Raw genomic sequence first — 144,179 nt, 5'->3', positions numbered from 1 at the left:
CTGATTGAATATGATGGGCAGGAGAAGAGGGAAGAATAAAGGGTCACGATGGTTATGAGCTTTGGTAATGTGGAATGTGGTAGAACCATTAACAAAAATAAGGATGAAGAAAGAGAAACTTGGGGAAAGGGGAAGAGAATTGCATTTTTTTTTCCTTTTTATTTTTTTGAGACGGAGTCTGGCTCTGTCGCCCAGGCTGGAGTGCCGTGGCGTGATCTCCGCTCACTGCAAGCTCTGCCTCCTGGGTTCACAGCATTCTCCTGCCTCAGCTTCCCGAGTAGCCGGGACTACAGGCGCCCACCACCACGCCTGGCTAATTTTTTTGTATTTTTAGTAGAGATGGGGTTTCACCTTGTTAGCCAGGATGGTCTGGATCTCCTGACCTCATGATCCACCCGCCTCGGCCTCCCGAAGTGCTGGGATTACAGGCGTGAGCTACCGTGCCCAGCCTGCATTTTCAAATATGTCATGTGTGTAATGTCAGCTCTGCAGTATGCCCACTATTTGACTTCTTTAAAGCATCTAGAATAATTTGTCAAAATTTTAATGTGCTTACGATTGTAATGGTTTAAAGACAGATTTGATCAGATCTGAGAATGTAAGCTTATGACTTTCGGCAGTCATGTAGTAGTCACTTGTTTGGCGTGGTGTAAAAGCTTCCCTAAGCATGTTTCTTAAGATTGCATTGGTGTAACTAGCTTCAATTAGTCTGGTGAGACATTTCTTTGAAAAGCAAACCAGATTACGATTACAGTGTGTAGGGCAGACAGAACGTGGAGGCGGGTGAATGATTGGTAATTAACTAGAAGAAACTTGCTGACACAACGTCTGATTTTTAGCAGTGATATATATGCATGTTGGTGCTTATAGTACAGGAATTTTCCTTTTCTGTTACCCCACAACTACATCCTTCCGAGTGTTAGAGTTTGGGGAGAAATAGGACATAATTAAGCAATCTTACATTAGCTGATCAATCACACAAATAGTGCCCACAAGAATGTACAACACAGTCCTGGTCAGAGTCATATCTTGCAACTCATATAGATCCCTCAGGGGCATGGGTGCAATTAGTCATCCTCACTGGCTACTCACAGATAAGAGTTCTTCCATCTCTCATAGAAATAACCGTTTAAGTTTATATATTATTCTATACAGCAGAGGGGAACAAAAAAAACCTTCTCTTTGGGTTTAAGCATTTTCCATGGCTGCTAGATTATTTTAGTTTAGGCCCCACACTTTATTTGTCCCAGGCTTCCAAAGCAAGTAGTCATTTCTATCTGATTCCTCATTGGATAGGGCTGATGGAGTGGTCTCATTCCATGGATGGAGTGCCTATGAGGTGGTCAGATCTTTCACATTGCTAAGACAGACCACCTCTTAGCTTGTCTTCCATTTGATATTATTCCTAAAAACTCTCTCTTCCCTTGTTTTTCTTCTCTTACCAAATGCCCCCTCTGTTATCCTTGGGAAATATCATGTTGCAGCAACAGAGAGGGATAAAGAGAAAAAAACAAATTATCTCACTGATTCCAGTTTTCAGGAAGGGATAAAGAGTAAACAATTCACCATGATAGGAAATTCCAACTTAATTTTTTATATAGTTGGATCAACAGAGACAATTTTTTTTGATTCAAAATTTCTTTTTTTTTCAGATACATTATGGTTTATTACTATCATATAATATTTGTCAACTATCTTTTTAATTTTTTAAAATTATACTTTAAGTTCTGGGATACATGTGCAGAACGTGCAGGTTTGTTACATAGGTATTCGTGTGCCATGGTGGCTTGCTGCACCCATCAACCCGTCATCTACATTAGGTATTTCTGCTAATTCTATCCCTCCCCTAGTGCCCCACCCTCAATAGGCCCCAGTGTGTGATGTTCCCCTCCTTGTGTCCATGTGTTCTCATTGTTCAACTACCACTTATGAGTGAGAACATGTGGTGTTTGATTTTCTGTTCCTATGTTAGTTTGCTGAGAATGATGGTTTCCAGCTTCATCCATGTCCCTGCAAAGGACATGAACTCATCCTTTTTTATGGCTGCATAGTATTCCATGGTGTATATGTGCCACATTTTCTTAATCCAGTCTATCACTGATGGACATCTGGGTCGGTTCCAAGTCTTTGCTATTGTGAACAGTGCCACAATAAACATACGTGTGCATGTGTCTTTATAGCAGCATGATTTATAATCCTTTGGGTATATACCCACTAATGGGATGGCTGGGTCAAACGGTATTTCTGGTTCTAGATTCTTGAGGAATCACCACACTGTCTTCCCCAATGGTTGAACTTGTTTACACTCCCACCAATAGTGTAAAAGCATTCCTAGTTCTCCACATCCTCTCCAGCATCTGTTGCTTCCTGACTTTTTAATGATTGCCATTCTAACTGCCGTGAGATGGTATCTCATTGTGGTTTTGATTTGCTTTTCTCTAATGACCAGTGATGATGACCTTTTTTTCATAGGTATGTTGGCCGCATAAATGTCTTCTTTTGAGAAGTGTCTGTTCATATCCTTTGCCCACTTTTTGATGGGGTTGTTTTTTTTTTTTCTTGTAAATTTGTTCAAGTTCTTTGTAGATTCTGGATATTAACCCTTTGTCAGATGGATAGATGGCAAAATTTTTCTCCCATGCTGTAGATTGTCTGTTCACTCTGACGATAGTTTCTTTTGCTGTGCAGAAGCTCTTTAGTTTAATTAGATCCCATTTGTCAATTTTGGCTTTTGTTGCCATTGTTTTTGGTGTTTCAGTCATGACATCTTTTCCTATGCCTATGTCCTCAATGTTATTGCCTAGGTTTCCTTATAGAGTTTTTGTGGTTTTAGGCTTATGTTTAAGTCTTTAATCCATCTTGAGTTAATTTTTGTATAAGGTGTAAAAAGGGATCCAGTTTCTGTTTTCTGTATATGGCTAGCCTGTTTTCCCAACACCATACAGGGAATCCTTTCCCCATTGCTTGTTTTTGTCAGGTTTGTCAAAGATCAGATGGTTGTAGATGTGTGGTGTTATTTCTGAGGCCTCTCTTCTGTTCCATTGGTCTGTATATCTGTTTTGGTACCAGTACCATGGTGTTTGTTACTGTAGCCTTGTAGTAGTATAGTTTGAAGTCAGGTAGCGTGATGCCTCAAGCTTTGTTCTTTTTGCTTAGGATTGTCTTGGCTATACGGGCTCTTTTTTGGTTCCATATGAAATTTAAAGTAGTTTTTTTTCTAATTATGTGAAGAAAGTCAACGGTAGCTTGATGGGGATATCATTGAATCTATAAATTACTTTGGGCAGTATGGCCATTTTCATGACAGTGATTATTCCTATCCATGAGCATGGAATGTTTTTCCATTTGGTTGTGTCCTCTCTTATTTCCTTGAACAATTGTTTGTAGTTCTCCTTGAGGAGGTGTTGGAGGCCGCACAAGTGTTTCTTATGATTGGGCATGATTGAAGCCTGTTAGTAAAAATATGAAGCTGTGATCAATTGAGCAGCTGATCAATCATTACCTCCTCCTCCCTGCTCTTGTTATCCAATATATAAAGGGGGTAGCCTTTGCTCATTGGAAGTAGGGAGCTCTCTTCTTCCCCATGCTAGCCTTTCCTTAAAACAGTTTCTTTTTTCCTTGGTTTTCATTTCTATGTTTGTCCCTTCGATCAGATGTAGTGGTGGTCTCAAGTGGTAACAGTAGTAACTGCTGTAGTGATGGTCTCAAGTAGTAACCGTGGCAGTCAGCCACAAGTGGTGCCCCAACAGGGACTATCAGGGAAAAACGGAGACCTGAAGAGGCCTGCAGGGATAGAGATAAATAGAGAAAAGTAGAGATAAGTAAGTGGAGATAGGTAAGAAAAGACAGGGACTTGCAGGAACTAACAGGTACCATAGGGACAGACAGGGACAGATAGGGATAGATAAAGACTAGCAATATAAGGTCAGTACCCTAAAGAGGTACAAAAGTAGACACTAGCAAAGACCGGCAGAGATTTGCAAGGACCGATAGGGATAGATAGGGTCCTATAGGGACTTGAACGAGGAAGGTCTGCTGGAACAGAAAAAACTAAAGCCCAGAAGAAACTAAAACCAACCCAGATCAACGAGAAACCCTATCACAGGTCTGCCGGCAGCAACGTAAGGTCAGTGCTTTACAAAGGTACTGGTCAGTGCCCTAGAGGTACAAAGAAAGAGAAGTTTTTGAATCAGGGTAACAGGAATAATTTGGTTATTTCTTTTTTTTTTTTTTGTTTGGAGTTTGGTATGTACCACCTTTTTGCTATTTCAAAATTTGAGATAATTTTTTCCCACACCTACAGCACCTATAGAAAGTGGTGAACAGGAAAGAGAATGGAAATTGGCTTGTACCGTCTTTTGTGGCTATAGAAAGGCTAACTTTAGCTTTGGCTTTCGTCGATTGTAAACATGCACTGGCACCTGTGAGATGTGCAGAGGACTTGAGAGGTTTTCTCAGAGCTTGTCAAGATGTGGGAACTAAGCTTCATTGCTCTGCAGTTTTGACTCAGGCTATGGCTAATTTGGTAGCTGACAGATCTAAAAGAAACCAAGGGTCAAGCCCTAAAGTGGGAAAGTGTTATAAGTGTAGAAGAATTAGGCGTTTCAAAAGAGAACACCACCAGACCTCCGGAAAAAAGGGATCTTGTAACACGGTTCCCATCTTAACAACAAAACGCCAGGACTTTGCCCTCATTGCAATCATTGGTCTAATCAATGCTACTCAAAATTTCATCAAAATGGCATCCTCCTGTCGGGAAGTGAGAAGGCAGCCTGGACCCGGGCACCTCAAACTATGAGGGCATACCCTGTCCAGGCCACATCTTGGTTTCAGGGCTGGGTTTCTGGAGGCACATTGATTCTCTCTGCCCAGGAACACCTGGAAGTGCAGGATTAGATCTCCCAGTTAGAGAACAGGTTACGTTAATTGGAAGAAACAAACCCACTAAGATTCACACTTGTATTTGGAGATCTTTGCTAACAGGATATATGGGATTAATTTTGGGTAAAAGTCATCTTAACTTATAGGACATTACTGTAGTCCCAGGAGTTGTTGACTCGGATTGTGAAGGAGAAATTCAGGTGGTTGTAATATCACAAGATCTTTGGGTTTTTGAACCGGGAGAATATGTTGCTCAACTGTTGCTTATTCCCTATAAATTGCACCCTTCTCTATGTAGGAGGAAGCAAGGAGGTCAGGGATTTGGAAGTGCAACTAGGAGAGAGATTTATCTATCACATCCCATAGCATCTCACAGACCCACTTGTGCAGTGTAGATTGAAGAAAATAAGTTTTGTGGGCTTATGGATACGGGGGCAAAGACTGGTCTCTCATGGTAATAAATCTTGAGGATTGTTTATAAGGAAGATAAGCCTTGATTTACTTTCTCTGTCTTCTGTTAATCAGAAAGAGCCTGTCTCTTGTTATCAGTGGAAAGTTTTACCTGGTGGCAACTAACCAAAGAGGCAGAGGCTCTTCTTCCCCATGCTAGCTTTTCCTTAAAACAGTTTCTTTTTTCCTTGGTTTTCATTTCTACGTTCGTCCCTTCGTTCGGCTGTAATGATGGTCTCGAGCAGTAACAGTAGTAAGTGCTGTAGTGATGGTCTCAAGTAGTAACTGTGGCAGTCAGCCACAAAGAGTCCTTTACATCCCTTGTAAGTTGGATTCCTAGGTATTTTGTCTTTGTAGCAATTGTGAATGAGAGTTCACTTATGATTTGGCTCTCTATTATTGGCGTATAGGAATGCTTGTGATTTTTGCACATTGATTTTGTATCCTGAGACTTTGCTGAAGTTGCTTATCAGCTTAAGGAGACTTTGGGCTGACATGATGGGATTTTCTAAATATACAATCATGTCATCTGCAAACAGAGACAATTTGACTTTCTCTCTTCCTATTTGAATACGCTTTTTTTTTTCTTTCTCTTGCCTGATTGCCCTGGCCAGATCTTCCAATACTATGTTGAATAGGAGCGGTGAGAGAGGGCATCCTTGTCTTTTGCTGGTTTTCAAAGGTAATGCTTCCAGTTTTTGCCCATTCAGTATGATATTGGCTGTGGGCTTGTCATAAATAGCTCTTATTATTTTGAGATACATTCCATCAATACCTAGTTTATTGAGAGTTTTTTTTTTGGCATGAAGGGGTGTTGAATTTTATCAAAGGACTTTTCCACATCTATTGAATAATCATGTGGTTTTTGTCATTGGTTCTGTTTATGTGATGGATTATGCTCATTGATTTGCATATTTTGAACCAGCCTTGCATCCCGGGGATGAAGCCGACTTGATCATTTTCAAAAAACCAGCTACTGGATTCATTGATTTTTTTTTTTTGAAGCGTTTTTCATCTATCTCCTTCAGTTCTGCTCTGATCTTAGTTATTTCTTGTCTTCTGCCAGCTTTTGAATTTGTTTGCTCTTGCTTCTCTAGTTCTTTTAATTGCGATGTTAGGGTGTTGATTTTAGATCTTTCCCACTCTCACCTGTGGGCATTTAGTGCTGTAAATTTCCCTTTAAACACTGCTTTAGCTGTGTCCTAGAGATTCTGGTAGGTTGTATCTTTGTTCTCATTGGCTTCGAAGAACTTATTTATTTCTGCCTTAATTTCATTATTTACCCAGTAGTCGTTCAGGAGCAGGTGTTCAGTTTCCATGTAGTTGTGCTGTTTTGAGTGAGTTTCTTAATCCTGAGTTCTAATTTGATTGCACTGTGGTCTGAAAGACTGTTTGTTATGATTTCTGTTCTGCATTTGCTGTGGAGTGTTTTATTTCCAATTACGTGGTCAATTTTAGAATAAGTGTGATGTGGTGATGAGAAGAGTGTATATTCTGCTGATTTGGGGTGGAGAGTTCTGTAGATGTCTATTAGGTCTGCTTGGTTCAGAGCTGAGTTCGAGGCCTGAACATTGTTGCTAATTTTCTGTCTCGTTGATCTAATATTGACAGTGGGGTGTTAAAGTCTCCCAGTATTATTGTGTGGGAGTCTAAGTCTCTTTGTAGGTCTCTAAGAACTTGCTTTATGAATCTGGGTGCTCCTGTATTGGGTGTGTATATATTTAAGATAGTTAGCTCTTCTTGTTGAATTGATCTCTTTACCATTATGTAATGCCCTCCTTAGTCTTTTTTATCTTTGTTGGTTTAAAGTCTGTTTTATCAGACTAGAACTGCAACCCCTGGTTTTTTTTGCTTTCCATTTGCTTGGTAAATCTTCCTCCATCCCTTTATTTTGAGCCTATGTGTGTCTTTGCATGTGAAATGGGTCTCCTGAATACAGCACACTGATGGGTCCTGACTCTTTATCCTATTTTCCAGTCTGTGTTTTTTAATTGGAGCATTTAGCCCATTTACATTTAAGGTTAATATTGTTAGGTGTCAATTTGATACTGTCACTATGATGGTAGCTGGTTATTTTTCCTGTTAGTTGATGCAGTTTCTTCATAGTGTCGATGGCCTTTCCAATTTGGTATGTTTTTGCAGTGGCTGGTACTGGTTTTTTCTTTCCATATTTAGTGCTTCTTTCAGGAACTCTTGTAAGGCAGGCCCGTTGGTGACAAAATCTCAGCATTTGCTTCTCTGTAAAGAATTTTATTTCTCCTTCCCTTATGAAGCTTAGTTTGGTTGGATATGAAATTCTGGGTTGAAAATTCTTTTCTTGAAGAATGTTGAATATTGGCCCCCACTCTCTTTGGCTTGTAGGGTTTCTGCAGAGAGATCTGCTGTTAGTCTGATGGGCTTCCCTTTGTGGGTAACCCGACCTTTCTGGCTGCCTTAACATTTTTTCCTTCATTTCAACCTTGGTGAATCTGACAGTTATGTGTCTTGGGGTTGCTCTTCTCGAGGAGTATCTTTGTGGTGTTCTCTGTATTTCCTGAATTTGAATGTTGGCCTGTCTTGCTAGGTTGGGGAAGTTCTCCTGGATAATAATATCTTGAAGCGTGTTTTCCAGCTTGGTTCCATTCTCCTTGTCACTTTCAGGTATGCCAATCAAACGTAGATTTGGTCTTTTCACATAGTCCCATATTTCTTGGAGGCTTTGTTCATTCCTTTTCATTCTTTTTTCTCTAATCTTGTCTTCATGCTTTATTTCATTAATTTGATCTCCAATCTCTGATATCCCTTCTTCCACTTGATTGATTTGGCTATTGATACTTGCATATGCTTCAACGAAGTTCTCGTGCTGTGTTTTTCAGCTCCATCAGGTCATTTATGTTTTTCTCCAAACTGGGTGATTCTAGTTAGCAATTCCTCTAACCTTTTTTCAAGGTTCTTAGCTTCCTTGCATTGGGTTAGAACGTGCTACTTTAGCTTGGAGGAGTTTGTTATTACCCACTTTCTGAAGCCTACTTCTGTCAATTTGTCAAACTCATTCTCTGTCCAGTTTTGTTCCCTTGCTGGCCAGGAGTTGTGATCCTTTGAAGGAGAAGAGGCATTCTGGTTTTTGGAATTTTCAACGTTTTTGTGCTGGTTTTTCCTCATCTTTTTGGATTTATCTACCTTTGGTATTTGATGTTGGTGACTTTAAGGTGGGGTTTCTGTGTGGACGTTCTTTTTGTTGATGTTGATGCTATTCCTTTCTGTTTGTTAGTTTTCCTTCTGACAGGCCCCTCTGCCCCAGGTCTGCTGGAGTTTGCTGGAGGTCTACTCCAGACCCTGTTTGGCTGGGTATCACCAGTGGAGGCTGCAGAAAAGTAAAGATTGCTGCCTGTTCCTTCCTCTGGAAGCTTCATCCCAGAGGGGCACCTGCCAGATGCCAGTCGGAGCACTCCTGTATGAGGTGTCTGCCAACCCTTGCTGGGAGGTTTCTCCCAGTCAAGGGACACGGGGGGTCAGGGACCCATTTGATGAGGCAGTCTGTCCCTTTGCAGAGCTTGAGTGCTTTGCTGGGAGATCCACTGTTCCTTCAGAGCCAGCAGGCAGGAACGTTTTAGTCTGCTGAAGCTATTCCCACAGCCTCCTCTTCCCGCACGTGCTCTGTCCCAGGGAGATGGGAGTTTTATCTATAAGCCCCTGACTGGGGCTGCTGCCTTTCTTTCAGATGCCCTGCCCAGAAAGGAGGAATCGAGAGAGGCAGTTGGCTACAGCAGCTTTGCTGAGCTGCAGTGGGCTCTGTGCAGTTTGAATTTCCTGGCGGCTTTGTTTATACTATGAGGGGAAAACCGCCTGCTCAAGCCTCAGCAATGACAGACGCCCCTTCCCCCACCAAGCTCGAGTGTCCCAGGTCAACTTCAGACTGCTGTGCTGGCAGTGAAAATTTCAAGCCAGTGGATCTTAGCTTGCTGAGCTCCATGGAGGTGGGATCCGCTGAGCTAGACCACGTGGCTCCCTAGCTTCAACCCCCTTTCCAGGGGACTGAACGGTTCTATCTTGCTGGTGTTCCAGGTGTCACTGGGGTATGGAAACAAACAAACAAACAAACAACAACAACAACAACAAAACTCCTGCAGCTAGTTTGGTGTCTGCCCAAATGGCCTCCCAGTTTTATGCTTCAAACCCAGGGCCCTGGTGATATAGGCACTTGAGGAAATCTCCTGGTCTGCGGGTTGTGAAAACCGTGGGAAAAGTGTAGTGTCTTGGACAGGTAGCACCATCCCTCACAGCACAGTTCCTCACGGCTTCCCTTGGCTAGGGGAGGGAGTTCCCCAACCCCTTGTGCTTCCCAGATGAGGCAATGCCCCACCCTATTTTGGCTTCCCCTCCATGGGCTGCATCCACTCTAACCAGTCTCAGTGAGATGAGCAGGGTACCTCAGTAGGAAATGCAGAAATAACTCGCCTTCTGTGTTGATCTCACTGGGAGCTGCAGACCGGAGCTGTTCCTATTGGGCCATCTTGCCAGCTACCTCCAAAATTTCTTTAAGAATGTTAGGGAATTGGTGCATAATAATGGTTCATCAATAAAGAGGATGCAATTTAGTCATTAAAATTATGTTTAAGCAGAATAATGATATAAGAAAATATGTGAAAGCTAGGATATGTAGATAGTAGTATATATAGCAGTATATACTACTGCAGTATAAACCCAACTTTGTGAAAATATACATATAATATGCATAGAAAACAGTTAATGGAAAATATTCATCAAAATGTTAATGGTAGTAACACATGAATGGTAGGATTTGAGTGACTACTTTTTTTTTTTGAGATGGAGTCTTGCTCTGTTGCCCAGGCTGGAGTGCAGTAGCATGATCTCAGCTCACTGCAACCTCTGCCTTCCGGGTTCAAGCAATTCTCGCTTGATTCTCCAGCCTCAGCCTCCCAAGTAGCTGGGATTACAGGTATAAGCCAGCACACCTGGCTAATTTTTTATATTTTTGGTAGAGATGGGATTTCACCTTGTTGGCCAGGCTGTCTTGAACTCCTGACTTCAAGTGATCTGCCCGGCTCGGCCTCCCTAAGTGCTGAGATTACAGGCATGAGCCACCATGCCCGGCCTGAGGGACTAATTTTTTAAATAATTTTGTATATTTAGAAAAACTTCTATCTGCTTCTATTTTAAAAAACAAAGTCATAGTAATCAGTTGGTGACCATAAGTCTCATTATTTGATATGCTATACCAGCTTCAAAAAATACCATGGGCCACGGGGGAAAGTTGGGTAAATGTTGGTCAAAGGATACAAAATTTCAGTTAGAGAGAAGGAATGAGTTCAAGAGATCCATTATACAACATGGTGATTATAGTCAATTTTCTCGAAAATTGCTAAAAAGAGTAGATTTTATGTGTACTCATCACAAAAAAGTATGTGTGGTAGTACATATGTTAATGACATCAATTTACCCATTTCACAATATATACATATTTAAAAACATTATGTTGTTCATGATAAATATATATAATTTTTGTCAACTAAAATAATTAAATTAATTTTTAAAAATAGTGCATATTTTACAGTGGTATAATAATTTGTTTTACTTTTTTTTTTTATTATACTTTAAGTTTTAGGGTACATGTGCACATTGTGCAGGTTATATATGTATACATGTGCCATGCTGGTGCGCTGCACCCACTAACTCATCATCTAGCATTATTGTTTTACTTTTTAAATGAAAATATTTTTACATATTCAAAGTAAGCAAAAAGATGACTAGAGTAATATTCTGGAGTCCACTATGCATATACACAAACACACTCATATGCCTTCTGTATAGAGTTCGGAGTTCTTGTTAATGTTTTCTTCAGGAAGGAGAGGACTGTTAATGTTAATTTTTGAGAATCCCAGATGTACTGTATTTTAAAATAATCACTTATATGATATAGGGTAGTGTGAGGCACCATGTGGAGTTGTTCCTACTTCATCAGAATTAGCGACTAAACCCCAAATGGGAACAATAGGGACTGAGTCTCCACATTCTTTGTTTCAGGAAATCATCAGGTATTAGGACCAGTAATTCTCTTGTGCACTCTACACCTATGGGTTGGTAATAGATATTCTTGCCAAATATACTGTGGAAAGGGGTTAGGAGCAACGATCAGGAATGGACTTCTAGTTTTAATAATGGTAGATTGAGTAATTTGGGTGAATTGTGTTCAAGACAATTAAAAAGCTGAATGATTTGTTAAAAAAACTGAAAACTATCAGAGTTAATAAGATAGTGAGGAATTACTAGGTCAAGATCGGGGAGAATATGGAAGTCTAGAAGGGAGAGCCCAGCATTTGGGACCATTTTTGCCCTAGAGCTGGTTGCTGATCTGGAAGTGGTTAAACTGTATACTTGATAGTCTAGCTGGGCTAGAGGGTCTAAAGTCAGAGTTCAGAGCCCACCAAGGTGGGAGCCCTGAAAAACTATGACTTGCAATAGACTAGGGAACTCTAGGGGTGAAACAGAAGTCAGTTAGTCTTCACAAGGACCGCAGCCTAGCTTTCTGTTGTTTGTGTGGCCCAGAAAAATCTCAAACTGCAAAACTGGATTAAGATGATCCAGATTGTTGTTCACCTTGGCTCCTAGTAGAAACAAACAAAAATATTATCTGGCAGTCATTGTTTCTACAAAAATTTTTTAGAAGCAACTTTGAACATGCTATCAAAGACAACCTGACTCAGTAGGAAGAAAGATCCTGTGAGGAAGAATGGAAAGAAAAACAGACAATAGAAAAAGACCCATATGGAATCAAGATAATTAGAATCATAGTTTGTTTTCAAAAAAACTAAGACTATATTCAAGAAGATAAAAGCAAAGTTTTTTTTTTTTTTTTTTTGAGATGGAATTTTCTGTTGCGCAGGCTGGAGTACAGTGGCACCATCTTGGCTCACTGCAGCCTCTGCCTCCCAGGTTCAAGCGATTCTCCTGCCTCAACTTCCCCAGTAGCTGGGATTACAGGCACATGGTACCACACCTGGCTAATTTTTGTATTTTTAGTAGAGATGGGGTTTCACAATACTGGCCAGACTTGTCTTGAACTCCTGACCTCAGGTGATCTGCCGACCTCAGCCTCCCAAAGTGCTGAGATTACAGGAGTGAGGCACTGTGCCTGGCTGAAAAATTTGACAAGGAACTGGAAACTATAAAATATGGTATAGCAGATTTCCAAAAGAGCCAAATAAAAATTCTAGAAGTGAAAAGGCCAATAAACAAAATGAAGAGAAAAAGAGATGGGTTAGATGGGTTTAACAACAGATTACACACTGCTGAGGAAAGAACTACTGAATGAAATATAGATCAGAAGTTTAGAATGTAGGATGACAGTAAAAGTCCTTAGCAATATATATATATATAAGCTATATATATATATACGTGTATATATTTATACATGTACACGCACACATACACACATATATATATAAGGTTGCACTCACAGTATTAAGGATGCAATTTGCAGCATGAATGAGTCTACCAAAACCAGTGGTAGGTATCTACCTAGAAAGGCAGTGAGGAGATGTTGTAAATATTTGTAAAGAAAGTGATTTTCTATATGCTAACTTTCTTTGACTTCTCAAATGATTCTATTCTCAGTTACACAGGAACACTTAAATGAAATAGTAGATGCTTTAATATATAGACACTTTGATAAGATATGAACAGTGGACTCTTAAAAAATGTTTAGTAGATTCCAGAAGGGATATAAGTACATGACTTTTTGAGATGTTCTTATACGTAACATCCTCTTGTGATTTTAAGTTTAAAATAAGTTGAATTCAAATTGTTATTTTTAATTTGACTCTGAAGTGAATAATTGTTGCAATTATTTGTACTATTTGTTGATCTAAAATCTATTATATACTGACTTCATACTGGGTATGTAGTTATCAATTTTAGTTTTACAAATTTAAAGTTTTAATTAAATTAACAATTAAAAGTTCAACTTGTTTCTTAGCACTGTTGAGATTTCTGAATGTGGCTTCTTAAATCTTAGATTAGATTCCTACTGGTCAAATCTGCAAACATTTCATTTGGAGGATTAGCCTGCATTTTATGGCCCTTTTCATGTGACTTCTTTTCCTGGTCTGTGGGAGATCTTCCTATCTAAGCGATACTTAATTATAGAATTTGGTTTCCTTTTTTTCTGAGTCACTCCCGTGGTGTTATAGGGATCACCTACTCATTTACTTTGCTCAGACACTGTCTGGTTTTCCCAAAGTGTCATTCTTAACCACCCTCCTGCCTGACTACTTGAGTCCTTACTTGGGTTTACAGACTGCAATCTGATTTGAGACAATTTGTTTCTAGTAGCACCTTGCTGTTTTTTCCCTGGCTACACAGCCAGTTCACTACTCTTCTAGTTTTTCTGTCTCAGCACCACTAGGGGGAGATCATTTCAAGCAAACCACACCAATTTGCAAACACTGTGGGCTAATATTTTAAAATACTAACCAGTGGGTTTTTTTTTTTTTTGTATATTTTAGGAAAATTAATAGATTTTTAAAAGTAGTTTTATGTTTACAGAAAAATTGAAGAGGAAGTCCAGGAGTTCCCACTTACATCCCCTCTTCCTTTCCCCTACAGTTAATTCTATTATTAACATCTTGCATTAATGTGGCACATTTGTTACAATTGGTGCTACAATTGTACATTAAGATACATTAAATATATGACCCAATAAAATACATTATTATTAACTAAATTCTATAGTTTACATTAGCATTCATTGTTTGCATTGTGTATTTTATGGATTTTGATAAATGTATAATGGCATGTATCACTATCATGGTGTCATACCGGAATAGTTTCATCACCCTAAAAAAATCTTCTGTCTTCCACCTATTCATCCTCCCTTCCCCCTGAACCTCTGGCAACTACTGATCATTTTGCTATCCCCATATTTTTGCCTTTTCCAGAAAGATCATGTAGCTGGAACCATACAGTGCAGAGACAGGGTTTCACCATACTGGGGAGGCTGCTCTTTTTTGAGACAGGGCCTCACCCTGTCACTCAGGCTGGAGTAGTGCAGTAGTGTGATCATGGCTCAACCTCCTAGGCTCAAGCGATTCTCCCACCTCAGCCTCCTGAGTAGCTAGGACTACCACCAAGCCTGGCTAATTTTTATTTATTTATTTTTTTTAGGGATGAAGTCTCACTATTTTGCCTAGAGTGGTCTCGAACTCCTGGGCTCAAGCAATCCTCCTGCCTTGGCCTCTCAAAATGTTGGTATTACGGTAATGGTAATGAGCCACCACACCCAGCCGATATGTAGCTTTTTAAGATTGGCTTCTCTCAGTTACAATAATGCATTTAAGGGTCCTTCATATCTTGTTGTGGTTTGACAGTTTATTTTTATCACAGAATAATATTTCATTCTCTGGATATACCACATTTTTTTCATTCATTAACCTATTGAAGGACTTCTTGATTGCTTCTAAGTTTTGGCAATTATGAATTATAAATTATGAATTATGTAGATTCTTGCATGAACATAAATTTTGAACTATTGGGGTAAATTCCAAGGATTGTATGGTTAAGAGTTTGTTAGGTTTTGTAAGAAACTGCCAAATTGTCTTCTGAGGTAGTTCTATCATTTTGCATTCCCATTAGCAATGAATGAGAATTCATGGTGTTTCACATCTTTGACAGCATTTGGTATTATAAAGTGTTATAGGGTTTAGCTGTTTTAATAGATATATAATATCTCAGTGTTTTTGAATTTGTAATTTCATGCTGACATGTGATATTGAGCATTTTTCATATGCATATTTAAGTTTTGTGTATTTTCTTTGGTGAGATGTCTTCAGATCTTTGCCGATTTTTAAATTGGGTTATTTTCTTCTTACTGAGTTTTGAGTTCTTTGTATATCACTTCTTTATAAGGTATATGTTTTGCAAAGATATTTTCCCTAGTCTATGGCATATCTTCTCATTCTGTTAACACTGTTTTTGGCAGAACGGAAGTTTTCAGTTTTAACGAAGCCCAACTTTATTTTTTCTTTCATGGATAGTGCTTTTGGTATTGTATCTAAAAAGTCATAACCAAATTCAAGGCCACCTAGATTTTCTCCTACATTGTCTTCTAGGAATTTTATAGTTTTGCATTTTACATTTAGTCATAAAGGTATAATGTGTCTAAAGTCTGTTTTTTTTTTTGCATGGGATGTCCAGTGATCATCCTTTCTGTGCTGAGTTGACTTTCTTTGCTAAAGGTCAGTTATCTATATTTGTGTGGATCCGTTTTGGTACTCTGTTCTGTTTAACTGATCTAATTTTCTGTTATTTCACCAATACCACACTGTCTTAATTACTATAGTTTTATAGTCAGTCTTGAAGTTGAGTAGTGTCAATATTGTGTTGGCTATTCTGGGTCTTTTGGCTTTCCATATAAACTCTAAAATTAGTTTGTCAAAATCCACAAAATAACTTGCTGAGATTCTAAGTGGGATAGCATTTAACCTATAAATCAAGTTGGGAAGAACTGACATCTTGACAATATAAATCTTTCTATCCATTAATACATAAAATATTTCTCCATTTATTTAGATCTTTGATTTCTTTCACCAGAATTTTGCATATTTTACCAGTGTATTTTTGTTCTGTGTTATTACTTTCAACCTTGTAACTCTTCCTTCATTCAATCTAGACCTGTACTAATTATCTAATACAGTAGCCACTAGCCACATGTGACTATCAAGCACTTGAATTGTGGCTAGTTCAAATTGAGATGTAAATGGAAATACACATTGGATTTCAAAGACTTAGTAACAATAACAAAAATATAAAATAGTTTATTATTTTTTATATTGAATATATGTAAAAATACATTGGGGATATATTCACTTAAATAAATATATATTCATAAAATTCATTTTATCTGCTTCTCTTTGTCTTTTCCATGTGGCTACTAGGAAATTTAAAATTACATTTGTGGCTTACATTATATTTCTATCAGATCACTCTTCTCTAGACTTTAGAATCCATTCCCTCAGAGAAAAAAGGAAGAGCAGAAATACTGAAAGATAAACAGTAGTGCATTCTTGGCCTTTCAGCTTCAAAATAAACTTTAGAATTTTACGGTAGAAACAATAGTTTGAGGGAAAATAATTTTGGTCTTAAAAGCCAAGATCTGAAGCATTTGGTATAAAGTAAATGCCATAAAATAGATCTGGAAGAACGGATCAATGCCAATATTTTTGCCCTCTTCTCCATAATATAACGGAAAAGATTATACAAACTAGGAGAAGACAAGGGAAGCAGGGAAGAAAGATCTTAGAATCTGTGTCTCTGATAAGATGCCCTGTGAAGAAGGGATCAGCGTGGGGAACATTAGAACCCTAGGTAGCTTAGGAGAAACTGAAAGGGAGGAGAGGGAAGCTCAGCCCTTCTTTTAGATGTGCCCCAGGAGGCAGCATTAATGGCAGTGTTTTCGTGTGCCAGTCTCAGGAGTAATGGAGTATAAGAGTCCTAGGACAGAGTTTAGGCAGAGAGATCTAAGGCAGCTTTGTGGAGACGTCCCAGGGGGAGCAGGGGGAGGCAGAATGTGGGTGAGTAGGATACAGTAGTAACCTGCGAAGACTGTTGGCCAGGCAGAATGTCAATATCTCAGCAATGCCAGGATGGACTTATGACAACAGAGAAAAAAGAGTACAAAATTAAAAATACAATTTAGTAAGAGAGTGAAAGTTTATTTCAAATGAAGAAAGATGTCACAACAAATTATTAATTAAAAAAGCTGACAACCCACATAAACATCACAAAATCTAGATGGTTAATACCATTGTTTAACTACTTGACGAATCTTTTTTTTTTTTTGAGACAGGATCTCACTCTGATGACCAGGGTGGAGTGCAGTGGCATGATCAAAGCTCACTGCAGCCTTGACCTCTTAGGCTCAAGTGATCCTCCCACCTCAGCCTCCCCAGTGGCTACGACCACTGGCAAATGCCAGCATGTCCAGCTTTTTCACTTTTTGTAGAGATAGGGTTTCGCCATGTAGCCCAGGCTGGTCTCAAACTCCTGGGCTAAGAGATCTGCATGTCTTGGCCTCCCAAAGTGTGGGATTACAGGCATGAACCACTGCTTCTGGCCCTGACACATCTTTATAATACTTATTCCTTACACTTTTTGACTTTTGATTGTCTCTTCATATGACAATGATTTAATAGTATCTTTTTTAATAAAAGGAATAGAAAGATGATCCAGTCTTTCCTCTAGCATTATTGATTAAATCAGCATTTTATTTTTGATGATTTAGAAAAGTTTCTTTAAACTTCATAACTTTTATGCAAAACTAAGTTCAAAGCCCACTTTCACAAAATGCTAGCTCCTGTATGATCTTGAACATGTTACTTACACAAAACAAGATTTAGATTCCCCATTAGTTAAGTAGGGGTGTTACTATTAGCCTCATGGTTCTTCTTCCCTAGACCTGTGCTGTTTAACACGGTAGTGGCTAATTGAGCTCTTGAAATGTGGCTAGCTCAAAGTGAAATGTAAATGAGAATATATACTGGATTTCAAAGATTTAGCAACAAAAATAAAGAATGTAAAATAGATCATTAATAATTTAAAAATATTGAATACATGTTAGAATGAATATTTTGGATTTATTACATTAATAACATATATTATTAAAATTAATTTTGTCTATGTTTGGCCAGGCGCAGTGGCTCACACCTGTAATCCCAGCACTTTGGGTGGCTGAGGTGGGTGGATCACCTGAAGCCAAGAGTTTGAGACCAGCCTGACCAACATGGTGAAACCCTGTCTCTACTAAAAATACAAAAATTAGCTGGGTATGGTGGCACACGCCTGTAATTCCAGCTACTTGGGAGGCTGAGGCACAAGAGAGTCACTTGAACTTGGGAGGTGGAGGTTGCGGTGAGCCAGGATTGTGCCATTGTACTCCAGCTTGGGTGACAGAGTGAGACTCTGTCTCAAAAAAAAAAATAATTTTTTCTACTTCTTTTTACCTTTTTCATGTGGCAACTAGAAAATTTACAGACACATATGTGGATCACATTATATTTCTTTTGGATAGCACTTCTCTAGACTTTGGTGTCTATTACCTTGTCAAAGTTTTTCTGGCCAAAAGAGAGTAAATTAGAATTTAATTTTCCAGAAATATATTGTACTTCCCTTGTAAAATGCCCTCAGTATATACTACATGAGGTACATACTTTATGGTATAAGCAGAATTTGTCACCCAGAACAAGGCAGGTATTATTACAAACTTGGTATCTTCTAATAAAGACGTAAATAGGATTATTGAAAAACCCAAAATGCAGAGGAAAGAAGGGCAAGTAGAATGTTTAAAATTGGGTAAAGGTGGGGAGGCAGAGATGTATTTATTATGAAGCTAGTGAAGTTTAAGTTGAAACTTCAGGGCCCTTCACTTATACTGGTCTCTTCCAAGATCCTAAGATGATACTAGCATGGGTTCACAGGATCCTATGTTTTGTAGCTTTTGAAAAAGTAAGATATTTTAACCACAACAAGTTATGACTTCTCTTTCTACTCTGACTTTCCTTTTATCATACTTCATCTTGTGTCAAATGGCATTGATGTGGTTACAGGTATTTTTGTGATCCACCTATGAAAGGTTAAATTGAGAACACTTTTAGTTTGGGTTTAGTGGGGTATATTTATGTGGCTTGTAAATAGTTGTTTCCGGTTGTTTTATTTTAGAAATAGCTTCCAGAAATACTCCTATTTCACCCATCCCCCAAAGTTCCAATGCACCAAGTACAGGTATAGGGACACCAAGTGAAAGGCCAGAGCTGGTATCACAATGTGTCTTGTGATGTTTGGTAGCAGAAGTAATGTGGTTATGTGGTGAATGGAAGAGAAAAAGTCTATAAGGTTGGAAGCCAGAAAGTAGTCTGTGGGAAATTCTACCAGTTATCAGACAGTAAAATTGGAAGCACAGTTTTCATCTTTCATTGATGCCTCATGTAACAGGAAGATCTCTTCTGTCAGGAGTATATTTGATATTAAAGCACGTAGAATTATACATTTACTATAATTCTTTTGTTGAGAATTGAATGAAACTGGTTTTATGAGAATTACGGTGTTTGTGGGGGTATATTCCTGTAGTAGTATAACAAGCAATGAGAGTATGTGTGAGTTACATACACACATGAAACCATGTGGTTTTCAGTATATGTAACTAGAAAGAGGATAAAAATAAATGGGTGTAATACTGTTCAAAGTTTTTTTCAAAGTTTGATTTGAAGATCCTTGAAAGTCTCTGAGATCCTTTTGATGGTCATCAAGGTAAACTACCTTCATAATATCAAGGTTTTATTTTCCTGTTTCATTCTTATTCTCTCGAGTTACAGTATAAATTTTCAGCACAACATATGTAATATTGTGACAGATACAGTGAATGGAGAAGCAGACACAAAAATCTCAATATTTTTGATTAAATCAGACACGAAAGATATTTTAAGAATAAACTTACATTCTCACTAAATTTTGTTCATTAAACTAAGTACCTCACCTTCTCATCAAAGTAAAAAAGTAGTTATTTTTCATCAAAAGTAAGTTATTTGTATTAATATATAATTTATGTATTTTGATATTTAAAAATGATTCATAACTAAATATTTTTAATTTCTACCACCAAAATTATTTTTAATGATTAGTCACCTGATGATTCCATTAGGTCCCTATTTAATCCTATCGATACTTGAAACTACCTGAACTACCTGATTTGTAAAAGGTCATTTTCATTTTTAACAACAGTATCAATATTTCAGATTCTCAATTTGTTTTGTGTCCTAGAGGTTTTTAAGACAGAAAAATTTTCCACAGTGAAATCCGTGATAGATAAGAAATGTGAGGGGGCTTCAAAAATTTATGGAAAATGTGTATTATGAAAAACTGTGGATGGATTAAAAAATATTTTCACACCAAAATAAACTTGTACTAACTTGTCTGAACAAGGTCTCATTTGATGCACTAAGAAGATAAAACATCAGTTTGAAAAGAGCCCCTATCAGAGCAACATGGATTTTGCTAAAATTGAAGTGAGAACAAACATGAAATTGATGGCGAAGTTTGGGTGGGAGACTTGGGAAGTCATCAGTGCTTTACAAAAGTTTATGGGGACAACACCTCAAAAATCAGCAATTTATAAATGGATAACTCATTTTAAGAAGGGACAAGATGATGCTGAAGATGCGGTAGACTGTCCACATCAATTTGCGAGGAAAAAATTCATCATGTTTATGCCCTAATTGAGGAGCACTGATGATTATAGCAGAAACAGTAGCCAACACCACAGACATTTCAGTTGGTTCAGCTTACACAATTCTGACTGAAAAACTAAAGTTGAGCCAACTTTCCAGTCGATGGGTGCCAAAACTGTGGGGCCCAGATCAGTGCAGTCAAGACCAGAGCTTTTGATGGAAATTATAAACAAGTGGGAGAAGGATCCTGACGCATTTCTTTTTTTTCTTTTTTTTTTTTTTAAATTATACTTTAAGTTCTAGGGTACATGTGCACAATGTGCAGGTTTGTTATATATGTATACATGTGCCATGTTGGTGTGCTACACCCATTAACTCATCATTTACATTAGGTATATCTCCTAATGCTATCCCTCCCCCGTTCCCCCACCCCACAACAGGCCCTGGTGTGTGATGTCCCCCTTCCTGTGTCCAAGTGTTCTCATTGTTCAGTTCCCACCTATGAGTGAGAACATGCGACATTTGGTTTATTGTCTTTGTGATAGTTTGCTGAGAATGATGGTTTCCAGCTTCATCAATGTCCCTACAAAGTACATGAACTCATCCTTTTTTATGGCTGCATAGTATTCCGTGGTGTATATGTGCCACATTTTCTTAATCTGGTCTGTCATTGTTGGACATTTGGGTTGGTTCCAGGTCTTTGCTATTGTGAATAGTGCTGCAATAAACATACGTGTGCATGTGTCTTTCTAGCACCATGATTTATAATCCTTTGGGTATATACCCAGTAATGGGATGGCTGGGTCAAATGGTACTTCTAGTTCTAGATCCCTGAGGAATCGCCACACTGTCTTCCACAATGGTTGAACCAGTTTACAGTCCCACCAGCAGTGTAAAAGTGTTCCTATTTCTCTACATCCTCTCCAGCACCTGTTGTTTCCTGACTTTTTAATGATCACCATTCTAACTGGTGTGAGATGGTATCTCATTGTGGTTTTGATTTGCATTTCTCTGATGGCCAGTGGTGATGAGCATTTTTTCATGTGTTTTTTGGCTGCATAAATGTCTTCTTTTGAGAAGTGTCTGTTCATGTCCTTCGCCCACTTTTTGATGAGGTTGTTTGTTTTTTTTCTTGTAAATTTGTTTGAGTTCTTTGTAGATTCTGGATATTAGCCCTTTGTCAGATGAGTAGATTGCAGAAGTTTTCTCCCATTCTGTAGGTTGCCTGTTCACTCTGATGGTAGTTTCTTTTGCTGTGCAGAAGCTCTTTAGTTTAATTAGATCCCATTTGTCAATTTTGGCTTTTGTTACCATTGCCTGAAGCATTTCTTTGAAGCATTGGAACAGGAGATGGAACATGGCTTTACCAGCATGATCCCAAAGACAAAGCACAATCAACGCAATGGCTACCAAGAGGTGGAAGTGGTCCAGTCAAAGCAAAAGTGGGCCAGTCAAGAGCAAAGGTCATGGCAACAGTTATTTTGGGATGCTCAAGGCATCTTGCTTGTTGGCTTTCTGGAAGGCCAGAGAATGAGAACATCTGCTTATTATGAGGATGTGTTGAGAAAGTCAGCTACAGCTTTAGCAGAAAAATGCTTCTCACTGGAGAGTCCTCCTCCATCACAGCAATGCTCCTGCTCATTCCTCTCATCAAACATGGGCAATTTTGTGAGTTTTGATAGGAAATCCTTAGGCATCCACCTCATAGTCTTGATTTGGCTCCTTCTGACTTATTTTTGTTTCCTAATCTTAAAACATCTTTAAGATCACCTATTTTTCTTCAGTTAATAATGTGAAAAAGACTTCATTGACATGATTAAATTCCCAGGACCCTCAGTTCTTTAAGGATGGACTAAATGACTGGTATCATTGCTTACCAAAGTGTCTTTTTTTTTTTTTTTTGAGACTGAGTCTCTCTGTCACCCAGGCTGGAGGGCAGTGGCACAATCTTGGCTCACTGTAACCTTCACCTCCTGGGTTCAAATGGTTCTCTCACCTCAGCCTCCTGAATAGCTGGGATTACAGGACTGTGCCACCACGCCCAGCTACTTTTTGTATGTTTAGTAGAGACTGGGTTTCGCCATGTTGGCCAGGCTGATCTCGAACTCCTGACCTCAAGTGATCCACCCAACTTGGCCTCCCAAAGTGCTGGGATTACAGACATGAGCCACTGTGCCTGCTAGAAGTGTCCTTTTTTAAAAAAAGTTAATTTTAATTTTATTTTTAAAAGTTGACAGACAGTAATAGTGCATATTCATGGGGTACATAGCAGTGTTTTGATACACATAATGTATAAAGATCAGATCAGGGTAACTAGCATATCCATCATCTCAAACATTTATCATTTTTTTATGTTAGGAATGTTCAATACTTTTTTCTAGCTATTTGAAACTATATATTATTCTTAACTACAGTCATTCTACAGTGGTATAGAATACCAGTACTTATTCCCCCTAGCTAGTTGTAATTCAGTGTCTTGAACTTGAAGGAGCTTATGTTGAGCAATGAAGCTTATATTTTAATAATATATTTCTTTTTACTCTATAAATTTTATTCTATAATCTATTTATTTATTTATTTATTTATTTATTTATTTATTTTTGAAACAGAGTCTCGCTCTGGAGTGCAGTGGTGCCATCTCAGCTCACTGCAACCTCTGCCTCCCGGGTTTAAGTGATTCTCATGCCTCAGCCTCCGGAGTAGCTGGGGTTACAGGCGTGCACCACAACGTCTGGCTAATTTGTGTGTTTTTAGTAGAGATGGGCTTTCACTATATTGGCCGGGCTGGTTTGGAACTCCTGCCCTTGGCCTCCCAAAGTGCTGGGATTACAGGCGTGAGACACTGCATCCAGCCAATAATCTACTTTTAATTTCATTTTCTCATTAACTTTTTGAAGTTCCCTCATAGATCTGCCTTTTGAAGGTGGGAAAAGAGTGAGTATGAAAGGGGAGGAGGAAAAGGAACATGTTCTCAGGCAGATATGTCTCAAGAGAGTACGTAGGTGAGAGTTGAGGATGGAAATTAAACCCTTAAGACCCTGTAGCCCTTAGAAAGTCTTCAGGTTCACCCAGGAGTAGCATATCCCAGTTGGAAGACACCCTGGCTTTGATGTTCTAGATGGTAATCTCACACCTTGTGTATTAATGCTGTCATGGCAATAGGTATGCACGAGTTTAGGGAGGAAGATACGGTGCTGGAATAATTGATAGCCTCGATTGGTTTGAAGAACATTGAAAGTAAACAAAATGGATTTCTATAGTGGAATTTGTAAAGCACCTTGTGTATTTGCTTTGATGATCATATTAACTTTGTGGGACATCTATGACAGGGATTTTTTTTTTTTTTTTGAGAGAGGGTGCACTCTGTCATCCATGATGGAGTGCAGTGGCATAATCTCGGCTCATTGAAGCCTTAACCTCCTGGGCTCAAATGATCCACCCACCTCAGTCTCTTGAATAGTTGGGACTCTAGGTGCATGCCACCATGCCCAGTTAATTTTTGTATTTATTTATTTTTGTAGAGATAGGGTTTCACCATGCTTCCCAAGCTGGTCTCAAACTCCTGGGCTCGAGTGATCCACCCTCCTTGGCATCCCAAAGTGTTAGGATTACAGCGGTGAGCCACTGTGCCTGGACATGACAGGGATTTTTGCCTCCATTTTACAGATTAAAAAAATGAGGCTCAAAAAAATTAAAAAATTAATCAATTAGTTATTTTAAAGACAGAGTCTTGCTCTGTTGCCCAGACTGCAGTGCAGTGGTGCGATCATAGCTCTTTGCCGCTTTGAACTCATGGGCTCAAATGATCCTCTTGCCTCAGGCTCTCAAGGAGCTGGGACTACAGGTACATACCAGATAACTTCTCAAACTCTTTTTAGACATATGGTCTTCCTATTGTGTCCAAGCTAGTTTTAAACTCCTAGCCTCAAGAGATCTTCCTGCTTCAGCCTCCTAACTGAAAGAATATTTTTTTGATAGATGGTTATCCAGGAAGTCCTTTATTAGCACTTTCAATTATTATCACAAGTGGCAAAATATTTTTGGAAGTTTGAATACTAATTTACTCTCATTTGGTCATGAATATTGACAGTTTATAAGAAAGTTATTCAGCTTCTGCATATCTGAAGCAAGGTGGCTAATAAATCATTAACCACTAGCAAATCTGTAACCACCTAATACACTAAACATGGAATATATTTCATGGTGCATATTTCCATTTGTTGCGTACTGATGTAGTTGAGCCGTATATAGTGAGAAATGTTATTAACCCTATCCATACCTTTCTTTCTGGGGGGCTCTACTGCAGTTTGTATTAATCCCCCTCACTATAGATGAACTGCAATGGTCTGTTATAAGTATAAATCAGATTAATTTCTACCTTTTAGGTGAATGGAGCAAGAGTATCACCTTGGTTTGTTTTAGTGATTATGATTACTTTTTTCAATGCCATTTTTCACACTCAAGCATACCAAAATTAAACATTAAATGCCATTATCATGAGTTCCAAATATAAACACTTAAGGATAGGCAGAATTATGATTTATAATTCTTTGTACTGTATGTTTTAGATGTTCAAAAGTACTCTGCTTATTAAAAGTTAAGTTTGTGACTCTTATAAGAAAGCGAATGATGAGGTAGCTGTGAAGAGACCAGAATTTGTCTTCACATTGCTGGGTGTCCCTTTCTTGACTGCTGTGCTTCCTACTTCCAAAGAAAGTTCTAGACCTGGAGTATCATGTTAGTGCCCTGAGGAAATGTAGTTTCTGTAAGGGCCAACTTTCTTCCATCTCCAAAGAAGAAAAAGAGTCAGTTTTCCAAATATGTTTTAATGTGCATATCATCCAGGCAGCATAATGTTATATTTCAAAGACAGATTTATCCATTGAATTATTGTTTTTAAAAGTTGGGATTCTCTACATAGAATATATTTTCTGAAATTTCAAGAATATTTTCAGGTAAATTAAGAATTAATTTCTTCTAAGACTATCCAATGTGTCTCAATCTATTCCATAATATAATCAATGATAAAGATTCACATGTATCACCAAATTCGAGGCAGCTTAGTTGAAAAAATTTGAAACAGCTTACTGAATTCCTGGAAGAAAATAAAACACCTTTTAAATGTAGGTAAAAAGTATATTTAACATAAATATCTTTTACTTGAGATCCAAGTTTCTTTTGCAGGATTAGGAGCATCCATATCATTCTTTAGTTATCTCTAAGGATATTTGGTTCTAGACATTTTCACATGTTAAGCAATTAACTTTGCTTGTGGGTGCAAGAAAAGCTTATTTTTGTCACATTTCTTAAGTTCCATCTAAGAACGGCAGATGGGTTTATCTGCTCTGCTAGCTATCACTAGTGGCTGCTATTACAGTAGGTAATCACTAGTGGCTGCTTGCAGTATTACAGTAGGAAGGTTCTGAGGCTCCATCAGTGAGTGGAGACAGGGTCATGATGAACTGAAGTGTGTCTCCTATAGGCTTCTATGTGCGTGTGTGTGTACTGGGGCAAGGAACACAGTCTGCTTCCAAGTATTTTCAGTTCTGACCCAAAATGGAACATGTGTTATGCCAACAATTAAAAATCTTTCAGGCCAGTCATGGAGGCTCATACCTGCAATCCCAGCTCTTTGGGAGGCCGAGGCAGGCAGATTGCTTGAGGCCAGGAGTTCTAGACCAGCCTGGGCAACATGGCAAAACCCCGTTTTTACAAATAATACAAAAATTAGCTAGTATGGTCAGGTGCAGTGGCACACTCCTGTAATCCCAGCACTTTGGGAGGCCGAGGCGGGTGCATCACTTGAGGTCAGGAGTTTCAGACCAGCCTGGTCAACATGGTTGAACTCTGTCTCTATTAAAAATACAAAAATTAGCCAGCTGTGGTGATGTGCGCCTGTAATCCTAGCTACTGGGAGGCTGAGGCATGAGAATCGCTTGAACCCAGGAGGCGGGGGTTGCAGTGAGCCGAGATCATGCCACTGCACTCCAGCCTGGGCAACAGAGCAAGACCCTGTCTCAAAACAACCAAAAACACTCACACAAATTCTTCCTTCAGTGTTAATACCAGGGGTTGGTGGCTGAGTAAAAATATTCCCTCATGTTGCTGGAGTCAACTGTGAGTGAGTAAAGGGGCTTCCTAATCTTACAAAGATCTGCATTTGTCAAGGCAAGACAAAGAACTCCTCTTTTCCATTCTGCAGATGACTTTTATAGCCAAGAAGCATGTTCCAAGCTAGGAGAATTTACCATTTGCTGATTCTATGGTGGTTTCCTCGATGGCACGTGTGCTCCTTTGGATGCCTGCAGGTGTGGTCACTGCAGAGTCGTCATCTGTGCCACTGGGAGTTGGGAGGCGGCCTGCTGGGGTTCCCTGGATGGCAGGATTTACACCTGCTCCTCCTGCTGGAAGGCTTCCATCCTGGACATCTGGATTAGCCCCTGCCTGACTGGTGGGCAGGATGCCTCCCGGGAACAAGGAATGGATGATGAGGCTCGTGAAGATTTGTGGCTGGAATGAGGGAAGCAAACAGAAAACAAAGTTAAAAGCAACACATTTTCTTTTCTCTTTTAAGGGGAGCAAGTTTGGGTAGGAATGGAAAGATGGAGAGAGTAAAGTCAGAGAAGACAGCAAAGACCTGGCATTCCTCAGGGGAAATACACCCTTGGTCCAGCCTAGTCTGATTCAATACTGGGACTCTTTGCTATGCTCCATTTCCCTCAGCAATAAATTACATATTATTAAACCTAACATGTAATCCTTCTTTTGCTCATAAGATTTTTTTTCAAAAAATAAGAGAATAAAAATTAATGGAAAAATTGATTCAAGTAGATTAATCCTGATGGCTTTCATCCCTTCAAGTTTTTTTGATGTGTTTTTCAAAGGCATTGGAATACTTAGTCAGAAACATTTATCCTGGCAATTCAGCTATTGTGTGTTCCTTGAGGATACATAAAGAATTCCTGTCTATTGGAGTTTTTCATTTTTAGAGAGATTCTGATCGAGCAGGTCTGGAGCAGGACCTAGCAATCTGCCTTTTTAACCAGCTTTTGATGCCATCCTGATTTGCTGGGCAAGGAATGAAGTTTGGGAAACACTGTGTTACATTTAAGAGATATTGAAACCAGAATTAGACTTACGCTGGATGACAGATAGGAGTAGAGTACAGACGTTTTCAAACTGAGGGTTGTGATATCCAAAGTTTTGAAGTAAAAAAGGTGAGTGTCAGTCATCATTAAACAATAAAACAGACAGTAGACTAGTGGTGCATTCTATATAGTAAAGGTGAATGCTATTTCGTGAATGTGTGTGTGTGTGTGTGTGTGTGTTAAGCTGCATGAAAAATGTAGTTGCTATAGTGAGTTGTATTAAAAATGTTTGAAAAACCACTAGTGTAGTAGGTTAAAAAATGGCATTGGATCTGGATCCACTCTTTTCTTCTCATTGTTGCCTTTGAGGCCTAAATTACTTAAACTTTTAACCTCAGTTTCTTTATCTTTAAAGCTGGGTCAAAAATAGCTGCTTTGTGCTTTGGGGAAGGTTGAAGGCAACATATGTAAAGGATCTGCTAAAGTGCTGGTTATATAGAAGAACCTTCAGTAGCTGGATATGGATGTTCATGAATCAATGTTGGCAAAACAGACACTAGCCCCATTCCTTGATGATTATTTAAGGACAATATAGAAAATGTGTACATTTTCCATAATAGAAAAGCTGTTGAATAACTGTGTTCTCAAATATTGCCTCAATTCTGTACTGTTGTCATGTTTAGATATCATGTTAATTCAAGTCCTTTTCTCTAGAAAAGGACCTATGGAGGAATGCATAGAAGTGTCTAGCAATGGTGATATGCACTATATTTAGGTACAGCCCTCCAATTATTTATGTGTGTAGGAAAGAGTTCATTTATCACCATCTGATGCTGGAAAAAGATATATTTTTCCATAAAAATTAAAAATCCAAGTCAAGGAATTTAATCTTTCCTGTAAAAAGTCAATATTTATATTATTCTACATTTGCATACATTTGAAGAGTTTATAATCCTAGACTGAAATCCTTATGAAGTTAAAAAATGTGCACTGCCTGTCTGGATAGAACTGAATCTGATAGCAATAAACGGAAACAAAAGCTAAGTCAAATTAATAGAAAAGTAGCTGGAGAAGTATAATGAAATCCCCAAACAAAGAAAGGATAATCTAATGCAAGGAACTATAAAAATGTTCAGTTCATTGTAGTACATACCATATTTAGGATTTATGGTCAAAAGAGACTATATGAGGACAGAAAACATTGTGATAGAAGTGAAAATAATTTGCAATAGTATTTTTAATTTTTTTTACCAATTCCTCTGAGCTTAGGATAGTGCCCTAAAAGCAAAATGACAAACACCATTTGTTAGACACATTTTAATGTATTTGTAGTAATATATGTATAATATCACTTAAAACTTAAAATACTTTCAAAGATTATACAGATTTTGCCTTTCCAATAATATGTTAAACTGCCTTATGATCTATATTACAAAACTCAAGTCAGCATATGATGTGAGACTGCTGACATTCATTTTTTGAGTAATGAGTTAATCTCCATCCAAAAAGTATATATTTTTCTATCATTAAGTGGATGTTCATTGAAGAAAACTTATGCAGAAAGCAAGCTCTTGTGATTATCAGTGTCCATATAGTACAAAGTACATTGGAAAACTCACAACTATCTAGTGAATTGAGGAAAGAAAATCACCTTTCACAGCAAGGTGATTTAAAATCAAGACAATATTAAGCATAATTTTTACCTGGGCTCCAAGTTGTGTGACAAAAATTGGTAACATCTGAAAAAATGAGAGAAAAACTCTTTCAAAAGTAAGCTCTGGAAGATGGTATAAATACTGATATCTTTTTTTTTTTTTTTTTTTGGAGATGGAGTCTTGCTCTGTTGCCCAGGCTGGAGTGCAGTGGCATGGTCTCGGCTCACTGCAACCTCTGCATCCTGGGTTCAAGTGATTCTCCTGCCTCAGCCTCCTGAGTAGCTGGGATTACAGTTGCCTGCTACTATGCCCAGTTAATTTTTTATATTTTTAGTAGAGACGGGGTTTCACCATGTTGGTCAGGCTGGTCTCAAACTCCTGACATTGTGATCTGCCTGCCTCAGCCTCCCAAAGCTCTTGGATTACAGGCATGAGCCACCTCGCCCGGCCATTGATACCTTCTTAAAAGGATATAGTATCTGTTAAAAAGATATTTATTACTAATGTATTATCTATAATCATAGATATAAATTCATAGATCTGGATGGGAGTTTGGAACTTTTCCAATTTGTAAAAAGAATATCAGTCCCAGAGAGATTTAGAAACCAGTTCAAGATAGCACATTTAGAAGATAGAAGTTAGTAAACTGGATAAACAACAAAAAATTGTTCTCAAGAAGTCTCCAAACTGAAAATTATTTCATGTAACAATAATGTTAAAATGTACAGGTTTGTTTCAAATGGCATCTCAGAAGACACATTAAAACATGCGATGGGTATTTTCAAATGTGAAGATTTCTTGAGGTATGTATATTTAGTCTTGCAATAGTTGTCTGGACATCTTGCTGTTAAAATAAAGCAATTATAGGGAATATTGCTCAGTAACCCCTGGCATTGGCATAGCTCTTAGTACTAGGCGAGAAATAATTCAAGGGTCACTGATAACAAACTAAATATTATAAATTTAGTTCACAAAAAGATGAAAAAGATTCGAGTGAGGTGTTGGCATTCTCCCATACTCTGCTACTCTGAGAAGCGGCCTGAAGTTTGTCAAAGAAAGCTAAGGTTTTAAAAATTTATTCTTATTTCTATAGAAAATTCAAAGTGTCAAGAAAGTAATCAAAATGGGACTCTTAATTTCATAATTACCAAACCAGAAGATTTGAAAGCGTTATGAAATAGACTGTTAACTATTGTTTCCCAAGACAGTTGGTGCAGGAATTATGGAACTATGGAATGCCAACAAGGAAAAATTACATACATTTATTAAAAAGCCTTACTCACAATCAGGTGCTTGTCTACTGACAAAAAAGGACAACAAAACAAGAACAAAAAACCCAACTAGCCTTCACGTGGCAATGGGAAAGTGGTTGGTATATTTTTGATTTAAGAGAAAATGAAATGGAAATTTCTTTTTTAATGGAAAGTTGGAGTGGAAAGAACAAAAAGATAAAAAGAGGAAACCATAGATGTCTAAGTAAAAACTGTAATGAAAGGTACTCTAATTGTTCACCAATATAACAATAAAGAGGACTTTTTTCTTAGTTGTCGGTAGAGAAATTATTTGAAATCGTAATAACACATCGCACGTTCACTATGTGGTAGGCATTGTTTTAAGTGTTTTCCATATATTTACTCATTTGATCTTTGCAACAGCTGTAGAGGAAGGTTCTACTTTAATGCCCATTTTAAATTTTGAGCAAAATCAGCCACAGAGTGGTTAAGTAACTTGGCCAACATCATATAAGTAATAAGTGTAGAGCTGACATTTAACCAGAAATTGTGTGGTTCTAGAGTTCACAAGCATGGTTCATTTTTCTTTGATAAATGCGAGCCACCAGTAGGTGTCCAGGTTGTGGCAGAGATAATAAGCCACTCTGCACAGGGAAAGGCAGGGTTGGAGGGACTAGAGCTGCCCAGGGGAAGGTCAGGTATGGGAACCCTTGGTGGTAGCACATTCTAGAGACATTGAAGAATTCCCACAGCAAATGAGGACTGATTTATAATATTGCACAGAGAGTGTACAACGTGAAACTCTCTATACTGAAACTTTTGTAACATCTCCAGGCTCCACTAATGCCTTGACTTAGGAGGGTACTCTCTGGGGAACATGAAGATGTAGTAAGTCTACCTTCAAGGTTAGAGGAGGGCAACAATGGAGACTGAAGCTGGGCAATCAGTATGTAGATTATACTATGATCACCTGTTACGGAGAGTCTCTTTTTATTTGCATCTTAAATCTTTTTCAGAGGGTCACTTTTATTATCAAAAATGTTATTATCAAGATACTTTGTGTGTCTTTGGCCCCAGAAATTCTATTCCTAAGAGTTGGTCCAAAGGAAATAGTCATTGGAATATCATAGACTTAGTCACAAGGATGCTTACTGTAGCGTTGTTTATAGAAGCAAAGACTTTGGAAAAACCCCCAAATTTTCATAATAAGTAATTTAGTATACCATGGACTACTAAGCAGTCATTAAAAACAACATTGTGAGTGAATATTTTAAAACATGAAAACTATTCAAAATATATTTGTGGAAAAAAAGCATGTTATAAAACATTATAGCAAAAACATTTTATTTAAAAATGCACTTATGTGTATAGAAAAAAGACTGGAAGGATGTACTCTAGAATGTTGACAGTGTTTGATTATGGCTAATGAGATTCCAAGTGAGTTTTATTTTATTTTTTGCTTATATATAAATTTGAGAAAATTTACATTTCCTAAATTCTTTATAATTAACATATATTACTTACACAATAATAAATGCTTCTACAAAAAATTAGACCATTATGTTGGATAATGGGGGCTGAGGTCACATGTTGGGGAGAATAAGTTATCTACAAACAACTTAGTCTTGCTGTAAAAGGATTATTGTATTTTCCTCCAGAGACTTTCTTTTCCTTCTCTCTTTTTTTGAGACAGAATCCCCCTTCATCACCCAGGATGGAGTGCAGTGACACAATCGCTGCTCACTGCAGCCTTGACCTCCCTTGCTCAAGTGATCCTCCCACCTCAGCCTCCTGAGTACCTGGGACTATAGGTGAGCCCCACCACGCCTGGCTATTTATTTTATTTTATTTTTTGTAGAGATAAGTCTCACTGTGTTGCCCAGGCTGGTCTCAAATGCCTGGGCTCGAGTGATCCTCCTGCCTTGGCTTTCCAAAGTGCTGAGATTACAGTGTGGGCCACTGCACCCAGCCCCTCTGGAGCCTATTACGCTATTTAGAAAAGTTTCAAGAAGGTAAAAATTTGGAATTTGTTCAATGTTAAAATGCAAACACTTCAAAAACAGGTGATGCCTAAAGTATGTTGTTTATATCTTAGTGTAAGAGGATTTTCAGGTTTCTTTTTTTTGAAAGCAAGTGATAGTGGGAGGTGGTAAATACTGAAAAGTCCTTGGGGACTTTCAAGGGGGAATGAAAAGGCACAAAAATGGGACAATTAGATTTGCTGAAGATAAACTTTATCCACCTCTTAATTTTTCTTTGACATGATCTTGGTCACCAAGAAAGTCTTCAAGAGAAAACAATATGCTAGAGAAAAATCCTGAGATCTCTCAATTTCCCCCCATGTATTTTTCACTTTTCAATCTTCCCCAACTTTTCAAGGTTTCCTGTCCATTAAACATATATTCTAGAGAGGTTGTGGGGTAGCATGGTCAGTTCTCTGGGTATGTTTATGAATTTTCATTAAGAACCAGATTGTCAAATACTGGTCTATGTTCAGCAGAACATTAGTCAGTTAACAATCTGGGCAAAATTTTCAAGAAGCTTTAAAAAATTTCTACTGTAGGCTTTCACCTGAGAGAAAATGCTCTCTAATGTTAAAACTAAAGTCCAGCTTTTCAACTTACATGTGGGTGCAGTTGCTGTTGTACATTCAACCCTCTCAGGGTCAATGGGTGGGTCTGGGTACCAGGTGTCATTCCTGCAGCAGGATTTAACTGTAGGGCAAGGAAGAAGACTTTCATTGTATTTTTTTTCAGTTTGGATATTTAGGAAACTAAAATGTTTTTACTAAACGTTAAAATATATTTAAAAGAAGGAGTTGCTATGTAAATACATAGTGTTCTATTGCATGTATACTTAGACACAAATATGAAATTTAAAGACTTATTTAGTCTGCTTGTACGACTACAAGGGCTATTGCTAACTTTTCCCCTGTTAAGTTTTTCTTTGGCATTTAACCTATTCTGTTTGAGAATTACTTAAGTGATTTATTTTTATCCTTGCTTTCCCCTTTTGGCTACAAGAGCAATTCTTCCTGAAAATTTTCTGATAGCTTTTTTACAATTAAGAAATTAACTCCTCTAGGTTATGCGTGAAAATTATGAGGTTCAGACTACATATTTTGTCTGGAACATGAGCTATATTTAAATCTGACCACTAAAAAAATCCACTTTAAGTCAGGAAAGAAACTTATTGTTCTTCTCAAACAGATTGTACAGATATTCTATGAGAGGGCTGAAGATCTATACAGATATTCTATAAGAAGACACTGAAGATCTTTGTCTCTTCCAGTTTGCTGCTGTCATTGTGGGTGATAATAGCAGTGATAGTGTTTATGTGGATGTGTGGATGCTGTAGGGGCATTAAGGAAGGTATGGTGGAGGAATGGAGAGAGGAGGAGAAGAGGTTAGAGAAACTGGAGAAGGAAAGAATTAGATCCATTTGTTTAGAGACTCTCTTGCTAAGAAAAACGTTTAATGATGTCCAACTCTCTTGGACTCTTCTCTCCTCTCTTTCAACTTATCTATGTGAATAAGTATATGCATGTTTTCATTTGTGGATATACACACCCATATGCATGTTCCCCCCACTGTAACATTAGGCATTATATTTATTTCACAATGGGTATTAAAATGATATAAAAGATCACTTACCAGATGCAGATCTGGCCCCAGTGTGAGCATCTGTGTTAATGGTATCAGACTTAAAGAAGGAAAGACCTGCAGGGGATCGAAAGTGATGTATGAGACAAGAGGTTGTCTGCTTCCCTTACTCTGTCAGTGGTGGATATCCTCATGTAATTGACACTCCTGTCAGAGGTGGGTTTACCATGAAGGTAAATAAAGATGAAGCCTCGGGGCCTCTCACTAGCATTGCTCCCTTTGTGGCCCTGGGAGTTGCCCTAGCAATGTCTCAAGCTTACGGTACTTATCAGCTTAAGAAAATTTGTGATTTACTCTTATTTCTTATCACATTATAAATATTTATTTCAGTACTTAATTTTACATATCAAATTTTGTATTCTTTTTCTTAAAGAAGGTTCCCAAATTGTATAAGATTCAGATTCCTTAAGCGGGGAGAATGGGTCTTGACTTGAGTGTTCTGTTGACTGAAGAGAAGACTTTAGACTCTAGTGTTATCTGATTATATTACTTCACAAAATGTAGAAGTAGGTAAGCCATGGCCCTTCACAGCAGAGGAAGAGTTGAAGTGGGAGGGAGGGCAGTAGCCAAAAGATAATGCAGTTTTCAAAAGTATTTAAATACGCTTTGAAGAAACAGATTGAACAGCAACACATTAACACATCAGCAACAATGAAACTTTACAAAGCCAGGAGGAAATCTGCAGTTATTTTTTATAGATCATCTCTGATTCCCTGCTATTGCTGGCAAATACTGCATATGATAATGCCACAGTACCTCAAGTCCATAGATGACCAAGCTTTGTAAACAGACATAGCTATTCCTTTTCAAAGTTGACTAGATTTCACTGCTAAACCAAATTATTATTCAGATAAAAGGAAAAAGAATTAGAGTACTTTACTTTTCCTATTCAAATTTTTCAGAAAATTATATCGGTTCTTTTCCCCACTCCCAAACGAAAAGCCTCTCTCTTGTTCAGTCTTGTACAGTCTTCATGTAAATTTTGATTTTAAACCTACCAGTCTTAACGTGTTTTCTTTACCGGTTTGTACATGTTCCGTATTTTCTTTACCGGTTTGTACATGTTCCGTATTGTAGGACTCTTACCTGATTTGACTGCTGTTGGTTTGGTAGTGTTCCCTGATCCGGAGCCAGTTTTGTGGGAGGGAGTCCCAAAGCAGGTTTGAGCTGCTTTTGTGAAAACAAATACATATTTGATGAGGCAGGAATGTGTTTAAGATTTTGTGTCCATTTATATCCAGGTTGCCCCCAATGCAAAAATATCTATCTTTTAGGCTTTGTGTATTTTAGAGGAGTTTAATTCCCTGAAACATTATGTGCATGGTAGGACATGTAGAATGGAAAAATGCCAGCCCAGGAGGGGTGGGATGGTGTGGAGGGAAGGGGGCTGGGATGAACCCAAGCACATGGGATATCTTGTGGTGGTTCCTGGCTCCCATTTCTTTTCTGTACCTTTCTTTCTCTTTTGCCAGGACATGAATATATAATCTGTACCTTAGCTCTGTGCACATTTGCTTTTTCTCAGGGCTTGAGGTAAGCTGCCGTCATTCTTACTACCTTTTCATGAAGCTTCCCACTATTGCCATGCCTGCCACATCAGTCTTGTAACAAAAGTTCAGTTTTTCTTCCTGGCCTGGATATTTTATTAGTGTATTAAAAATCACTGAATTTTTAGATATGAAAATATTCCTCCTCCACATTTGGTCTAGTTGTATTATTTTTTCTAATAGATGAGGCAACTGATGCTTACAGTAACTTGCCCAAGGTGACATGGTGAGCAGCAGAGCCAGTGCTAGATCCCTGTAAGTGCTCTTAGTCTCCGAAAAAAAAACTTCTCTTTTGCCAGGTTGACCAAATCTGCTTTTGCTCCTGGAGGCATCCTGGAAGGCATAGGGGTGTGGCTCTCTGGCTCTGCACCAGCCCTTAAGTCATCTAAGGTTACCCTGGAGCAGTTTTGGTTTCATGTTGGAATTTCCCCCTTAGTTATGAGGAGAGGTTGGGGCTGGGCACGGTGGCTCATGCCACCGTGTAATCCCAGCACTTTGGGAGGCCAAGGCGGGCGGACCACTTGAGGTCAGGAGTTCAGGACCAGCCTGGCTAACATGATGAAACTCTGTCTTTACTAAAAATATAAAAATTAGCTGAGCATGGTGGTGCACGCTTATAATCCCAGCTACTCGGGAGGTTGAGGAAGGAGAATCACTTGAACCCGGGAGCCAGAGGTTGCAGAGTGAGACTCTGTCTCACAAAAAAAAAAAAAAAAAAAAGAGAGGTTGGTATTTTCTGTTCTAGGAGGTCCCTTTCAGCTTTAAGATTATATATTCATATATATATATATAAAATACATATATATAATATATATAAATTTTGTAAGTAAGTCTTTTCATCTCCCACAATCTATTGTTAGTATAGTAGCCAGAGTGACCCTGTGAAAATGATAGTCTAATCTTGTTGCTTCTTTTCTCAGTCTCTGCAATGACTACCAATTTTTTTTCTTTTCTTTCTTTTCTTCTTCTTCTTCTTTTTTTTTTTTAAGTGGAGTCTTGTTCTGCTGTCCAGATTGGAGTGCAGTGGAGTGATCTTGGCTCACTGCAACCTCCACCTCCCAGGTTCAAATGATTTTCCTGCCTCAGCCTCCTGAGTAGCTGGGATTACCGGTGCACACCACCACGTCCAGCTAATTTTTTGTATTTTTAGTAGAGATGGGGTTTCACCATATTGGTCAGGCTGGTCTTGAACTCCTGATCTCAAGTGATCCGCCTGCCTTGGCCCCCAAAGTGTTGGGATTATGGGCGTGAGCCACCGTGCCTGGCCAACGACTGTCAATTTCACTCAGAGTAAAAGCCAGAGACCCCAACAGTGGTCTACAGGGCTCTGGGCCCCCAGTGGCTCTCTGATCTTTCCTACCTCATTTCCCCTCCCTCACTCTGCTCTGGCCATCCAGCCATTTTGCTGTTTCTGCAACAGGTAAAGTCCATTCCTGCTTCAGAATTTCACCTCCACCTGTTCCCTCTGTCTGGAATGTTCGTTCCCTGAACATTGGCTTTACTCTCTCACCTGTTTCTTTACTTGAATTTCCCTCTTATTGAGGCCAAACCTGCCTGCTGTCCTGAACATGCAGCCTGCCCTTTCTCCACTGTGCACCACCAGCCTGCTCCATCTCACCCTGCTCTGGGATCTTTTTTTCACAGTGCGCACTATCTCCTAACCTGTCATGTGACCTACTGATTTAGACAGCTCACCATTTATCATTTATTTCCTTGCTAAAATATAGACTTCACTGTGGTTTATTCAATGATCCAGCTCAAAAAGATAAATCCATGTCTGGCATATAGTAAGAACTCAACAAATATTTGTTGAAGGAATAAAATCTTGTTTTCTTCTAGAGCCTTCATTTACTGTAAATTTGATTTGTCTTGTATTTATTTCTTCTACTCATTGTGTTTTCCGTCTGGTACCTATCCTCAAACTTTTGATCTACTGAAAATAATTGCTAGGCTGTTGTATGTGTCCACATTTGCAAATGGATTCACTCTTTATACCTTTATGCTAACTCAATACATTCATTTACAAATAATAAAAAATACCTTGTCTGTGTGTCCTGATGTTTCATTTGGTATTGTTTCCATACTGAATAGACATTTCAGTGTCGCCTCCCTGCTGCCCTGCCCCACTAGCTCTCTAGCTGCTCTCATTGTCTATTAGCAATCTGCTGTGGCCTGCATAGCCGGCCTGCACAGCCGGCCTGCTCCACCTCAGCCCACCTCAGATGAGAGCTGCGCTCCTGGAAAGTTTTGCTTGTTTTGAGTTTTCACCAGTTATGTGGTAATTTAAATATACTAGAGAAACTGTATTTTGAAGAATCTTTCGGTCAATGTATCTGACGAAGTGAAAGAACCATTTGTTTTATAAAAAAATTAACTTCATACTTTACCTTGTTTAGAAAATTAAACTTTTACAGACAACTTCTTTCAAGGAGGACACACACACACAGACAGACACACACACACGTATGTAGTATGTATCTGGGATAAAGTAAGAAGGAGGTTGGCTACCGTATCTTGCTTCATCCTCCCCCTGCATAATCCCACCCTGTTCATTTCCTTCACATAAATAATCACAGTTATTATTTATAATTTAACATTTCTTTAAAAATCATTTGAGTAAAAAATAAAAAAATTGGCAAGTGACATTGGTAAAAATAAAAAAAAGTTAAAAAAAAATAAAAAAATTAATGTCTACAATCCTTGTGAACACCATGAAGGATTATGCCTTTTTTTCCCTTCTCACTATTGTTTCTTCAGCACCTAGCGCAATGTCTGGCATATAGAAAGTTTTTAATAAATATTTGTTGATTGCACAAATGGATGCAGAAGTATTGAGTAAGCTTGAGGCCCAACTAAGTATGCTTTCTTTTATTCTGTTATTTCATAGCAAGTATATTGTAATTTTTTTCTTAATGGTCTTGAACTATCTTGAACAGTCAAAGAGAAGTCCACCTAGAGATCCAAACCATTCATCCCTATGTCTACAAAATAATGGAGTAAATGTTGGAGTTATAGGGCTTTTTTATTTTTTCCTGTTATATGTGAATACTATTTATGATGAAATGTTCTAAGTCAAAAATTTTGATCATTTTAATCATATGCCTTTGATATCATATGTTTTGGTGGTCTTTTTAGAATTTATACAATCTAGATATTTAGCATTTCCAAGTAGAAAAATTAGAAAATATAGTTTACCTCTTTATTCATGAGCAAATAACTAGCTGCCAAGAAAAAACTTCTTTTTGGAAAATAAAATAATCATCCACTTAACACATTCATTTTTCTCCTAATTTCTAGCCTATTGCTCTGCCAAAATAATTGACCTTTTACCACGATGGGGTGGATGCATTTAAAAAAATGCAAGTACATTGAAATATGTACCAACAGCTTATTAGGTTGTCATTTTCTGTCTTGGAAAATAAACACTGGACACTCTCAGGGAATGAGTCACAAAACAGAGCAGTTTTGATGGAGGGCAGGAGAGAGGTAGTTCTGCAGCTAGAGATGCTGTTGAAGCTGGTTGGCATATAAAACAAACGTAACATACTTACTGGTAATGACCGAGTTGATCCTAGAAGACAAAACAGTAGAATCGTACTCCTCATGTTTCAAATTGCTACCTACAACAACAAAAAAGTGTTACTCTTCCATGTATTTTTTTTCCTTTTAAGAGAAAATGATACTTTAAAAACGAAAGTTCTACTTGAAACATGGTCAATTAATGTTACCTTTGGGTCCAGGAGGCAAAACGTACAATACTCAAGGTCCAGTTGGTTTCTCAAGTTTACTCTGGTGAAAAATTTTACCCTTCAATGATGTATGTGTTTGTAGAAGAAATTTAAACTCAGTTCCAGGAGATTGGAAACTGAGAGACCAATCAGGATTTAGCTGTCTGTTAAATCATTTGTTTTTTTTTCATTTCCCAACACTTCATTAGGTGGGTTATTAGCTGCAGACATTATGTTACCCAATGTCTACCATTTGAATAGAAGGTGTTTCAAGGAGACATGCCTTATGTAATTAAAAAAAGATGCAGACAATAAAATAATTTAAATGCTTCTTCACCTCCTTCTTCTTCCCAAATGATTTCTCAGATGTACGTGTTTTATCATGTAAGTATGAATACATAAATCATACATCAAAATATAGGGCTCTGTACAAGGTTTAAAAAATGAAGTCTACTATGTAGATTGCTCTGGAACTTATGTTTACTTAACAAATAATGGACAACTTTATGTGTTAGTACATACAGGTTTATTTTATGTATTTAATGGGTACACATCATTATATCACATTTTGATGAACATTTAATCCATTTCCAGTTTATTTTGTAATTACAAAGGTATCACAAGCACCATTCTTATAAAACCTTTTTTCCACACATATGGGAGTATTTTCGTAGGTGTTATTCTTAGAAGTAATGTATCAGAGGATATGTACATTTAAGTAATGTATCAGAGGATATGTACATTTAAGTAATGTATCAGAGGATATGTACATTTAAGTAATGTATCAGAGGGTATGTACATTTAAGTAATGTATCAGAGGATATGTACATTTATGGCCAAATGGTGAATGGCTTGCTTTATATTAAACAGGGAAAATGATATTATAACCTAAGCAAAACACAGGGAATCAACTGACATTTCTTTTACAAGAAGAACAGTTAAGTGCTACTTAACATTTTACCATGAAGCTGTGGGTTTCACCTGGAATTTTTGAGATATGCCCCAAAGGGAGGTGGAGGTCTATTCATCAGTTTCTGAGACCATTTCAATGATGAGCCTGTGTCGCACCAGGATTTGGGATTTGACCTTTAAAAAAGAAAAACAAAAACACCTATAGAGTGTCTATGAATGGAAAATTAACTGAGATGATACATTTTTTTTCAAAGCTTCTCTCTAACTGTTCAATTCATCTATATAATCAATGTTTGTTACTCTGATACTCTGTTAGGAATGGGGAACATTATGTAGGAGGAGAAATACAAGATCAACAAGTATGTGCAAATATAGGAGTATTCAGGTGTAAGAAAGAGTGTGGTGAATTTTGTTGGGGGCAAAAGGACAGGAAAAGCTTAAAAGAGGAGATCATCCTTGAGTTTGGATTTGAAGAATAAAAAAAAAAAATTTATGAAGAACGCAAGGAGAGCACCCAGGCCGATCAAAGGTCTAGATTTGAAGTAGTGACATTGCTTTCTGTCACTGGAACAAGATGGGGTGAGGATAGCAGTGGAAGACAGGGTTGGAGATGATATCTAATTTTAACTACCTATAGCTTTTTTTGGTTTGTTTCTATCACTGATTTTGGCACTTGGTTAGATATTACTTTATATGGCTTTTTAATTATTTCCTGACTTTTTGTTTCTCTTGAACTAGACGGAGAGTTCCTGGGGCCGCATCTTATATTTCTTCAGTCTTCCATGTTTGTAATATTTTAAAGCATCATATGGTCATCGAATGTTGACGAATAAATGGTAAAGGCATATACTGTGGGGAAACAGAGCAAGATTGAATTGAGGGAAGATTTTAGAGAAGAGATTGGGCTTTAGGTGGATTTGGAGAATAAGTATAATCCACAAGACAGACTAGCATGTTAAAGTGGCTGATAGTGAGAGGAGCAATGAGACATAGTGCTGAAGGATGTGGAAGGAAAGCAACTTTAGGTTCTCATGGGCTTTCACAGGCAAATTCATTGTTTCTTTTATTCAATCAATTCATTTTTCCAGCCCTCATTTAACATAGATTCACTCTTTGTTTACCAACATTGTGTCAGTCTCTGGGATAAAACAATTAATGGAAGGGACAAAAACCCTGCCCTTAAAGAGCTTAGGTTTTGTTGGGGGAACATGAAATATTCAACCAGGTCATTGCAAGACAGGAACTCCATGACACTGGGCATCTACTTTCTTTGGGCATTATTTTCAGTGAATGTAGAGGGTTGGGAGCGTCATGTATATATATATATATATTTTTTTTTTTTTGGGTGGAGGTAGAGTTGAATTTTATGTCACTGTTGTTCTTGGCTTAGGTGAGGAGACCTGTGTTATAGTGTTAGTCTAGAATATGGTTCTATTCAATAGTTTATTTGAATTGAATAATTCCTCGTGACTGGACATCAGGTGATTTAGGGACCTCACAGTGAGTCAATTGCTTGTTGCAGACATGACTCCAACCCTCAGCGGGAATCGGACATGCCCTAGCCAGGAAACTGAGCAGTCAGTGGGATTAGATCAAAATAAACAAGCAAAATTAAAAACACTGAGTAATTTCTTAGACAAGAAATTTTAAGCCTGAAAGCAGACAACTTGCAATAATGTGATGACGGAGTTGGGAGTCAAGAAATACATATTGTAAAAGGGAAAGAATTCTTAAATCATTCCAAGACAAGGAGACATCAGCAAAAACAGTGAGATAATTTATGTTTCCAAAATGACATAGAACATCAGAATTCATTAAAGTGTTTTATGAACTATAGGACACATCTCTTAGCCCTTTAGGTCCAGGCATTCCTTAATCTTTCTTATTAGTTTTAGTTGTAAGTTTCTTTGGGTTATGGACCCTTTTGAGAAGCTGATTGAATGCACATATCATCTCCTCAGAAAAATGCATATATGCTTATGAATGTAATAATTATGAAATAACTTCAGGGATTTCATGGATCTCCTGAGAGCCCAACTATAAAGAAACAGGTTAAAAATCTCTGGGTTAGAGGAGTCTTGGTGGAATTCCTTAGTGATTTGTGTCATCCCTGTGCTTTCTAGGATTTCTCAAGGCAAGAAACATACCCTCTCTCCAACTCCATCACACTCAATGGATATAGGAAGATCTAGGATTACCCAGACCTGAGACATTCTTTATGAATCTCAGTCTAAGAGCATCTTTTTGACAATGAAAGGATAAAACAGACTGGAAATTTTCTATATTTCCTTACACCACTTGGTAACTCACAACATTAAAAGGATTCTGCGCACAAGATTATCATTAATTATAGTAATAGCTTGATTGAACAAATTAAGTACCTTGATAATTGGAAACAACATCCAGCATTTCTTGATGCATGGAAATCCCTGATACCTACTAAACAGAAGCCTCCACTGTACTGGACAAGGTATTGTACAAGGTGCTCGGGTACAAAAATGAGTAAGAGGAAGCCCTTATTTATGTTCTTGTGGAAAATGCAGCAAGTCTCATATCACTATATAATGTGGTAGAGGCAAAATGGATGTATGCACAACAGGCTAGAAAAGAGCCATATTGCATTTTGATCTTCTTTTTCTGCATTCGTTCATGTTATTTTCTCTGCCTGGACTCCTCTTTTTCATCCTTGACTGTCAATGTTTTACTCACCCTTAAAGATCCTTCTGTATGCTACCACCTTCATGAAGCCTTTCTTTTTGTTCCTCTCATTTGGAGTTAGCCTTTTCTTTCTCTGAGATGCTTTTGGAATTCATGACTTTCTTATTTATTTTATTCTACCTCGCCTGATGCCATTGTTATTTGATTACTGTTTTGAGATATTAAATTTCAAGGAAGATTATATGTTTTGATATTTTCTTTAGCTCTCAGCTTGCGTGTGATAGAACAATAAATATGGGTTGAATTGAATTGACTTGTTTGCCTTTATAAATTTACAAAAGTATTTAAAATTGTCAACCAGTCCCCAGAGGAAACTGGACTTATGCTTGGAGGCCAGAAGTAGAGCAACTTCTCTATGGAGTAGTTTAGTAGGTGCCCGAAAAACAGCCCTGAATTAAACATATCTGAAATTCTACTAAATAGATCAAACTATATAGGTTTTTACTAATCTTTTAAAGTTTTGCCAGAGGGGGTATCAGGAAACTATGTTCAGACTTCTTGGCAGATTGAATTGACCTTTGTCATAAGTGATAAAGTTCAGTGTACAATGTCATTACAAATGTGGCTATATTATATCGAATTTACTCATGAAATAGGGTTAAGCTTGCAAGAGTGTGGCAACTTTGTATTCTGTCTGTGTAGACATCTTTCTTTCTTTTTTTTGAGACAATGTCTCCCTCTGTCTCCCAGGGTGGAGTGCAGTGTCGCTATCCTGGCTCTCCTGGCTCACTGCAGCCTGGACTTCCCCAGCTCAGGTGATTCTCCCACCTCAGCCTCCCACATAGCTGGACTACAGGTGCGCACCACCACATCTGGCCAATTTTCTGTAGAGACGGGTTTCATGTTGTTGCCCAGGCTGGTCTTGAACTTCTGGGTTTAAGCAGTCCTCCCGCCTCAGCCTCCCAAAGTGTTGGGATTACAGGCTTGAGCCACTGCACCTGGCCTATGTAGAAATATTTCAACTCAACACTAGAATTACACACTTATGGAATTAAAAAAAATAAGCTTGGGTGTGATATTTAAAATAGGAAAGAACACCCTGCAAATGGGCAACAGATGAGGATGCTGAAGGGAAGGTAAGAGATACAGTACTAGTGTGAGGAATTAATGATTTCAGTGTTTGGACGACAATATAACGCTTTAGGTAAGGGTAAGGAAGGTGCTGGGAATTTATGTTCTTTGAGTTGATACTGTCAATTGGGCAGTTACTTTCAGTTTTGTAGACACAATTGAGAAAATGTGTAGTTTCAAAGTCAAATGGAAGGTCGGTATGTATTTTGTGGTGTCATAAGAAGTTTCTGTGATTTCAAAGTTGGATGCCGAGTCAATGTATAGTTTGGTGCCATCATAGGGAGGACCCTTTGTTTCAAAGTTGCTGTTGTATATGACAGCTTCTGGGATGTTGTAGGATAATGTGGTTTGATTTATGATTGTAGCAGATGATAGCATGGGAGTTGTAGTTAAAACTGGAGTTGCAGATGTGGTGGTAGAAGCTGCTTTAGAAGTAGTGATAGCTGGGGTAGTTATACTGGTTTGGGTTTGAGAGTGAGAGCTTGAAAATAAAAATATTGAATCTAGATGTGGGTTTGTATAGAGGGATATAAAAGGAAAAATTTCACTTTTATTAGATGAATTTGTCCAGGTCTTTTGTTGATTTGTGGATTTGAATAAAATTTGATATGAGCAGACTTTTTTAAAGGTGGCTTTGGGTAAGATTGGGATTTATTTTTAAAAAAATGAATAGCAGATTTTGGGGAATATTTTGATAGAGGAGATTTTGATTTGCTACAGGTTTCATATGATGTTCTGGAGAGCAGGCTCCTGACTGAACTGCTGTTTTAAGAGGAGCTTTGGACAGGACACTTCCTTGCTTTCTAGCTGTACTTAGATGGTGATACAAAAAGGCAATCCCTGATGAAATAACTGCTTTGGAATCATTTTAGATGGGCTTGTTACAGGTAGTTAGGCATAAGTAGGGCAGAAAAGGGCTCTCCCCCACCCACAAGGAATGCTGGGTGACAGTTTGGCAATGATCACATTGCATCTCTAAAGGTTATAAATTGGCAGCCAGTGCCAGGGAGAGGTCATTTCCTGATGGTCCACACCTGTTGCAGTTGCATTAAAGTGTTAACTGAATGTAGATGCCACGGAGAAGCAACTTCCTGGGCATGCGCATTAAGAGACAAAATGGCAGAGTATGACCTTCTGGGGGCACACTACCAGAAAAGGGAAGAAAACCTCAGATGGGCATGGGTACAACTTCCTAAACACACCGTACATGCTCACCTCCCAAGGGTAAGGAGGGCACTGTACATGCAGGCAGCTCACCCTAAGGAAAGAATCATGAGAAAGTGTCCAGCCCAAAAAGTCCTAGGATCAAGATAAAACACTGGACTTGACCTTCAGGTGTTCGCTTGGGTCTCTTTCAAGTGAACTTTCCTTTCCTTCCTGTTATAAAACCTTTTCAAATAAACTTCCACTCCTGCTGTGAAACTTTCATTGGTCTCTTTTTCTGTCTTATGCCTCTCAGTCGAATTATTTCTTCTGAGGAGGCAAGAATTGAGTTGTGGCAGACCTGTACGGATTCACTGCCAGTAACCTGGATAACTTCCACCACTAACAAGCTGGCTCTTGGCTTTTTAAAATTTTTTTGTCTCCCAGGCTGGAGTGCAGTGGCATGATCATAGCTCACTGCAGCCTCAAACTCCTTAGCATTACTCCCACCTGAGCCTCCCAAGAAGCTGGGACTACAAACATGTACCACCATGCCTGGCTAATTAAAAATTTTTTTTTTGTGGTGATGAAGGTCTCACTATGTCACCCAAAACTCCTGGCCTCAAGTGATCTTCCTTCATCAGCCTCCTAAAGCATTAGAATTATAGGCATGAGCCACTGCATTGGGCTGGCTCTTTGCTTATTTGTTATTCTTGAGTGATTTTGTGTAGATCCAGAATGTAACTAAACAGCTGTTTTTGGACCAGATTTTGAAGGGGAAGCATTCTGCTAAGTTAAAGATGAGTTTGTGCTATTTCTGGACATGTTTTGGATGGTGCAGCTCTTTGTATATTGGCTTGTTTCAGTGAGTTTCTTTGCAGGGGCTGGTTGCTGAATAGCTTTTTGGACAAAAGAATTATTTGCAGATCACCTTGTCTTAAAATAATTTGTGTGGAGCAGTTCCTCTTTATCCTTGGTTTTGCTTTCCATGGTTCACTTATCCATGGTCAACCATGGTCTGAAAATATTAAATAAAAAAAATCCAGAAACAGACAAATCATAAGCTTTAAATTGAATGCTAATCTGAGTAGCCTGATGAAATCTTGCACTGTCCAGCTTTGCCCGGCAGGAGATGTGAATCATCCCTTTGTCTGGCATATCCACTCTGTATACGCTACTTGCCCTATACAATGTAATTGTATAATATAGAAAAAAAGATAGTGCATATAGGGTTTGATAGTATCTGTGGTTTCAGGCATCCACTGGTGGTCTTGGAATGTATCTTCTGAAGACAAGCAGGGATGACTGTATAGCCCTATCCTGCCCAAACAGCTGATTATGGATGAGCTTTGGGCAAGGGAGCTTTTTCCTGTTAAGGTGATTTCAGATGACTTTGTGTGCAGTAAAATCTTGAATAATAGCTGTTTTTGGATGAGTTTTGGATGGGGCAGTTCTTTTTTGATTAGCTCATCTCCAGTGACTTCGTATAGAGCCATATCTTGGATGAATAACTGTTTCTGAATGAATTTAATATGAAGCTATTCTTTGCTGATCAGCTGATTTTGGAAGAAGCTGAATTTGATCAGGGTTATGTTGAGATGACATTGTTCTGCAAACAGGCAAATCAGACTGTGCTCTTTGTCTGTCCTGGCCTTTGTTTGTTGAATATTACTGAATAGATAAGAGAGATGATGGATAAGCATCAAAACCCATCACTGAATCTTAGGAGAGAATCAAGCAGATAAGCTGATGGTAGTGTTTTTATTTGACTCTCATTTTACTGCGAGGGCTAAACTAGCTCTCATTTGTCTCTATAATTTAATTGTATGATTTTCTTGATTGTAGACCCTTGGCTTAAGGACTAAGATACTCCAAACAGCTCCCTAATTTTGTTTAAAAATCACCAGATGTCAAGGAGGTGCTTAAGCGTCAATTGTTGGTTTCTTAATTGGCTGTCCAGTCTAGGTAGATTATGTTAATAAGTTTGAGAACTTGTTGATGTAAGGTGGGGAGAAATTGCTTGTCTTGGGGCTTGCCTTAGTGGTTAGCTTCACAGTTTGTCCCCTTATCCTAAAGTCCAATTGCATTCTATACCTCTAACTAATTAATTACTCAAATAAATATTTATTCAATATTTACTATTTTCCAGACAATGTGCTAGACATTGGGGATTGAACTAGTAGGTTGTCAATTTGCTGTCTCATATAAAATGAGAAGGCCTAAGAATCAGTCCCGAGGAAGTCCACTGTTTTGAAGTGTGGAAAGTGGTGGAGTAAAAAAGATGGAGAAGAAGTGACTGAGGAGAAAAACTTGGAGAGGGTGGTTTTTATCTAATGCGTAGAAAGTCCTTTTTTTTTCTTTTAGAACAGCTAAATGATCAAAGTGTGGAAAGTTGCTGAGAGATCAAATACAATAACAAAACTGAAATGTGTTCATTGAAATTAGCAACAATAGGTCTGGTAAATTTAGGAATTGGAGTTGAGGGTGAAAGCTGGATTAGAGTATGTTGAGTAGTAAATGGAAGGTGAAGAATAAAGAATTGAGCAATATCTGTAGGCAACTCAGGCTTTGAAGACTTCAGCTGTGAATTGGTGTGGTGAGATATAGTATTAAATAAAGGGGAATGTGGTGGTTCTTTCTTTTCTTTATTTCTCTTCCTTTCCATTCTTCTCCCTTTCTCCCCCTCTTCTCTTCTTCCCTTCCTTCTTCTTTTTCAAAAATAAGACACTTAAATAATTATGGGAAACCTCCCCAAAAGAAGTGGCTGAAGATATAAAACAGGGAAATATTTACAGGAAAAAAGGCTATGGAGAGAGGATGTTTTTGGATTTAGAGCACAAATGGAGATTGACCTTTGACTAGGTCATTGTAACAGGAATAAAGAAGAAGATGGAACAGATGCAGGTAGATTTGTAGATAGGGTGACAGTGAATCGAAGGAATCAATTTGGCAACTTCTGTTTATTCTGCGAAATGTTAGGCAAGTTCATTTGCTAAGAGTTGGAGGAGAAGGGAAAGAGACCAAGATTTTAGATTGAAGAATAGATAATATAATCCTTTGGTGTGTAAGTGAACATGCTAATACAAGACTACTGGTCTGGGGCAAGTATTTCTAGTAATTCCAATTGTTCTGCTGTGTGGTTGTCTCCAGTAACCCTCAGCATCTTTGTTACAGTGATGCGGTTCAGATTGTTGTGTTTCTAGTGGGATGTCTGTACCCTAGTCACAGTGTTATGACAAATGTACAACTGGCTAAAGATCCTCATTTGGGATTGTCCCTCCTCAGATCTCTTCTCCTTCCCTGCTTCTTCCAGCCAATTTCCTCACCTGCCTTAATTGAGACAGCATCAAGAAAATAAAAGCTATTATAAGAGAACTGTTTTATCTTTTCAACCTACCTGCTCCTGGACTCAATTTCTTGTTACAATGAAATAAATATCTTCACTCTTACTAAAGAACAACTCCTCTACTATTGTTCCCATTCATTTTTACTTTCTCAAAGACTTCACTTTTTCTGCTATCTTTCCATCTCCTTGTCTTGGACCATTTCCATCAACATATCAACATGATCCACATTAAGAAATGAAACAAAACCCTCTTGAAGCTACCTCTCCATCCAACAACTGCCTTATTTCTTTGACTCCTTTTTATAGAAATTGTCTGCATTTTCTCTCTCTGACTCTTCATCTCATATCTACTCATTTCACAATAGCTTTCATTCCCACTCCATGGAAACTGCTCTTGCTTAATGTCACCAATGACCTCCAAGTTGTCAGAGCTAATGGATGTTACTGGTTGTTCATTTTACTCAACCTTTTAGTGGCATTTGTATCATTAACCACTGCCTCTTTCTCGAAATACCTTCCTTTTCTCTATTGGCTTCCATGACACAACTCTCCGGACTATTCTTTCTAGTTTTTTGCATTGTCTTTAGAAAAGTCAAGAGTGCCTCAGGGTTTAGTCTTGACTTTCTTCCTTTGCCTTCTCTTTCATTCCTGTCCCTTCAGTTCCCTTCCCTTCTCATTTCTTGTCATCTCTTCCCTAATCTGTCTCCCTGTGTGATTTCACTTGATTCCAAGTCTTTTTTTTTTTTTTTTTTTTGAGACGGAGTCTCACTCTGTCACCCAGGCTGGAGTGCAATGGCACTATCTCGGCTCACTGCAACCTCCGCCTCCAAGGTTCAAGCGATTCTCCTTGCTTCAGCCTCCCAAGTAGCTGGGATTACAGGCACCCACCACCATGCCCGGCTAATTTTTGTATTTTTAGTAGAGACAGGGTTTCACCATGTTGGCCAGGCTGATCTCGAACTCCTGACCTCAGGTGATCCGCCTGCCTCGGTCTCCCAAAGTGCTGGGATTACAGGCATGAGCCACTGCGCCTGGCCGACTCCAAGTCTTTAAATACAATTCAAATGTTGATAACTCACAATTTTATTTTTGCCCATATTTTTCCTATGAGTTCAAAGCTTCTATACCTAATGGCCTACCTGACATCTCTACCTGGATATCCAACAGTTATTTTGAATGTAATACCCAAAATAAATACTTAACTCCACTCCATTTTCCTCCCAAACTTACTTTTCCTGAAATCTTCACTATCTTGGTAAGTGGCACCCCATCCACCCAGTTGCCCAAGGCAAACATCTAGGAATTATACTTTATTTAACCCTCCCCACAGGTATTGGCATGTCTGTCAGTATTACTTCTGAAATATATCCCAAATCTCTCAATTGTTCTCCAGTTCTGTTCTGGTTCTTCGTTTCTTCAAGTCTTGTTTAGTTCTTGTTTTTTCTACCTTGGTACTATTGACATGATAGACCTAGTAATTCTTTTTTGTGGGGAACAATCTTGTGCATCGTAGGATGTTTAGCAGCATCCCTGGCTTCTATCCAACTTGATGCCAGTAACATGCCCCTAGCTATGACAATCAAAAATGTCTCCAGACATTGCCAAATATCCTGTGTGGGAGGGGGCGCAACATCATCACTAAGAACCCCTGATCCAGTCTAACACACCATTAGCTCTAACACCATTGCTGAAGTAGCCTTCAGATTAATCTCTTGGCTTTTACCGCTGCCTCCCACTTCCAGGTAGCATGATCTGTGCGCAGATAGCTGCAGTAGCTTTTTAACTAGTCCCCTGCTTCCACTCACATTTCCCTGAAGTTCCCTCTCTATCCAGTCCCTATATAAAATGTCAATCAGATAATGTCTTGCCCTACATAAAATCTCCAGTGACTTTTTATTGAATTTTGAGTAAAATACAAACTTGTTACTATGGTCTACAAAATATTAAATATTTCGTTTCTGTCAGCCTTCTCTGGTACTAGTCTTCTTGTAGCTTATTATGTTCTTGCCACATTGGATTCCTTTCTGCTCTCCTCAAGTGCATCAGGGCCTTTGCTCTTGCTTTTCCCTCTGTCTGAAATCTTTGGCTCCGAGATGTTTGTCTGGCTGGTTCCTTTTCAACCTGTAGGACTTGACTTAAATGTCTTCTTTTCAGAGAGCCCTTTCCCAGCATGCTTTAGTGCCCAAGGAAGTGCTCTCTGTCACTTTCCATCACATCATGCTGCTTATTTCCTTCAAAATACTAATCACCACCTCTAATAACCTTGCTTATATATTATTTACTTGCATATTGTGTGCCCTTCCTGGCTATAATGCTAGTTTCATGAAAATAAGGACATAGTCTTTTCCACTACTGTCTTGGTGCCTGGCACATAATGGTTGAAAATGCTTGAAAAATATTTATTGAATGAATGAATGAGGCATTTGGTGTGGTGGAAACAGCACTGTAATTAGAATTAGACCTATTTACATTTCACTTCCGACTTTGTTACTTACTGACTGGAAAATCACAGGCAAATTAAGGAACGTTGCTAACCTTTAAGTTTTTCATCTATAAATTGGCATTTTCATCTTCACCTTATAGAGCTGACAGTTTGTATGTCTATGAACACTTAGCACCATGCTTGGCTCCTAGTGGATACTTAATATTAATTTTCTGTTTAAGAACTGAGACCCAAAGCTAAGCTGACAGTAGAGTAGTGTCTGTGGGAAGGACACGTCCACTGGGTCACTTTGTTGGTGGCTTTAAGCAACAAAAGATTACTTCTTCACAAAAGATGAAGGGCTTTTCTCCATCCTTCCTTTATAGCTTCTTGGTTCTCCAGTTCTTGATTACAGTTGTGTTTTGTTAGCACGTGTGGGTTAAGAACAGTTAGCACCACCAGTCAATTGTTCTTGGGAGTCCTGTATTTCTGGAGCTCAACAATTCACTAGAGAATGTACACAGTTTAGATGGGGCTGGGAGCAGTTTATATAGCCTGACTTGAGATCCCCACCCTCTCTCTATCATTCATGCTACTAGCTGGAAATTATAATGTTTCTGACATAATATGTACAGTATTTTGCCCTTTGTTTTCTCATATCGCAATATTCAGATAGCCCATCAATTCTATCTTTGCATAATCAAAAGCAGTTAAATAAAGAAGCAGTTCTTTCCCTAAATGGAATGTTACTCCTTCCAAGGCTCAAACTGTAGCCAGCAAATATATGTATGTGTGTGTATATATATATATAAAATTCAGTATATATGTATAATTCTACATGTATACTTCTACATGTATAATTCAATGGAGAAATAAAATCGGAACTAGCAATGATGAGTACTATTGCTAATATATGCTCATCACTGATATAAAGTGGAGAAGATAGGTAAAACATTCAAGTGTTCTTTAAGTACTATTTTGGAAGTTATCTGACAAAGTTGTGGTATTTGTCCACAGAAATTATGTAAGGATGCTACTTACTGTTCCTTGTTTTCCATAGTCTCTGGCCAAGGTAAAGTACTATTTACTCTCAGGTAGTTCCTAGGGTTGACAGGTTTGCCTTGGAAGATTAAGGATATGTGACCTGCTGCTTATAGCCTAAAAGAGTGAGCTTCACTTCTAAGGTAGTTGATCATCAGAAATTGTCTGCATAATGTATTATTATTTTGTTTAAGTCTTTTGCTGACGACAATGTTGTTCTGTTTTTAGCATGTCTGTATTATTCTGTATTCTCCTTATGTGCTATTATATATTAGTAATACAGTTAGAAAGTAAAAAAATGAGATTGCAGTAATCCTGAGTCACAGCAATTTAAGAAGATGTGATGCAGTGTGATGTTTGCTGTTGCTTTTAAACTCCACATGTTTAGATTTTCAAAGATTGTGCCTTAAAGAGACTCGGTACTTCTCAAACAAAATAAACAAATAAAATAATAAAGCAAGCAAGCCAGGAAACAAACCCAAGTAAACCAAACACCAGTCAAGAACAGTGTCTGCACTTCAGCGAGGCCGCCACCAGAGGGTGACTCTGTCAAGGCCACGCCGTGGGACCGGCGAGGTGGTTTTTCTGAAGTCATATCTGTCTTCACCAAAAATGGGAATTCTCTATAAAAAGTGAAAAAATCCAATAGTGGTAGGCATATTTGTAAATTAAAAAGATGCTGAAGCTGCAAGGTGATCATCTTTTTAATCAATATTCTGTAACAGTTTCTGACTTACTTCAAATCAAATTTTCTGGAACTCCTTGATTATAAATTTATGCTATTTACTTTTAACTGAATGGAAGTGTAAACAAGAAGAAAAAATCGATAGGAGACCTATTTAGAAGGTACTCTTTATGGTAAATGTGATGTTTGGATCCGTTAATTCAACTGTATATTTACTGAGTCTTGCTATATCCAGGCACTGTTTAGCCACTCACTCCATATGACCTAGTGAAGGAGAGAGGGGAGTTTGGCATGGCTCATTTTCTTTCCGAGTGTGGCACTGCCATCTCCTTTAACTTTTCTCTAGGACCTCCATTCCTATGAATCTGGGTAGTGAACAGAGTTGACTCCAAAAAGTTTAAACCAGAAAATTTACCAAAAAACAAAAAAATCAGGGGAGATTACTCAAACATATTTTAGGATTCCTGATTTGTTTAGGAACTTTAAAGCATAAATTGCTCTTTGCTTTGAAAGCGCACAAGCCACAAGAACAGCCTGCTTAATTTGACTTTTCAATGTTTCCATATAGAGCCAAGCCTCCTTGTGGGTGAGGAATGTAGCTCAGGTGCCCAGTCAGAGTGCTAGTTTATGGAAAGTGTGCATTGAATTGATTGTAATATCTTTCCTTTTTTAGCCGTTAATGGTCCCTACAAAAAGGTGTTTATAGTCAAATAAGTTTGGGAGAGGCTGCATATTGCAAAGCTTCTAGGAGATTCACATTGCTTCTTAGCATGTTCAAGGCTCTCACAGGTCCTACAATCAATGAATGGGTTTTCTCTAAGATACTTCAAACTTATTTGATTGGAGAATTTATTTTCATGCAGCTACTCTTTTGTGGAATACCTTTTAGGAAACACAAAGCACATTATCCCTTGAAATGTACTTTTTTTGTGAGTGTAGATATGCTGCATTTGAGGCTTAAGTGAATTCTTTTAGAAGATTTTATTTTTATTTTACATTAATTAATATTTTATTTATTTACCTATTTTGAGATGGAGTCTTGCTCTGTCACCCACGCTGGAGTGCAGTGGTGCAATCTTGGCTCACTGCAACCTCTGCCTCCCAGGTTCAAGTGATTCTTCTGCCTCAGCCTCCCGAGTAGTTGGGATTACAGGTGTGCACCACCACACCCAGCTAATTTTTGTGTTTTTGGTAGAGACGGGTTTCCACTACGTTGGCCAGGCTGGTCTCAAACTCCTGACCTCAAGTGATCTGCCGGCCTCCACTTCCCGAAGTGCTAGGATTACAGGTGTCAGCCACCATGCCTAGCTAATATGAGATTACAGGAGTGAGCTACCATGCCAAGCCTGTTTTCAGTTTTTTGAGGGATCTCCATGTTGTTTTTTTATAATGGCTGTATTAATTTACATTCCCATCAATAGTGCACAAAGATTCCCTTTTCTCCACGTCCTCACCAACACTTACCTCTTATCATTTTAAGAATAGCCATCCTAGGCTGGGTGTGGTTGCTTATGCCTGTAATCACAGCATTTTGGGAGGCTGAGGAGAGACAATCGCTTGAGCCCAGGAGTTCAAGACCAGCATGGGCAACATAACATGACAAAACCCTATCACTATTAAAAAAAAAAAATACAAAACTTAGCCGGGTGGGGTGGTGCATGCCTGTAGTCAAGCTACCTGGGAGGCTGAGGCAGGAGGCTTGCTTGAGCCCAGGAGGTCAAGGCTGCAGTGGGCCATGATGGTGCTATTGCACTCCAGCCTGGGCAACAGAGTGAGACTCTGTCTCAAAAAAAAAAAAAAAAAGAGTAGCCATACTAACAGGTGTGAGAATCCTTAGCAGAGAAAGCAGCAACTTTCTCTAAAAGAGGTATAAACTTCCTGACAACTGTCAAAGACAAATTGCGCTTGATATAATTAAACAGGCTAAGAAGACTGTTATCATAGGGGAGAGAGAATAAACTCAGTTTCACTGAAACAAAAGGCAGGAGGGGTTTTAAACCCTCCTGTGAACTAGTAGCAAAGTACAACTAGTTTAGAGGGGAAGTTGGTCAATGTGATTAGACTACCTGTTTGCTAATGAGTTAAGCTAATTAGAGAGTTAAACTCGTATGCTCTCAGAGACTGGGAGATGGGGGGCTATTTTTCTTGATGATGACATTTCAAAAGGATGGTTGTTTGGTCCTTGAGAAAGACACTTTTGGAGCTGTAAGACTGGCAAGAGGCTGGGAGATTTATCTACATTTCAAAGGGGCGGAGAAAGGATACGCAATCACAATATTTCTAAAATGCTCTAGGACAAGAGAGGTCAAGAGCCTATAGTCAGAAAGAAACCTATTTAAAGTTTAGTCAAGCTGAGGGGACATGTTAAGAACACCTTGGTCACCACCCAGAGTTTCATGGCAGAAGCAAAATATGCAGATGATAATATATTGGTGAGTGAGGATTATATCAATCTTCTGGAAGCTTAATCATTTCTCTCTAGGCCCAGACTTACACACAAATACATGTGTTAGAATAGTCCTATGTGTAACTAGTATGAATAACTCTTGGGGACCACATTACCTGAACCAAGTACAGCCTATCATACTCTAAAATAAACATTACTCAATGTGATTGCTAGAACATAATACATAGATCTTCAGGATCCAAGTACGTTTTTGGACTTAATTGCTATTGAATCTAAACAGGGGTTTAGATCTGCCCACCTTGGACTCCCAATGTGCTGGAATGATAGGTGTGAGCCAATGCATCCATAGTTAATATTTTAAAAATAATCTAGATATTAGAGAAGTATATAATATTGTAGAAAGTTAAAATCCCCTATGAGTACTTCTACTTTTTCCTCAGATAATTTTAAACAATTTGGTATATATTCCTATATATTTAAAAATATACACTTTTTGTATGCTGTATAATAGTTCTCTATACTTTTTAAATCCTATATATTTTAAATACCTATATATTATTTAAATTGACATTTAGTATTAATATTAATATTTTAACAAAATATAGTAGTACACATATTATTTTTAAACTTGCTTTTTTCCCTCCACTTAACAATATCTTGGACAGCTCCTTATGTGAGTACATAGCTATATACTTGATTCTTTCTTTCTTTTTTTTTTTTTTTTGAGATGGAGTCTTGCTCTGTCGCCAGGCTGGAGTGCAGTAGCGCGATCTTGGCTCACTGCAGCTTCCGCCTCCCGGGTTCAAACGATTCTCCTGCCTCAGCCTCCTGAGTAGTTGGGACTTCAGGCGCGTGCCACCATGCCCAGCTAAATTTTGTATTTTTAGTAGAGACAGGGTTTCACCTTGTTGGCCAGGATGATCTCGATCTCTTGACCTCATGATCCACCCACCTGGGCCTCCCAAAGTGCTGAGATTACAGGCGTGAGCCACCATGCCCTGCCTATACTTGATTCTTTCTGAGGGTTATTTTCAGTTTGTTATAAGTGTATGTTTTGTTCTTGACTTTATATTCAAGTGTATTAATAATAATACCATTCTCACTTAACTTTTACATAGATGAAGGGAGCTAAAATGGAATGAACATCTACTATGTGCCATTACGGTTCTAGGCTATTTAGGTATTGTTATCTCTATTCCGCTGGAAAAATTCTAGTTCAGAGAAAGGAGTAATTTGTCAAAGTAAGTAAATAATTAGTGGGTAATTCAAACTGAAGTCTATATGACCAGAAAGACACTAATTTTTCTGTTACATGGTTCAAAGTGCTTTGAAATATGTTTGTTGGCTAATAGGCAAGCACAAATATTATTATTATTTTTAAATTTTTATTTCAATAATTTTTGGGGAACCGGTGGTGTTTGGTTGCATGCAAAAGTTATTTAGTGGGGATTTCTGAGATTTTGGTGCACCCATCACCTGAGCAGTGTACACTGTACCCAATGTATAGTCTTTTATCCCTCACTCCACTACCACCCTTCTCCTTAAGCCCCTGTGATGGTTAATATTGAGTGTTAACTTGATTGGATTGAAGGATGCAAAGTATTGTTCCTAGGTGTGTCTGTGAGGGTGTTGCCAAACGAAATTAATATTTAAGTCAGTGAACTGGGAGAGGCAGACCCACCCTCAATCTGGGTGGGCACCATTTAATCAGCTGCCAGTGGGGCTAGAATAAAGCAGTGGAAGAAAGTGAAATGAGCAGACTTGCTGAGTCTTCCAGCCTTCCTCTTTCTTCCATGCTGGATGCTTTCTGCCCTGGAACATCAGACTCCAAGTTCTTCAGCTTCTGGACTCTCGGACTTACACCAGTGATTTGCCAGGGGCTCTTGGGCCTTTGGCCGCTGACTGAAGGCTGCATTGTCGATGTCCCTACTTTCCAGGTTTTGGGACTCGGACTGGCTTCCTTGCACCTCAGCTTGCAGATGGCCTATTGTGGGACTTCACCTTGTGATTGTGTGAGTCAATGCTCCTTAAGAAACTTCCCTTCATATATACATCTATCCTATTAGTTGTGTCCCTCTAGGGAATCCTGACTAATACAGTCCCCAAAGTCCATGATATTAGTCTTATGCCTTTGTATCCTCATAGCTGAGCTCCTGCTTATACGTGAGAATATACGATGTTTGTTTGTTTTTTTTCCCTGAGTTACTTCTCTTAGAATAATGGTCCCCAACTCCATCCAGGTTGCTGCAAATGCCATTATCTCATTGTTCCTTTTTATGGCTGAGTAGTATTCCATGGTGCATATACCTATATCTATAACTACCTATATCTATATCACATTTTCTTTATCCACTCATTTGTTGATGGGCATTTAGGCTGGTTCCGTATTTTTGCGGTTTGTGCTGCTGTAAACGTGTGTGCAAGTGTCTGTTTCATATAATGACTTCTTTCCCTCTGGGTAGGTACACAGTAGTGGAATTGCTGGATCAAACTGCAGTTGTACTTTTAGTTCTTTAAGGAGTATGCATATTGTTTTTCATAGTGGTTGTACTGGTTTACATTCCCACCAGCAGTGTAAAGTGTTCCCTTTTCACCACATTCATGCCAACATCTGTTATTTTTTTGATTTTATAATTACGGCCATTTTTGCAGGAGTAAGGTTGTATCTCATTGTGATTTTGATTTGCATTTCCCTGATAATTAGTGATGTTGAGCTTGTTTGTTGGTCATTTGTATATTTTCTTTTGAGAATTGTCTATTCATGTCCTTTGCCCACTTTTTGATGGGATTATTTGTTTTTTTCTTGCTAATTTGTTTGAGTTCCTTGTAGATTCTGTATATTAGTTTTTTGTTGGATGCGTAGTTTGGGAATATTTTCTCCTACTCTGTGGGTTGTCTGTTTACTCTGCTAATTATTTCTTTTGCTGTGCAGAAGCTTTTTAGTTTAATTAGGTCCCATCTATCCATCTTTGTTTTTTGTTGCATTTGTTTTTGGGTTCTTGGTCATGACCTCTTTGCCTAAGCCAATGTCTAGAAGGGTTTTTTGGATGTTATCTTCTATAATTTTTATGATTTCAGGTCTCAGATTTACATCTTTGATCCATCTTGAGCTGATTTTTTTTATAAGGTGAGAGATGAGGACCTAACCTCATTCTTCTACATGTGGCCTGCCAATTATCCCTGCACTATTTGTTGAATAGAGTGTTCATTTCCTACTTTATGTTTTTGTTTGCTTTGTCAAAGATCAGTTGGCTGTAAGTATTTGGCTTTGTTTCTGGGTTCTCTATTCTGTTCCATTGGTCTATGTGCCAATTTTAATATCAGTGTTATGCTGTTTTAGGAACTATTGCCTTGTAGTATAGTATAGTTTGAAGTTGGGTAATCTGATACCTCCAGATTTGTTCTTTTGCTTTGTCTTACTTTGGCTCTGTGGGCTCTTTTTTGGGTCCATATGAATTTTAGGATTTTTTTTCTCGTTCTGTGAAGAATGATGATGGTATTTTGATGGGAATTGCATTGAATTTGTAGATTGCTTTTGCCAGTATGGTCATTTTCACAATATTGATTCTACCCATTCATGAGCATGGGATGGAAACACAAATATTAGAAGGAAATAACCACACAAAGTACACACAACTAATTTTAAGTACAGTTTCCTTAAATAAGTACTTTAAATGGTAGATCATGATCCACTCAAAACTTTTAAAGTTCTGTTTGTTGGAGACCTTATCATTCTGCAAAATCCCATCATGTCGCTCCTGTGATTGTCGTGGACCGTCACTGGGAAGAACACAGCTGATGATAGGGCCCACTATGCACACTTCCTAAGGGACTTTACTGCTAATATTTTCTTCCATGATGTTAGAACCTTGGGAGATTAAAGGGGAATGCTTCATCACTAAAAATAGAAAATCCTTAATTTAATAACTCCCTGAAAAATTTTAGACCATTTCTGTTTAAAGACATGAGTAACTTATTCAAGGGAGAGGTTCAAGATAGTGTGCTGCTAATCCCTGTGTAGGAAAAATTCATAGTTACTAATTTGATATAACAGAGTAATTTGATGTTCTTTAGAGTATCTTAACTACAGTCTAGAGAAATCTCCCAAATTATAAATTAAAAGCCACAAAGATATATACAAATATAGATTTGCATGTTGAGTAAATCAAGATCAAATCTTATGTTCAACAAAACAAGGCTAATGGATTGTCAATAAACAATGCTGGACTTTCAATCATCTTCTGTGAATATGTCAATAAAAAGGTTAGACAAACACCTGTTCTTTATTGATTCATTTATGATTCTCATTCTTTTCAGTCTGTTAATCTTGCAATTGACAATAGTCTGCTTTTGTGTTAGGAAAGGAAATCCGAGATTTATTTGCTCATGGTAGATTCTTGGGATAAGGTAGAGAAATTAAAGACAGAGTGTTCTTGATTTAAACTTTTACATATGTCATTTTCTTTTTGCTTCTACAAGTCTTAATTATAAAATAGATTCAAATATTACATGGGCAATTGAACTAAACTAAATATGAGTCTTTTTTTTTTTTTTTGAGACAGAATCTCGCTCTGTCACCTGGGCTGGAGTGCGGTGGTGCAATCTCTGCTCACTGCAACCTCCGCCTCCCAGGTTCAAGTGATTCTTCTGCCTCAGCCTCCCAAGAAGCTGGGACTACAGATGTGCGCCACCATGCCTGGCTAATTTTGTATTTTCAGTAGAGACAGGGTTTTACCATGTGGCCAGGCTGGTCTTGAACTCCTGACCTTAAGTGATCTTCACACCTCAGCCTCCCAAAGTGCTGGGACTACAGGTGTGAGCCACCGTGCCTGGCCAGACCTACCGCACCTGGCCTGAGTCTTCTTAAGTATGTATTTTAATGCTCTTTCATCCTGGGATACTGTGTTTCTATCAGATCTATTGATCCAAGATCACCCAAGGAGTCCATCATTAACATGAGGCTTTGGCTTTTGCTCTTGCTTATTTGAGGTAGGCCTGTTGTGTTGGCACTGTGTTCAAACCACAGAAGGTACCAGGTAGTTGGGTTGAAGACATAGAGATGGGAAGAATGGAACAGCTGGAGGAGAGAGAGCCTTGGCTTCAAGCAGCAAAATGTAATATCTGTGGGAATAATTAAAGATGAGACAGTAGGAAAATAGAAGGAGTAACTGCATATACCATCTTTTCCTACACCGGGGTCCAGGACATACTGTCTCAATGTTTTCTCATGGAGCATTTATAAATCATTCTACACTGGGAAGATTGAGAAGGCAGAATGGTCAGGTTAGGCATATATTTATTCGAAAACTGATTTTTTATTGCAAAGTTCAAACCCTAAATCCTTTTCTTGGGGGGAAGATTAACCACAAAGTTCATTTTATTCATTAATTCATTCATCCATTTATCCATCCATTCATCCATCTATCTATTCATTCATCCATCCATCCACCTATCCTTTTATCTAGCCACAAAAAAATTGTTGAGATTCTGCTCCGCTCGGGGCTCTTTATGTAGCCATTGAGGATAAACAGAGAACAAAACAATCACGTTCCCTATCCTGTTGGAGGTATAGGCAAATGGAGGAGACAGAAATCAGCAAATAAACATTCCAAATATCTATAATTACATTTTTATTACATTAAGAAGTTATATAATTGTGACAAGTGCTAGTGAGGAAATAACAGTTGCAATGAGAGTAACAATTCCTGTTTTGCTCTCTAAATAACATTCAAGTGTCTAATCTTTCCCATGGTTTCATGTATTTTACACAATTGAGGGAGTCAAGTGTTAACTAAATAAGCATACAAATAAATACCCAGTGAAAAACTGTGATAAGAGGGAGTAATTGTAATGGGACAATTCAGATTGAGAGAGGTAGGGCAAGGATAGGAAAGACCACTTTGACAAGTAACATGCATGTTGAGACCTGCAGGGCAAGTAAAGTTAGCAAGACAATGAAGGAGTTATGGGAAAAGGGTTCGAGGTAAACCCTGTCTAGAAAGATAGCCAAACTTGGCCGGGCGCAGTGGCTCACACCTGTAATCTCAGCACTTTGGGAGGCCGAGGTGGGTGGATCACGAGGTCAGGAGATCGAGACCATCCTGGCTAAGATGGTGAAACCCCGTCTCCACTAAAAATACAACAAATTAGCCGGGTGTAGTGGCACATGCCTGTGGTCCAGCTACTCAGGAGGCTGAGGCAGGAGAATCCCTTGAACCCGGGAGGTGGAGGTTGCAGTGAGCCAAGATCACTCCACTGCCTGGGTGACAGAGTGAGGCTCTGTCTCAAAAAAAAAAAAAAAAAAAAGCCAATCTTAAAGAGTCCATTGTGGCCAGAGGACAGTGGTTAACAGGGAAGTGGTTGAGATAAAGCTGGAGAAGAGCCAGCGGCATGTTAATGCAGAGGTTTTAAAACTACGGCCTGAGTTTGGATTTTGTATTTCATCTTAGTTGCAAGGGTTGTTCCCAAAATAACTGTCACCAAATACAAAATACAACAAAACTCTTTTCTTTGTCACATTCAGTCACTGAAAACTTCAAATCTTTTAAAAATTTTCATGTTTCTTTTTCCAATGTGCAAAACTTTGAATCTTAATTTAAAATATTATATTTCACCTCTTTCACTTAGGGCACATTTGAGTTTTTGGATTGGCTGCAATTAATGTTTCCTAGCATTTTTCATCAGTATTCTTAATTAAAAACTCTATTTTAAGTTGAAGAATTTTAGGTAAAGTTCTTATTTTCAAATATCCGTATACTTATCCTGGTAGAAGCCTTTGTCAGATTGGCTTTTATTAGTATTGTATATAAGCTTCCTCTTGATAGTAACTCGAAATTTAAAACATTAACAAGGAGAAGTTGTAGAAAAATATTGGTGATTATATATGTCCCTCGTACTGGATTTCTATGGATGATGTAAAAAGGTTTGATGAGTTCATTTCCAGACTGATGGTCTTCTCTTAAACAAAGGGTAGTTGTAGTGAGTAGAAATTGGCAGGAATCCTATATATATATATATATATATATATATATACTTTTTTTTTTCTTAAGCAAATACAGACTCATATTCTTCTGGTGCCCAACTTGTACTTTCAGAGTCAGTTTTGAAAACTATCTAAACTCTGTTGCATTACTGGGAGTGCGTCCACAGGAAGACCTTTAGTTGATAGAAACTTACTGTTCTTGGTGTCTTTCAATGTGATTTTATACAGTGTCTAACATGCTTTTAGGAGGAACTAAAATATTAGGAGAATTTAATATATTGAACTTTTCCTGGAAAATGACATCACGTTGATGATACTCACTTGAGTCTTGGAATAAAACCTTTTACCATTTTAGCTTATTTTGAAAAAAAAACAAAACAAAACTCACAAACCTCATTAACCTTGATTCTCAGCCTCACACGCTCAAGAGCAGTTGCTCACAAAATCGGTGGCAAAATTAATTGATCAGAGTTGAGCTAAATCTTCTCAGAATTTATTTCAGAAAAGACTTCTAAAGATCTGTGAAAGGAAACCTTGAATCCTCTTAGCTGATGATGACTCTGACATTTGCAAGGTTAAACCTGATCTCTTTCTAACTTCTGGTACTGCCTACTAAGCATTCAGCTTCAAAGTCCTGAGGCTACCTCAAATTTAACATACCTAGAATCAAATTTATTGCCTCTGAGCAGTTGGTTTCCCAACCTGACTCCATTATTCTTTCCAGCACTTGCATTCGGAGCATGGAATCCTTTTGCTACCACCTATATCTAATTAGTCAACACGTTTTATTCTTTCCCTCACGTCTCTTGCATATATATATTTTTCTTACTAGTCTCCTGTAAAAGGAAGTCCAGGCTGCCCCCGGGACTTTGCATTTGGGTTATTGCAATAACTTCCACATTGTCTGAATTCTAAGTTTTCTCTGTCTCCTGTGCAAGATTTATCACCCTTATCCCTCCATTATAACCTCCTCCCAAACACTTTCATCATGTCACATGTGTCCTTATGAGAGTTAAAAATTTCCCTGTTGCTTAGCAGGTAAGATATTGCTATGCAAGATGATCCCACATCTTCACCATCTCTCGCTTTATTATTGTTATGTGTTGAGTTGTAACCCTCTCAAAAAGATATGTTAAAGCCCTAACCTTCAGTACCTCAAAATATGATCTTTTTTGGAAATAGGGTCTTTGCAGAGGAAATTAAGTTAAAATGAGATCACTAGGGTGAGCCTTAATCCAGTATGACTGATGTTCTTACAAAAAGGGAACATTCAGACACACAGATAGATACCCACACAGGAGAATACCATGTGCACATGAAGACAAGGATTAGCGTAATGAATGAACAACCCAAGGAGTGCCAAGGAAGGCCAGCAAACCTCCAGAAGCTAAGTGAGGAGCATAAAAGATTCTCCCTTACAGCTCCCAGAGTGAATCAACCCTGCTGACACATTGATTTTCGACACAGTTCTAGCAACAGTTCAACAATATACATCTGTTGTTTAAGCCACCCAGTTTGTGGTACTTTGTTTTGATAGTCCGGACAAACTAATGCAATTATCTACCATGAACTCTCCTTTCAAACGAGGTTATTTTGCTCGTTTACCCTGATACATCAAGCACATTTTTCTTATTGCTTCTCCTGGACCTCCCTTTTCTCTGTCTAAAATTGTGTACAAATTTCTTTTAGGTTCTAATTTAAGCAAATGTTTACAAAATCATCAAAGATTCCTTGTCTTTTCTGAGCATTTATTATCACCAGTCATTGACCCTATTAAGTTGCTTTGAATTGTCAGTAATTTTTACTTTCTTGCATTCATTTGAAACTAATGACTTTGGAGGGCTAGGGATCACCCTCCTTAGTATTCTGCATATCACCCAGTACAGGGTTTTGATTTTCAGAGTCATTCTTCAAATATATCTTGGTGTACTTAGTTTCTTTGATGGAAATGTAAGTGTATATAAGTACTTCAACTGTGGATTTAATTGAGTAAGTGGGTTGTTTGAAGAAGTTTTGAAGAGTGAAATGGAGAGATTGGTAAATATGGTTAGAGGAGGTTTGGAGCTGGCTTAAGAGAATTAACAAAGGCCTGGGAAGGTCCCCCAGGGGATTCCGTACAAGTGGTCCAGGAATCAAATATCACATTTGACTAAGAGTTGTTTGGGAAGGCATGGCTTATCTTATGTTTTGGATATCTGGAAAAATGAATGGCATTTAAGTAAGTAAGTACTGTTTTCTGAATGAATAGGTGGAAGACAGTTTGCATAGCAGATCTCTCCTGGATGTGGGATGACCATTACTTGTACTACACATTTACTGTACTAGGCAACACATTTACTGTACTAGACATAGAGAATAATAGAATATCCTTTTTGTTTTAGTGGGTTAGAAATCTATTCTTGGTTAGGGGTTAGAGAGAACTGATATTTAATATCAGCAAGACAATTTTACTGAAAAGGGATAGCAGATACAAATTGGAGCTATTTATCTGTCTAAGATCTTCAGCCATTACTTCATGGTAAATTCCAGGGATGGTATAATATCTTATGCAATGTGATACAGGGTTTTAATTCTCTGTTCAAATGTTTGTATCTTTTATTTTTAAATTTATTAATATTTTTTATTGAGATGGGATCTCACTCTGTCACCCAGGCTGGAGTGAAGTGGTATGATCTTGGCTCACTGCAGCCTCTGCCTCCTGGGCTCAAGGGATCTTCCCACCTCAGCATCCTGAGTAGCTGGGACTACAGGTTACAGGTGTATGCTACCATGTGCAGCTAATTTTTTGTATTTTTGGTGGAGATAGGATTTTGCTGTGTTTCCCAGGCTAGTCCTGAATTCCTGAGCTCAAGTGATCTGCCCACCTCGGCCTTCCAAAGTGCTCAGATTACAGGCACAAGCCACCACATCTGGCCATGTTTGTATATTTCAGTACTTGTGAAAACTTAATATTAAATGAGCTTAAACAGGTGGACTGTTTTATGTTTATAATATTACATGACTAAATTCATTAACTTTGTTGAGAGGATGGTGTGTGAGAATTAAGTGCAAAGACGCTTTATCCTAACATAAATTTGTTCTTCCCATTAACAAATATGATTCCTAAGTATAACTTTTCTTATATTTTAAAGTTTTTTTCTTTGTGTTTGGATACATATCTCCAGCACCGTAATAAAATTTAAAGACATAATATGATCAGTTACCCATATATTTATTTGAGATAAATTATTTTGAGAAAAGAGTAAAATTATTAAATGAAGCCAGACTGTTTTCTATCCTGGCACATTGACCTGTGTTCACAGAGATATTTAACTAAAGATAAGTTGAAGGAACATCAAAATATTTTCTATTCCACTTTCCACAAAAGTGTGGATTTTAGAAAGGTTAGACAAATAATTTGCAATATTGATTGATGCTAGTATATTTTTGTGTTAGTGACAATTGAACTTTGAGAGGCTGTCAACAAAAACTCTACAGGCTTTACACTAAACCTACTCTTGGCACTGGCATTTCCTTATTCTTTTTCCCACAACTTCAAACCTAGGAATCCTAAAGTTTGAATAGGGTGTCCTTTATCTTGGAAGTTGTTTCATTACTTGACTGTATTGTCTGTACTCTTGTAACAAAGATAGGCCTTTGACTGGGCACAGGGACTGCACAGAAGTCATGGTGCTAACTGCGTTTCCCTGAAAATCTACAGGGTTGGGTGCACACACCCCAGGTGTGTGAAAGATGATCAATTAAATGTAGGAAGAAAATGACAGGACTTATCCAGTATTTAGTTAAAAAAAGGCTTAGTACTATTTAATCTATGTACTGATAGGCCCAAATGTCAGACATTCACATGCCATTTTCTGTCTAGGAACATTGTTTTTTCTTAGTAGAGCTGTTGAGCTAGGGATAAATAGGGGGCAAATCATGATAGTTTCCATTCTATTTTGTGTAGTAGGATGGGTACGGAAGATATAAGTCTGAGTGTCCCTATAAACTTTTTAAAATTAATCAGGGAAGAAGGGAGCGGGAGAAAGGAAAATGAACCGAGCTTGCAGCACTTTCAGCATTTGTCAGGAGTCAGTTCGCTCGCTGACCTGCTTCCTCATATTTCTTTCTTTCTTTTGTTTTTTTTTGAGATGGAGCCTCACTCTGTCCCCCAGGCTGGAGTGCAGTGGTGCGATCTCGGCTCACTGCAACCCCCGCCTCCCAGGTTCAAGTGATTCTCCTGCCTCAGCCTCCTGAGGAGCTGAGATTACAGGCACACACCACCACGCCCAGCTAATTTTTGTGTATTTTTAGTAGAGATGGGGTTTCACCTTGTTGCCCAGGATGGTCTCGAACTCCTGATCTCGTGATTTGCCTCCCTCAGCCTCCCAAAGTGCTGGGATTACAGGCGTGAGCCACCATGCCCGGCCACACTTCCTCATATTTCTTTGCTCCTATTGCTGCAGAATAGCTCTTTGCGTCTCAGAGAGAAGCACCAGTAGGAGGAAGTGCTCCTCAGATTGTATTTCATAGCTGGGCTTTCGAGGGAAGCAACTCTCCAAAGTTTCTGAGCAAGGAGAGCCATTCGGTGTGTCTAACATTGAGGCAAGGGGGCCAGAACTTGGTTCCACTATCCTGACTCCATTAATTAACAATTGAATGTAGGCTGTCCTAGGGAGGGCTTATATGTTGGTTCTCTTCTAGGGCAATTCCTGGAATTGGCTATCAGCTGTCAGCAACCAGCAATGCAGGCAGCTGCAGGCTTGAATGCCTTGGTCCTGAAGGAGAAATCTGGACTGTGTGAGACAGGGCTTCTGTGCTGCCCCAACTCACCCCTCAGGTTTTCTGGGCCAGAGGTCCAAAGGCCAAAGTAGGGGAGAGCAGATTGCAGAACCCCTATGGTTCCCTTTCTATGTTGTCTTCTTTGCATTGCCAAGCCTACCTGCCTTCTGCCAAAGCCAAAACCTTCCATGTCATACATCAGTTTAAACACTTCTCCCCATCCCTTCACTCCATATTTTCCCAGTTTTCTTCCTTCATAGTGCTTTTTTTTCCTCTGTAGTTAATTTGGGATTAATCTTGGGGAAGGGACTCAGAGCTGCTAACGCAGCATCTTCATCCAGTACATTTTTCCCACACGGTAGCCAAAATCATCTTTGAAGGATGACAAGTGAATAGCTCAATAAATGGATACAATTCAATCTTGTTAAGTGTGCTGCCAAAATTTCTAACATTTGGGAAGTTCAGATAACACAAAAAAGGTTGAGAATTATCACTGTGTATTTGCAAAGGTGATCTGAATAAAATAAGAAGGATGAAGATAGTGCTTGTTGAGACTTACCAAGAAGCTAGAAGTCATTACCCGAAGTCCAAGAATCAGGGAGAGTGTTTTCACCTTTTTCTGTTATGTCCTGAAAATGGTCAGATGGTTATTCCTCAGCCACACTGATGAATACATTGATTAAGTTCAAGTTAATTGAAAAAAGTGCAGTTTATGTTTTTATATGTAATCTTTAAGAGACATGGCCTTGTGAATAATAATGATGAGAAAATCTTCAGGAATTTTACATATCTCATATCTGGAGTCACTGTAAGAAGTAAATGATCTGGTAATGTGACAGCACTTTGAGAGATGTAAAGTGATCTCCAGCTGTATGGCCCTTATGTAAATATAATCATTGCAGATATCTCAGTTCCCAAATCCCCAGCATCTTCAATTATTTAAGAGATATTTGTTACATAACTTATCTATGCCAGGCTCTGCGCTGGGCACAGTAGGGAATACAGAAATCTCTAAAGCAAGTTTCCTGTGGGAAGAAGGTCAATGTTTAAAATAAAAGTTACATGTAAGATTATTGCAATAAAAGCAGAAGGAAACGTGATAATCATAGAGGTGTAACAGAGGTATATTTGTCACTGCCTTGACTCAGAGCAGCCTGAAAAATGTTCCATTTGCTGAGAGTTAACTTTTTATACAACCCTGTCTGGTGACTAGGTCATCTCTGAATCTCTGGAGTTTGCAACTCTCCATTCTTTGTATTTCTGAAAAAAAAAAATCGTCTTCTCGCTTTTCTTTACAAATGTTGAAATCTGGGTTCCTGTTTCAAGTCTGTTCCCTCAGGATAAAGCATCCACATTTTAAAAATAAAAAAATGAAAAGATAATATGATGCTATGAATTTTTATGCAGAAGAATCTGAGTAAAAGAAGTCTCAAATTCAGAATTTCCAGTATCTACCTTTATAAGGAGTTGCTTTCTTTTACATTTATTTTTTATTATTATACTTTAAGTTCTGGGGTACATGTGCACAACGTGCAGGTTTGTTACACAGGTATACATGTGCCATGTTGGTTTGCTGCACCCATCAACTCGTCATCTACATTAGGTATTTGTCCTAATGCTATCCCTCCCCTTGCCCTCCACCCCCTGACAGACCCCAGTGTGTGATGTTCCCCTCCCTGTGTCCACGTGTTCTCATTATTCAACTCCCACTTATGAGTGAGAACATGTGGTGTTTGGTTTTGTCTTCTTATGTAGAGGTCAAAATGTTGGTGAAGTTCAATGGTGGCCAGTGGCTGTATTATGTTAAGGGACATACTATTTGTTATAGTCTTCAGTGTTTGTTGGCAATAGGAGAAAGTTTTATTGGAAGGGAAGGTCGCTTATAGAGTTATAATCTTTATCCACACAAAGAAATAGCAGTTACGATGTTTTGCAGCAGATCTTCTCGTATCTATTCATTGCTGAGGAACAGTGATTTTTTTGAGTCATGATTTCCCAGTGAATATTATGTGCTGGGATTAAGGTATGTAAATTCTTTTGGGTCATTGGATTCCCACTGCCATTAGCACTAAGATGCCCAATTCTTTATTAAAACTTTGTACTCATAATATGTAATTTACCTGCCAGGCAGTTAGGGACTCATGCAAATATTTACTAAGTCTTTCAAAAGCATACCTAATTAGTTCCATGTGCTGTGAAAAGGAAAGTTGTAAAAGACATTGGCTCAATATTCAACCCCATTTTCAAACCCATTTTTAGTTCCTAGGGACACAGCTAATCTGAATTTCCTACCATCCTTGTATCTAGGGCCTCGTGTCTAGTTGTGGCCAATGGAACATGACCAGAAAAAAAATGTATGACACTTCTGAGCTTGGCCACTATAAATTGTACCCCACTTTCTCTTTCCTATCTTTGAGCAAAACATGAAGGAGTAAAGAAGCCAAGCATGAAGATATTTGGCTGAAGGGAGTTTCAGGCAAAGAGGACAGTCATGCATAGACCCAGAGGTCAGCGAGTGCATAGTTTGAAGAACAACAAGGAGATCAGAAAGGCTGAGAAGATTTTCTCTTCCTATCTTTGCTTGAACATCATCTTCTCAGCGAGGCGTATCTTCACACTCTATTTAGAATTGCAGCATGTTCTCATTGCTGATGTACACTCATTACCTTTGACATATGACCCAAAAGACATCCACATTCTGATCTTCAGAACCCATGAATATGTCAAATTATGTGATACAAAGGTAATTAAGTTTGCAGATTAAATTAAGGCTTTTTTTAATAGTCTGACTTTAAAATTGAGCTATTATTTTGGATCACCTGGTGGGCATAATATAATCACAAGTATACACAATATAATCACGAATATAATCTTTAATGTGGAAATAGCCATAAAAAATAAAAAGTAGAAGAGAGAGGCAGAAGAGAGTCACAGGGAGATGTGACAATGGAAGAAAAGCACAGTATTGCTGGCTTTAAGTTGGAGAAAACAGCCTCTAGAAGTTGGAAAAGGTGACGAATAAATCTTCCCCAGAAGCTCCAGAAAGGATCTCAGCCCTGCTAAAACCTCGATTTTAGCCCAGTGAGACCTGTGTGGAAGATCTAACCTACAAAACTATAAAGAATAAATTTGTGTTGTTTTCAGCCACTATGTTTGTGGTAATTTGTTGCAGCAGTAATAGAAAACTAATACAATATACTGCCTCTGACTTACCTCGTTATTGTGTTTATTGTTGTCAGCATTTTCAATTAAAATTTATTTTTAATAAGTAGTGTATTTACATGGTTCAAAATACAAAACTATCCACAAGAGTATAAACACAGAAGTCTAGTTTCTGCAATGCCCCCGTCTCATTTCTCTTTTAGGTAACTATGTAAATTAGGTATTTGTTTATCCATATTGTGATGCTTACTGTTAGCTATTAACTGGACTCGACTGAAGGATGCCTAGATGGTTGGTGAAGCATTGTGATACAGACTTTCCATTCCTTAGCTCAGCTAGGTCTGAGTTCTTGTCTCACAACCAGGAACAATTAGGTGCATGGACACTGGACAGCGAGTGGAGTAGAATTTATTAAGCGAAAGGAAAGCTCTCACTTCTGCCAAAACTACCATGGTGGACCTACTGAATATCTTAGCCTCAGTCATGGTATTCCACACCATATTGATTCTGACTAAGGAACTCGCTTTACAACCAAAGAGGTGCAGCAATAGGCTCATGCTTATGGAAATCACTGGTCTTAACAATATTCTACATCATCTTGAAGCAGCTGGCTTGATAGATCAGTGAAATGGCTTTTTGAAGTTGCAGTTACAGTGCCAGGTAGGTGTCAGTACTTTGCACAGTTGGGCCAGAGTTCTCCAGAAGGCTGTAGTGCTCTGAATCAGCATCCAATATATGACACTCTTTCTCCCATAGTTAGGATTCACAGGTTCAGCAATCAAGGGGTAGAAATAGGAGTGGCACCACTCACCGTCACCCCTAGTGATCCACTAGCAAAATTTTTGCTTCCTGTTCCCATGACATTATATTTTGCTGGCCTAGAGGTCTTAGTTTCAGAGGAAGGAGTTCTTTACTGGGAGACACAACAATAATTCCAAAGAATTGGAAAGTAAGACTGCCACTGGCTGCTTTAAGCACCTAGTGCCTCCAAGTCAATAGATTAAAAAGGGAGTTAAGGCATTGATTGGGGTGATTGATCTGGACTACTAAGGGGAAGTTGGATTGCTACTCCACAATGGAGGTAAGGAAGTTTATGTTTGGAATACAAGAGATCCTTAGGGTAGCCTCTTAGTATTATGTCCTGTGATTAAGGTCAATGAGAAATTGACCTCAATCCAACCCAATCCAACAACAACCCAATCCAGACAGGACTATGAATGATCCAGACCCTTCAGGAAGGAAAGTTTGGGTCACCCCACAGGGAAAGATTTCATCCATAGTTGGTATTTATTACTACCTTCTTCTACTACCCATTCTTTATTCTCTTTGACTTACCAGGAAAACAAAGAAAATAAAGGATGGGTAGTAGTAAATATCAGCTATGACCACATGATCAGTTACAGAAATGAGAACTGTAATTGTTGTAAGCATTTCCTCCCTATTTTGTTAAGAATATGTTTGTGCATCTCTATAATATATATATATACACATATATGTATATATATACATATATTAAACAAATATTTTTTTTTCTTTCCTCTGTTATTCCTTTATCATGTAACCTAAGATTGATGGAACTTTGCATCAGTATTTAAGTATTATTAGTATTACATCATAGTATGTAAGCTATGGGACATTAAGTTACCAGAAAAGGAGTAAACATCACTGAAGAACTTTACTTCCTCTTTTGAGGACAGGATAAGCGCATTTTTGGTAGTATGCAGGGTAGCTGTATTATGTTAGGCAGAATTATGACCTTGTTGTTGGCTTTATTTGGAAATTGTTTGGTCTAAGGAGATGCATATGGATGCCAAGCTGACCAGCGGTGGACTTGTGACAGTTAATATTAGGTGTCAAATTGACTGGATGGAGGGATGCCTAGACGGCTGGTGAAGTATTGTTTCTGGGTGTGTCTGTGAAGGTGTTTTCAGAGGAGATTAATATATGAGTCAGTGGACTGAGAGAGAAAGACCCAGCTTCAATGTGGGTGGTCAATATCCAAACAGTTGGGAGCCCAACTGGAACAAAGCAGGTGGAAGAAGGATACTCAGCTCGCCTTTGCTTCATCTCTTTCTTCTGCCCTGGGAAGTCTTCTTCTCCTCCTGCAGACTCTAGAGTCTTTGGCTCTTGGACTCTGGGACTTGCACCAGTGGTATCCTGAGTACTTTCAGGCCTTCAGTCTCAGACTGGGGGTTGCAATGATGGCTTTCCTCAGCTGAAGCCTTTGAACTTGGACTAAGCCACAGTACTGCCTCCTCTGGTTCTCCAGCTTGCAGACAGCCTGTCCTGGGACTTCACCTTTGTGATTGTTGAGCCAATTTTTCTCTAATAAATTCCCTTTCATATACATATTCTATTGATTCTGGTTCTCTAGAGAACCCTAATATATATACATATGTATATATGTATATTTATATAACATTTATACTGTATATAGTATTATATATAGTTTTTTTTAAAAATAAGCAAATACGCATGCACTTGTTTATTTTGTCCACTCTCATATACAAAATGTAGTATACTTTATATATTATTCTGCATCTTGGTTTTTTTTTTTTTAAATACCTTTCTTATATGTCTTGATCTCTCCATGTGAGAACACAGGCTTTCCTGATTCATTTTCATAGCTTGTATCACATTTTGTCATGTAGACTTACCATGTTTTATTCAACCAGATCCCTATATCTGGACACATAGATTTTTCTTATTCTTTTGCCATTATTAAATGCCACAATGGATAAGTTTTTGTGCTTGTGCAGGTATATCTGTAGGATAGATTTCTAGAAATGGTATTGCTGAGTAATAGAGTAAATATAGCTGAGATCTTAAAAGATATTATCAGATTTTGCTTTCTAGGTTCCATTTTTAATTTCCACAAGTGAAGTATAAGAGGGCCTGTTTCCCCCAGCCTCACCCACAAAAGGTGTCTTTTTTTGAATTTATGCCCATATATTAGATGAGAAATAGTATCTCAATGTAGTTTTATTGTTCATTTCTATTACTGTAAATTAAGTTTAGCAGCTTTTCATATACTTGGGACTGTATTATTATTATCATTTTTTTCTGTGAGTAGTCTGCTCACATCATTGTCATTTTTTACACTGACCTGTTTTTCTTCTCCATTCATAGGACCTTTTTGTGTTTTATTGAGAAATTAAGCTTTTGTCTGTGATACAAACAAAAAAGTGCTTTTTTCCTAGTTTGTTATTTGCTCTTTATTTTTCTAACATTTTTATCCACATAAAAGATAGAATTTTGTGCAAAGTAATCAATGTTTCTTTCTTTGGCTTTAGGCTGTAGGGTTATATTTAGAAAGGACTTCCTTATTTTAGGAATATAAAAGAATTCATCCATGTTTCTTCCTAGTACTTAAGTTTGGAAAATTTATAATTTTGATCAATTTGGTGTGTATCTTTCTCCAAAAGGCTCTCAAATTTTTTCCAAGAAAATTTATTAAAAAGCCCCATATTACCTCTGATTTAATTATTATATTAGGGTTCTTTAGAGGGAGAGAACTAATAGGATAGATGTATATGTGAAGGGGAGGTTATTAAGGAGTATTGACTCACACGATCAAAAGGTGAAGTCCCACAATAGGCCATATGCAAGCTGAGGAGCAAGGAAGCCGCTTCAAGTCCCAAAACCTGAAAAATAGGGTAGCTGACAGTGTAGCCTTCAGTCTGTGGCTGAAGGCCTGAGAGCCCCTGACAAACCACTGGTGTAAGTCCAAGAGCTTAAAAGCTGAAGAACTTGGAGTCTGATGTTCGAGGGCAGGAGGCATCCAGCATGGGAGACAGATGAAGGCTGGAAAACTCAGCAAGTTGACACTCAATATTAACCACCACAAGTATGTGCTGAAATTATGTGTATACATCTGGGTCTATTTATGAATTTTTATGGGTTCCATCCTGTTATTTTTTGGCAGTTGTTGTAACACCTGGGAATATTTTAATTTTACTTTAATAGTCACATATTAATATCTTTATGTGATACACTGAGTTTCCACTTCCTTAAGGCAGTTTTATTGGTTTCCTACTATGAGAAATAAAATTAACCTGTAGCATCTTCTTCCTTTTACTTTCTCTTTCTCCACCATCCAGTGTTAGTCCACAATCTCATATTTCTTAACACTTATTTTGTTTGCTTACATATACTTAAGTTTTTACTACTTGATTTGTCAGTTTTAAGTGGTATCTTGTCTCTCAGCTTTTATCAATAAGGCAGTCAGTGAATTTATTCTACTTTCTATTATTTTTCCCCATTCTCCTTGGAAACTAAGCAGTTTACTGGGGAGTAATTGCATATGAAAATAGGGGGATGAGGGAGAAGTGGACAGGGAAAGCTTTCACATTGTGATGTAGATCAGATACTCATAAGAGGAAAGAGAGGAAGAAAGCAAGATTAGGAGGGAAAGCCTCAGTCCATGATGTAGATATGATAAAGCCTTGGCTCAAAGGGAAGATCTGAAGCAAAGATTGCCTGTTGCAGAAATTCTATTTTGGGCAGAAATGGCCAGATTCCAGTACTCCTGCAGTGATCAGTCATGGACTGGTCTATACAGAGCTACCAAAAATGAGCCTAGATGGACAGAATAAAGTGAGGGAGATGGGGTCTTTAATTGTCAGACCGAGAAGCATAGGGCAAACACATAATTTGGATTGGAAACATATATTAAGAAGTAAGATTAAGTTAATTTAAGTAAATTAATCATTTTGAAAAATAAAGAAAATTAATGTTTAGAGATAGAGTGCCCTACCCAAGTCACTTGACTGATTAGTGGCAGAGCTGACAAAAATGTAAATTTTCATCTGGGTCTCTTTTCACCAGTCTCAGAGTCTAAGAAAGGCAAGAAACTTCCAGATACACACAATGAATATAAATTGCCATTTGAAATCTTTATTAGCAAAAAAATCTAACATAATCATCAGAGTTTTGAGTAGTAGTGACAGAAGATAAAAATGCCTCCATATCCCAAATTAACGTCTCCGTATACCAAGTAGCTAATTTTTATTCTTTTACAACTAAAGTCAGGGTTTTTATTTTCAGAGACAATTCTGCAAACTTGACATTAAAGCAGTAGTTTGGCATGGTTTAAAATACATTCAAATGTATACTAAATGTTTTAGAAAATATTCCATTGTTGAATACATTTCACATGGAATTTATGTGAATTAATTGAATTGATAGTGAAATATTATGAGCACCATGTGAACATACACGAACATATTCTTGTTGTTCACAGAGGCTAGAATCAGGTACGTTAGATCGAAATTAACTTAGACACAACACAATAAATGTCAACCTTGCAGTTTAAACAATTATATACACTAAGAAAAATAGTGCCAGTCTTGGTTCGTGCTTGGCTGCCAGACTTTATTGTCATTCACTTCTAATCCTCACTTCAAATCAACTTTCCTCTTTCTTGGCTCATATTTGTGAAATAAAATTTTATTTAAAATTGAAGATAATTATCTAAAGGGTTTTGTCATTAATCAATACAATGACAGGTCTATCAATATATTTAGATAGATAAATGTTTCTATCTACAGATATTTAGATATCTTTGTTCATCTGGAGAGTTCCAATTTTACCCCTTTATGTTTATAGGATTAGATGGTTCAGGTGGGATTCTGATGGGAGTACAAGGTAGTGGTTTTGTAGTTTCTAACATTCAGGGAAAAGTAAATGGTTGATGGCCCATATAATATTCTCTCTTTATCTAAGGACTTTCTCTGCCCTCAGTAGGCTATCTCTGTAGGATCCAAAGAGTTATTTTGAACCCCAGACCTGCATCTGGCTTGTGGGATAGAGGCATTTTGTCTTGTTAATAGGTCTTGTGGTGGTGAATAATTAGATTGAAAGATTAATGATAGTGCTTTAAATCTGAGTAATATAATTTCATGTTGGGATTGGTGCTAAAAGTAAAGATGGTAGTTCTGCACTCATGAATCACATCTTATAAATGACAGAACACTTTACAACATATAATATACTATTGCTCCACCATGTCTTCAATAATTCTGTTTAGTAGATTCTTCATATATAAAAGAAATCGAGAAATTTTATTTTGGCCAGGAGCTGAAGTTGGTTGTTTAGTAGTAGTAGTTTGAGTAGTGACCGAAGTAGTAGTTTGATGTGTGGGTGCAGCTGAAGTTTCAGAAGTGTCAGGTGCAAGAGTAGTTGGGGAAGAATTAGGTGTGGTAATTGGGGCAGCTGTGGTCTCTTGTGGAGCTGGGGAAGACGGTGGAGCTGGTGTAGTTGCAGAAGGTGTGGGTGGGACAGCTGTGGTCTCTGGTGGAACTGAGGAAGATGGTGGAGCTGGTGTAGTTGCAGAAGGTGTGGGTGGGGCAGCTGTGGTCTCTGGTGATGCTGAGGAAGATGGTGGAGCTGGTGTAGTTGCAGAAGGTGTGGGTGGGGCAGCTGTGGTCTCTGGTGGAGCTGAGGAAGATGGTGGAGCTTGTGTAGTTGCAGAAGGTGTGGGTGGGGCAGCTGTGGTCTCTGGTGGAGCTGAGGAAGATGGTGGAGCTGGTGTAGTTGCAGAAGGTGTGGGTGGGGCAGCTGTGGTGTCTTGTGGAGCTGGGGAATTCACTGGTGTTAATGTAGCTACAGAAGAGCTTGTGTTAACATTTTCTCTTGAAGATATGGTGGTGGCATTCTGGGGAAGAAAAGTCACATTTGGAAGGGTAGTAATTTTGGTGGAAGCTGATGGGAAAGTCACAGATGGAATTTGGGTTGTAGCCACTAAGGTAGGGTTGACCACACTGCTATTTTTATCTGGATGTTTAGGTGGCTGGTGAGGATTTGGGAATTTGGGGGGGTTATTAGGTGAAGGTGGAAGCTTAGGCCTACAGCGTTTGTGCAGACATTTATAGGACTTTCTAATGAACGGCTTCTGGTGAGCTAGCAGTCCAGGATAATGTGGTAATTCAAAGTGAGATTTGGGTGATTGGTGATGATGCCTTCTGTGACGTAGTTCATGATCCCTTTCTCGACCTTCACTGAACTGCAGAAAAGAAAGAAAATGTAAGAAATGAAAAAAGTATCCATTTATCAATCAGGTGATCACTGCTGACCATGAGATGAGCGGTATTTGTAGATTGCTGGGATTAGAAACCAGAGTACATTATTGAGTCAAGTGATTATCTTCCTAATTTCACCAAGTTTCAAGAAAGAATTGCTACTAGAGAGTTTTCTTTTGTCAAATGTCTACTCTCTAGATAGCTGGGATGAATATATTCCTGTGGGTTCTAGCTTGAATGCTTAGCTGGATACGAACTTTTGTGCTTACAGTTCCTCTCTTCTTCCTCTGGCGGAAAATGGTCAAGTTACTGCCTGAGGTCCCAGCACAAAAGCTTCCTGCTTGCTCAGCCTGTTCACAAAACTTTAGGCAAAGACATTCAACTGAGATCCAGGAGCCCTTTCTGGATTACACCCCTCATATCTACCATCATCAAAATACGAAACAGCCAAACAACAACAAAGCCCCAACAAACAAAATATCCCACCCCAGCTTCATGTTCTCCATATTTCAGGAAACAGTTTGTAGCCTTTATAAATTGGAGAAACAACTTTGGTCATTACCTTTTAACTTTATTGTTTAAAAAATTAGAATTACAGAATTCATGATTCGGGGGTTCATGAATCATCTGATTTTTAGAGAAAATTTGCATATTTATGCATTTTGTCTGGATGGAGCACCAATGGTTTTCATGATTTCTGAAAGGTGTTTACATCTGAAAAGAACACTGATCCAGTCCAACTGTACATCTGATACTTGATCTTTTATCAATACACCTGCTGAAAGGCTTTCTAGTCTATGCATCTAACCTCTTCTGATTAGGAACTCACTACTGTAATTCCTAAGGCAGCCTGGTAGAGAGTTCTTGACACTGAATGTAGGTTTGTTTTTTGGGATTTTCATTCTTAACTGAGTAGAATTTTCTTCATGAAGATTTCCATCCTTTGGTCCTAATTTTGTTTTGGCAGATTTACAGAAGATTCAGAAGTCTTTCAAAATTTGAAAATAACTTCTATGCCATGTGGGTCATCATTTTGCAAGATATTTTTATTTCCTTTAGCCATTGCTGACATTATTTGAGTTAGAGTACCATCACTGTTTCAGTTTCTTATCTGTAAACATACTTCATGCCTTTTATATCCCTCTTCCCTGTATTCAATCTCATACTACATTTTTTAGTGATCAGTTATATTAAATTGGAGAAAAGAAATATAACAGGATAAATGAGAACATCCCAAACAAGGATAGGTTACGTTTTCTTCCTAATGATGTTCACAGAAGCCCTTTTCAGATGACCAAATGGGTAAATCATTCCAGTCGCAAGTTATAAAGCTTTCTTTGGACACAAAGTTTAGTGCAGATGAAGTGACAACTTCTGAGAGACTAGCTGAGTTGTTTAACTAAGATAACTTCCTCAGAGACTAATATATCCAACCTCAAAAATAACTTCTAGGTACTGGGCTTTCAGAGGTGAATGAAACAGGGACCATCGTGAGGCTCATGTGATTGAGGGAATGAACCACGTAACTATTTCAAAGCAAAGAGGTCATAGAATTAGATTTTGGATCTGGAATTTAATTTAATCCAAATCATTTCATAAATGAATAAACTGAGATCCAGGCATATTAAGTGACTTGCCCGAAGTCATTCAATTATTCAATGCCAGACATAGGACAAACTAAAACCTCCACTGCTGGTCTGTTGCAGTGTGTTTCAAATATGTTCCTCTAAGATCTGGACATTCTCCACAACATCCATCAATACAAGAAAGTATTATTTGTTTAGAAAATTAAATTGTCCAGGAAATTTTAATTCACAACTGAGAACAACCAATAGCTAACATAATGGCTTCTGATACTCACATGACTTTGGTATTTTTCCGTAAATCTCTCTTAAAAGGGCATAGGTTTTCAGAATCGGTAACCCTGACTCCAGGAATCTCTGAGGAGATCCTTTCCATTACAGGGGTAGTTGTTTTCTCATATAAAATAGAACAGGTCATATTGTTCAAACAGATCTTTCCCTGGAGATTGAATATGCAATCCACGTAATTAAGGACCTGCTTTGACTGAAGCAGGATTGAGGGCCTCACATTCCATGATCTCGGTGTTTCCCTTTCCAGATGGTCTCTGAGGATGTTGCAAAGAATGTCCAGATCTTATAGGAACATGTATGAAACATGCTGCAACAGACCAGCAGTGGAGGTTTGGCTCTGTCCTGTGTCTGCCACTGAATAGCTGAGTGACTTTGGTCAAGTCACTTAATGTGCCTGGATGTCGGCTTATTCATTTATAAAATGATTTGGATTAAATTAAATTCCAGATCCAAAGTCTAATTTTATTTGCTTTGAAATAGTTATGTGGTTCATTCCCTTAATCACATGAGCCTCACGAAGGCCCCTCTTTGATTCACCTCTGTAAGTCCAATACCTAAAACTATGCCTGGCATATGGCAGGTACTCATTAGCTATTAATTGAATGAGTAAATGCATGGAAATGATAACAATAACTAATTTGTTATTGAATAAAGTATTAACATTTAAAAGTGTTTATTCATATGTAAAATAGTTTCGGCTATTTTACTTTAGGTAACCAAAATAATACCTACCACATTTTTATATGAAGGCAAATTGATTAAAAACCTATTAATTTTAATGTTAGCTTGGCCTGGAACATGTATCAAATGACCAGTTTGTTTGATTTACTTAATATATTGATTAGTTATTATGATTGGCAGTTACAGGTGGTTATAACAGAAATTGTAGACTAGAGTTGGATTTAGAGAAGTCTGAGAGAGGAAGGAGTTGAAAATGCATGCCTCTAAAGTTTGAGTTTAGGTGACTGAAGTATGGAGGTCCTTATAATAAATATAGATATGCCAGGGAGGGTGTATTAAAGATAGCAACCCTGTCTGCCTGTTCACATTCATTATTTATTTTTATTAAAAAAGTCTTCATATAACACTTACTTTATGTTAGGCCCTATTCTGAGTGGTTTACAAATACAAATTTATTTAATTTCTTAGTAATATCATAAGGTGGGTACGGTTATTATCTTCATTATATGGATGGGAAAACTGAGTCTCAGACTAAGTAACTTTTAGGAGAATGTTTCTCCATTTGCAAACTGTACTTTTGAGAGCAGAGAAGAGGGAGAAGACATGAGGAACAAGGATAGAGTAGGCTGGAGTCAACGGAAGGAGAAGGAGAGACACATGGCACTTGCAGCAAGAAAGGAGGGTATGAGAAAGCAGAAGACTCCTAAAATAACTAGAGGAATGCCAAATTCTCTGAGGAAGGAAGAGGAGGAGAAAATTAGTCAGAAAGGAAGAGAATTAGAAGACAGCAAGGCCAAGATTACATTTTTTACTTTTGTATTTTGAGACAGAGTCTCACTCTGTCACCCAGTTGGAGTGCAGTGGCGTGATCTCAGCTCACTGCAACCTCCGTCTCCTGGGTTCAAGGGATTCTCCTGCCTCAGCCTCCCTAGAAGCTGGAATTACAGGTGTGTACTGCATGCCTGGCTAATTTTTGTATTCTTAGTAGAGATGGGGGTTTCACCATGTTGGCCAGGCTGGTCTTGAACTCCTGACCTCAGGTGATCTTCCTGCCGCGGCCTCTGAAAGTGCTGGAATTACAGGTGTGAGCCACGACACCTGGCCCAAGATTACATTTAATTGAAATTAGAAAGCACAATTCATTTCTTCGTTTGCTACCAGCTTATTTTTATGACCATTTGAAAATCTGTGATCCTTTTTTAAAGAGAATGAAAGCATTATGTTAAATAATGCTATAGTTGACAGAGCTTTTCATCTGACTCCGGAATACATCCCTTCAAGTCCTTCTTTGGGATATCTGGAAGAGAGAAGCCAGACTATCTGCTCCCTGAAATCACTCCACAAAAGCAGTTGTTGCTAGAGCTCCAGGACTGACCTTTTCTGGCTGTGGGTTGATGCTACTCTCCGGTACATTCCTGTATTTTCTTTTCTTTTTATTTTTTTTGAGATGGAGTCTCGCTCTGTCACCCAGGCTGAAGTGCAGTGGCACGATCTTGGCTCACTGCAAACTCCGCCTCCCAAGTTCAAGCGATTCTCCTCCTTCAGCCTCCCAACTAGCTGGAATTACAGGTGTGTGCCACCACGCCCAGCTAATTTTTGTATTTTTAGTAGAGACGAGGTTTCACCATGTTGGCCAGGCTGGTCTCGAACTCCTGACCTCACATTCCTGTATTTTCTAAGGATCAGGTCAAGGTATTTCTGTGCTACCTTCTCATATTCAAGTTCTTTGGAAACTCTTTCTCTCACCAGGCACTTTTTTGAGATTTTGGCAGACTGAAGAGTTTTATTTATTCTAAGCACTTGGAAGAAAGGATTCTTTAGGTGTCTGGATTTGTGGTAGTTATAATGAAAGGCCACTTCAAAAGAACAACCCAGATTCATCATTTCACAATAACATGACTTGTGTTGATTGGAAAATTATTTCTTTCAATATAGAGGTGTTGGTAGCCAGGGATTCCTTGTTAAAACTTTACTTATTAAAAAGTTAACATCACTGTGCATATTCAGAACCTAAAGCCTTATCAACTAGTATGTAAATTGAGATTACAATAATCTTGTCATAATTTTTATATCTACACTATAGTTTATAATTTATAAATTCTCATTTACCCTTCAGCAGCCCTGTGAAGCATATAGTGTTATTATTATTTTACACATAGGGAAATTGGGGCCCTATAAATAGATTCTAAATTGCTCAAGATTCATCTGGATGGTAAACATTAGAGATGAGTTTAAGCCCACATCTTCTGAGCCCAGCTTGAACACTCTTCTACAGTCACAGAAATCAGCATTAGGGTCTGGGAAAGAGCCTGATTGTTTTCTGGGGGATATTATATGGTAAGTGAGAAATATGAGAATATCCAAGAGTAAATTCCATCCACTTCATCAGTTCTTCTGCCCTCTCTCTCTCTACTCTACTGGCATAATATTCTGAGGCTATCCATCCTCATTCAATAAAAAAGTACATTCCACTTCTTGATTCTTATTTGAAATTTTGTCAAAATAAAATTGAATAAATACTTACAGGTACATAGCATGAGAGAAAAATATGGTTATTATTACAGCATGTATCACCTTGTAATCACATTCTATCATTATTAATTTTAATCTTCCTTTGCCAGTACACCCTAAATTTCTTAAAGATAGAAGGTCCACTTTGTAGTCTTCTCTTGGTTTTGGAAGCCATCCTTTCCTGTCCCCTCTTGTGGGTCCTCCATTTTCTCTATCCATATCTAAACTTCCTACATTTTCTCCCTAGGTGATCTTGTAAGGTTTCATGGCTTCAATTTCTTTCTGAACTCCAGACAACATATATCCACTGTTTTCTTGATATCTTGATGTAGAAGTCTAATAGCCATTTCAAATGTAACATGCCCCAAACTAGAACGTTTTTGTTCATTTTTTTCTTTTTTTTTCTTTTGAGACAGAATCTTGCTCTGTCACCCAGGCTGTAGTGCAGTGATGCAATCTCGGCTCACTGCAAACTCTGCCTCCCAGGTTCGAGCAATTCTCCTGCCTCAGCCTCCTGAGTAGCTGGGATTACAGGTGCCTGCCACCACACCCAGCTAATTTTTGTATTTTTAATAGAGATGGGGTTTCACCATGTTGGCCAGGCTGGTCTTGAACTCCTGACCTCGGGTGATCCACCTGCCTTGGCCTCCGAAAGTGCTGGGACTACAGGCATGAGCCACCGTGCCCGGCCTGTTCATTTCTTTCTTTTACCACATATACAATCCAGCAGAAGATATAGTAGACTCAATCACTAAAATATATCCTAATCCCACTTTTATCTTTTAATTACTGAAATTTAGTGCAAGTCACCATCATCTTTTATCTGGACCACTGCCATAGCTTCCTGACTAGTCTCCCTATCTCAGCTTTTGTTACCTGCTACCTATCTTCTGAGAATCCTGTCATGTAACTCCCCTCGGAGTGCTTTGATCATGCTGAGACTTCCTCACAGATTTGAATCCATATTCCACACCAAGACCTAAAGGCCTTACAAATCTGGGTTTTCATCTGTGTTAGTTCTCATCACACTCACTATAAAGTTTGTGTTCTATAGATATTGGATAAATGAAACAAATTATTTCCTTATGCTATCTATCTATCTATCTATATCTATATCTATCTATCTATCTATCTATCTATCTATCTATCTATCTATCTATCTATCTATCTACCTACCTACCTACCTGTCTAGTCTATCTACCTATCTATCTAGTCTATCCACCTATCTGTATATATTTTTAAGACAGGGTCTCATTTTGTCGCCCAGGCTGTGGAATAGTGGTATGATTACGGCTTGCTGCAGCCTTGACCTCCCAGGCTTAAGATCCCACCTCAGCCTCCGAGTAGTTGGGATTACAGGCACGTACCACCACACCTGGCTAATTAAAATTTTTTTTTTGTTATTGTGGAGATACTCTCTCATTATGTTACTCAGGCTAGTCTTGAACTTCTCTGAGCTCAAGTGATCCTCCCTCCTAGGCTTCCTATAGGGATTAGAGGCGTCAGCCAGTGCACCGGCCAATTATCCATATTTATATGTTTCCTGGAAATAAAAGATGTCAAGCTTCTTGGAAATAGGGGTTGCCTATTATGCTTTAAAAGTCTCAGGTAGGTACACTAAATGTTTGTTATTGATAGTTAAGGAAAAAACTTATTTGGGTGAATACTTACCGAGAAGCAAGCACTCAGTGCACAGATGCACACAAACAGTGGCAGAGTTTTCATTCTTTCTGATGTCTCCTGGGAAAAGCAGAAATGTGGCTTACTATTAGTTATGATATTATGGGAGAGGAATGCATTTTGATAAATGACTTATTTTTATTAGAAAGTACAGGAAAAAAGAGACCAATGGTTTCTGAAAATTATGTATACATTTTCATTCCACAGGGGTGATGCAAAATTGCTTCAGGCCTAAAATGCATTCTTTTAGAGAGGAAGCAATGGAGGAGGCTCAAGAATTATTCTAACTAGTTTGCAACATGAGCATTTTCTATCGATATTAAAGATTGGCTAGGAAAGGCAGGATCTTAGGAAGTTTAGCAATAAGAAAAGGAAATAATTTTCTTCTTATTTCTTTTCTAATTGAGGAAGCTTCCCTCTCTGGGGAACCATCAATGAATGACCTGATACTGCACAGTTTTGCAAAGATTCCTGATGTTAGAGGAAAATGCTCTTTGTCGCTGTGCTATAAGGCTGTCACTTGGAACAAAGAACCAGGTCAAATGGACTCTTCCTCCAATTTCATTCTACAGAAGATTTTGCCATTTGATAATCCTTTTTCGTGTACCTTTTTCTTTCTGAGACAGGGTCTCGCTCTGTTGTCCAGGCTGGAGTGAAGTGGCACGTGCACGGCTCACTGCAGCCTGCACCCCCCAGGCTCAAGCGATCCTCTCACTTTGGCCACCCTAGTAGCTGGGACTACAGTCATGCACCACTGCTCCTGGCTATTGCTATTATTATTATTATTTTTATTTTTTGTAGAGACACAGTTTCACTGTGTTGCCTAGGCTGATCTTGAACTCCTGGGCTCAAGCAATCCACCCTCATCGGCCTCCCAAAATTCTGGGATTACAGGTGTGAGCCACCGTGTCTGGCCGATACCCTTTTTCTAAGTCCCGAAATGACAGGAATTATTCTTTATTCATTATTATGTCATCATGCCTAGTGCAGACTTAATACATATTTTTTTGAATAACTTAATACATATTTTTTTGAATAACTTAATACATATTTTTTTTGAATAACTACTTGCAAAAGAGAATTGTATTTTGGCTATAGGTTGTAGAAGGGAAGAGTGAGAGAAGAATGTGGTCTTTTATTTTTCTCATTTTGGTTATATATGTAATGTGTACATGTCAGCTTATCAGCTTTAGAAAACAAAATAAAGGTTAAATCGTATAGACAGATTACATATTAGGGCAGGTAATTATTGTGCATGTCAATGTGGTGGGCTGTGAGATTAGACACACTTTACAATACAATCCCATGGTTTATAAAATGGGTGTTAGAGTCAGTCAGAGACTTGATTTAAGCTCTGCCCACTTACTGTGTGACTCTGCCACTCACTGCATGACTTTGAGTGAGTTGCAATCTTACATCATAAGAATGTCCTGAGGATTGACTGGAATAATATATATATTACAAATCGTACTGAGAATAATGTCTTATCCATAATAAAGTCTCTGCGGTATTATTACAGTACTAGCATACTAAGAAGAAAACAATCTGACCCAATTGAAAAATGAAATGGTTACTTATTATTCTTCAGGTTCCTAATATATTGTCAGATTTGTTTTTAATTTTCAAGACCGAAAAACATTCCTACCAATCATATTGCGTTCTAATAACATATGAATTGAGTGTTACCACACTGTTTGGCAGTTCATAAGAAGAGAGGAGAATAACTGTATTAGAACAACTATTGCTATTACTTAATATATGTATATTACTTGAAAGCTGTTTAGTTTATATTAGAATCTATCTAAAGTATCCACATACCTGGTGCAGTGTGAATCTTTCTTCTTAGGGTGTTCAATCCAGTTGCTTGCTTTTAGCCAATCCTTTGAGGATGGTAACTAGAAGCAAAAGAATAGAAAGCACAAGAGAATTTTCAGGTTTTATAACCCTCCAGTCGAGCTTTTTGGAAATAGGAAATCTATTAGATTTAAGATAAGGTCACTTATGTCAAGGAATTTACTTTTAAAGAAAAGAATAGTTGTGGTTTGCTGAGGTTGACAGTAGTTCTTTGTGCATCAATTTCTTCCTGATGAGCACAGTGACGATCAGAGGTTCTCAATGAGTAACTTATGTGCTTGATGAGTAGTGGAACAGTGATTGATGGCACTTACGGAGAAACGAACAACCATGGCCCAGGTCCTCCCAACAGGAACAGATCATCCACTCTTTCCTGTTGGGCTCTCAAAGTAAGCAGAGTGATTGCCTTCTGACAGTTAATGTGATGGAACACCATATTTCCTTGTCAATAAGACAAGTTAATAAAGGACAGAGGATTTAAAAAAAATACTGTGGTGCCAAGTACTGGTGCAGGGCAGTATTTAAAGCCAAAAAATCAACACTGAATTTTTAAATACAAGCAATTAAAAACAATTTTTGACTTTTTGTCTTGAAAAATATTCAAACATATAGAAAAGTGAGGAGGGTAGTAGAACTATATACTCATTCCCTGGTTTTCATAATTCTTAACATTTTGCTATATATCTTAGTTGTTTTGCTGAAGTATCTTAAGGTAAACTACAGAAATTGTAACAGCTACTCTCTATTTCAGCATTTCTCTCTAAAAAGCCTTTCTTTTATAACACAACACCATCAACCTATAACAATATTAATAATTCAAACATATAATCTAAAATTGAGTTTATACTCAAATTTTGGCAAAAATATTTTTAGTCATTTTGTTCCTACCAGGACTCAACTAAGGGCCGTGTGTTGCAGTGACTTGTTATGTCTGTAGTTTCTTTTATCCCAGAAAATTTTCTCCCTTTTCCCGCATGGTAGTGATATTTTGATAGCTAGACTAGTCATTTTATAAATATTTATTTTTAAAAAGAAACTTAATAACTTAAAAAAGAACTTAAGAATCGTTTTAATAGAGATTTTCAAAATTAGATATTTCTACTATGTAAAATCGTTAATCTGGAATACAGTTTTGAAAGTGTGATTCCACTTCTAGCTAGTCAGTTTGTTCTTTTGCACATACAGTCTCTGAGGGCTTACATTCTTTGGGTTTGATTCCTTGCTTCTCCACTTAGTAGCCATGTAATTTTTGACAAGTTAGCTAACTTCTTTGAGCCTCAGTTTTTCTATCTGCTAATTAGGTGTGACATCTACTTTACAAAGTTGTCAGACTGAAAGTAGATAAGTTAAAAGTTCTGACATGGTTCTTTTGAATGGAACACCCTCAGCTATTATGCTGCCATTAGTGGAAAGTTAGGGACAGTTTTTGAGATAGCAATGAGTTAGTAAATATGGGCTATAATATTAATTTCTTTTCATCTTTTTTTGCTAGCAACTAGTGATGTGCATTTACAATATACTTGTTATAGTTAAAATTGACTGTAGAATATAATTTTTATTGATCTGAAACAAGCTTTTCTAAGTACATGACTTCAATAGAAAAATTTTCATATCACCTTGTTATTGCCCAATTAGTGATAAGTTGTAATGACCTCAAAAATTGATAGAATTTCAAAAAATGTCTAATTATCCTCAGTCCTAACTAATGCCTGGAGATAACAAATTTAATTTTCTTTAAATATTGGAAAAATATAAGAATATCTGGACATATTATGACTGAATCCAGTGCATTTCAGGTTTTATTTTTCAATAAATGAGTAACACTTATGCATTTATTATTTTAATTTTTAAAAAATTATATTCTCTTGGGATACATGTGCAGAATGTGCAGGTTTGTTACATAGGTATACATGTGCCATGGTGGTTTGCTGCACCCATCAACCTGTCACCTACATTAGGTATTTCTCCTAGTGCTATCCCTCCCCCAGCCCCCCACCTGCCAACAGGCCCTGGTGTGTGATGTTTCCCTCCCTGTGTCCATGTGTTCTCATTGTTTAATTCCCACTTGTGAGTGAGAACGTGCAGTGTTTGGTTTTCTGTTCCTGTGTTAGTTTGCTGAGAATGATGGTTTCCTGCTTCATCCATGTCCCTGCAAAGGACGTGAACTCATCCTTTTTTATGGCTGCATAGTATTCCATGGTGTATATTGCCACATTTTCTTTATCCAGTCTATTGTTGATGGGCATTTGGGTTGGTTCCAAGTCTTTGCTATTGTAAATAGTGCTGCAATAAACATACGTGTGCATGTGTCTTTATAGTAGAATGATTTATAGTCCTTTGGGTATATACCCGGTAATGGGATTGCTGGGTCAAATGATATTTCTGGTTCTAGATCCTTGCAGAATCGCTACACTGTCTTCCACAATGGTTGAACTAATTTACAGTCCCAGCAACAGCATAAAAGCATTCCTATTTCTCCACATCCTTTCCAGCATCTGTTGTTTCCTGACTTTTTAATGATTGCTATTCTAACTGGCTTGAGATGGTATCTCATTGTAGCTTTGATTTGCATTTCTCTAATGACCAGTGATTATGAGCCTTTTTTTTCATATATTTGTTGGCTGCATAAATGTCTTCTTTTGAGAAGTGTCTGTTCATATCCTTTGTCCACTTTTTGATGGGGTTTGTTTGCTTTTTTCTTGTAAATTTGTTTAAGTTCCTTGTAGATTCTGGATATTAGCCTTTTGTCAGATGGATAGATTGCAAAAATTTTCTCCCATTCTCTAGGCTGCCTGTTCCCTCTGATGATAGTTTCTTTTGCTGTGCAGAAGCTCTTTAGTTTAATTAGATCCCATTTGTCTATTTTGGCTTTTGTTGCCATTGCCTTTGGTGTTTTAGTCATGAAGCCATTGCCCATGCCTATGTCCTGAATGTTATTGCCTAGGTTTTCTTCTAGGGTTTTTATGGTTTTAGGTCTTACATTTAAGTCTTTAATCCATCTTGAGTTAATTTTTATATAAGGTGTTAGGAAGGGGTCCAGTTTCAGTTTTCTGCATGTGGCTAGCCAGTTTTCCCAACACCATTTATTACATAGGGAATCCTTTTGCCATTTCTTGTTTTTCTCAGGTTTGTCAAAGATCAGATGGTTGTAGATGTGTGGTGTTATTTCTGAGGCCTCTGTTTTGTTCTGTCAGTCTATATATCTGTTTTGGTACCAGTACCATGCTGTTTTGGTTACTGTAGCCTTGTAGTATAGTTTGAAGTCAGGTAGCATGATCCCTCCAGTTTTGTTCTTTTTGCTTATGATTGTCTTGGCTATATGGGTTCTTTTTTGGTTCCATATGACATTTAAGTGGTTTTTTTCTAATTCTGTGAAGAAGGTCAATGGTAGCTTGGTGGGGATAGCATTGAATCTATAAATTACTTTGGGCACTATGGCCATTTTGATGATATTGATTCTTCCTGTCCATGAGCATGGAATGTTTTTCCATTTGTTTGTGTCCTGTCTTATTTCATTGAGCAGTGGTTTGCAGTTATCCTTGAAGAGGTTCTTCACATCCCTTGTAAGTTGTATTCCTAGGTATTTTATTCTCTTTGTAGCAAATGTGAATAGGAGTTCACTCATGATTTGGCTGTTTGTCTATTATTAGTGTATAGGAATGCTTGTGATTTTTGCCCATTGATTTTGTAGCCTGAGACTTTGCTGAAGTTGCTTATTAGCTTAAGGAGATTTTGGGCTGAGACGATGGGGTTTTCTAAATATACAATCATGTCATCTGCAAACAGAGACAATTTGACTTCCTCTCTTCCTATTTGAATACCCTTTATTTTTTTCTCTTGCCTGATTCCCCTGGCCAGAACTTCCCATACTATGTTGAACAGGAGTGGTGAGAGAGGGCATCCTTGTCTTGTGCTGGTGGTTTTCAAAGGGAATGTTTCCAGCTTTTGCCCATTCAGTATGATATTGGCTGTGGGTTTGTCATAAGTAGCTCTTATTATTTTGATGTACGTTCCATCAATACCTAGTTTATTGAGAGTTTTTAGCATGAAGGGGTGTTGAATTTTATCAAAGGCCTTTTCTACATCTATTGAGATAATCATGTGGTTTTTGTCATTGGTTCTGTTTATGTGATGGATTACATTTATTGATTTGCATATGTTGAACCAGCCTTGCATCCCGGGGTAAAGCCAGCTTGGTCTTGGTAGATAAGCTTTTTGATGTGCTGCTAGATTCAGTTTGCCAGTATTTTATTGAGGATTTTTGCATCGATGTTCATCAGGGATATTGGTTTGAAATTTTCTTTTCTTGTTGTGTCTCTCCCAAGTTTTGGTATTAGGATGATGCTGGCCTCGCAAAATGAGTTAGGGAGGAGTCCCTCTTTTTCTATTGTTTGGAATAGTTTCAGAAGGAATGGTACCAGCTCCTCTTTGTACCTCTGGTAGAATTTGGCTGTGAATCTGTCTGGTCCTAAACTTTTTTTGGTTGGTAGGCTATTAATTACTGCCTCAGTTTCAGAACTTGTTATTGGTCTATTCAGGGATTCAATTTCTTCCTGGTTTAGTCTTTGGAGGGTGTATATGTCCAGGAATTTATCCATTTCTTCTAGATTTTCTAGTTTATTTGCATAGAGGTGTTTATAGTATTCTCTGATGGTAGTTTGTATTTCTATGGGATCAGTGGTGATATCCCTTTTATCATTTTTTATTGCATCTATTTGATTCTTCTCTCTTTTCTTCTTTATTAGTCTGGCTAGCAGTCTATCTATTTTGTTAATCTTTTCAAAAAACCAACTCCTGGATTCATTGATTTTTTGAAGGGTTTTTTTGTGTCTCTATGTCCTTCAGTTCTGCTCTGATCTTAGTTATTTCTTGTCTTCTGCTAGCTTTTGAATTTGTTTGCTCTTGTTTCTCTAGTTCTTTCAATTGTGATGTTAGGGTGTTGATTTTAGTTCTTTTCTACTTTCTCTTGTGGGCATTTAGTGCTATAAATTTCCCTCCAAACACTGCTTTAGCTGTGTCCCAGAGATTCTGGTATGTTGTGTGTTTGTTCTCATGCGTTTCAAAGAACTTATTTATTTCTGCCTTAATTTCCTTATTTAACCAGTCGTCATTCAGGAGCAGGTTGTTCAGTTTCCATGTAGTTGTGCAGTTTTGAGTGAGTTTCTTAATCCTGAGTTCTAATTTGACTGCACTGTGGTCTGAGAGACTGTTTGTTATGATTTCCATTCTTTTGCATTTGCTGAGGAGTGTTTTACTTCCAATTATGTGGTCAATTTTAGAATAAGTATGATGTGGTGCTTAGAAGAATGTATATTCTGTTGATTTTGGGTGGAGAGTTCTGCAGATGTCTGTTAGATCCACTTGGTCCAGAGTTGAGTTCAAGTCCTGAATATCCTTGTTAATTTTCTGTCTCTGTTGATCTGTCTAATATTGACAGTGTGGTGTTAAAGTCTCCCAGTATTATTGTGTGGGAGTGTAAGTCTCTTTGTAGGTCTCTAAGAACTTGCTTTATGAATCTGGATGCTCCTGTATTGGGTGCATATATATTTAGGATAGTTAGCTCTTCTTGTTGCATTGATCCCTTTACCATTATATACTGCCGTTCTTTGTCTTTTTTGATCTTTGTTGGTTTAAAGTCTGTTTTATCAGAGACTAGGATTGCAACCTCTGCTTTTTGTTTGCTTTCCATTCACTTGGTAAACATTCCTCCATGTCTTTATTTTGAGCCTATGTGTGTCTTTGCACATAAGATGGATCTCCTGAATACAGCACACCGATGGGTCTTGACTCTTTATCCAATTTGCCAGTCTGTGTCTTTTAACTGGGGTCATTTAGCCTGTTTACATTAAAGGTTAATATTGTTATGTGTGAATATGATCCTGTCATTATGATGCTAGCTGGTTAATTTGCCTGTTAGCTGATGCTGTTTCTTCATAGTGTCAATGGTCTTAACAATTTGGTATGCTTTTGCAGTGGCTGATACCGGTTTTTCCTTTCCATGTTTAGTGCTTCCTTCAGGAGCTCTTGTAAGGCAGGCCTGGTGGTGACAAAATCTCTCAGCATTTGCTTGTCTGTAAAGGAATTTATTTCTCCTTCATTTATGAAGCTTAGTTTGGCTGGATATGAAATTCTGGGTTGAAAATTCTTTTCTTTAGGAATGTTGAATATTGGCCCCCACTATATTCTGGTGGCAGGGTTTCTGCAGAGAGGTCCTCTGCTAGTCTTATGTTAGTTTGATGGTCTTCCCTTTGTGGGTAACCCGACCTTTCTCTCTGGCTGCCCTTAACACTTTTTCCTTCACTTCAATCTTGGTGAATCTGATGATTATTTGTCTTGGGGTTGTTCTTCTCAAGGAGTATCCTTGTGGTGTTCTCTGTATTTCCTGAATTTGAATGTTGGTCTGTTTTGCTGGGTTGGGGAAGTTCTCCTGGATAATATCTTGAAAAGTCTTTTTCAACTTGTTTCCATTCTCCCCATCACTTTCATGTACACCAATCAAGCATAAGTTTGGTTTTTTCACATAGTCCCATATTTCTTGGAGGCTTTGTTTGTTCCTTTTTATTCTTTTTTTTCTAATCTTGTCTTCATGCTTTATTTCATTAAGTTGATCTTCAATCTCTGATATCCTTTCTTTTGCTTGATCGATTTGGCTATTGATACTTGTGTATGCTTCACGAAGTTCTCGTGCTGTGTTTTTCAGCTCCATCAGGTCATTATGGTCTTCTCTAAACTGGTTATTCTAGTTAGCAATTCTGCTAACCTTTTTTCAAGGTTCTTAGCTTCCTTGCATTGGGTTAGAACATGCTCCTTTAGCTCAGAGAAGTTTATTACCCACCTTCTGAAGCCTGCTTCTGTCAATTTGTCAAACTCATTCTCTGTCCAGTTTTGCTCCCTTGCTGGCAAGGAGTTGTGATCCTTTGCAGGGGAAGAGGCATTCTGGTTTTTGGAATTTTCAGCCTGTTTGTGCTGGTTTTTCCTCATCTTCGTGGATTTATCTACCATTGGTCTTTGATGTTGGTGACCTTCAGATGGAGTTTCTGTGTGGATGTCCTTTTTGTTGATGTTGATGCTATTCCTTTCTGTTTATTACTTTTCCTTCTAACAGTCAGGCCCCTCTGCTGCAGGTCTGCTGGAGTTTGCTGGATGTCCACTCCAGACCCTGTTTGCCTGGGTATCACCAGCGGAGGCTGCAGAACAGCAAACGTTGCTGCCTGTTGCTTCATCTGGAAGCTTCATCCCAGAGGGGCACTTGCCAGATGCCAACCAGAACTCTCCTAAATGAGGTGTCTGCCGAACCCTGCTGGGAGGTGTCTCCCAGTCAGGAGGCACAGGGGTCAGGGACCCACTTGAGGAGGCAATCTGTCCCTTAGCAGAGCTCGAGCACTGTGCTGGGAGATTCGTTGCTCTCTTCAGAGCCGGCAGGCAGGGAGGTTTAAGTCAGCTGAAGCTGCGCCCATTACCTCCCCTTTCCCCAGGTGCTTTGTCCCAGGGAGTCGGGAGTTGTATCTGTAAGCCCCTGACTGGGGCTGCTTGCCTTTTTTTCAGAGATGCCGTGCCTAGAGAGGAGGAATCTAGAGAGGCAATCTGGCTACAGTGGCTTTGCTGAGCTTTGGTGGGCTCCATGCAGTTCAAACTCCCTGTGGCTTTTTTTACACTGTGAGGGGAAAACCACCTACTCAAGCCTCAGTAATGGCAGATTCCCCTCCCCCCACCAAGCTTGAGATTCCCAGATTGACTTCAGATTGTTGTGCTCGCAGCGAGAATTTCAAGCCAGTGTATCTTAGCTTGCTGGGCTCTGTAGAGGTGGGAACCACTGAGCTAGACCACTTGGTTCCTTGACTTTAGCCTTCTTTTCAGGGGAGTGAATGATTCTGTCTCACTGGTGTTCCAGGTGCCACTGGGGTATGAAAAAAAACTTCTGCAGCTAGCTTGATGTCTGCCCAAATGACCACCCAATTTTGTGCTTGAAACCCTGGGCCCTGGTGGTATAGGCATCTGAGGGAATCTTCTTTTCTGCTGGTTGTGAAGATGGTGGAAAAAGAATAGTATCTGGGCCAGAATGCGCCATTCCTCATGGCACAGTCCCTCATGGCTTCCCTTGGCTAGGGGAGGGTGTTTCCAATCCCTTGCACTTCCCAGCAAGGTGATGCCCCACCCTGCTTTGGCTCGCCCACTGTGGGCTGCACCCACTATCTAACCAGTCCCAGTGAGATGAGCCAGGTATCTCAGTTGGAAATGCAGAAATCACCCACCTTCTGTGTTGATCTCACTGGGAGCTGCAGACTGGAGTTGTTCCTATTTGGCTGTTTTCGGATGACTATCTCATTCCATTATTTTTAACTTTATGAATGTAAAATGCTGCCACTACTTGCATAGAACAGTCATCTCAGTTATGGAGTTTGAGAAGTCCAAGATCAAGATCTGGCCGACTTGGTGTCTGGCAAGGACACAGTGTAATTCACAGAATGGTACCTTCTTGCTGTGTCCTTGCATAGTGGGAGGGCTATTTTAATGTTCTTACGGTGTTAAAGCCACTTGGGGTTTTAGAAACTGATGATGGTATATGCCAATTACACAAAAATTTAAAATTAACATGTTGAAATGACTGACATGTGGACTACAAATCACCATTATGACATATTTTAAATTAGCACTGAATGTTGTGATATGGGATACAGCATCATAAACTCATAGTGTACTGTCAACTGAGTTCTGCTCTTCTGGAGCTGAAAAGCTACAGCTGTTTTTCTCTTCCTCACCACACTTTCACTTCTACACCAAAATGCATTATAGTTGCAAAAAAAGTGAAAAAATAATAGAAACTTCTTATTTGCTATAGCCACAACTAGAGCATGGTTAATCGATTGAAAAGTAGATTTAAAAAGAATTCATGGTAAAGGCTTTTGCCTAACTGCTTTTTATCTTGACCCCCAGCCCCAATGGATTTTTCAGATTGTCTTATGCTTTCTAATTTCTCTGTAAGACATAATTTGAATATGGAAAACATCAGTTATTTTAACCAGTTAATCAAGATAGCTTCTGTTGTGTCAGTATTATTTTAGGATTTTTTTTTTTCTGGTTTGAAGTGTATCTTCTGGTATTACTAAAGTTGTGAGTTGGCTTTCATTAGAGTTTTGAGAAGGTCTTTGCAGAGAGAGGGTCTATGGAATCTACTTCCTAATCTGGAGTTAAAAGAATTTGACCATAGGACCAACAGAAGATTGACCTGCAAAAGTGATAGAGAGCAGTGCTTCAGTTTTATTTATTTATTTATTTATTCATTCATTCATTCATTTTTAGAGACAAAGTGTTGCTCTGTTGCCCGGGCTGGAGTGCAGTTGTGTGATCATAGCTCAGTGCAGTCTCAAACTCTTGGTCTGAAGCCATCCTCCTGCCGCAGTTCCTGCTGGGACTACAGGCAAGTGTCACCATGCCAAGCTAATTTATTATTTTTTTTAGAGATAGGGTCTTGCTATGTTACCCAGGCTGGTCTTGAACTACTAGCCTCAAGCAATTCTCGTGCCTCAGCCTCCCAAGTATCTGGGATTACAGGCGTGAGCCATTGCACCAGGCAGAGTGCTTCAGCTTTAACTAGTCTTGGCAGGGACTATATAATCTAATTTATGTCTATATATGCAAAAAAGATAATTATATGCATCTTCTTTCCTTCTTTATTTGCTACTATGAACTGTTTTATCTACATGATCAGTTCTAATATCTTAAATGTACCTAAGTCCTTTTCCTTTTTAAAGTACTTTCATATACTTCGTAATTATAAATGATCTGGAACAATTACTAGAAGAAAATATAGTGATTTGTCAATTTGTGGGAGCACTCATTTTGTTTAACATAACAGAATCATTGAACTAATAATGGATAAGGTGACATTGAAATTTTCTTAATAATGCTTTTAAAAAGTATGTTGATTAGAGGAAATTAAACAGTTTGTGCTTTCCAGTAAAATAATTCATTTTTTATTTTTGATTTTTGCTACTTAAGTTAGCTTGTTAATCTTTCTCTCTCTCTCTCTTTTTTTTTTTTTAAGAGAGGGTTTTAGTGTGTCATCCAGACTGGAGTGAACTGGCACAATTATGGCTCACTGCAGTCTTGACCTTTGGACTCAAGTGATCCTCCTGCCTCAGCTTCCTGAGTAGCTGGGATTACAGGTGTCTGCCACCATGAGTGGCTAATTTTTAAAAACTTTTTGTAGAGACAGGGTCCCCTTATGTTGCCCAGGCTGGTCTTGAGCTCCTGGGCTCAAGTGATCTTCCTGCCTTGGCCTCTCAAAGTGCTGGTGTTACTGGCATGGGCCACTATGGTCAGCCCAGCTTGTCAACTTTTCTTTTTCATGCCTATTTCTTTTGTATTAGCTGTGTCCCTCTTGTTTAGTTTTTCTAAAGCTGGCTCTTTTTAGCTTGGAAATTTTTTCTTTCTCCTTTTTTTTTTGATTTTAAGATTTCACCTTTATTGTATCCTTTTGGCTTGTGTTTAGCAAAACCTAATCTAATCTACAAATCTTAAAAGGTAAGCGGAGAGCTCTGTGTCTTTCCCTTGAGTAAGGCTCTTCCTCATTGAGAGAAGTGATAATTATTTTTGTAATTGCCATGTCTGCCTCTGAAGTTTTAGGTCTACTTTAAAGATAGCATTTTGTATTGGAATAGGAGACAAAGACACAGAATAAGAAGGCATTAGACTTAAAGGGCGGGGAAAGAAATATGCTCTACAAGAGATAGAAGGATAAGTGGATACTCATAGCAAGAATAGGGAGGCAGAGTATATCCAAAAGATATTATTCCTTAATTCTACTGGAAAATCAGTAAAACACACAGGCTTTTCTAATAATGAGTCCATGATATCATCTGCATATAGAAAGTGTGGCCTTTGTCATCAAAGAGCTCAGTCCCGTCTTCACTGGGACCATGAGTTATTTGTCCAGGATAAACTGGTGAATTAAATTTGATTGTGATCTGACACAGGTTCAAGATGGCTGGCTAGAGACACTGGACATTTGCATTCTCCAGAAAGAACCAAAATTACCAACAGATTATCACACCTCAAATAGAACATCTAGGAGAGGCCACTAGAGTCCAACAGAGAAGGCATGAGTAACATGTAAGGTGCAGATGGAGAAAGAAGCTAGTGGCCAGCTTGGCCAAGATAAGCTGGGAGCCCCAAGGGGTTCAGTATTGAGGGCAAAGGGTAAGTTAGAGACCTTCAGTAGTCCACATTCTTACTGCACGGAAACAATCTGACTATGGGAGAGAGCTTCTACCCACATGATCCCCAAAACTAGCATGCGCAGTGATCTGGAGACCCCATGAGGGCATTGCACCAGATAGGGAACTTGCACTGAGTCCCTCACACCCTTAACACCTATGTGGCTGCAGCAGGGTGCCGTTGTGAGAGAACACAATCACAGGACTACATCCTGCCCTGGGAACCACAGCCCCCATATGACAACATCCCAGAAGCCTCCACTGACATCCCCCAGTGTCCACCCTGAGGGCCATAGCAGCACAGTGCTGGCTGGACCAAAAGGCACTGCGGGGTCCTCAGTACTCTATCCTACAGGGAGTACTACTCCCTGGAAGCAAGATGGCGCAGCACATCAAAAAGGTGGCCCCCAGGACAAAGGAAACCAAAGTGTGTGCTTTTCAGAGCCTGAAAACTTCCTTTCTGGGGCTGTAAGAAGTGACCCCACCGGTAAAAGTGGCACAAACTGCACTTGGGCTTACAAGTGGAGAGTGAGAATTCATCCCCCACTCCATCTCAAAAAAAATATTTTTTCATAACTTTCATGTATATTATTCACCTCACTCCTGAGGCCCCATCACCTTTCTTTTTGCTCTTGCTTCTCACTTAATGTTTGGCTACTTATCTATCAAAACAAGGCTTCTCAAATTCTATTAGTTTATGGAACCATCCTTGATGATATTACCAGCATTGCGGATTTTTCTTTTTCACCATTCTGAGCTTTGATAATTGATTGGTACCTCACAATTTAATCTTCTATCCCACTTTGTTATGTATCTGTCTTCCCCTTCTCTTTTCCTTTTTTTCCCCTTACATCTAGCCGTCTATAGTGTAATCTAAGTGTTGTAATATTGTCTTCTAAAGCAGCGAAGGATCTAGTGTGATATTTTCTATTTTCGTGACAGAGTCATAGTTACCAAAAATGGGCCCATAACTTTAATTTAGGAAGTCTTTGTATTCTCTAGTCTATTAACTTTGGTGTCATGCTTATGGAAACTTGTTAGTTTATAATACAGATTTGTCTTGTTTTAATAATATTGACATTTATTAATCTAAGATTATTAGTCAATTAGCTAAAATGCAAATAAAATAAAAGTCCTTCAATCTAATTGCTTGTTACAGGAAGTGGTAAATTCTTTTATGTCAGGGTAACTGTGGGGCATTCATCTTTGATAACATCCAGGCTCCCTGGAGATTAGAGATGAACAAAGATGAAATGTTTGTATTCATTATACCTGTTACTATGTACATTGTAAGAAGGTTAAACAAACAATTCCTACTTTGCGGTAAATGTCTCATTTGGGGTTTTCAGTCTTTCCAATTGGTTCTGTTTCTGTTATACTGTCTGTATATAAAGCTTCCATACATATTTGTAAAAAATGTGAATTTTAATTTTATTTTATTATTATTATACTTTAAGTTTTAGGGTACATGTGCACAATGTGCAGGTTAATTACATATGTATACATGTGCCATGCTGGTGTGCTGCACCCATTAACTCGTCATTTAGCATTAGGTATATCTCCTAATGCTATCCCTACCCGCTCCCCCAACCCCACAACAGTCCCCAGAGTGTGATGTTCCCCTTCCTGTGTCCATGTGTTCTCATTGTTCAATTCCCACCTATGAGTGAGAACATGCGGTGTTTGGTTTTTTGTCCTTGTGATAGTTTACTGAGAATGATGATTTCCAATTTCATCCATGACCCTACAAAGGACATGAACTCATCATTTTTTATGGCTGCATAGTATTCCGTGGTGTGTATGTGCCACATTTTCTTAATCCAGTCAATTATTTTTGTTTGAGGTAACTATTAGTATTAAATGTAAATATAATGCTACCCAGATTCTCTGTATCCTTATTTTTTGTCATCTGATTTGCTGAGAAAATGCATGTTAAATTTTCTCACCTGGATTTGGAATTATCAATTTCTTCTTGTATTTATAATACTGTTTTATATTTCAAGGTTTATAAAGTTAAGTACATATAGTTTTATGACTCTTATATTGTCTAGATAGACTATAACTTTTATCAGTCGAACATTTCCCTGCTTATTCTATTAAATATTTTCCCTTTGAATTCTGTTCTTTAATATCATCACACTCCTTTTCTTTTTGTGATATTTTTCTGAACAATTTTTCTTTTTTTCTGTTAATAACTTTGTCTGTTTTTGTTATAATCATGTTTCTAGCAAATAGCATGCAGTTGTATTTTTAAAATAATCTGAGAATTTTTGTTTGAAAATATGGAATACAATCTATTTGCATTTTCTGTTTACTGTATGTTCCAATTTATTTTAACTTGTTTTACATTTTGTTTTCCAAGCTGTTTTGTATCTCTTTTTTTCTCATTGTCTTAGTTTAGGATGCTTACATTTTTTGTTACTTTTTTTCCTTGTGGGCTTGGAAATTTTATAACTTATTGGTATTATTTTGTTATGAGTAGAAATTATCATTGCCATTAATTCTAATGTTAGAGATCAGAAATTATACAATGCACATGTAACTAAAATTACGTAACATTTGATACATACAAAAGAATATACAAAGCATAATAAGTGAACACCCATGAACCTGTCACACAATTTAAGAACTACTAGAACATTACCAATATCCTTGTATCACCTGTGCACTACTCCTAGTCCATCATTTATCAGGCTAATGAGGTCTCCTGTTCCTAGTTGCTAAGAGGGGTTTTTTTTAAAATTATGAATAAGTAGAGATTTTATCAATCTTTTTTTTAGATCAATCAAGATGATCATGTGTATTTTTTCCAATCAGTGTGGCCATGCATTTAAGGTTTTCTAATGTAAAACCATCTTTGCATTCCCAGAATAAACTTAATTTAGTATGTGAGTTTTAATATATTGTTGGATTTGTTTTATAAATATTTAGCTTAGAATTGTTTCATCTATATTCATCGGAGAGATTAATCGCTACTTTTTTTCCCTCATGCTAACTTTGCTTTTAATATCAAAGAATAACAGCATTATAGATTGAATTGGAGACTATTTCATTAAAATTTTAATTTTTGAAAGAGTTTTCAGAAGATTAAAATGCTTTAACTTGGAAAAGTTGATAAAATTTTCATATAAACCATGCAGGGAAGATTTTTCCTTTGTGAGAGGATTTTAATGATTCATTTAATAGTCACCATTTTTAATGGTTATAGAGTTATTAAAGCCTTCTATTTTTTTGAGTCAGACTTGGTATCTCTCTCTCACACACACACATTTTCCTTCTTTCTATTTAAATTTGTCTATTTCATTTGTCTTAAAAATTATTTTCAGAAACATATTCATTACATTCTTTTATTTTTACCTTACTATATATAATTATGTAACAGTTTCTATTGCTAAATTTTTTATTTGGGTTCCTCTTCTCTTTTCACAGGTTTGCAAGGAAACAATTTTTGAATTCTTTGTTTTCTCTATTTTATTTTGGTTTATATTTTATTAATTTTCTACTTTTGGCTCCTCTCTCCCTTTTCTTAGTTTTAATTTTTGTCATAATCATAAGTGTACATGATTGATTGATTGAGACAAGGTCTTGGTCTGTCACCCAGGCTAGAGTGCTGTGGCATAATCAGCTCACTGCAACCTTAACCTCCTGGCCTCAAGCGATTCTCCCACCTGTCTTTTGAGTAGCTGGAACTACAGTCATGCACCATCACACCTGGCTAATTTTAAAAAATTGTATGTAGCGATGGGTATCTCACTATGTTGTACAGGCTTGTCTCAAACTTCTTGCCTCAAGCAGTCCTCCCTCTTTGGCTTCCCAAAGCATTGGGATGACAGGTATGAGCCACCACACCTGGCCAAGTGTCGGTAATTTAAAGTCAAATGGCTACATTGTTCTGTTATGAAGAACATCAATCCCCTGCCCCATCCGCATTCCCTTAATTACCACTTCCCAGGGCAACCATGTTTGCAGTCTCCTGTCTTCCATCTTATTATTTGGTGTTTACATTTATTTCTCCAAATAGCATGATTGTGTATTATTTCTTGATTCTTTTTCAATTTTGGGCATGGTCTATTGATTTTTCAATATAGAGGAGAAGGCTTTGAAGATCTTTTTCTCCTTCATCTTCCATTGTTCACTTTTAACTTTAGTAACCCCAACTGCATAATATAGTAAAATTAAAGTGTTAGTTAATGCCAATAATCAATTCATATTTACACTACTTTGAATGTGCAAACATTATTGACATATTTCACAACTTTTTGTTTTCCCTTGCTATGGTTTGGCTCTGTGTCCGCACCCAAATCTCATCTTGAACTGTAATCCCCACGTGTCAAAGGAGGTAGCTGGTGGAAGGTGGAAGGTGGGAGTGGTTTCTTCCATGCTGTTCTCATGACAGTGAGTGAGTTCTCACAAGATCTGATGGTTTAAAAGTGTGTGGCAGTCCCCCCTTAGTTCTCTCTCTCTCTTCTGCCATCATATAAGATGTGCCTTGCTTCCCCTTTGCCTTCAGCCATGATTGTAAATTTCCTGAGTCCTGCTCCCAGTCATGCAGAACCATGAGTCAATTAAGTCTATTTATAAATTATCCAGTCTCAGGTAGTTCTTCATAGCAGTGTGAAAATGGACTAATAAATCCCTGGAATTAATACTTGTGTCCTTTTTCCATTTCCTTCATTTTTGACATGCTTATTATCAGTTCAATTCCTCATTGGCTATTTAAATATCTGAAGACATTTAGGTATTATATTAAATTAATCTTTCTGAGTAAATGTTTTCAGAGTCTTCTGAATGGCTCCAGAAAATTGAAAGGAGCGGGGCATTGCCATAAAGATATTTGAAAATATGGAAGTGACTTCGGAACTGGGTGACAGGCAGCGATTGGAAGAGTCTGGAGGGCTGAGAAAAAGACAGGAAGATGAGGAAAACTTTGGAACCTCCTTGAGACTTGTTAGAATAGTTGTGACAAAAATGTTGATAGTGATATGGACTGCAAAGTCCAGCCTGAAGAGGTCTCACATGGAAATTAAGAACTTCTTGAGAACTCTGCCTCCTTGAATACCGAATCATAAATTACATGGAGTAAGAATACTATAGGGAGGCACAAGAAGAGGGTGGTGAAGCGTGACCAGGGGACTTCAGATTTCCCATGGGTATGTAAAAAAACATGGGCTTAGACTGGAAATATAAGGCACTGCTCCTTTGTTGTTAAAAGTATACAGAGTTGGGAGGGGTGTGGTGTGTGACATCTTTTTGTAAAGGTCAAATTCCACATACACCTTTTGATTCCATATTCAAGATATTCATCCTGATTTTTCTCAGTAATATTTCAGAGAGTCTGTGAGAATAAATAGTAGATACAAATTTTATTATAAATACTATCTTTCTCCCAATTTAATCTTGTTACACGTTTTGATACCAGGCTCTGTAAAATGATGAGATTAATGTCCATAAGGCACTCAACAGCTCACACTGAAATGCATATAAACTCACAAACCAGAGAGAATTGCAAACAGGGTGATAATATTGAAACATTTAAAGGATAGAGTGATTAGGAAATTAAACATAAATATTAAGTCAAAGAAATGGAGTACTGAATTTGAATACATTCTAGCTTGATATATGGCATATAAGAACAGTTTTATATGAGATCAGAAACAATGTATGACTTAAAATATGATATAAACCCATAGAAAGATTGAGCCTAATGAAGCTTTTTAAGAAGTGGGTCACCAGCTATGACAGACCCAGGGGCCGGTGTAATACCTTTGTACTTTTTGCTGTTCTTTGAAAGCAGACGCAGAGGGGGCTCACTCTTAATTGTTGTGGAAGACAATATATGCTTCACCAAGAATTAGTGTTTTCATAGAATAAATAATTTAGAAAAAAATTAGCATAAATCATGATCACTGGAATTCTGGCAGAAGAAAAATATCTCCAAAGGCATAAAAAGCCTTGGAATGCTAAAAAAATATAAAATATAAATGGAAATAAATATCACTGAAATTATCTGTCTCATTTTCCTTATCTATAAAAGGGTTTAATATTAGTACATAACTGAGAATGGACTTAGTTTTGTGGCTAAACATTATACAATTTAGGGGCCTCATAAGAAAAGAATATAAAATTATTTTTGCAAAATTTCAAATATATACAACCACATGAATGCATTGTTAGAGTCTCTAACAAAATGCCATTAGTTGTCTTGAAACCTGCTTCTGTATTCACCCCGTTGGGTTTCTGGGAAGAATAAACCAGAAATGGAGGGGTGGACCAAGATGGCCGAATGAAAGCCTCCACTGATTGTCCCCCACAACAGGAACACCAAATTCGACCAGTATCTACACAGAAAAGGACCTTCCTAAGAATCAAAAATTAGGTAAGCAATCACAGTACCTGGTTTTAACTTCATATCACTGAAAGAGGCACTGAAGAGGGTAGGAAAGACAGTCTTGAATCTCTGACACAACCCCTCCCTCATCTGTTGCAGTGGTCATATGGCAGGAAGAGAGTCTCAGTGCTTGCAGGAGGGAGGAGGGAGCATGCAGTGCCTGTGGGACTGTTCATTGGACTCAGTGCTTCTCTGGGTCACAGCAGAAAACAAAACCGGGCTTAAGTCAGCTGATACTTGCCCACAGAGGGAAAATGAGACCAGCTCTAGTTAGAAAGGAATAACTCATTCCAGCAGTTGAAAATTGAGTTTTGGCAAGCCTTGCCATGGCAGGCTAAAGTACTCTGTGGTTCTAAATAAACTTGAAAGGCAGCCTAGGCCACAGAGGCTGCAATTTCTAGGCAAGTCCTAGTGCTGTGTTGGGCTCAGACCCAGTGGACATGGGGGGCATATGACCTAGGGAGATACCAGCCAGGGTGGCTAATGGAGAGCCTAGCCACAGGCAGCACAGCTTGAAGCAATGAGAGAGTCCTTTATTCTGCTTGAGAAGAGGAGAGGGGAAGAGTAAAGAAGATTTTGTCTTGTGTTTTGAATATGAGCTCAGCCACAGTAGGAAAGGGCATCAGGCAGAATAGTGAGGCCCCCATTCTAGGATCTACCTCCTGGACAACATTTCTAGACATAACCTGGGTCAGAAAAGAACCTGCTGTCTTGAATGAAAGGAAGAAGTCCTAGCAGGATTCATCACCTGCTAACTAAAGAGCCCTTGGGCCCTGAATAACCAGCAGCAATACCAAGGTAGTATGCCATATTGCTGCTGGTTATTTCTGCTGTGGGTGAGACTCTGAGATGTAGTGGCTTCAGGTGAGACCCAGCTCATTCCTAGCTGTGGTGGCTATGGTGAGAGACTCCTTCTACTTGAGAAAAGCAGAGGGAAAAGTAAAGGGAACTTTGTCTTGCACCTTACATACCAGCTTGGTCATAGTGAGGTAGAGCACCAAATGGGCTCTTGGGGTCTCCAGTTCCAGGCCTTAGATTTTGGACAGTATTTCTAGATATCCCCTGGGCCAGAAGGGAGCCCAGTGCCCTGAAGGGTGAGTCCCAGGCCTGGCAGCATTCAGCACAAGCTGACTGAAGAGCCCTTGAGGGAACATCAGCAGTAGTCAGGCAATACTCTTCATGGGCCTGTGGTGGCAGTGGCTGTGGGGTAAAACTCCTCCACCTTTGAAAAGAGGAGAAAAGACTGGAAAGGACTGCATTTCGTGGTCTGAGTGTCATCTTAGCTGCACTACACTAGAACAGCAGGTAGACTTCTAAGGATTTTGACTCTAGTCTCTGGTTCCTGGACTACAGCTCTGGACCCACCTGGGGCCTGAGGGAACTGGCTGCCCTGAAAGGAAGAATACAGACCTGGCTGGCTTTGCTACCTGCTGATGTCAGAGCCCCAGGTTCTTGAGCAAACATAGGTGGTAGCAAGGGAGAGGTTAGAGCAGGCCTGGCACGAGACTCAGTGCTGTGCATACAGCAGAGCTCTAATACATATGGCAGAAGAATTTTCAGTGGAAACTTTACAGGCCAGGAGAGAGTGGCATGACATATATAAAGTGCTGAAGGAAAAAACTTTTAACCTAGCATAGTATATCTGGTGAAAATATCCTTCAGACATGAGAGAGGAATAGAGACTTTCCCAGACAAACAAAACCTGAGGGATTTCATCAACACCAGACCTGTCTTACAAGAAATGCTAAAGGGAATTCTTTGATCTGAAAGAAAAGGACATTAATGAGGAATAAGAAATCATCTGAAGGCAGAAAACTCACTGATAATAGAAAATACACAGGAGAACATAGAGTATTGTAACACTGTAATTGTGATGTATACACTGCTCATATCTTAAATGGAAAGATGAAAAGATGAACCAATCAAATATAATAACTACAACAACTTTTTAAGACATAGGAAGTACCATAAGACATTAATAGAGAGACGAAAAGTTAAAAGTGGAAAGATGAAATTAAAGCATAGAGGGCTTTTTTTTGTTTTTGTTTTTTGTTCTTTTTTAGTTTTCTTTTTGCTTGTTTGTTTATGGAATCAGGGTTAAGTTGTCATCAGTTTAAACTAATGGGTTATATAATATTATTTGTAAGCCTCATGGTAACCTGAAATCTAAAAACATATAATGGATACACAAAAAATAAGGAGCAAGAAATGAAAACATACCACCAGCAAAAATCATCTTCACTAAAAGGAAGACAGGAAGGAAGTAAAGGAAGAAGAGAAAAACACAAAACAACCAGAAAACAACAAAATGGCGGGAGTGTCTTTACTTATCAATTATAACATTGAATGTAAATGGACTAAACTCTCCAATCAAAAGACATAGAATTGCTGAGTGGATGAGAAAACATGACCCAGTGATCTGATGCCTACAAGAAACACACTGCATCCATAAAGGTGCACATAGACTGAAAACAAAAGAATGAAAAAAGATATTCTATGCCAATGGAAAGAGCAGGCATAGCAATACTTGTATCAGAAAAAATAGATTTCCAGACAAAAACTTTGAGAAGAGACAAATAAGATCAGTATATAAGGATAAATGTCAATTCAGCAAGAGGATATAGCAATTGTAAATATACATGTACCCAACATTAGAGTGCCCAGATAAATAAAGCAAATATTACTAGAACTAAAGAGAAAGATGGACTCCAATACAATAATAGCTGGAGATTTCGGTACCTCATTTTCAGCATTGGATAGATCTTCCAGATAGAAAATCAACAAAGAAACATCAGACATAATCTGCATTATAGAACAAATAGATCTAATAGATATTTACAGAACATTTAATTCAGTGGCTGAAGAAAACACATTCTTCTCCTGAGCACATGGATCATTCTCAAAAATATACCACATGTTAGGTCACAAAACAAGTCTTAAAACATTAAAAAAATTGAAATAGTATCAAACATCTTCTCTGACCACAATAGAATAAAACTAGAAATCAATAATAAGAGTAATTTTGGAAACTATACAAACACATGGAAATTAAACAAACCAAGAGGCAGAGCAAGATGGTGGAATAGAAAGCTCCACTGATCATAACCCCCCAACAAGGACACTGAGTTAACAACTATCTACACAGAAAAAAAAAAACTTCATAAGAACCGAAAATCAGGCAAGCACTCATAGTACCTTGTTTATCTTTATATCACTAAAAGAGGCATTGAAGAGTTAGAGAAAACAGTAATGAATTATCTGTGCCACCCCTGCCCTGGCCCTGGCAGTCACCATGTGGTGTGGAGAGCATCTCTGGGCACCAACGGAGGGAGAACACAGCAATTGTGAGACATGGAACTCAGTGCTGTCCTGTTAGAGCAGAAAGAAAAACCAGACCAAACTCAGCTGATGCTTACCCATGAAGGGAGCGTTTAAACCAGCCCTAGCCAGAGGAGAATCACCAATCCTAGTGGTCTGAACTTGAGTTCCTACAGACCTCACCACTGAGGGCTACAGCACTCTGTGTCTCCAAGTAAACTAGAAAGGCAGTCTAGGCCATAAAGGCTGCAACTCTTAGGCAGTCCTAGTGGTGAACCAGGCTCAGAGACAGTGGACTGGGGGGGCATGCAACATACTGAAACACCAGCTGGGTCAGCCAAGGGAGTGCTGGCATCACCCCTCCCCATCTCCAGGCTGCATATCTCATGGCTCGAAAAGAGACCCCTTCTTACCATTTAAGGAGAGAAAGGGAAAGGTGGGGAGGACTTTCTCTTGCATCTAGGCACCCAGTTCAGCCACAGCAGGATAGGGCATTGGTCAGAGTCATGAGGCCCTTGTTCCAGGCCCTAGTTCCCAGAAAACCTTTCTTGACACACTTTGGGCCAGAAGGGAACCTGCTGCCTTGAAGGAAAGAACCCAGTCCTGCCAGCATTTATCACCTGCTAACTGAAGAGTCCTTGGGCCCTGAATAATTAGTAGTGATAGCCAAGTACTACTTTGAGCGCCTTGGGTGAGCCTCTGAGACTTGCTGGCTTCAGGTGATACTCAGCACATTATCAGCCGTGGTGGCTATCGGGCAAAAACTCCTGCTTAAGAAAAGCAGAGGGAAAAGCAAAGGAGACTTCATCTTGCACCTTAGGTACCAGCACAGCCACAAAGCTTGGCTCTAGGCCAAGTGGGCCCTAGGCATCCCCAATTCCAGGACTTGACTCTTGGATGGCATTTCTTCTAGACCTGCCCTGGGCCAAAGGGGAGCCCACTGTCCTGAAGGGTGAGTCCCAGGCCAGACAGCATACATGACAAGCTGAAGTAAGAGACCTTGGAAACATTGGTGGTAGTCTGTCAGTACCCCTTGTGCCTGGGGTGGCAGTGGCTATGGGGTGAGGCTCCTCTGCCTTGGGAAAGGGGAGGAAAGAGGTGGAAGGACTGCATCTTGTGGCTTGAGTGCCAGCACTGCTGCAGTACAATAGAACAGTACGTAGACTTATAAGTTTTTCTACTCTAGACCCTGACTCCCAAACAGCACTTCTGGACTCATCTGGGGAATGGCGGACCTCACCATCCTGAATGGAAGGACATAGGCCTGGCTGGCTTTGCCACCTGCTGATTATAGAGCCCCAGGGCCTTGAGTGAACAGAGGCAGTAGCCAGGGAGTGGTTAGAGCAGACCTTGGGCAAGACCCAGAGCTGTGCTTGCTTCAGGTCTGACCCAGCATGGTCATAGTGGTGGTAGCCACAGAGGTGCTTGTGTCACTCCATCCCCAGCTTTAGGTGGCTCAGAACAGAGAGAGATAGAGACTCTATGTTTGGGAGAATGTAAGGGAAGAGAACAAGAGTCTCTGCCTGGTAATCCAGAGAATTCTATCAGATCTTGTCCAAGACCATCAAGGCAGTACCTCTATGAGCTCACAGGAACCACAGCATTACTGACTTGTGGTGCCCACTAAAGCATATGCACCTTAGACCACAATAGCCAAGTCCTTTCCAATATCTGGAAAGCCTTCCTAAGAAGGACAGGTACAAATAAGCCCAGACAGTGAAGATGATAGGGTTTGGCTGTGTCCTCGCCCAAATATTGTCTTGAATTGGAGCTCCCATAATTCCCATATATTGTGGGAGGGACTCAGTGGGAGATAATTGAATCATGGGGGTGGTTTTCTCCATACTGTTCTCGTGATAGTGAATAAGTCTCATGAGATCTAGTGGTTTTTTAAGGGGAAACCCCTTTTGGTTGGTTCTCATTCTCCCTAGTCTGCTGCCATGTAAGACATGCCTTTTGCTTTCCGTCACAATTGTGAGGCCTCCCAAGCCACATTGAACCATGAGTCCATCAAACCTCTTCTTCTGTATAAATTACCCAGTCTCAGGTATGTCTTTATCAGTAACAGGAAAACAGACTAATACAGAAGACTACAATAAATACCCAACTCCTACTCAAACTATTCTCAAAAGTAGAGGAGGAGAGAACACTTCTAAACTCATTCTATGAGGTCAGTATTACCCTGATACCAAAACCAGACAAAGACTCACAAGAAAATAAAACTACAGGCCAAGAACATCCATTGAGGAGAGAACAGTCTCTTCAATAAATAGTGCTGGGAAAACTATATCCATATGCAGAAGAATGAAATTAGACCCCTATTCCTGGACATATACAAAAATCAAATCAAAATGGATTAAAGACTTAAATCTAAGACCTCAAACTGTGAAACTACTAAAAGAAAACATTGGGGAAACTCTCCAGGACACTGGAGTGGGCAAAGATTTCTTGAGTAATACCTCACAAGCACAGGCAACCAAAGCAAAAATGAACAAATGGGATCACATAAAATTAAAAAGCTTCTGCACAGCAAAGAAAACAATCAACAAAGTGATGAGACAACCCACAGAATGGGAGAAAATATTTGCAAGCTACCCATCTGACAAGGCATTAATAACTTGAATATATAATGTGTTCAAACAACTCTGTAGGAAAGAATTTAATAATTTGATTAAGAAATGGGCCAAAAATTTGAATACATATTTCTTCAAAGAAGACATACAAATGGCAGACAGGTATATAAAAAGGTGCTCAACATCACTGATCTTCAGAGAAATGCAAATCAAAACTGCAATAAAATATTACCTTACTCTATTTAAAATGGCTTTTATCCAAAAGCTAGGCAATAACAAATGATGGCCAGGACACTTGAACACTGTTGGTGGGAATGTAAATTAGTACAAACACTGTGGAGAACAGTTCGGAGGTCCCTCAAACGACTAAAAATTGAGCTAGCATACGATCTAGCAATTCCACTGCTAGGTGTATACCCAAAAGAAAGGTAATTAATATATCAAAGAGAGATCTGCACTCCCATGTATATTGCAGCACTATTCACAATAGCCAAAATTTGGAATCAACCTAAATGTCCACCAACAGATGAATGGATAAACAAATTGTGGTACATACACAGAATGGAGTACTACTCAGCTATAAAAAGAATGAGAACCTGTCATTTGTAACAACATGGGTGGAACTGGACATCATGACGTTAAGTGAAATAAGCCAGTTACAGAAAGAAAAAAGTTGGCAAGTTCCCACTTATTTGTGGGAGCTAAAAATGAAAACCATTGAACTCATGGACATAGTAGAAGCATTGTTATCAGAGGCTGGGAAGGTAATGGGGAGTTGGGGGCACGTGTGGATGGTTAGTGGGTATAAAACAAATAGAAAGAATGAATAAGACCTACTGTGTGCTAGTGCTACAGGGGGACTACAGTGAAAAATAATTTAATTGTACATTTAAAAATAACTGAAAGAGTATAATTGGATTGTTTGAAACACAAAGGATAAATGCTTGAGGGGATGGATACGCCATTCTCCATGATGTGATTATTATACACTGCATGCCTGTATCAAAGTATCTGATGTAACCCACAAATATATACACCTTATGTATTCACAAAAATTAAAACTAAACAATTAAAAAAAGAACAAATCAGTTAATGTAAAGAATCTTAAAATAGTGTCTGACATGTCTATGGTATATAAATGTGTGCTTCTCTATTACTATGATGTATTATCAAGAGATAGTGTAATTAAAAGATTTTCCTCTGAATTAAGAATACTTGATTGTATGTAATCATAACTTATTTGGATTGGAAGGAATAAAACCATTGTGACTTTTTTTTTCTGAGTATGTAATATGATATAAAGATACCTCCTTCCTCAAAATAATAGTTCTAAACATGTTGTAAAGAGGAGCCAACATTCAATGAGCTCTCATCATAGGTCAAGTGTTGGGCCAGGCGCTTCTCAAAATATCTCACAGTCTTCTCCATAGTCCTTTAAGACATCATTGTTATCCCCATTTTATGTATGAAAAAACTGAGATGGATAGTTTAAGTAACTTTTTGAAAGTAATAAAGGTTGTTAATAGCACAATCAGGATATGAACTCAGGACATCAAGGCCCTGCTTTCTGTACATCCTCTCAAATGGTTTGTTTGGACTTGGTGATACTTTTGGAAAGGTTGCTCCTCTTCCCTGCCCACCCACCCAATTCCTTCCATAATATCATAAAGAAAATCTCATGTTGGGTTGTTTTTCTCATTTGCACTTGTCTGCATTTCTTGTAAAATGTTATTTTTGGCAAAATATTTGCCTGCAGATGAAGATCTATGCAATAATATTAATATAAGAGATAATCAGTTCTTTTTTTCTCATTTGACTTACTCTTAATTATAATAAAGAAAAACTTGACACAATAGTTTTGATTTCTGAAAGAACCATTATCTAAACCAACATTCTGTTCTACCTGTACATTAGTGAGGTAGTCAGTACATGTGATCAGCAGTAACTGTTATTTGGCATTAGAAGTTTAGGAAGGGATAAGAAGAGAAGCATGGTAAATGGTGTTATAGATTGAATTGTGTCCACCAAAAGATGTGTTGAAGTCTTAACCTCTAGGACCTCAGAATGTGGCCTTATTTGGAAATAGTCATTGCAGATGTAATCAAGTTAAGATGAGGTCATATTTGAGTAGGATGGGCTCCTAATCCAATATAACTACTGTCCTTATAAGAAGATGGTCACATGAAGGAAGATACAGGAAAATGTCATTTGAAGACAGAGGCAGAGATTGGAAGTATACTGCCACAAGCCAAGAATGTTTGGGGCTACCAGAAACTGGAAAAAGCAAGGAAGGAACATTCCTCTACAGGTTTCACAGGCAAGATGGCCCTGTAGACACCTTGATTTCAGACCCCTAGCCTATAAAACTGTGAGAGAAATTTTTCTTGTTTTAAGCCACCCAGAATGTGCATGCATTATTACAAATGAAGACAAGGGTTTCTTAGTAAGTAATATCCCCTTGAGGTCTTGAATGCTTTTCTGCTTCATATTCATATGTATCTATAATATTTTTAAAAAGCCCATGGCATTGCAGGCATAGTAACCCATGCACATAATATATTTAAGGATTTGAGAGCCTGGATCTGTATTCAAAAGCTTCTGTATGTGGATCCTAAGGACCTACCTGAGTGGGACCTTCCTCCCAGATCTCTTAGAGTCCCATCAGCTTCTGTGCTTGGGCATCTTCAAGCCCAGGAGAAACGGAAAAACAAATGAGTGAGTGGCCATGAGATGATGCCTGTCTAATTGATTCATTTAAACATACAGAGAGAAGGTCATGTCTGGGGTGAAGCATTTTCCTCAAAGAAAAGATAGCTGCTCCTGATGAAACTTGGCAGTTGTTCCTTTGTACATTCATTCTCCTTGAAAAACTGTGTTGTGACTCAGTGAGTCAGATTGCTGGAATGTGCAAGTTAGGTTTGCATCCAGCTTTCATTCCCTCAACTAATACCTTTCGGCAATTGGTGGTGTCTATTATACGAACCTCTTTTTTTGTTTCCATGGAAGCATTGTTGTCTTACTTAGACAAAGCTCAGACTGGGTTGGGATTTATGTGGATGGGTTTCTCAGAATGACCCTATCTCCAAGTGTTTTCCAGTTAGAGGTGGTTTTGGCCTAGTCTGGAGGACTAGGTGCTGTGCTGAGCACCTAGAGTGGTGCTGGAGAGAAGACATTATTAGATAGGGGAGAGATTTTGAAACATGATTTCTATTGAATAAGTGGTGGATAAAATAGTATCAAAGGAATTTATATGAATTATTTGTGCTGCTTACATAATCTTCTACGGCAGACTCATAATCTTCTATGGCAGACTCATAATCAAATGTAGTGTCATAAAATGTGCTAGGGGAAATTGTTATAGCATCATTGGTTTTGTTTAATATGCCAGCTGGAGCACCAGTTGGTGGAGTTGTGGTTTCAAGGAAGGTAATATGAAGTACGGAGGAGGCAGACGTGGCTGAGGGCAATAGATGAAGTTGTGCCAGAAACAGTTGTGATCATTGATACAATGGTAGCTGGTGTCGTGGGAGGAGTATGGTGGAGGCTGCAGGTGTGGTATTGATGGCAGCAGGTATGGTAAACAGAGCAGTTGAGGGAATGAAAGTTCGTTTGGTTTCAAGGGGAACAAAAGTGTTTTGTTTTTGTTTGTTTTTGTTTTGTTTTGTTTGTTTGTTTGTTTTTTAGACAGAGTCTCTCTCTGTCACCCAGGCTGGAGTAGAGTGGTGCAACCTCCTCCTCCCAGGTTCAAACGATTCTCTTGCCTCAGCCTCCCAAGTAGCTGGGACTACAGGCGCATGCCACCACACCTGGATAGTTTTTGTATTTTTAGTACAAATTGGGTTTCACCATGTTGGCCAGGCTGGTCTCGAACTCCTGACCTCAGGTGATCTGCCCACCTTGGCCTCCCAAAGTGCTGGGATTACAGGTGTGAGCCACCGCACCTGGCCCAAAAGTGTTCTTGATAGCATTTTTGATACTGATAGTAGTAGAATAAGTACCAGTATATGATATGGTATTGACAGCTGATGTAACTGCAACAGGGATTATATAGAGACAGGAGAAATAGATGTTGAAAATATGGTTGTTTTAGGTTCAAGATAATCAGTGGCTATAAAAAAAGATGCGTCATCAATTGCAGTGGTGTCAGAAGCGACCAATTTCAGTATTAGGTGGGGAGGTTGAGTCAAATCGGGTGGCTGCAAGTGCAGTGGTGGTAGTGGCAGATAGAGCTGAAGTAGAGGGCTGGGTAGTAGGTGAAGGTGTTGTGATAGTTGTAAGGAGTAGGCTAGTGTTGGTCACTCTCAGTGTGGTAGAAGCTGAAGTAGTGACTTGTGTTGTCTTGACAGCAGCAGTGACCACGGGTGTTGTGGCCTTTTCCACAGATTTGGTTCCTAAGGAAGAGGGGATGGGGATGGATATAGAAGCAAAATACCCAGTGGAAGCAGGTGTGGAAGCTGATGGGTTTAAAGCATCAAATGTCATATTTCCAGGTGTTTTATTGGAGGCCACCGTGGTGTCAAGATGTGAGCTGACAGGAATCTCATCTGTGGAAGGAACATCAGATAAGGTAGCTATAGCCTAAGATATGGACTTTGTGGAAGATTTAGCATTGCAAATGTCACAATATTTGTGGAAGTGGTTGTAGTCGATCTTGTAGCAGTGGTTTAAGGCTTGTGGATGGGAAATTTGGTGATAAATGAGGGTCAGTTTGGCTGCTGTGAAACTGGAAGATGTTGATGTCCAGTGGATTTGGGCTTACAAGAAAGAACTGGATTATGTCGTGGAAAGTGAGTTTTGTTTTTCTTAAATGGATTTAAATGAGGTTTGTATGAGCCAGCTTTCTGTGGAAAAGCTTTTGGTTTACCAGGATTCCTGTGTGAAAGACAGTTTAGGTGTGATTTTGGTTTGCCAAGTTTTTTTTTTGAACCGGTCTCTGCTTCTGATATTGTTGTTTTGTGTGCTAATTATTTTCATCTATAAGTTTTTGCTTGAGTTTTTGAGTGGGTAGGTTGTTTTATTTTAGTCATATTTGTACCATATCTTCTTGGTTAGTTTGCTGTGGAAGATAGATTTTTGTCTTGATCTTTTTCCTGGATTTGCACTAATATTAAGTTTTAACCGCACAAAGTGTGGTTTTCACTTGCTTTGAAGCTGACCATTTTGTTTGCCAGTCAAAAATGAAAGAGGTTTAGGTTGATGTGGGTTTTGTTGCTTGTTGGTACTGGATTGAGATTTAGATTTCCTTGGTAGTATTCTAACAGCTTTGTGTGGATAATATTTGATAGTGTGAGATCTTTTGTTAGGGGGTTGAGTTACTGTGATTTGGTTGTTGGTGGCCACTTTGTTGTGTTGGAGATTTTAGCCCAGGATTTGATTGGCTGTTTTTTTTTTTTTAAGGTAAATTCTTTTTGTGTTAGGTTGTTCTTTTACATATTTATTTCCCTGTTGCCTAGATCTTTTTGTCTGAGATCTTGATTTTTTTTTTGGCCAAATTAATGACTTTGGCTTAATTTTGATTTGATAATTTCTTCAATTAATGGAAAGAGATTTGAACTGATCTAATTTAGGGTGAATATAAACATCTGAGTGTTTTAGATTTTTTGGTGAACTTCAGTGAAGATTTTCCTGGGTGAGGTTTAGCAGATCTGGAACTTGTTTTAAGAAGTAAACATGAGTTTGGGGATGAAAGGAGACTACCTTGTTGGACAGGGAAAATTTGACTAGGATTCATCTCGGATCTCCTGGAAGCAATAGAATTTAAATGAGTTTGAGAGACCATGGATCTTTTGACTAGATGGATTTGATTGAAGTCTAATGTAACCAGTTTTAACTGAAGAAGGTACTTGCTGATGTGAAGCTGGTCCTTGAGAAGAAAGATTTTGTAATAGTCTAGTTTTTGGCTTATTTCTCTTGTGTCCCACTTGACTGCAAAAAGAAAAATGAAAACATTAAGCACATATAAGATGGCAAGAACTGCCTTCAAGCCCAGGCAAAAGGGATCCCTCATCTGGGTCTTGAAGTTTAGAGGTCCTTACTTTGGCCCTCATGTGGCCATAGGGGGCAAGAGGAGTAATCACCAGGAGATTTTCTTTCTCTATCCCTGAGTTCACTTCCAGAAAGTGCAAAAGCCTCTTCCTTGGGTTCATCCTACAAATGATGACCATGCTGCTACTGTGCATATGTACCCCTAGGCCGGAGGGGAAATTGAGGAGGATGTTTGGCCTGGAGTATACACATTTGTTTTCACATGACCACTGTTGGGGTGGTGGGGAGGGAGGGAGGAGGAGCCAGGGATGAGAGGAGAAGCAGGTGGGCTGCAGGCCAGGGGCCAAGACATGGCTCATTTTTACTCTGCCACCTTCTGACAAAGAATTCATGAGTCTGAGAATCCTAAATGCACTTTTTTTTGCTTCTGTTTTTCTTTGATTTTTCTACAATACACTTGTATTACTTTATCATTAGGAGAAATGCAAAAAGAGTGTGTTGATGCTATTTGAGAGGTTGAGCTGTATATATACGAACCCAAAGTATGATAGCCTTTTTGTTGTATAGAAAATATAGTGTTTACCAAGGAGATGAACTCATGCTTAACTCAGTTGGCCAAGGCTGTTAGGAATGAGCTCCCTCAACTTCTTGAATTTCTAAATATCTTTGTATCTTTTCAATCCTAGTTTCTTTATCCTGAGGACTTGGTTTTGTTCAAGGTCCTTTCGCTGTTCCACATTTTTTTGAATCTTCCTGTCTAGAGTTGTATTCACTCACCTTAAAGGGTTTCCTTTAAGACAGCGTATTTTCTTTGAATAACTAGGTATTGACTAAAGGTCACCACTCAATTGTATTAATAGGTGCTCCATTAACCACTAAAATAAACTGAACTAAAATGGATGGTAGGCCTACAGGACAAATTGTCTTTTTCGTCATTCAGACTATTTTTTTGCAATAGTTTTGGATACTGAGATCTACTTTGTCAACCCAGATTGCAGCCTTACGGTGAATTTTAACTCAATTATTTTCTTCAGTCTACTTTTAGTTTACAAGTTAAAGCTGCAAATCCATCCTTTTCAATGCCTTTCAGAAGCATCTTAACTTTTCTATATTTCACACTTCTTTGCAAATATAAGCTAAGGGATTAACCATTTTTTTGTTTGAGAGAAAGACAGAATATTCACTATCATAGTTTTTATTAAAACCTCTCCCTCCATATATAGATGCTGCCACCAATCTTTCTTCACCCATTGATTTTTCTCATTATTGCTGATACACTATTTTAAAGATACGCTCTTTTCATTATGAAACTCCCTGCATGAGTTATAAGTATTTCTGATATAGTGGAGTTATCAGTTCCAGTATTTTCATCCTAACATTTTGGGTCATTTAATGGTTGTACTCATGTGCATATTATAGGCCTTCTTTCATTAGCATTATCATCCCTATGTGATAAGATATTTATATAATAATAAAGTTCTTAAACAAGAATGTTGACCACATTTATAGACAACATATGTAATATTAAAAAGGTAACTGGACTGAAAGACATATGGAGGTAGGGGTATAATCTGTCTGCTTCTCTACTCAATTTCCAGAACCTATAAATACATGTAATACCACACAATAAAAATTATTGAATCAAGTTTAATAGCTGATATACTTGGGTTATTCCAATCTTTGTAGTTTACTCTTTGGAAGCTCTTAAAATGCTTTAAATTAGTTGCATATATTAATAATTTTTTCCTGCCTCCCGGCTTCCATGAGCTCCCCTCACCCCACCTGTCCTGGGTCCACTGTTTGTGTTTCCAAATGTTTAGCATTTCTTATGTTTCTCAAAATATATTTTGAGGGAGCATGTCTTTTTCCTACAAGGGATGTGCTGTTAATTTTCCTTCTTCTCATCCACTCTCTTTCCATTCCTTTTTCCTCTATTTTGTTTTTATTCTTTCTATTTTTCTGTCTCCCTCCATTTTTAAATTATGTTTTGAATTGATGTCCAATAGATGTACATATTTTCAGGGTACATGTGATAATCTAATACATTAATAAAATTTGTATAGATCAAATTAGTGTAATTGGGATATCCATTACCTTAAATGTGTCTTTTCTTTATGCTGGAAACATTCAAATTATTTTCTATCTATTTTGAAACATATTATTATTATAAACTATAGTCACCTTACCGATCTATCAAACGTTAGGTTTTATTTCTTCTCCTTTCATTTTTGTTTTCTTCTTTATCATTTATTTATCCTATATTCCTCCACTGGAGCATGAAATTCATATGACATTTTAAAGATGCTGAGAAATTCTGCAGCTAAATCAAAACAAAAAAGTTAATGTTTCTGTTCTATTTCTAAAGCTATTTGACTCCAGGAACTTTTAAAAATTAAGTTTTGATGTAATATAATATTATGCAGATATAATAGTATATGGAACACGCATCAGAGAAATGAGAGGAAACAACATAAACCTATGTTGAATATTATTTTAAATTATACTTGCTTCTTTCCATATATGTGCATCTCTAGGTATTTCACATTCAAGACGACATATATAGTGACCTCTTTTTATATATGTTAGGACTAAGAAATGAATAATAATAACTAATGCTGATAGTATCTTGGAGTTAAAAAATAATTTTCTGATTTATCAAAACAGAGTTTCTGGTCATAGTTTTGTTGTGAAGATAAACTCTATTAAACATCACATTAAAACTTTTCAAAAATTTCTAAAATAAGTGAAATTTAACTGCTAAAATGTTTAAAGATATTAAACATAATAATTTTTAAATTCTAATGAATTATCAATTAGCATGTGTGATTAACAAAATGCATTTCATTCATATAGTGCTTTTAAATTTTCACTTCTAAACAGTCTTATTTGATTGAAATAATACATATAAAATTACTGAAATTAAGATAAGAAACCATTGTACAATAGGTCCATGGTGATTATTGAGGAAAAGTGTGAACAAAATCATAACATAACACTTTAAGATAAATATTATATTATTATAAATGTATAAACATATTAATGTGTACTTTTATTTAGAAATATGATGTTCAGTCTTACTAAGTATGATGAACTAAATGATGTGGCCTCCATTACTACATAACCTCTCGACTTTCATTTTGATCCCCTATAGCCTATCTCCAAACAGGAGGCAGAGTGCTTTTAAAAACAAAAGTCGGGCACCAAATCCCCTGCTTAAACTTCCCAGTGGGATCCCATTGACTTCTGAATGAAATCCAGACTTTTTGCCACCACTTAGAAGGTGCTAAAGGAACCAGCTCCTACCTTATTCTCCCTCACAATCACTCACTTCCAGATTCTGACCTGCTAAGCTTCTTCCGTCCTTGGTGGACCTTTGTCTAGAATTCTCTGCTCCAATATCATCACTTGGCTGTTATTTTTTCTCTTTTTATTCAGCTTAAATGACATCTCTTTAAAAAGGCTTTTTGAAACACCCAATCTAAATTAGCCTTTTTAATCTCTATCATTTCACCCTATTTTAGTTCCCATAGTTTATTTTTATCACTGTCTAAAACAATTTCTTTATTTTGTTTCTTGTGATTTGCCTCCCTTCTTTATGAAACTAGGCTCAGTGAGAGCAGTAACTCTCTTTCTTTTCTATGCTGTATTTCCAGTTCTTTGAACAGTGCCTGCCACATGATATGACTTTGATAAATGTATGTTGAACGCATAAATCAATTGTTTACCTTGTATTAGTGTCCCTTGAATATAACCTGGAGTAGGTTTATTAATTCTTATTGGAAAAAACATTTAGATTCTTATATCTAGAGTGCAGACTTTTAGAGTATCATTTTGATCTTAGAAAATTCATTTCTGGCCAGGTGGGGTGGCTCACGCCTGTAATCCCATCACTGTGGGAGGTGGAGGTGGGTGGATTATCTGAGGTCAGGAGTTCAAGACCAGCCTGGCCAACATGGTGAAACCTCATCTCTACTAAAAAATACAAAAATTAGCCAGGTGTGGTGGTGCATGCCTGTAGTCCCAGGTACTTGGAAGACTGAGGCTGGAGAATCGCTTGAACCTGGGAGGCAGAGGTTGCAGTGAGCCGAGATTGCGCCACTGCACTCCAACCTGGGTGACAGAGTGAGACTCTGTCTCAAAACAAAACAAAACAAAACAAAACAAAACAAACTTCATTTCCTGAAGTGTTAAGTTTTCTATTTCAGGGCTAATATTTTCCAGGAGTTATCAAACAAACATCAACAGTCTTTAAGAATTTGAGCTTTCTTTATGATAGTTATTATTTTTGTGTTGTAAAAAGGTGAAAGAAAAAAACAAATGCAGTTTATTATATTGCAATGTCTGGACTTTTGGTTGGGGATGATGTTGATCAGTACCCTGTGGTTACCGATTCAGAAATGGCAATAAATGGCACCTGGCCAGAAATGAAGTTTCTAAGATCAAAATGATACTCTTTCCTACATGTGAGGTTGTAAGCCTTTCCAGTACATGAGCCATTACTTACAGCTTGAGTAGCTTACAGATAGAAGGGATAGTGCTGTTCTACATTCCACATGATTTTCAAAAATAACCAGGCCTGGACAGGCATTATTAGTTATATTCTTTTAAAAATTATTTATAGTATCCAAAGCTAGCTCTTTATATATGGACATCTATTCAAGATCTGCTCAAACTCTATTTTCTTCATGAACCTTTACAGGACTTAGTGAGGGTAAAGAATAGATTTTTTTAAAAGCAGCTCCCCAGAGTCACTTCCAAGATAGCCAAATAGGAACAGCTCCAGTCTACAGCTCCCAGCGAGACTGATGCAGAAGATGGGTGATTTCTACATTTCCAACTGAGGTACCTGGTCCATCTCATTGGGACTGGTTGGACAGTGGGTACAGCCTACAGACGGTGAGCTGAAAGAAGGTGGGGTGTCGCCTCACCTGGGAAGCGCAAGGAGTCGGGGAATTTCCCTTTCCTAGCCAAGGGAAGCCATGAGTGACTATACCTGGAGGAACAGTACACTCCTGCACAAATACTGCACTTTTACCATGGTCTTCGCAAACAGCAAACCAGGAGATTCTCTCCTGTGACTGTCTCAGTGAGTCCCACGCCCATGGAGCCTTGCTTGCTGCTAGTGCAGCAGTCTGAGATCGACCTGGGATGTTACAGCGTGGCAGGGGGAGGGGCATTTGCCATTGCTGAGGCTTGAGTGGGCAGTTCTATGCACACAATGTAAACAAAGAGGCAGGGAAGCTCAAACTGGGTGGAGCCCACTGCAGCTCAGCAAGGCTACTGCCTCTCTAGATTCCACCTCTGGGATCAGGGCATACTTGAACAAAAGGCAGCAGACAGCTTCTGCAGACTTAAACGTCCCTGCCTGACAGCTCTGAAGAGAGCAGTGGTTCTTCCAGCACGGCATTCGAGCTCTGAGAACAGACAGACTGCCTCCTCAAGTGGGTCCTGGACCCCTGTGTAGCCTGACTGGAAGACATCTCCCGGTAGGGGCTGACAGACACCTCATACAGGTGGGTGCCCTTCTGGGATGAAGCTTCCAGAGGAAGGATCAGGCAGCAATATTTGCTGTTCTGCAGCCTCTGCTGGTGATACCCGGCAAACAGGGTCTGGAGTAGACCTCCAGCAAACTCCAACAGACCTGCAGCTGAGGGGCCTGTCTGTTAGAAGGAAAACTAACAAACAGAAAGAAATAGCATCAACATCAACAAAAAGGACATCCACACCAAAACCCCATCCGTAGGTCATCAACATCAAAGACCAAAGATAGATAAAACCATAAAGATGGGGAGAAACCAGAACAGAAAAGCTGAAAATTCCAAAAACCAGAATGCCTCTTTTCCTCCAAAGGAACACAGCTCCTTGCCAGCAAGGAAACAAAGCTGGACAAACAATGAGTTTGACGAATTGACAGAAGTAGGCTTTAGAAGGTTGGTAATAACAAACTTCTCTGAGCTAAAGGAGCATGTTCTAACCCATCGCAAGGAAGCTAAAAACATTGAAAAAAGGTTAGACGAATGGCTAACTAGAATAACAAGTGTAGAGAAGAGAATGACCTGATGGAGCTGAAAACCACAGCATGAGAACTTTTTGAAGCATACACAAGCTTCAATAGCCGATTTTGTCAAGCAAAGGAAGGGTATCAATGATTGAAGATCAAATTAATTAAATAAAGTGAGAAGACAAGACTAGAGAAAAAAAAGTGAAAAGAAATGAACAAAGCCTCCAAGAAATACGGGACTATGTGAAAAGACCAAATCTACGTTTGATTGGTATACCTGTAAGTGATGGTGAGAATGGAACCAAATTAGAAAACACTCTTCAGGATATATCCAGGAGAACTTCCCCAACCTAGCAGGCAGGCCAACATTCAAATTCAGGAAATACAGAGAACGCCAGAAAGATACTCCTCGAGAAGAGCAACCCCAAGACACATGATTGTCAGATTCACCAAGGTTGAAATGAAGGCAAAAATGTTAAGGGCAGCCAGAGAGAAAGATCAGGTTACCCACAAAGGGAAGCCCATCAGACTAACAGCAGATCTGTGGGCAGAAACCCTACAAGCCAGAAGAGAGCGGGGGCCAATATTCAACATTCTTAAATAAAATAATTTTCAACCCAGAATTTCATATCCAGCCAAACTAAGCTTCATAAGTGAAGGAGAAATAAAATCCTTTACAGACAAGCAAATGTGAAGAGATTTTCTCACCACCAGGCCTGCCTTACAAGAGTTCCTGAAGGAAGCACTAAACATGGAGAGGAAAAACCGGTACCAGCTGCTGCAAAAACATGCCAAAGTGTAAAGACCATCGATGCTAGGAAGAAACTGCATCAATTAATGTGCAAAATAACCAGCTAACATCATAACGACAGGATCAAATTCACACATAACAATATTAACCTTAAATGTAAATGGGCTAAATGCCCCAATTAAAAGACATAGACTGGCAAATGGGATAAAGAGTCAAGACCCATCAGTGTGCTGTATTCAGGAGACCTATCTCACATGCAAAGATATACATAGGTTCAAACTAAAGAGTTGGAGGAAGATCTACCAAGGAAATGGAAAGCAAAAAAAAGCAGGGGTTGCAATCCTAGTCTCTGATAAAACAGACTTTAAACCAACAAAGATCAAAAGAGACAAAGGAGGCCATTACATAATGGTAAAGGGATCAATTCAACAAGAAGAGATAACTGTACTAAATAGATACACACCCAACACAGGAGCATCCAGATTCATAAAGCAAGTTCTTAGAGACCTACAAAGAAACTTAGACTCCAACACAATAATAATGGAGACTTTAATACCCCACTGTCAATATTAGATCAACGAGACAGTAAATTAACAAGGATATCCAGGACTTGAACTCAGCTCTGGACCAAGTGGATCTAATAGACATCTACAGAACTCTCCACCCCAAGTCAACAGAATATACATTCTTCTCAGCACCATTTCACACTTATATTAAAATTGACCACATAATTGGAAATAAAACATGCCTCAGCAAATATAAAAGAACAGAAATCACAACAAACTGTCTCTTAGACCACAGTGCAATCAAACTAGAACTCAGGATTAAGAAACTCACTCAAAACCGCACAACTACATGGAAACTGAACAATCTGCTCCTGCATGACTACTGGGTACATAATGAAATGAAGGCAGAAATAAAGATGTTCTTTGAAACCAACGAGAACAAAGACACAACATACCAGAATCTCTCGGACACATTTAAAGCAGTGTGTAGAGGGAAATTTATAGCACTAAATGCCCACAAGAGAAAGCAGGAAAGATCCAAAATCGACACCCTAACATCACAATTAAAAGAACTAGAGAAGCAAGAGCAAACACATTCAAAAGCTAGCAGAAGGCAAGAAATTATTAAGATCAGAATGGAAGGAGGTAGAGACACAAAAAGCCCTTCAAAAAATCAATGAATCCAGGAGGTGGTATTTTGAAAAGATCAGCAAAATAGACTGCTAGCAAGACTAATAAGAAAAGAGAGAAGAATCAAATAGATGCAATAAAAAATGATAAAGGGGATATCACCACCAATCTCACAGAAATATAAGCTACCATCAGAGAATACTATAAACACCTCTATGCAAATAAACTAGAAAATTTAGAAGAAATGGATAAATTCCTGGACACATACACCCTCCCAAGAGTACACTAGGAAGAAGTTGAATCTCTGAATAGACCAATAACAGGTTCTGAAATTGAGGCAATAATTAATAGCTTACCAACAAAAAAAGTCCAGGACCAGATGGATTCACAGCTGAATTCTACCAGAGGTATAAAGAGGAGCTGGTACCATTCTTTCTGAAACTATTCCAATCAATAGAAAAAGAGGGAATCCTCCCTAACTCATTTTATGAGGCCAGCATCATCCTGATACCAAACCTGGCAGAGAAACAACAAAAAAAGTTAATTTTAGGCCAGTTTTGCTAATGAACATTGATGCAAAAATCCTCAATAAAATACTGGCAAACTTAATCCAGCAGCACATCAAGAAGCTTACCCACCAAGATCAAGTCAGCTTCGTCCTTGTGATGCAAGGGTGGTTCAACATAAATCAATAAATGTAATCCATGATGTAAACAGAACCAAAGACAAAAACCACATGATTATCTCAATAGATGCAGAAAAGGCCTTCAACAAAATTCAACAGCCTGTCATGCTAAAAACTCTCAATAAACTAGGTATTGATGGAACATATGTCAAATTAATAATAGCTATTTATGACAAATCCACAGCCAATATTATACTGAATGGGCAAAAACTGGAAGCATTCCCTTTGAAAACTGGCACAAGACAGGGATACCCTCTCTCAACCCTCCTATTCAACATAGTATTGGAAGTTCTGGCCAGGACAATCAGGCAAGAGAAAGAAATAAAGGGTATTCAATTAGGAAAAGAGGAAGTCAAATTGTCCCTATTTGCAGATGACATGATTGTATATTTAGAAACCACATCGTCTCAGCCCAAAATCTCCTTAAGCTGATAAGCAACTTCAGCAAGTTCTCAGGATACAAAATCAATATGCAAATATCACAAGCATTCCTATACACCAATAACAAACAGAGAGAAAATCATGAGTGAACTCCCATTCACAATTACTACAAAGAGAATAAAATACCTAAGAATACAATTTATGAGGGATGTGAAGGACCTCTTCAAGGAGAACTACAAACCACTGCTCAACAAAATAAAAGAGGACACAACCAAATGGAAGAAATTTCCATGCTCATGGGTAGGAAGAATCAATATCTTGAAAATGGCCATACTGCCCAAGGTAATTTATAGATTCAGTGCTATCCCCGTCAAGCTACCACTGACTTTCTTCACAGAATTAGAAAAAAACTACTTTAAATTTCATATGGAACCAGAAAAGAGACCCCATAGCCAGACAATCCTAAGTCAAAAGAACAAAGCTGGAGGCATCATGCTACCTGACTTCAAACTTTACTACAAGGCTACAGTAACCAAAACAGCATGGTACTGGTACCAAAACAGATATATAGACCAATGGAACAGAACAGAGGCCTCAGAAATAACAACACACATCTTCAAATATCTGATCTTTGACAAACCTGACAAAAACAAGCAATGGGGAAAGGATTCCCTATTTAATAAATGGTGTTGGGAAAACTGGCTAGCCATATGTAGAAAGCTGAAACTGGATCCCTTCCTTACACCTTATACAAAAATTAACTCAAGATGGATTAAAGACTTAAATGCAAGACCTAAAAGCATAAAAAGCCTAGAAGACAACCTAGGCAATACCATTCAAGACATATGCATGGGCAAAGATTTCCTGACTAAAACACAAAAAGCAATGGCAATAGAAGCCAAAATAGACAAATGGGATCTAATTAAACTAAAGAGCTTCTGTACAGCAAAAGAAACTATCATCAGAGTGAACAGGCAACCTAGAGAATGGGAGAAAATTTTTGCAATCTATCCATCTGATAAAGGGCTAATATCCAGAATCTACAAAGAACTTAAACAAATTTACAAGAAAAAAACCAAACAATCCCATCAAAAGTGGGCGAAGGATATGAACAGACACTTTTCAGAAGAAGACATTTATGCAGCCAACAGACATATGAAAAAATGTTCATCATCACTGATCATCAGAGAAATGCAAATCAAAACCGCAATGAGATTTCATCTCATGCCAGTTAGAATGATGATCATAAAAAGTCAGGAAACAGCAGATGCTGGAGAGGATGTAGAGAAATAGGAATGCTTTTACACTGTTGGTGGGAGTGTAAATTAGTTCAACCATTATGGAAGACAGTGTGATGATTCCTCAAGGATCTATAGCTAGAAATACCATTTCACCCAGCAACCCCATTACTGGGTATATACCCAAAGGATTATAAATCATGCTACTATAAAGACACATGCACATGTATGTTTATTGTGGCACTATTCCCAATAGCAAAGACTTGCAATGAACCCACATGTTCATCAATAATAGACTGGATAAAGGAAATGTGGAACATTTACACCATGGAATACTATGCAGCCACAGAAAAGGATGAGTTCGTGTCCTTTGCAGGGACATGGATGAACCTGGAAGCCATCATTCTTAGTAAAATAGCACAAGGACAGAAAACTAAACACCACATGTTCTCACTCATAAGTGGGAGCTGAACAATGAGAACACATGACACAGGGTGGGGAACATCACACACCAGGTCCTGTTGGAGGGTAGGGGACTGGGGGAGGGTTAGCATTAGGAGAAATACCTAATGTAAACGATGAGTTGATGGGTTCAACAAACCAACATGGCACATGTATACCTATGTAACAAACCTGTATGTTGTGCACATGTACCCTAGAACTTAAAGTATAATAATAATAAAAAAGCAGCTCCCATAAATTCTATCTTTATTTTCTATTCTGAGACACTCATAGTAACAGACAATAAATTATATGGAATAGAGATAGACTTTCATAAGAAGTTATATTTTTATGGCCTTTTATGGTATTTTTAAATGCCATACACATAAACATAGGTGTCAACAGTAGAAAAAGGTAAAATGTAATGTTAAAATTCAGGCCGGGCGCGGTGGCTCATGCCTGTAATCCCAGCACTTTGGGAGGCCAAGGCAGGCGGATCACGAGGTCAGGAGATCAAGACCATCCTGGCTAACATGGTGAAACCCCGTCTCTACTAAAAATACAAAAAATTAGCCGGGCACGGTGGCGGGTGCCTGTAGTCCCAGCTACTCGGGAGGCTGAGGCAGGAGAATGGCGCGAACCTGGGAGGCGGAGCTTGCAGTGAGCCGAGATCGCACCACTGCACTCCAGCCTGGGTGACAGAGCGAGACTCCGTCTCAAAAAAAAAAAAAAAAAAAAAAAGAAAATTCAACATCCAAGTATTAAGTCTGAGAATATGAAAGCTGAAATCAGAAATGTTAGGGTATGTTCTCTTATTCAGTTGCAAAAGTTATCTGTCTCCAAACTAATTATTTTTTTATTTACAATTAAATATAAAGGTGGATCAATTGACTCATGAGTATTTACTGAGAAGGAAGTCCATAAAAGCCAATAGACTGAGGGTCAGGTAGGACATTCTCATTGCCTTTAGCTCTTGTTTGAAAGTAAGCACAAGAAATGTCCATTTCAGTTTTCACAAAAAGTCCTCTTTATTTGTTCCAGAATCAGGATAGTTTTGAAGAACAGGTTAACAAAGCAATCACTGAGAGATGGTTGTTAGAATTGTAGACAAATGTGCTAATTATTGAACTATATAAAGTATAATAGAATATTATAATTATTTTTTAATGTTAGGAAATATAATTATGTTACTATATACATATTTCATAGTAGAATGAATACTACAGCATTTTTGGTGAACTGACTGTTAGTAATTAAAAATTTCCTTTGGGTATATACCCAATAATGGGATTGCTGCGTCAAATGGTAGTTCTGTCTCTGGGTCTTTGAGGAATTGCACGCTGTCTTTCACAATGGGCAAATGAATTTACACTCCCACGAACAGTGTATAAGTGTTCTTTTTTCTCCACAACCTCACTAGCATCTGTTATTTTTTTCCTTTTTAATAATGGCCATTGTGACTGGTGTCAGATGGTATCTTATTGGGGTTTTGATTTGCATTTCTCTAATGATCAGTGATGTTGAGCTTTTTTTCATGTTTGTTGGCTGCATGTGTGTCTTCTTTTGAAACGTGTCCATTGATGTCCTTTGTGGTAACACAGATGGAGCTGGAGGTTATTATCCTTAGAAGACTAACACAGGAATGGAAAACCAAATATTGCATGTTCTCACTTATAAGTGGGAGCTAAGTGATGAGAACACATGGACACATAGAGGAGAATAACACTCATTGGGGCCTTTCAGACGGTGGTGGATGGGAGAAGGGAGCAGACCAGGAAAAATAACTAAGGGATACTAGGCTTAATGCCTGGGTGATGAAATAATCTGTAAAACAAACCCCTTATGACACAAGTTTACCTATGTAATAAACCAGCACTTGTACCCCAATCTTAAAATAAAAGTTAAAAAAGGCGAGGCACGGTGGCTCACACCTGTAATCCCAGCATTCTGGGAGGCCAAGGCGGGTGAATCACCTGAGGTTACAATTTTGAGACCAGCCTGCCCAACATGGTGAAACCCCGTCTCTACTAAAAATACAAAAATTAGACAGGTGTGGTGGCACGCACCTGTAAGGCAACTCGGGAGGCTGAGGTAGGAGAATCGCTTGAACCCGGGAGCCAGAGGTTGCAGTGAGCCGACATGGCACCACTGCACTCTAGCCTGGGAGACAGAATGAGACTTCATCTCAAAAAAAAAAAAAAAAAAAGTGAGAAAAACCTTGCTCAAAACAAAAAAAAAGTAAATAAAAGGCTTGGTTTTGAATTTCAAAAAATATTTACAAAATATGCTATGAATACTAACAGAAAATACGTAGCTAAATCAGATTAGATTTAATAAATATCTATTATCATGTTCAAGTGCAACCATGTAGGGTAGTTAAGAATCAAATATAAATGGTTTTTGTGGATTTTCTGAGGGCTGGCTAGTCTAAATTTCTAGTAGAGAGTAGGTATAATTAATTAAAAGATTGCCTATTGAATTCAGAATCTTAGAAACATAGACTGGTATCATTGGAAAGAAGTGAGGAGATGATCCTCTCTACTCAGGATAAGGGTACCTCTAGCTGCCCTAGCAGATTTACAAAAAGAGTATCAGACTTTTATTCCCATGTGTATGTGCTTTCTATAAATCCTTTATTTAATCATTATGAGTTACAGATGAAGCTTGTATTATTATATTCACAATAAAACAGGAAAAGGTTTAATTGCCTTGTCCAAAGCCACAAATCTACAAAGGGAATGAATTAGTATTTGAATCTAGGACTTTTCAACTCTAAATTCTGTGGCTTAATTTGGACATAGCGGTAAGTCAGGAAAAGAAGGATCACAGTCTTTTTTTTTCAAATTTATAAGTAAACACTCCTCAGCAAATGTAAAAGAACAGAAATTATAACAAACTGTCTCTAGACCACAGTTCAATCAAACTAGAACTCAGGATTAAGAAACTCACTCAAAACTCCAAAACTGCAACCTGCTCCTGAATGACTACTGGGTACATAATGAAATGAAGGCAGAAATAAAGATGTTCTTTGAAACCGATGAGAACAAAGACACAACATAACAGAATCTCTGGGACACATTTAAAGCAGTGTGTAGTGGGAAATTTATAACACTAAATGCCCACAAGAGAAAGCAGGAAAGATCTAAAATTGACACCCTAACATCACAATTAAAAGAACTAGAGAAGTAAGTGCAAACACATTCAAAAGCTAGCAGAAGGCAAGAAATAACTAAGATCAGAGCAGAACTGAAGGAAATAAAGACACAAAAAGCCCTTCAAAAAATCAATGAACCCAGGAGCTGGTGTTTTGAAAAGATCAACAAGCTAGCAAGACTAATAAAGAAGAAAAGAGAGAAGAATCAAATAGATGCAATAAAAAATGGTAAAGGGGATATCACCACCAATCCCACAGAAATACAAACTACCATCAGAGTATACTATAAACACCTCTACACAAATAAACTAGAAAATCTAGAAGAAGTGGATAAATTTCTGGACACATACACTCTCCCAAGATTAAACCAGGAAGAGTTGAATCCCTGAATAGACCAATAACAGGTTCTGAAATTGAGGCAATAATTAATAGTCTACCAACCAAAAAAAGTCCAGGACCAGATGGATTCACAGCTGAATTCTACCAGAGGTACAAGGAGGAGCTGGTACCATTCCTTCTGAAACTATTCCAATCAATAGAAAAAGAGGGAATCCTCCCTAACTCATTTTATGAGGCCAGCATCATCCTGATACCAAAGCCTGGCAGAGACACAACAAAAAAAGACAATTTTAGACCAATATCCCTGATGAACATTGATGCAAAAATCCTCAATAAAATACCGGCAAACCGAATCCAGCAGCACATCAAAAAGCATATCCACCATGATCAAGTGGGCTTCATCCCTGGGATGCAAGGCTGGTTCAACATACGCAAGTCAATAAATGTAATCCAGCATATAAACAGAACCAACAACAAAAACCACATGATTATCTCAATAGATGCAGGAAAGGCCTTTGACAAAATTCAACAGCCCTTCATGCTAAAAACTCTCAATAAACTTGGTATTGATGGGAAGTATCTCAAAATAATAAAAGCTATTTATGACAAACCCACAGCCAATATTATACCAAATGGACAAAAACTGGAAGCATTCCCTTTGAAAACTGGCACAAGACAGGATGCCCTCTCTCACCACTCCTATTCAGCATAGTGTTGGAAATTCTGGCCAGGGCAATCAGGCAGGAGAAGGAAATAAAGGGTATTCAATTAGGAAAAGAGGAAGTCAAATTGTCCCTGTTTGCAGATGATATGACTGTATATTTAGAAAACCCTATCGTCTCAGCCCAAAATCTCCTTAAGCTGATAAGCAACTTCAGCAAACTCTGAGGATACAAAATCAATGTGCAAAAATCACAAGCATTCTTATACACCAATAACAGACAGAGAGCCAAATCATGAGTGACCTCCCATTCACAATTACTATGAAGAGAATAAAATACCTAGGAATCCAGCTTACAAGGGATGTGAAGGTCCTCTTCAAGGAGAACTACAAACCGCTGCTCAATGAAATAAAAGAGGACACAAACAAATGGAAGAACATTCCATGCTCATGGATAGGAAGAATCAATATCTTGAAAATGGCCATACTGCCCAAGGTCATTTATAGATTCAAAGCCATCCCCATCAAGCTACCAATGACTTTCTTCACAGAATTAGAAAAAAACTACTTTAAAGTTCATATGGAACCAAAAAAGGGCCCTCATTGCCAAGTCAATCCTAAGTCAAAAGAACAAAGCTGGAGGCATCATGCTACCTGACTTCAAACTACACTACAAGGCTACAGTAATCAAAACAGCATGGTATTGGTACCAAAACAGATATATAGACCAATGGAACAGAACAGAGCCCTCAGAAATAATACCACACATCTACAACCATCTGATCTTTGACAAACCTGACAAAAACAAGCAATGGGGAAAGGATTCCCTACGTAATAAGTGGTGTCAGGAAAACTGGCTAGCCATATGTAGAAAGCTGAAACTGGATCCCTTCCTTACACCTTATTCAAAAATTAATTCAAGATGGATTAAAGACTTACATGTTAGACCTAAAACCATAAAAACCCTAGAAGAAAACCTATGCAATACCATTCAGGACATAGGCATGGGCAAGGACTTCGTGTCTACACCAAAAGCAATGGCAACAAAAGCCAAAATTGACAAATGGGATCTAATTAAACTAAAGAGCTTCTGCACAGCAAAAGAAACTACTATCAGAATAAACAGGCAACTTACAGAATGGGAGAAAATTTTTGCAAGCTACTCATCTGACAAAGGGCTAATATCAAGAATCTACAAAGAGCTTAAACAAATTTACAAGAAAAAAACAACCCCATCAAAAAGTGGGCAAAGGATATGAACAGACACTTCTCAAAAGAAGACATTTATGCAGCCAACAGACACATGAAAAAATGCTCATCATCACTGGCCATCAGAGAAATGCAAATCAAAACCACAACCAGATACCATCTCACACCAGTTAGAATGGCGATCATTAAAAATTCAGGAAACAACAGGTGCTGGAGAGGATGTGGATAAATGGAACACTTTTACACAGTTGGTGGGACTGTAAACTAGTTCAACCATTATAGAAGACAGTGTGGTGATTCCTCAAGGATCTAAAACTAGAAATATCATTTGACCCAGCCATCCCATTACTGGGTATAAACCCAAAGGATTATAAATCATGCTGCTATAAAGACACATGCACAGGTATGCTTATTGTGGCACTATTTGCAGTAGCAAAGACTTGGAACCAACCCAAATGTCCATCAATGATAGACTGGATTAAGAAAATGTGGCACATATACACCATGGAATACTATACAGCCATAAAAAGGATGAGTTCATGTCTTTTGTAGGCACATGGATGAAGCTGGAAACCATCATTCTCAGCAAACTATCACCAGGACAAAAAACCAAACACTGCATGTTCTTACTCATAGGTGGGAATTGAACAATGAGAACACTTGGACACAGGAAGGGGAACATCACACACCGGGGCCTGTCGTGGGGTGGGGGCAGGGCGGAGAGATAGCATTAGGAGATATACCTAATGTAAATGACGAGTTAATGGGTGCAGCACACCAACATGGCACATGTATACATATATAACAAACCTGCGCATTGTGCACATGTACCCTAGAACTTAAAGTATAATAAAAAAACATAAAAAAATTGAAACCCATAATTTAAACCAGACTTACCCTCAAAGCTGTGAAATTGGTTAATAAGTGCATATTCATCTAATGTTACTATGGTTGAATAAGAAATAACATTTATGTAATTCCAATGAAAACTACAACTGATTAAATCAAATGTTATTGCCTAAAGAATTGTGATATAACCTTGATCTGGAAACAGTTTCAGTTTTCTCTTTTAAAACATTGTATACTTCTAGAATAGTTGTATATTCATTTCCCACCCCCCCAAAAAAAAACCACTAGTAGGAATGAAAATCATATGCTCTTAAATTCATGAAAAAGACCCTCTGACTTCATCTACCATGAACTCTTTGTGTTTGAAGATGTTTATTGTTTGTATCTGTATTCCCAACACAGAGCACATTGTCTTGTGTAAGGTAAGCACTAAACACAGTTTTGTTGAATTGACTCTATAAGGCAAATAAAAGCCTTTTTGGCCTTGTTACAAATGAAAAAAAAAGTAAATGCAATACAAAGAAGAAAGTCTATTGTAAAAACATTTTTCTCATATGTTCTTGGTTTCACCGCATCTAATACCTTATCTAGGGCAAGGCTGTTTTTCCCCCTGGAGATCAAAGATTTTTCTGGTCTTTTTTTCTTCTTATTTGGAGTTTTTCTTAGCCAAAATGTAAGTAAACTAGATATAACCATTACATACTGAAAAGTAGCATACAGCTCCCCATACAGTGAATTATTTTAGGACTAATGTCAGATAGACAGGAAATATCACTAATGTTAAAAAATTATTTGCCAGTAGAAGAGAAAATCAAGACATGGTAAATTAGGAAGAATGTGGAGTTCGCTAATATTAGTCCTGTGAAATCTCATGAATTTTTTGTCATACTGTTAAATTACATTGAAGATTAGAAAAATAAAATAGCATTACTAACCATATTTTAATCTAGAAGAACATTTAGAAATGCTGTTCTACCAGTGGATTTTTACAGTAATCATTAGAAATGCAATGCTTAAAAAAAAACCTTGATTCTCTATTCAAAAGTCTTAATTTGTGAATTCCCAGGTACCTACCTTTGAAGAAATCCTTCCTCCCAGTCTGGTCAAACTACCTGTCAGTTGAATTCTTGTTAGTTACTGTGTCTAGGCATTTTGGTAGCCAAGAAGCCACTTAAAATCTAAGGTGGCAAATAAGAAAGATCAGTAAGAGAACATTTCTTATAGCCTTCCTACTAGATTCTTTTAGGAATAGGAAATACTGTAATTGAGTAAAGGTCATGTGTGGATTGAGGCTTTTATACCAAGAATGGTTGGTTGTTTGTTCAGTTGACAGTTGTCCTTTGTACCTTGATTACTTCCTGAGAAACAGTGGATTGTGTCTTAATATGCATATTTTCCTCTGGTTAAGTATGTGCTCTCAATAGAAGTATCTGTGTCAATTATTTTTGGGGTCATAGTAGACTCGCTTGCTAATCAATAGAAATCAGGCTAGCTAAAAATATCCCTATGCATATGAATGAAATCACATGTTAATACATTTGAGACTATAAAATAATTAATAAAGGAAATTACAAAATATTTATAGCTGAATAAAAGCAAAACACAAAAAACTAGTATTTATGGGATACGAAGGGAAATGCAACCTCTAGCTCTCAAATATTTATAAAAAAATGAGAAAGACTTGAAATATATGAGCTAAACTTTTAGCATCTCTTAGAACTTGGCAAAAGCAACAAAATACATCAAGAGAAAAAAGAAAGCAATATAAGGGCAGAAATAAATGAAATAGAGAAAAAGTAACAACAACAAAAACAGATGCCTTGTGAACAGAGCCATAACCCTTTCACATTTTTGTACGCTCACTAAAATTTTTTGTTCAGTCTGATGAGAGTTGTTCTTGATGATATTACCATCAGTTTTTTTAAATATCATACTTTTCTTATATCTAATATTAGTTAATCTGAGTAGTTTGCATTTCATCTTCAGATTTTTTTCTTCTTTTTTTAACTTTTACTTTAGGTTCAGGGTACATGTGAAGGTTTGTTATATAGTTAAACTCATATCATGAGGGTTTGTTGTACAGATTATTTCATCACCTAGGTACTAATCATTGTACCCAGTATTTAGTTTTTTGGCTCCTCTCCTTCCTCCCACCCTTCACCCTCAAGTAGGCCCCAGTGTCTGTTATTCCTTTCTTTGTGTCCATGAATTCTCATCATTTAGCTCACACTTATAAGTGAGAACATGTGGTATTTGGTTTTCTCTTTCTGCATTAGTTTGCCAAGGATAATGGCTTCCAGCTCCATCCATGTTTCTGCAAAATACATGATCTCGTTCTTCTTTATGGCTGCATAGTATTCCATCATGCATATGTACAGATTTTCTTTATCCAGTCTGTTATTGATGGGCATTTAGGTTGATTCCATGTTTTTACTATTGTGGACAGTGCTTCAATGAACATTCATGTGCATTTTTATGGTAGAATGATTTATATTCCTCTGAGTATATACCAAGCAATGGGATTGCTGGATTGAATGGTAGTTCTGTTTTTAGTTCTTTGTTGAATCACTACATTTCTTTACACAATGGTTCAACTAATTTACACTCCCACCAACAGTGTATAAGTGTTCTCTTTTCTCTGCAACCTTGCCAGCATCTGTTATTTTTTGACTTTTTAGTAATAGTCATTCTGACTGGCGTGAGATGGTATCTCATTGTGGTTTTGATTTGCATTTCTCTAATGATCAGTGATATTGAACTTTTTTTCATATACTTGTTGGCTGCATGTATGTCATCTTTTGAAAACTGTCTATTTATGTCATCTGCCCACATTTTAATGGGGTTTTTTTTTCTTGTAAATTTGTTTAAGTTTCTTCTAGATGCTGGATATTAGACCTTTATCTGATGCATAGTTTGCAAATTTTTTCTCACAGTCTGTAGGTTGTCTGTTTACCTTGTTGATGGTTTCTTTTAAGTTTAATTAGATTCCATTCATCAATTTTTGCTTTTGTTGCAATTGCTTTTGGTGTCTTCATCATGAAATCTTTACCTGTTTCAATGTCCAGAATTGTATTGCCTACGTTGTCTTCCAGGATTTTTATATTTTGGGGTTTTACATTTAAGTGTTTAATCCATCTTGAGTTGATTTTTGTCTATGGAAAGAGTCCCATTCCAATCTTTTGCATGTGGCTAGCCAGTTATCCAAGCATTATTTATCAAATAGGGAGTCCTTTCCCCATTTCTATTTTTTGTCAGCTGTGTCAAAGAACAGATGCTCATAGGTGTGTGTTCCTATTTCTGGGCTCTCTATTTTGTTCCATTGATCTATGTGTCTGTTTTTTATAACAGTACCATGCTGTTTTGGCTACTGTAGCCCTGTAGTAAAGTTTTGATGCAGGGCAGGTGAGCCCCAAAGTGGAGCTTAGCCTGGGAGGGCTCTTGGCTTTGCCCAAGAAAGAATTCAAGGGCAAGCCAGAGGGAGAAGAAAAAAGCTTTATTGAACAGGCAGTGTTACAGCTCCAGTGGTGTTATAGCTCCTTGACTGCTCCTGCAGAGCAGAGATACTCCTGTAGGCAGAGAGTAGCAGTTTAGGGCAATTTTGGGGTCATCTTTATACCCATTTTTAATTGCATGCAGTTTAAGGGGTGGTTTATGCAGGGAAGGGGTAGTAACTTTTGGATCATTGAGTGCCATGGAAATGGACAGTAACTCCCAGATGTTGCCATGACAACAGTAAATTGACTTGGCACACTAGTGGGTGGGTCTGATTGAAAGCTTCTTTTGACCCTGCCCTGTTTTAGATAGTCTTCAATCTGGTCTGTGTCTGAGCCCTGCCTCTGGGGTCAAGTCCCAACCCCTACTTCAGTTTGAAATCGGATAATGTGATGCCCCAGCTTTGTTCTTTTTGCTCAGGATTGCCTTGGCTATTCGGGCTCTTTGTTGTTCCATATAAATTTTAAAATAGTTCTTTCTAGTTCTGTGAAGAATGTCATTGGTAGTTTGATAGGAATAGCATTAGATCTATAAGTTACTTTGGGCAGTATGGCCATTTTAATGATATTGATTCTTCCTATACTTTCCTTAAATTTTTCCCCCACCAATCCATAGCATCAGCATAGTGATTGTATTTCCTTATAACACCAAATAAACATATATTTAATTTATATACAATATAACACATTTCTTAGAAGAAATAATCATTACAAAGCTTTTGGTGTCAGGTTAGGTCTTTCAGTAATTATGTCTGCCTGTCAACCCCATGATTGACATAAAGTGGTAAATATTAGAATTACCAGCTCCATGATCCAATCACCTCCCACTAGGTCCATCCTCCAACACTGAGGATTACAATTCGAAATGAGATTTGGGTGGGGACATAAATCCAAACCATATCAGAGATGATCCAGATGTGGTAGAAAAAGCTCTTGTTCCAGAAACAGTAGTGGCAGCTGGTGTTGCAGAGAGTGGTGATAAATAAAACAGCAGTGGGTATGTAGAGTTTGGAATGAGAAGTTTGCTTATATGTGTGTAGGAATATTCAGTCATTGGTAATATCAGAGTTTGTAAAAGCATTAGAAGAACTGATGAAATCAGTTGTGCTTATGTGGAGATTAGTGGTGTCAGGTTCATAATCAAGTGTAATATTATCAAATGCATTGGGATAAGATGTTGTCATATCCTCTGTGGGGACTAGGGCATTTACTATATAGAGGAAGTAGGCAAAATCAATTTCAAGTATGGTAGAGTCAAAGAGTGTAGATGAGGCAGTTGAGATAGAGGAAGTAGGAATATCTGTGGGATTAAGGTGGTCACAGTTATATTGTGAGCTGGAGGCAGCAGATGTAATGGAAGCTGATGAAATGTTAAAAGATGTGGTGGAATCAGACCAAGTATTAGTGGTAGCAGTGATGGAGGAAACTGAGGAAGTATTGGTGACTGCCAGTATAGTGGTAGAAAGAGAAACAGTGGGTGTAAGTATAAGAGGTGGTAAGTAAAACTGTGATGAGAGCCAGTGCAGTGATGACAGCTAGAGTGGTGACAGAAGATGTGGTTCTTGCTAGGGGAGATTGTGTTAGTTTGTTCTCCCATTGCTATAAACAGCTACCCAAGACTGGGTAATTTATGAAGAAAGGAGGTTTAATTGGCTCACAGTTCTGCAGGCTGTACAAGAAACGTGGTTGGGGAGGCCTCAGGAAACTTACAATCATGGCGGAAGGTGAAGGGGAAGCTGGCATATCCTACATGGCTGGAGCAGGAGGAAGAGAGCAAAGGGGGGAGGTGCTATGCACTTTTAAACGAGGGGATCTTGTAAGGACTCACTATTATAAGAATAGCAAGGGGGAAATCCACGCCCATGATCCAATCACCTCCCACTAGGTCCCTCTCCCAACATTGAGGATTACAATTTGATGTGAGATTTGGGTGGGGATACAAATCCAAACAATATCAGAGATGATCCAGATGTGGTAGAAGAAGCTCTTGTTCCAGAAACAGTAGTGGCAGCTGGTGTTGCAGAGGGTAGCTGTGGCAGCCTCTGGGAAAATGGAAGTAGAAGTGGTAGTAAGGTTGGACCTGGAAGGGGCAGCTGTGCCTATGGGAGAAAGGGCAGTGTAGGCCACAGTGGTCGTGAAGGGTGACAGCGGGAGTGGCTGGTAGTACCTCCAGGTGAGGCAGAGAGAGCAACTGTGGTGGGGGCTGGTATTAGTAAGTGCAGATGTGCAAGTATAGTTGTCAGGGGAGTGGTGGCAGGAGAAACGTTGACAATTGACATGTCACCTGATGTTGGGGGAAAGTCCCTAGATATGGTCAGATAGACAGATTACTAACAACATCAGATATAGAGATAGGAGTAGAAGGAGAATATGTAAGAGCAGGTGTGGTAGGTACTGAAGCTTCAGATATGGTAGTGGCAGCAGTGACTGCAGGTGTTGTAAAGACAGTGATGAAGTAGTATCATCCATATATGGTTAGTAGGTTCATATGTAGATAAAACGTTAAATGTTGAAACTTCAGCTGTCTCACCTTTCAAGGTAAATGCAATAGATATGCTGATTGCAATCATATCTGTGGCAAAACTCTTAAATAAGTTTGTGGCATTAGAAGTGGTGCTTCTAGATTTCAGATCAATAGCTATGGTGACATCTGTGGAAGCAAGTGTGCTGATAGTTTCAGCAGTTTTGAAGGTACTTCCAACTTGACTGGTAGTAGATATGCAAATTGATGTGATACTGGCAGTGGGGGTGGAGGCAGTTGTCATGGATTGGGAAGTTGCCGAGACCAGCTCAGTCAGGGAGGCCCTAATCCAGCAGCACTAGAGGAATTAAAGACACACACACAGAAATATAGAGGTGTGAATTGGGAAATCAAGGGTCTCACAGCCTGCAGAGCTGAGAGTTCTGAACGGAGATTTACCCACGTATTTATTAACAGCAAACCAGTCATTAGGGTTGTTTCTATAGATATTAAATTAACTAAAAGTATTCCTTATGGGAAATGAAGGGATGGGCTGAATTAAAGGAATAGATTGGGCTAGTTAACTGCAGCAGGAGCATGTCTTTAAGGCACAGATCGCTCATGCTATTGTTTGTGGCTTAAGAATGCCTTTAAGTGGTTTTCTGAATTGGGCGGTCCAGGTGTTCCTTGCCCTCATTCCAGTAAACCCACAACCTTCCAGCGTGGGTGTTAGGGCCATTATGAACATGTTACAGTGCTGCAGAGATTTTGTTTATGGCCAGTTTTGGGGTCACTTTATGGCCAGATTTTAGGGGGCCTGCTCCCAACAGGAAGTGTTTGTGGGAAGTGAATTGATGTTGGTGGCATCTGATGAAGAGCTGGTAGCAGATGTAGCCTTAGCAGTAATTGATTAGGTGGAGATGATATATATAGAGAAGGTTGAAGTATTGTGAAGAGCATCCTGGTAGATACAGAAACTTTTGTGTTGGTGGCCAGAGTTTTGGTGGTGAGGATACATTTTATGCTCATAAGTAAAGTGATGAATTTCATGATATCAGCTACTAATTTGACAATGACAGTGAAACTGGTGGTGGCACTCTCATGTTCTTGTTAGTGGGAGCTAATAGAAGTTTACTGGTGACCATTTCAGTGGTATTCTCCATAGGAATAGAGGTGGAGGAAGTTTAGTAGTAAGTGCCACTGTCTTGATAGCAGTAGCTTTGTTGCCAGCAGCCATGGTGGAGGCTACAGGTTTAGAAGTTGTTGGATTTGGTAGTAACTTTTCAGGTTGAAGTGTATGGGGCACTACTGGAGGATAATGATGATGTGAGTGAGGTTTAATTGATGGCTTATTGGGATATTTATGTGAGTGAGGATGGAGTTTTTTTACTGGCTTGACTTTGATGATGTTTTTGTGTGCCCTGTCATTGAAACAGTTTACATGTACAAAAATAAGGTGAAACAGAATAGCATTTTTGTACCATTGTCAAAGTGAAGGCACCTTAGGTTGAAGTTTTGGTTGACCAGGATAGCGATGTTGATGGAATAGTGGGAGATGTCTCTGATGATGTTTTGCCTGTTTGCTTTTCTGTTCAGTGATGCTTTTGGCTTCAGTTTTGAGCATCTATGTTATTTGTGTTTAATCACATTGACCTCATATTATCCTTCACTAGTCTGATATTTTTTGAAAAAGTTTGGCTGTATTTTTTCTTTATGATTGAATTTTTAAGAAGTTTTATTTGGGGGTGGAGCCAAGATGGCCGAATAGGAACAGTGCCGGGCTACAGCTCCCAGCATGAGCGATGCAGAAGATGGGTGATTTCTGCATTTCCATCTGAGGTACCGGGTTCATCTCACTAGGGAGTGCCACACAGTGGGTGCAGGACAGTGGGTGCAGTGCACCATGCACGAGCCGAAGCAGGGCGAGGCATTGCCTCACTCAGGAAGCACAAGGGGTCAGGGAGTTCCCTTTCCTAGTCAAAGAAAGGGGTGACAGACGGCTCCTGGAAAATCAGGTCACTCCCAACCTAATACTGTGCTTTTCCAATGGGCTTAAAAAATGGCACACCAGGAGATTATATCCTGCACATGGCTTGGAGGGTCCTACGCCCACGGAGTCTCGCTGATTGCTAGCACAACAGTCTGAGATCAAACAGCAAGGTGGCAGCGAGGCTGGGGAAGGGGCGCCCGCCATTGCCCAGGCTTGATTAGGTAAACAGAGCAGCTGGGAAGCTCAAACTGGGTGGAGCCCAACACAGCTCAAGGAGGCCTGCCTGCCTCTGTAGGCTCCACTTCTGGGGGCAGGGCACAGACAAACAAAAAGACAGCAGTAACCTCTGCAGACTTAAATGTCCCTGTCTGACAGCTTTGAAGAGAGTAGTGTTGTCCCAGCATGCAGCTGGAGATCTGAGAATGGGCAGACTGCCTCCTCAAGTGGGTCCTTGACCCCTGAGCAGCCTAACTGGGAGGCACCCCCCAGTAGGGGCAGACTGACACCTCACACGGCCAGGTACTCCTCTGAGACAAAACTTCCGGAGGAATGATCAGGCAGCAGCATTTGTGGTTCACCAAGATCCGCTGTTCTACAGCCACCGCTGTTCTGCAGCCACCGCTGCTGATACCCAGGCAAACAGGGTCTGGAGTGGACCACTAGCAAACTCCAACAGACCTGCAGCTGAGGGTCCCGTCTGTTAGAAGGAAAACTAACAAACAGAAAGGACATCCACACCAAAAACCCTTCTGTACATCACCATCATCAAAGACCAAAAGTAGATAAAACCACAAAGATGGGGAAAAAACAGAGCAGAAAAACTGGAAACTCTAAAAAGCAGAGCACCTCTCCTCCTCCAAAGGAACACAGCTCCTCACCAGCAATGGAACAAAGCTGGACGGAGAATGACTTTGACGAGCTGAGAGAAGAAGGCTTCAGATGATCAAACTACTCTGAGCTACAGGAGGAAATTCAAATCAATGGCAAAGAAGTTAAAAACTGTGAAAAAAAACTAGACGAATGGAAAACTAGAATGACCAATGCAGAGAAGTCCTTAAAGGAGCTGATGGAGCTGAAAGCCAAGGCTTGAGAACTACATGAAGAACGCAGAAGCCTCAGGAGCTGATGTGATCAACTGGAAGAAAGGGTATCAGTGATGGAAGATGAAATGAATGAAATGAAGCGAGAAGGGAAGTTTAGAGAAAAAAGAATAAAAAGAAATGAACAAAGCCTCCAAGAAATATGGGACTATGTGAAAAGACCAAATCTACGTCTGATTGGTGTACCTGAAAGTGACGGGGAGGATGGAACCAAGTTGGAAAACACTCTGCAGGATATTATCCAGGAGAACTTCCCCAATCTAGCAAGGCAGGCCAACATTCAGATTCAGGAAATACAGAGAATGCCACAAAGATACTCCTCAAGAAGAGCAACTCCAAGACACATAATTGTCAGATTCACCAAAGTTGAAATGAAGGAAAAAATGTTAAGGGCAGCCAGAGAGAAAAGTAGGGTTACCCACAAAGGGAAGCCCATCAGACTAACAGCGGATCTCTCGGCAGAAACCCTACAAGCCAGAAGAGAGTGGGGGCCAATATTCAACATTCTTAAAGAAAAGAATTTTCAACCCAGAATTTCATATCCACCCAAACTAAGCTTCATAAGTGAAGGAGAAATAAAATCCTTTACAGACAAGCAAATGCTGAGAGATTTTGTCACCACCAGGCCTGCCCTAAAAGAGATCCTGAAGGAAGCACTAAACATGGAAAGGAACAACCGGTACCAGCCACGCAAAAACATGCCAAAATGTAAAGACCATCAAGGCTAGGAAGAAACTGCATCAACTAATGTGCAAAATAACTAGCTAACATCATAATAACAGGACCAAATACACACATAACAACATTAACTTTAAATGTAAATGGACTAAATGCTCCAATTAAAAGACACAGACTGGCAAATTGGATAAAGACTCAAGACCCATCAGTGTGCTGTATTCAGGAAACCCATCTCACATGCAAAGACACACATAGGCTCAAAATAAAGGGATGGAGGAAGATCTACCAAGCAAATGGAAAACAAAAAAAGGCAGGGGTTGTAATCCTAGTCTCTGATAAAACAGACTTTAAACCAACAAAGATCAAAAGAGACAAAAAAGGCCATCACATAATGGTAAAGGGATCAATTCAACAAGAAGAGCCAACTATCCTAAATATATATGCACCCAATACAGGAGCACCCAGATTCATAAAGCAAGTCCTGAGTGACCTACAAAGAGACCTAGGCTCCCACACAATAATAATGGGAGACTTTAACACCCCACTGTCAACATTAGACAGATCAAGGAGACGGAAAGTTAACAAGGATACCCAGGAATTGAACTCAGCTCTGCACCAAGCGGACCTAATAGACATCTACAGAACTCTCCACCCCAAATCAACAGAATATACATTTTTTTCAGCACCACACCACACCTATTCCAAAATTGACCACATAGTTGGAAGTAAAGCACTCCTCAGCAAATGTAAAAGAACAGAAATTATAACAAACTGTCTCTCAGACCACAGTGCAATCAAACTAGAACTCAGGACTAAGAAACTCACGCAAAACTGCTCAACTACATGGAAACTGAACAACCTGCTCCTGAATGACTACTGGGTACATAACAAAATGAAGGCAGAAATAAAGATATTCTTTGAAACCAACGAGAACAAAGACACAACATACCAGAATCTCTGGGACACATTCAAAGCAGTGTGTAGAGGGAAATTTATAGCACTAAATGCCCACCAAGAGAAAGCAGGAAAGATCCAAAATTGAAACCCTAACGTCACAATTAAAAGAACTAGAAAAGCAAGAGCAAACGCATTCAAAAGCTAGTAGAAGGCAAGAAATAACTAAAATCAGAGCAGAACTGAAGGAAATAGAGACACAAAAAACCCTTCAAAAGATTAATGAATCCGGGAGCTGGTTTTTTGAGGAGATCAACAAAATCGATAGACCATTAGCAAGACTAATAAAGAAGAAAAGAGAGAAGAATCAAATAGATGCAATAAAAAATGATAAAGGGGATATCATCACCGATCCCACAGAAATACAAACTACCATCAGAGAATACTACAAACACCTCTATGCAAATAAACTACAAAATCTAGAAGAAATGGATAAATTCCTCAACACATACACCCTCCCAAGACTAAACCAGGAAGAAGTTGAATCTCTGAATAGATCAATAATAGGCTCTGAAATTGTGGCAATAATCAATAGATTACCAACCAAAAAGAGTCCAGGACCAGATGGATTCACAGCCGAATTCTACCAGAGGTACAAGGAGGAACTGGTACCATTCCTTCTGAAACTATTCCAATCAATAGAAAAAGAGGGAATCCTCCCTAACTCATTTTATGAGGCCAGCATCATCCTGATACCAAAGCCTGGCAGAGACACAACCAAAAAAGAATTTTAGACCAATATCCTTGATGAACATTGATGCAAAAATCCTCAATAAAATACTGGCAAGCCAAATCCAGCAGCCCATCAAAAAGCTTATCGACCATGATCAAGTGGGCTTCATCCCTGGGATGCAAGGCTGGTTCAACATACACAAATCAATAAAGGTAATCCAGCATATAAACAGAACCAAAGACAAAAACCACATGATTATCTCAATAGATGCAGAAAAGGCCTTTGACAAAATTCAAAATTGCTTCATGCTAAAAACTGTCAATAAATTAGGTATTGATGGGACGTATCTCAAAATAGTAAGAGCTATCTATGACAAACCCACAGCCAATATCATACTGAATGGGCAAAAACTGGAAACATTTCCTTTGAAAACTGGCACAAGACAGGATGCCCTCTCTCACCACTCCTATTCAACATAGTGTTGGAAGTTCTGGCCAGGGCAATTAGGCAGGAGAAGGAAATAAAGGGTATTCAATTAGGAAAAGAGGAAGTCAAATTGTCCCTGTTTGCAGATGACATGATTGTATATCTAGAAAACCCCATCATCTCAGCCCAAAATCTCCTTAAGCTGGTAAGCAACTTCAGCAAAGTCTCAGGATACAAAATCAATGTGCAAAAATCACAAGCATTCTTATACACCAATAACAGACAAACAGAGAGCCAAATCATGAGTGAACTCCCATTCACAATTGCTTCAAAGAGAATAAAATACCTAAGAAT

At 38.5% G+C, this 144,179-nt stretch overlaps 2 protein-coding genes across 3 annotated transcripts; both read right to left on the bottom strand.

Moving 5' to 3' along the window:
• Positions 1-25,352: 25,352 nt before the first annotated feature.
• AMTN (amelotin) lies at positions 25,353-39,544 on the bottom strand. 2 transcript variants are annotated; one of them, XM_004038779.5, is made up of 9 exons: positions 39,459-39,544; positions 39,282-39,350; positions 35,270-35,353; positions 34,175-34,240; positions 33,146-33,235; positions 29,338-29,373; positions 28,886-28,912; positions 26,795-27,056; positions 25,353-25,641 (listed from the first exon to the last, which is right to left on the bottom strand). In XM_004038779.5, exons 2-9 carry the CDS (start codon positions 39,333-39,335, stop codon positions 25,631-25,633), a joined length of 630 nt encoding a protein of 209 aa, XP_004038827.2. In that variant the 5' UTR covers positions 39,336-39,350; positions 39,459-39,544; the 3' UTR covers positions 25,353-25,630. The 2 variants fall into 2 exon arrangements, with proteins under 2 accessions (XP_004038827.2, XP_018880699.2); XM_019025154.4 differs by having other exon boundaries at positions 35,270-35,350.
• Positions 39,545-75,064: 35,520 nt separating this feature from the next.
• Positions 75,065-133,299, bottom strand: MUC7 (mucin 7, secreted). The gene is made up of 4 exons (XM_019026023.4): positions 133,127-133,299; positions 85,692-85,768; positions 83,865-83,933; positions 75,065-77,111 (listed from the first exon to the last, which is right to left on the bottom strand). Exons 3-4 carry the CDS (start codon positions 83,916-83,918, stop codon positions 76,101-76,103), a joined length of 1,065 nt encoding a protein of 354 aa, XP_018881568.3. The 5' UTR covers positions 83,919-83,933; positions 85,692-85,768; positions 133,127-133,299; the 3' UTR covers positions 75,065-76,100.
• Positions 133,300-144,179: the final 10,880 nt, after the last annotated feature.

This window comes from Gorilla gorilla, chromosome 3 (assembly GCF_029281585.2).
Source record: "Gorilla gorilla gorilla isolate KB3781 chromosome 3, NHGRI_mGorGor1-v2.1_pri, whole genome shotgun sequence".
Lineage (NCBI taxonomy): Eukaryota > Metazoa > Chordata > Mammalia > Primates > Hominidae > Gorilla > Gorilla gorilla.
Note: the sequence above shows the minus strand (reverse complement) of the source record. Positions and strands in the feature narration are given on the sequence as shown.

Bases quoted from the DNA above. Each gene is read 5' to 3' on its own strand.
- MUC7 (XM_019026023.4), bottom strand. From the start codon at position 83,918: ATGAAAACTCTGCCACTGTTTGTGTGCATCTGTGCACTGAGTGCTTGC. The intron at 77,112-83,864 runs GTAAGTATTCAC...TCTTTTCTGCAG, and splicing joins CACTGAGTGCTTGCTTCTCG to TTCAGTGAAGGTCGAGAAAG.
- AMTN (XM_004038779.5), bottom strand. From the start codon at position 39,335: ATGAGGAGTACGATTCTACTGTTTTGTCTTCTAGGATCAACTCGGTCA. The intron at 34,241-35,269 runs GTAAGAGTCCTA...GATCCCCTGCAG, and splicing joins ACCAACAGCAGTCAAATCAG to GTCTTTCCTTCTTTAAGTCT. The intron at 33,236-34,174 runs GTAAGTGATCTT...CTTGCCCTACAG, and splicing joins TGGGGCCAGATCTGCATCTG to TTAAATCCTGCTGCAGGAAT.